Raw genomic sequence first — 140,886 nt, 5'->3', positions numbered from 1 at the left:
GTTAAATCTCATCAGAGTCCTTCTCACATCTGCTGCTGTTACAGAGAGTGGGTGCTCACCTTAGAGAGGGGTAGCTTTTGTGCTCAGCGTTGTGTTGCATACCTCCAAGCGTGCAACAGTTGATCAGAGGGAGGCGTCACTGCTACAGCCAATACTAGTTTTCATTGCGTAGTCAGTAATGCCCCTGATGTCCAGCCACGTAGCAGGGGATCATTATCAGACAGGTTTTCCTGAATTTTTTTTGAGTGAAGTTGGTCTTAGCCCTCGTGATGCCTAAGTTGAGCTTTCTCCTGGCTGCTCTGAGAGCTTCTGGCTGGGGTGTAAAATGACTGTTCTTCAGGTACCAAACTTGTCCACACACTTACTGATGTAGCCAATGACAGATGTGGCTTACTCTGACTGCTCATCTTTTTTCTCCAGTCCTGATGAAGGGTCTTGGCCCGGAACATCGACTGTACTCTTTTCCATAGGTGCTGCCTGGCCTGCTGAGTTCCTCCAGCTTTTTGTGTGTGTTGCATGGTTTTCCAGCGTCTGCAGATTTTCACTTGCTTGTGAGGCATGTTCTTCAAGGCATATGCCTTCTCCATCTAGGAAATCCTCCTTGAAAATCATTAGAGATAATCCCCTTGACTGGTTTCTCCATCTTCAGCAGCAATTGGTATACTGAGATTAACATTATGGAGATGCGGTTAGAGAGGCCAAGATGAGGGTTTGTGATGCTACTGTAAGTAATGTGTCCGCTTGTATAAATATGGTCGACTCTGTTTGTTCTCCTTGTGGCCGTGGTGACGTGTTGGTGAAACTTGGGTAAAATGTCCTGCAAGTTAACATGATTAAAGTCTCCTTTCTACGCAGATATTTTCCCCTACTGTGATAGGTGTACTAATGGAGTGGCCACACTAATTCATATGTTTTGGACATGTCCAAGCCTTGAAAAATTTTGGAAAGATGCATTTCAAACTTTTTCTGTACTCTTCAATGTTAGTTTTAAGCCTAATCCCTTGTTGAGGATAGTATTACAAACCTGAAGCCATCTAGTTTGCGGGTTTTGGCCTTTATGTCTCTTATGGCCAGGAGGGTGACCTTGCTCAAGTGGAAGGAGGCTGCCCCGCCCACTCATGTTCAACAGCAATCTGAAGTTATGTTGTGATTTGATCTAGAGAAGATTCGTTGTTCGATTTCCGATTCTAAACATGATTTTCTAATGTAATGGGGACCCCTTCTGAGTTATTTTCATAATCTTTAAACTGTTATTAAAGTATGGTTCTGAGAGATTATTATTATAATATTATATGGGAAAGTATATATTTTTTCTCTTTTCTTTTTCACCAGCCAGCTCATTTTGGTAGTGCGGGTAGATATTTTAATAAAATACAATCATTTTACTTCATTTCATTTCATAATTTAATCTGTTTTTCTACATGATTGATTTTGAATATGGGATACTGTGATCATATTACTGTGATTTAAATGTAATGTAATTCATATTACTTGTATCCTTATGAATTTTGTATTTCTATCCATGCAACTTATATAATGTTAATAAAAATTTGAAAGAGAAAGTCTCCTGAAATTATGAAGAGGCCACCTGGATGCTTGCTTTGAAGAGAGCTGACGGTATTGTAAAGCTCTCCCAGTGCATTCTTTGTATTCATGCCCGGGGGACATACAGTGTTGATGAACACTGGAGTAAACTCCCTGAGTAGGTAATGTGGCTGGCATTTAATTGTAAGAACTTTAATTGCCCCAGAACAGAGACTGCTGACTACAGGTGTGTTTGAATTAAAACTCCTGAATTAAAGCTTACTCAGTTCTCAGTGCTGAACAGCAGACTGATTTATCAATCAGTGATGTTGCAGTGTCAGACCTTATTGGTCACTCTCAGCTATGTAGCTGGCTGTAGTAGTATCAGAATGGTGTGTGAAAAGTTGCATTTGGACAATTTTCCATTTTAGTTGATAAATGACAAGTAACATTTAAACAATACAAGTCTCAGGCAATGATATCACCAGAAATGGAGTCTAACAGATTACCTGCATTGCTTCCCCTCCCCAACCCCCAGCAACGTTCTTAGGTTATCACGGAGCGTAAACTTGAATGGGCCAACCATGTAAAAACTGTGACTCTGAGGGTTGGTCACATTCTGTCAGCAAGTAACAGATCTCTAATCTTCCAAAGCCTTTTTAACATCTAAAAGGCAAAGCCAAGCCTGCAAAACATCATTCCCTATTTAAAGATAAAGATCTATCTTTACTATAGAATAGCTTTATTTGTGACATGTACATGGAAACATGTAGTGAAATGCATCATTTGCATCAAATCAGGTCAGCAAGGATTGTGCTGGTGGGGGGGGGGGTGTGGGGGGTGGTGGGGTTAAACCACAAGTGTTGTCATGATACCAGCACCAACATATCATGCCCATAACTTACTCACCCTAATCCATAGGAATTTGGAATGTAGGAGTAAGTCGGAGCATCGGGAGGAAACTCGTGCTGTCACAGGGAAAATGTACAAACTCAGCGGTGCCAATCGGAACCGGACTGGTGAACGGTGGCGCTGTAAAGTGATTGTGCCATCCAGCATGCAGCTCCAATTACATTTAATGTGCTTGGGATCGACCTGTTCACCGTATGCCTAAAGATGAGTACCCCATCTATAAGTTTCAAAAAATACTGATATCTCATTGAGCTAAGAAAGTTAGCTGTGCTTGACCTTTTTTTAAATATAGGATATACTTTGCACCCATGTGCTTAAAAGCCTCAATCTAGTGGCAGGAAACTAGTAAAGCAGGCTGTGCTGTGTGACATTAACACAAACACACATCATACACACACACACATAAGTGAGTGCATACACATGTGCATGTATACATGGGGTGGGTTCAGATGCTGTTACCCATTTCCTCCGCCTTTCTTAAGACAGTCCTTCCTTCCCCTTTCCCTTGATGCTTCTCAGTCCTGATTATCTTCTTATCTTTCAGTGTTCAAAGTAAATTTATTATCAAAGTGCATATGTGTCACATACACTACCTTCAGTTTCATTTTCTTGCTGGCATTTATCAGAAAAATAAAAGAAATACAATAGATTTCATGAAAACAATCCATATGTAAACAAAGATTGACAAGTAACCAATGTGCCAAAGAACACAAATTGTGCAAATAAAAAAACAAGTAATTTTCAGAACACTAGTTGTAGAGTCCTTGATACTCTATGGGTTGTGGAATCAATTCAGAGTCTATAATTAGCAGAATCAGTTCAGGGTTGAGACGAATGAAGCTATTCACACCAGTTCAGTTGCCTGATGGTTGTACGGTAATAATTGTTCCTGAACATGGTGGTGTGGGACCTCCCCTGACAGGCAGCAGATCCTCCCTAAGCCTTCTCATGTCTTGCAGTCTGAAGAACTAGCCCCAAACCTGTGCATCCTCACTGAGTGGCATTTCCACAGCAACCAACTGGAGTGGTGTGTTGGCTCGTCAATGACTGACAAGTCCAATTGCCATAGCAACAGTTAAGTCAACTCTGTCTGCCACAGAGAAAGTTATCAGCAGTAGTCATGGACTAGTGGCTGCAGAGCGGATCCTCAAATCACAAATTGGATTTCATCCATACACTGAAGGAATAGACATAACCTCTGCCACAGTCAAGAGAAATGCAGGAAGCATGATCAACTACTATATGCAGTCTATTGAACTCACAAAAGCCTTAAAATCTGTCAACTCAAAGGAATAGCAGATAATCCTTCTCAAATTTGGTAGCCTGCAAAAATCCACCTCCACTTTATGTCGGCTACATGCACTCTTAACTAGCAAGTTCTTAACAGAGTTAATCTCAGTGCAGTACTTCCCAATCTTTTCTTGTTTCAACTGTACACCTCACCTTCAATAATTGTAGCACTGAAAGTATACTAATCGGCAGTACAAATTGCAAAATTATTAATATATATTAGCAGCACTACAAAACTAAGGTCAACCCAACTATAGTCATTGAACTCATGGGAAAAGCACTTGTTTAACTCAGTACATTGCTGTATCCCATGGCCCTTGCTCACAGTATTTCTATAGTTTATGAAAAGGGAAAGATCAGAGATTCCTCCAAGTGGGTGTATGGGCCATCACAGGTGAAGAAGAGGCACAGAGTTATGGATGGGTTGTTTGCCAATCTAGGACTGCCAAGGTTCCATTTGATGATGAGTACTTCAGAGGGAATGACATTTCTTCCAGTTAATCTAAAGAAGATAGATAATCAAAAACTAAGTTCCCAAGTCATCACTAACGTATTCACTTGAACATGCAAGAAAATGGGCCTTATAATTAACGTCTGCAAAGCATACATCCTCTGTTAACCTAACCCTGCTGCACGACATCACTGTTCGACAACAAATGTCCACAGTGAAACACTGGAAGGTGAGAAGATCTTCCCATATCTCAGCTGGCTCAAAGGGCCGAATGGCCTGCTCCTGCACCTATTGTCTATTGCCACCTTACAACACAACAGGCCTTGATAATGATGAAGAAGCAAGAGACTGCAGATGTTGAAATGTGCAGCAACGAACTATTCTGCTGCAGGATTTTTTTTTGGGTCGAGCAGCATCTGTGGGGGTGGGGTGTGGATGGAACTGATGTATTGAACCTGTGAGTGTTACTTTAAGAGCACCTAAGTGAGATGGGACTATGGCGTCAGTCACAGGCTATAGGAGATTGCGAGAGAGAGAGATATTACTCTCGCAATCTTCGCAAGACTTGGAACTACAAATTGCTGGGGCAGGTTTGCTCCAGAATGGGTGAAGTCTAAGGTTTTCCCATCACCCAAAAGGTTGGGTTAATCGACGTCACTGGGTACAACGAACGTGTGACTGTCACTTGGTATAATCCATTGGAGTGGATTTTGGAATATCCTGTGAGACCACTTGTGTAGCCCTTGCCTGGGTATGTAGTGTGGTAACCACTTGAAGATTATATTCCTGCGACTGTCACCTGGCGTAACACTGTTAGCTTCTGCTTATTTTGTTTAAGTTATTATATTATAAGAAGATACTAATAAAGATCATGGTTTTAACATTAAGACCTGACTCAGTGTGAAATCCCTTGCTGCTGGCTCATTTCTAAAATGTTGCATTTCGTAACACTGATGACATTTTGGGTTGACAATCTGCACCCAGTGCAGCTTGAAAATCCAGTTCTTAAATTCAGGACAAAGCTTGCAATCCACCAGGTAGCAGTGACTTATGCCCAAATGTATTCTTCAGAATCATGGAATACCTCAAAAAGGCACCTCAGCACACCAGAGTACCAGCAATGTCTTCACAAAAATCTTTCACTGGTAAGATGAGTAAACTGTCTTATGGGCCAGTATCACCAGCCAGTATACCTTAATTGAACCAGGGTTCACTAGGTCGACCTCATTACTCACAAACCTAGCATTAGCTTCCCAAAGCAGCCACTCTATACCAAACTCTATCATGACAAGAGTTTACTGAATGGGCAGTAGAAATGATTTAAATGTATTGTCAAAGTCTATTTGGAAAGGTATAACATCTCTATTGTCACCTCAGAATTGCTTAAATTGGAGAAGGAACATTTGGATGGTGTTGTGTACCTAGAATCCATTCACCAGGATGACAAAGAACCCCAGTATAAATGGTGGAAGGAGCCCACCACTTCTCACGTTACCAGTCAGCCCCACCAGGCACGTTCTGCCTACCTTTATCAGAGACTACAAACCCTGTAATTGTCTCATCAATCATCACAGAACCTATTGCACCAGGCAGGAAGCATGGCATCCACTATGCCACGGGATTGCCAAAGACTCCTTCTCTGAATGGCACGTTCTGCCTGAAGTGTACACCATCTACAAGATGCATGCAGCTGTTTGACATGTCTTTTTCACGTTCATTGGCTGCACATTCCACTTCAACTGCGACAACAGCCAAACCTGAAAACAGAAGAGTATGTTTTTTTTTGCCGCATCGAAACAATGGAGCTCCCTAACTTTTATCAGAATCCTCTTGAAAATGGAGACAACAAGAATAACTAGGGACAGGCATTAAGCGTAAAGCTTCTCAGAAACATTACTATCGCAAACATAAAAATGCATGGTCTTACTTTCTGACTACAATGAAATAATCTTGGTGGATATTAGGTATCTATTATTAATACTGGTTTACAATGATAATGAACTGTACTGTTCTTTCCATAGACACGTTCAAGATTGAAGATTGAGGATTCAATATTCAAGATTCAAGATTATTTAACGTCAATTCCAATACACAAGTGCAAAGGGAAATAAACTGATTCTCGGGCTTCGATGCAGCACAAAAAAAAGCAATAAGGTAAAGAGCACAATACTTTAAGAAAACAGAATAAATATAAATACCCAAGATAGCTTATATATCAATATTATGAGACCATAAGACATGGGAGCAGAATTAGGCTTTTCAGCCCATCGAGACTGCTCTGCCATTCCATCATGGCTGATCCCACTCAACCCATACACCTGTCTTCCCGCCATATCTTTTGATGCCCTGACCAATCAGGAAACTATCAACTTCCTCCTTAATATATCCAATACTTTAAATATTGAAGTAAAGCTTTGTAAAACTGGTTGCAATGCCACACTATATTTAATCAAGGTATATGAGTACTCAAGGTTAGGTAATGTATTTGCACATATCATATCTTGGTAACAATACCACTATCCTCCAGTACTGCTTAATTCTCCATTTCCCAGTCACTCACTTGTTACCACTATCATCAAAATGCACAGTAAACATTCATAGCAACACACACAAAACGCTGGAGGAACTCAGCAGGCCAGGCAGCATCTGTGCAAAGGCATACATTTGACATTTATACTTCAGGACACCCTCACATGCTGAGCACTTCGTATCTGAAATTCCAAAATGCAAAAACCTCTGAAACCTGTTTTTTCTCAAGTTGTGACGTGATGTCACAAATGGAAAATTCCACAAAGCACAGGGAAGGTTCCCAAGCAATGCACAGGACTCCGCTCATCACAGACAGTTCTGTGAAGTGACCTCACATAAATATGTAATGAACAGAAGTTTAAGAAAATTTGAACAATGAAGATCTTGATCGTGTATTGAAAGAGTGTATTTGTCAGCATGGTGTTAACGGCATGTCAATCATGAAACAAGCAAAGATTTATCACAACAAATTGCAAATTGAAGGTAATTGTGAATATTCAGCATGCTGGCTGCAGAAATTTAAGAAAAGGCATGGCATTAAATTCTGAAAGATTTAAAACGTTTTAAAGATAAAGCATCTGTTGATCATGAAGCATTGATAAGTTTGCTGAAAATCTAAGACCAGAACAAGCTTACAAAGCTGATAGTTTTAATACCTTACATAGAACCTCTAAAAAGATAAAATACAAACTCAGGTACTTCAACTTTTTAATCAAAACAGAATCGTTGGAGGGGACTGAAAGCCCGATGTTGTTTGATGTTGTTCAACAACTGATTCAGGTATTCTGCCAAAGCTGTGTATGGTATCTAATATTTTTTTTCTGTAAAGTACATAAGTGTGATGAACAAGTGTAAGATAAAAAACCACTTACTCTCTGTCAAACAGAAAGGCCTAGACAAGAGTAGACGTGAAGAGGACATTTCCTATGGTAGGGCAGTTTTGGAGTCAGAATCAGCTTTAATATCACTTTAATAACATATATCCTGAAATTTGTTGTTTACCAGTTGACTGTGGTCCTGTTGAAAGTGAGTCTGGAAAATGTGGCAAACAAGGAGATGGCAAATTAATTATTTTGGATCAGTCTTCACCATAGAGAATACAAGTAACATTCCATAAATAGTTGTAAATCACAAATTGGAAGGAAGGGAGGAACTCAGGAAAAGTACAATCACTAGAAAAGTGGAACTAAGTAAATAGTTGGAGCTGTGGATTGACAAGTCTTTGGGTCTTGAACAATTCAATTCTATGACCTTAAAAGTCACTAAAGTGTATTGGTTTGTATTTACTGATTTAATTCTGTGTTTGCTGTATTTTACCATAAAGTTAATTCCAACAAACACAGTTAAATAGGGAATTCCAGAGGTCCCTTTGACATAGGTGAAAAATGAACACTGCTTCTTATCCCACAGAAACTGACTAACATGCTAAGAGCATGTTTTTTCTGTTTCTTTTGTTTCAGATGCTGGGAAATCTTTAATTTTATGAATGAGATCTTGTTTTACACGGAATAAAAGCTCTCAGTTTAATATCTGAATCCTGCTGTATGTTGAGAACTTTATTGTACAAAACATTCCTTCTGAAAATAAAAATTCATGATCCTAAAGAACTAAATTAGTATGTGTGAATTTCAATGTCCACAGAAAATTATTGCAAAAAATATTGATTCAAAAATTATATTCCTTTATTTTGAACTGATGTTAATCAAAATAATTTCAAATGCTGGAAATCTGAAATAAAAACAGAAAATGCTAGAAAAACTCTCAAGTCAAGTTGGAACTGTGGAAAGAGAAAGAGTCAACATTTCTGGTCCACCACCTTGATCAGAATGTTCCACAGATGCTACCTGGCCACTGAATTTTCCCAGAATTTTCTGTTCTTACATGATTTTTGACTGTCTTATGGAATTTCATCCTCCACTTTACCTCATGTCTTCATTTAAACTGTTATTTTGCAGTCAAAGAATGACAAACAAAATATCAGTTCAAACTTATTCTTTTACATCCTTGCTTGCTATCCATTAGAATTCTTCGATGTGATTTAGTTGGTTAAAAAGGTTTAAAGTTCAAAGTAAATTTATTATCAAAGTACATATATGTCACTGTATACAATACTAAGATTGGTTTCCTTGTGGGCATACACAGAAAATTGAAAAAAAGTAATAGAATCAATGAAAGGCCACACCACAGGATGGACAAACAACCAATGTGCAAAAAGACAACAAACTGTGCAAAGGCAAGAAAGGAAAATAAAAGAAACAATAAAAATAAATAATTATGGAAAAATGCCAGATTGAATTTAATACAGACAAGTGTGAGATGTTGCACTTTGGTTGAATCAACCAGGGTAGGCCTGACACAGTGAATGGTAGGGCACTGAGGAATGTAATAGAACAAAGGGACTTGGGAATACAGGTCCATAATTTGTTGAAAATGGCATCATAGGTAGATAGGGTCATAAATAAACCTTTTGGCACATTGACCTTTATAAATCAAAGTACTGTACTGAGAGCAGGAGATGTGATGTTGAAGCTGTATGAGATGTTGGTGAGGACTAATTTGGAGTATTGTGTACAGTTTTGGCCACATACCTTCAGGAAAGATGTAAACAAGGTTGAAAAAAACACTGGGAAAATTTACAGGATGTTGCTGGGACTCGAGGACTTAAGTTATAAGAAAAGGTTGAATAGGTTAAGACTTTATGTCCTAGATTGTAGAAGATTGAGGGGAGATTTCATAGTGTTATACAAAACTAAAAGGGGTATAGATAGGCTAAATGCAAGCAGGCTTTTTCCACCTGTGGTTGGATGGGACTACAACTAGAAGTCATGGGTTAAGGGTGCAAGGTGAAAAGTTTAAGGGGAACACGAGGGGGAACTTCTTTGCTCAAAGGGTGGTGAGAGTGTGGAACAAGCTGCCAGCGCAAGTGGTGCATGCGGGTTTGATTTCAATATTTAAGAGAAATTTGGATAGGTGCATGGATGGGAGTGGCATGGATGGCTAAGGTCCGGGGGCATATTGATGGGATTGGGCAGATTAATGGTTCGGTATGGATTAGATGGGCCAAAGAGCCTGTTTCAGTGCTGTAGTGTTCAATGACTCAGAACAGGGAAGATCTTGTTACTAAAATAGCTACATCACTGTGGAATGTTTTCTTGCAATTCATTTGCAAATGACGTAGCTTCACAACTGAATTACAAAATGTAAACCAATAATATGTCTGAAATTAAATTTGAGATATGCAACCTAATTTGTTCTACTTTACATTAAATCAAAGTAGAATTAAACAAAAGATTCATGACCCATTTCTAATATTGATTTATGCTAATTAACATTTGAAGTCCTCAAAACATTATGTTCCCAAAAGTGATGACTGGCATCATAACTGATGGTTTCATCCTATCCATTGTACTGCACAGTCTATTTCAGATATAATGAGTTTGATCTGGGAATTTCGCAACACATTAGTATGAACAATTTACTTTTGACTTGTAGGCAAAAATTTTAAAAACATGATGTTGTGTGATCTGAATGAGATGTACTGTGCATAGGTGTTTAATTGTATATCAACATTTAATAATAAATGCAAAATTATTTCTAAGCAACAATTGACTTCTTAACACTTCTGCACCTCAACTTCTTTAGAAGTATGGGAAGATTTGGCATGTCATCTAAAATTCTGAAGAATGTCTATAGATGTGTGGTAGATACTCACAGCCTGGTATGGAAACACAAACGCCCTTGAATGAAAAAGCCTACAAAGAGTAGTAGATACAGCTCAGAACATCATGGGTAAAGCTCTTCCCACCATTGAGCACAGTCACACTAAGCTTTGTCACAGGAAAGCAGCATCTGTTATCAGGGATCTCCACCACCCAGGTCATGCTCTCCTCTAACTACTGCCATCAGGGCAAAGGTACAGGAGCCTCAAGGCTCACACCATCAGGGTCAGGAACAGTTATTATCCCTCAACCATCATGCTCTTGATCCAGAAATTGTAGGTTCATAACTTCACTTGCCCATCTGTAAAATGTTCCACATTTCGCAGACTCTTCAACTTATGCTCTTGATATTTAGTGCTTATTTATTATTATTATTATTATTATTATTATTATTATTATTATTATTATTATTATTATTATTATTATTATTCCTTTCTTTCTTTTTTGCATTTACACAGTTTGCTTTCCTTTGCACATTGACTATCTGCCCTGTTGGTGTGGTCCTGCTTGATTCTGTTTTTTACTAGCTTTATTGAGTATGCCCACAAGAAATTGAATTTCAGGTCTGTATATGGCATATACAATATTACATGCCATTTTTATATGCAAAAGATCAAAGGTAACTGCAAGACAATTCTATAGTTCAAAGTATCCACAATGCCTCCTTTAAATTACATAAGATTTTCAAACATTTAGAACTACACACCAATAAGCCAGAGACCCAAAATGAATATTAATCACCTCTGTCTCTGAGCTGCATTCATGCATCTGCAGACATACTGGGGTGCTTTTTGGTTTGCAATCAGCCCCATTATGCAGCTCCAAGTACACCATTGTTTGAGCTGCATTTTAAACTCAATCGACAATCCATATTTGGATCTGAAGACTGGTTGCTATTGAAACTAATATTTGCTATATTCCATAACTCCAGAATATGCCCTAACATGTACTTTAGTAATAAGTTTACTTTGAACAAAAACCTTTTCTGATTGCAGAATGCTTTAGGTTTTATAAGCTGGATCAAAAGGCAAGGGAGCCCATTTCTGCATACATGGCTGAATTGAAGAAACAGTTTAAGCATTGTCAGTTCAGCCATGCACTGAACTAATGCACTGAGAGATTGCTTAGCTTGTGACATCTTAGAAGAAAGCATTCAAGAACTGCTCCTGATTGAAACACAACTCACATTTTAAAGAGCAGTTGAAATCACTATATCAATGGAAACAGCAGGCAGAGATGGAATTGAATTGTGTTCAAGAATGAAAGTGAGTGTGAACAAAATTGCAATATCTAAACAGAAACCTGACTCGCTGAACAAATTGTGGTACTATTGTGGCAGGGGCTCACCAGACCAAAGCAAGTTTAAAGGCAAAACTTGCAGAAAGTACAACAAAGTAGGGCACATACAAAGAGCATGTTGGGCAGACAAAAATAAATGGACTGCACAGGGAAGAGAAAACGATAAAAAGTTAAGTTGCAGTTTCAAAAGGAGCACTAATATGTATGCTGTTGATGAAAAATCTGATAATGATGAGAGTGACTCAGGACTGAGTAGTGTTGAGATTTACAATGTGAAAATTTGCATAGACAAGCAACATGGCTTACACCAGAAGTGAACAGCAAATTGATTAGAATGGAATTGGACATTGTCTCAGCTAATTCTGTCATTCCACAAAATGAGTTTAAATAGCATTTCAAAGATACTGAACTGAAGTCTGCAGATATTCAACTAGGAATTTATACTGGAGAAAAGATAACTCCTGTGGGGACGACATTCTTATGAGTAAAATGCAACAATCAACAACCAACATTGAGCTTGCGTGTGATAAAAACAGGAAGGCCAGCATTGCGGGGTCATGATCGGCAGAGACAACTACAACTTGATGGAAGATCCATCCACCATTTGTTTGTCAGATCTCCTGCAACAGAGTCAACTGAAAGCAAGTTAAGAAAGGTACTGGATGATGCCACAGCAGTGTTCAAGGATGGTGTTGGAAATCTCAAACACATTAAGGGTAAAATAATGTTAACAAAAGCTGTTCAGCTCCTTATACTATCCATGATAAAGTAGCCATAGAGCTAGGTCACATGGGGCTGAAGGACTTTTTTCCAAGGTTGAGTGGAATCCGTGGGTAATGAGAGGGGTCCCAGAAGCCAAGTAGAATGGGTCTGTCAGGATCTGTGATCATCTTAAGGTCACCATCAATCCAGCATTGAAAGCAGATCAGTAACCTCTGACTAGAATAGAGGATATCTTTGAAAACCTTTCTGAGGGACACACTTTAGCAAAGTGGACTTAGCTGAAGCCCTCCTATCCATGAAGATGGAAAAAGATTTTGAAGTATTTCTCATCATGAACACTCACAAACGGCTTTAGTACTACAATAGGCTTATTTTAGAGTAGCATCTGCACCTGCTCTCTGGCAGAAAGCTATGAACCAGGTGCTGTAAAGCTGCTCAGGCACCTAATGTTACCTGAATGACTTCATTGTTACCAGTGAGGATGACAAGGAACATCTCCAGAATTTCAAAACAGTGTTAAAAAGATCAGTAGATTATGGGCTCAGAGCATGAAGCAACACATGTGAATTCTTTAAACCAAGCATCACTTACTTTGGTTACACCATTGACGTACAAGTTTTAACAAGTGTGCTGAGAAAACTCAAGCAGTGGTGAATCTCCCAAGGCCACAGAATGTGTCACAGTTAGGTCCTATTCAGAATTTATCAATTACTATACCAGGTTCTTGCCTAACCTGGCCACTATGTTCCACCCTTTGTTCTCATTACAACAAATTGGGAAGAAGTGGCAATGGACAAAAGAGTGTGAAATGGCTTTCTGAAAGACAAAGGAAATGGTGATGTCAGATATGGTATTTACACATTATGATCCATTCTACTTATGGTATAAGTGCAGTCATGTCACATGTTATGAGTGATGGAAATGAACACACCATGGCCTTTGCATTATGTTCCCTTATTACCACTGCAGAGATAGATTATCCACTGATTGAGAGAGAGGCCTGGAGTCTGGTTTGGGGTGTAAAACATTTCACCCAGTACTTGTATGGGAGAGAGTTTATCTCATTACTGATCGTCAACCACCAGTGTCAATTTTCAATCCACGGAAGGATGTTCCACTAACAGCAGCAGCAATGCAGAGACGGGTTCTGTTTCTTGGAGGATGCATTTACAAAGGTGAAGTCAAAAGGACAGCTAATCATGTAAATGCTGATAGATTGTCTCATTCATCCTTGGAAAAGGAAATGCCTGAAACATTTACAAAAGAGGACACCCCCTTTGACATTTTCTCCCTACTGCAAATCAAAAGTCTCTCTGTTAAGGCAGAGATGATCCAAAGGGCAACTAGAAAATACCCCACGCTGTCTCAGGTCTACATAGCCAGCCAAAATGGCTGGAATGGGCAGCAGAAATTCTAGTTCTCTTACTTTTTCTAGCACCATAATGAACTTGTCTTTGAAAGAGGTTGCCTTATGTGGGGATTGAGCGTTATTGTATCACCCAAGCTCAGAGCTAAATGTTGGAAGAGCTACATGTCATCCATCTAGACATGGTCAAGATGAAAGAATTGGCACAAAGCTTTGTCTGGTGGTCTGGGATAGATCAGCAGATTGAGCAGCTTGCTATGTACTCTTTGGGATGCCAACATGTCCAGAAGATGCCAAGAGCAGCACCTCTCCATTCCTGGGAATGGCCTGCATTGCCCTTGCAGAGGATTCATGTAGATTTTGTCAGACCATTCATCAGCACATATTTCTTGGTAGTAGTGGATGCAGCTACAAAGTGGCCAGAAGTGTTCCCAATAGCCTCCACTACAGCCTGGCACACTGTTGATGTGTTGAGAGGGTTCTTCTTAAGCACTGAGTCCAAGAACACATAGTCAGTGACAATGGACCACAGTTTGTTTTGGAACTGTTTAAGCCGTTCCTGAAAATGAATGGAATAAAACAAATTACATCTGCACTGGACAACCCAGCTACAAGTGGTTTGACAGAAAGGTTTGTCCAGAGTCTAAAGAATGCACAATGAGCAATGTCAGCACACTGCACTAACGCTGAACAGAAGTCCATCAATTTCCTCCTTGCGTTTCGCTATGCGGCACACTCCACAACCAACAGCTCAGCACCTATGCAAGTTGCTGGGTCATTCCTTGTGCTGTTATGCCTACAGCCCCCTCCTTTGTGAGAATCACAAGATCACTATTGATTTGGGTCAGGAGACCCAGGAAATGAGAGAGAGAGACGTGCGGAATGTCGCGTTCCCCGGCGATATAAAGCTACGGGACACGGCCATTATCTCTTGAAGCCGAACTTGTGTATTGCCATACTGTGCTACGTGGAAGCCCTCAGGCAAAGTGGGCTGGTTGAGGGAGGGATTGCATCACCCCCAACCTGATTGACATCTGAGATCCTGTGAGTCAGGATAAAAGAGGGTCTGTGGAAACAGCCCCTCAGATGCACCAGAAGAAACGCTAGCGATCCCGTAATAGCAGAAGCCATTGGGAGGAGGTCACGTGCGTTCGGTTCCATTTGCCCCGGAACCAGTGGCTTTTACCACGGAAAAACAGCTTTTAGCTAACAACAGGGAAACCAACTCCCCACGACTCGAAGGATTGGCATCATAAAAGAACTGGGCAAGTTTAACCTGTCTCTCTCTCAAACCCAAAATGCTGCAGCTTAAACGAACTAACAGTGACTTTTATATTTCCATCGGACAATACATTATCCCCTAGACAACGATAGAGCTATTTCTTATTGATTATTATTATACCTGCACTTTTAGATTTAATATTGATGACGTATATTATCTGTATGTTTGCATTGTTCTTATTTTGTGCCCCTTTATCAATAAATACTGTTAAAAATAGTACCATCAGACTTCAAAGGACCTCTCTATCTTTGCAGGTAAGTGATCCAGTTATGGGGTACGTAACAGTGCTCACACTTGGATCTGCTCAAATCAATTCTCTGAAGGAACACGCAGGAAAAACAGATGAGGCAAACTGAGGACTCATCAAACATGGAGGTTTGATGTCTCACTCCTGGACAAGCAGACCTGGAGAGAAGTTATGGAGCTGATCAAATATGGATACTTGGAAAGATTAAGCAGATGAATGGATCACTCTCCTACGCTCCCCTACCAGATTGCGTCTGATATCATCTGCAGATGACACATTAATCAGTCGAAGAGAGAAGAGTCAATTGTTAGAGAAGAAAGATGTCCCAAGCTGGCAGAAGTACTTCCTGCAGTCCCAGATCCAACTCCTACAACCACCACGGATGAGGCCCCAGAACCTGAGATCGTTTCATAGCCACCAGTCTCTCCTGCCTAACAGAATGACCCTACTTGCCAACAAAGAGGTTTTGCACAAGAGTAAGAAATCCTCCACAGAGATTAAATCTTTAGGCCTGAATGGGAGAATTTAAAATTTACTCTGCCATGGATGTCTATATAGTAGTTGTTTTATATTGTGTACTACATATGTGTATATAAGTTGAGATGCATTCTATATTGAGTTGGAGTTTAGAGCTAAGTAGGGAGGAGTGTTGTGTATTTAATATTTCAGTGATATTTGAGTAATATTGTAATTAATATATTGTTTGATTAAACATTCTTTGTTGTTTACTCCATTCATTCCAGGTTATATGTAAAAGTACGTGAATGGCATATGTCATTACATCATCATGTCATACGTTGCCACCTCACTAAAGTAAAGAACAAAGCGAACACATTCTGTAAGGTTCTCTTGTTTTTTCGTAATGATTAGTTTTGGAGTCACAAAACATAACAGATTTCCAATTTGCTTTTGGATTTTTGGATTTTTCATTCATTTCTCTCTTAGATCAAGGAGCATAGGTATGACAATGATTTATTTTGCTAGAAATTCCTTTTATCTTGAGGGGATGGCCATAATAAACAGATAAGAAGAAAAAAGTGAGGCAAAGTTGTTAGCTCCTCAGCCAAGAAAAATTCTTTGTCGAAATCTAACATGTTACATCATCGTAAACAATGGAAAACCTTAAAATCTGCTTCAACAAATACCATCAGGGTAATTTGCTGAAAAACTACCAATGCTCAAGAAGAACATGGCGAACTGCATCAATGACTATCGTCCAGCAGCACATACATTCAGTGGCCAATTTATTAGGAACAATAAATATACCTAATAAATAATATTACTTTATGCTTCTGGTCTTCTGTTGTTGTAGCCACTTCACTTACCATTTTCTGTAAATTCTAGGTACTATTCTGCATGAAAATCCCAGGAGTTCAGCAGTTTCTGAGATACTCAAACCACCTAGTCTGCCACCAACAAAAATGTCACAGCCGAAGTCACTCGCATCATATTTTTCCGCATTCCGATGTTTGATCTGAACAATTACAGAACTTTTTGACCATGCCTGATTGCTTCTGTGCATTGAGGTGCTGCTACATGACTGGTTAATTAGATACTTGCATTACTGAGCAGGTGTAAAGATGTACCTAATATAGCGGTTGCTGAGTCTATGTCCACTGTGATGAAGTGCTTCCAGAGGTTCGTTATTAGGTTCCTGCCTGAGGAGGGACCTGGATCTGCTCCAATTTGCCAACCGTCACAACAGGTCAACAGCAGCTGCCATTTCGTTGCCCCATCACTCAGTGGTGGAACACCTGGACAATGAAGATGCATACATCAGGATGCTCTTTATTGACTTGCATTGAAACTATCATCCCATCAAGATTCATCACTAAGCTACAAGACCTGTGACTCAATTCCTCCTTGTGCAACTGGATCCTCAATTACCTCACACGCAGACCATAGTAAGAACAGATTGACAATATCTCCTTCCCAATCACCATCAGCAAAGGTGCTCCACAAGGCTCTGTGCTTAGCCACCTGTTTTATTTGCTTTAGACCTATGATTGTATGGCTAAGTACAATGGCTAATTAGGCCAAAGCCTAATTTAAGTTTGCTGATGGCACCACTATTGTTGGCCAAATCAAAGGTAGTGATGAATTGGTATATAGGACAGTGATTGAAAAACTGGTTGAATGGTGTCACCACAACAACCCCTCAAAACCAGCAAAACCAAAGAGCAAACACAAGGAAATCTGCAGATGCTGGAAATTCAAACAACACACATAAAATGCTGGTGGAACACAGCAGGCCAGGCAGCATCTGTAGGGAGAAGCACTGTCGACGTTTTGGGGCAAGACCCTTCGTTAGGACTCAAAGAGCTGGTTATCTTCTATAGGAGGAAGAAGTTGAGCCAATCCTCATTAGGAGATCAGAGCTGGAGGGGGCCAGTAACTTTAAATTCCTTGGTGTTAGCGTATCAGAGGATCTATCCTCGAACCAGCAGGTAAGTGCCATCACAAGAAGGCACATCAGCATCTCTGCTTTCCCAGAAGTTGCAGAGTTTTGATATGTCACTGAAGACTGACAAGCTTCTATAAATGCACAGTGGAGAGTATCCTAACTGGTGGCATAGGATTGGAAAGGTCTACAAAAAATGGTGAATACACTAGTCCATCGCAACCTAATGCCCTCCTTGATATGGAAGTGCTGACAGATGACTCACTTTCAAGTATTCTACAATATTATTATTTTTTTTATTTTCATAATTTGTCTTCTTTTATGCTGTTTGTTTGTTAGTCTTTATTTATGGACAGTTTTTCATAAATTCTATTGATTGCTTTATTTTTCTGTAAATGCCTGCAAGAAATTGAATCTCAAGGTAGTATATGGTAACATATACATACTTTGTTAATAAATTCACTTTGATTTTGAAGATACTGATATCCCAATGAATGCTCAGTTGCTTCAGCATGCTTATTTGATTTGGTGCAGGAGGCACAGTAACCTCCATCTCGTTGCTTCATTGCTGAGCCAGCATTGAGCACAAAGGTTTTAGCTCCAGTTGAGACCTTCCTAAAAGCGGTGCCAATGAATTTCCATCCACATGCTGAGCTGCTCAATTACACCATTCAGGCTTAGTTAATGGAGAGTAGCATTTCCCATACATCATATTATGATCACCTGCCTAGGGGAGAAATCTATTGGTTTTGTATGAGATTGCAATTGTCACCTAGCCTACTATTGCAGCGAATGGGCTGTGGACAGGTACTGCTATCTTGGCAGTATTGTCATGAGCTACTCATATTGAAAATGACATAAACATAGAGCTACCAAAGCAAATTCTGATTAGTTGCAAATGTTCAGGATTACAAAAGTATCAATCACCAAATAAAATTGAAATCCTGTTCTCCACAACAGCATATACACTCAGTGGGCACTTTACTACGCATAGTAGATACCTAATAAAGAGGCCACTGCATGTATTTCCGTATGTTCGTGATCTTCTGCTGCTGTAGCCCTTCCACTTCAAGATTCAACATTTTGTACGTTTGGAGATGCCCTTCTGCACACCACTGCTGTAATACGTGGTTATCTGTTACCTTCCTGTCAGCTTGAACCAGTCTGGCCATTATCCTCCGACCTCTCTGACTGACAAGACATTTTTGCCTGAAAACTGACATGCATTTAATGTCTTCTTTTGTTTTTCACACCATTCTCTGTAAACTTTGGAGTCTGTTCTGCATGAAAATTCCAAGAGGTTAGCAGTTTCTGAAATTTTCAAGCCCCCCCCCCCCCCCCCCCCATCTATACCAACAATTATTCTGCAAAGTCACGTAGATCATATTTTACCCCATTCTGATGTTTGGTCTGAACAACAACTGAATCTCTTGACCATGTTTCTGTGGATTGACTTACTGCCACGTGCTTGGCTAATTAGATATTTGCATTACTGGGCAAGTGTAAAGGTGTACCTAATAAAGCGGCCACTGAGCGTACATGCAGAATCTGGCCAGTGTACCAACGTCATGCCTCAAAGCTTAAAATTAGGGAATCTGATTGGAGAGAAGAGTGGACCATGGGAGAAAGAGGAGGAGGAGATGCACCAGAGGTAAGAGGGAAACCAGAATAGGGAATAGAAAGGAAGAGAAAAAAACCTGTGCTCATTTCTGAAGAAGAGCAGAACTGTTATACTTCATTCAAAACAGCCAACACCATCAGAGCTGGTCTGTGATCACTACTTTGACCTTTCCAAGATATTGTTATGCAAAAATTGGATGATACGTTTTCTTGTATTTTGCTCTCAGTGTGAATGTAAGTTATTTCATTAAAGATCTTTTGAATGAAAATAAAGTAACCAATTTTCTTAATAAATGCATCAATTATTATAATTCATGTGGAAAGTGGAAGATACAAAAATAGTAAGAAAATGCTCAGAAACTAGGATTATTCAGGGATTCAGATGCTGATTATTTGGAAAGTCTGTGAAAAGTTCCTTTGATGATAATATGCTTGTCCTCGATGATGATATTTCCTACAAAATATATAAACCTGGCTCTTGCATCAATACTTCCTCTTGACAAAGATGCTACTAGGCTTTCAACACCTGTAGTAACTTACTATGACACTTAATACTGATGGAGGGAAACAGATGAGATAAAATGAAATAAAAGATAAATGACAGCCTCAGGTTCTTAAACCACAGGTCATAGATCTGCATAATTACTATGATAGAGTAAAATAAATAATCATCTAAAACTCCCTGAATATCCTTCCAATTTGGTCGCAGTCTTTTCCTGACATACTAATGAAGGAAGTGTCAAATGAGGATACATTACATGTCTAGGGAAATAATGATAGCATAAATTGGCAGAACCATCAACGTTTAAATTTGATCCTCAAATCATCAGAGCTCATTTATAATATATTAGAACATATATCACAGTAACCTGAGCACTTTTTATTTATTCTCCTTATGTAAACCGTCGATAAAGTCAATCTCTGTGGGCATATAACACTTGGATTATTTCCAGACTTCTCGTCAGAGTCAGTTTTAGCACAACGCATGCAGGACTTTGTTCGTGGTAAGGACAGGTAGGACATGAAGATGAGAGGTAAGTTCTTGCAAGCCATTTCTCTGCTTGTGGGTGAGAGCTGGAGGTGGAATCTCTTTCTTTGTGCAGTCCATCAATCTGGTCACGAGCAACATTTCACTATGGGGAAGAGCTTGCTGCTTATTTGTAGCATTCTGCTACCCCTATAAAAGTGCATGCTGCTCATGAGGCAGGCCTCACAGCTTGCTAACCATCTGCCAGTACATTTGCAGTAGCATCATCATGAACACATCATAATGCAGTCCTTTGGGACAATGAGTTGTGCAGATCCACCCTGCAATGAGATACACATCAAATTCCCTGTGATGCATGCTGGACTGCAGACCAGAGACGCTAGTCCCTCTAACGTAAACAATTCTCCCCTTACAATATCAGTAGTTTATATGGTGCTAGAGTAGTGTTGAGTGTGGCAATATACTGTGCTCATCACCTTCATCGTCATTATCATCACCCCTCCTCCTCTCATTCACTCATGGTCTCCTCACTCTGGACCAGGCACTGCACTGTAGCTGGTGACTTCCCTTCTGTTCCTCATGCTGCTTGAAAAAGTGGAGGAGGTAAAGAACATTATGTCAAATTTTCATAATGTTACATTTAAATGCAGGACAATGTTGGAATGGCACATGGTGCAATAGAGAATGGTGTGTGTGTGTGTGTGTGTTTAAGAAAGAGAGGAAACAGTGTTATGATAAAATACTTTATCTAGATATATATCAATAACTAAGAATCTTGAAATTAACTCAAATAAATCAAAAGGTTTAACTTACCTGAAACTTCATTATTTTTCACAATCAGGACTAAATTATCCAGCAAACTGTAAAGAATATGCAGGAAATTAACACTCTGCTTCTGGGATCCAGCAATGGTCAGAAGGACAACAGTGTGAACGTCTCCAGAAGTCTGGACTTCCACGTTTGCTTCAATGGCCTACCACCGTGATTGTCAGTCTAACTCTCCCCACACCATTGCTTTTGAGAAAATACAATAAGTGCAATTATTTTTATTATGATCGCTACATCTTTGAAATACTGTTAGATTGAATTTTATTCTCTCTGAGATCTATTGAAAAACAAATACTTCAGATCAAATAATAAGGAGGTCAATCAGCATACAAATATGATTTTTAAGTGGTGACATCATGTGGCACACATCAGTAACGACTTCCGACTATGCAGCCTGGCAGCAGCCTTTCCTGTTATGGCAGTCCTGTAAAGTCAAGCGAAAAGCTTATATAAATGTCCCAACAAACATAGGAAATTAAATAGAAGCTGTTGCAGCTGATAATTTCCAATGTATAAACATTGCATAGACTCTTGAAATCCCAAAAGGAAAAAATCTATTGCAAGCAGAATTTCTAAATTGAGAAACAGACAAGTCTGTACAGCTGAAAATTTTAAAAATCTATAACATGCCTTAGAACCTAGCAATTATTCATAATATGTTGAGTGTTCATTACACATTTTTGCTTATATTTCTAATTATATGTTTAACCATTATCTTTCTAATCTTGGTTATCACTTGCTTTGACAATGGCAAGGCTAACATCAGCTTGTTTCAGTAGGGTTAGTTATGACCCTGTATTTATTCAAGATTGTAATCTAAACTGGCATTTTGGTGCATTTTTGGAGGTACTGTCTTTTGGATAAAGGCCAGAATGCCTTTCCATGTTAAAGGTTCCATTATACCATTCAATAAATAAGATTCTAATGTGTTCTGGCCAACACCATCAAAGCCACTTAACTGGTCATTTATGAATTTTGTTTTTTGTGGATCTTGCTGTGGCCCAGCCACAACACCAGCCAGTATGCATTACAAAGACAATTGCTAAGCCTAATCATGTAACTAAAGAGAGAGGACAAAGGACTGGATTAAGAAGGGAAAACTGGCCAGAAATGAAATAGATTTTTGAAGATTTTGAAAGCTGTGTGGAACAGTGGTACAGCTTGTGGATCCACTGCCACACAGTGTCAGGAACATGGTTCAATTCTGACATCGAATGTTGCCTGTGTAGCGTTTGCACATTCTTGCCGGGCTGACAAAAAATAGATAAAAATATAAGATTATTAAAGTTAAGGGAGAATTTTTTAAAAAGGCTCTGTGCTGCTCCGAACAAAGTGAGACTTGAAATGAGTGAAACGGCAGAGAGGTTATAAATAAAGTTTCAGGTATGCCTGATAATTATTATTTTTGTACATAATGTCAATGTTAACAGATCTGAAAGTGAAGAAACAGAAGGGGCACCACTAATGTGGGAGACAGGAAGGGAAGATGTGTTATCAGGAGCTTGGGGTATTAGGGATTAAAAGCATGAAATAGGACTGTCTACTGGACATGTAGAGAGATGGATACATTCAAAAATGATGATGTTCCATTGATCACAGTGTACGACTCAAAGAGCAGCATGGAGGACAGAGTTTTTGATTGACAGCAATAGCAGTAGTGCAGGAAAAAGAGGAGGCTGTTCTATTGGGACAAGCTCCACTTAAACCCGATTGGAATAACTGTCTTGAGAATTAAATACCTCGAGAAGCAAATATGCCTTCATACTGATAAAGGAAGGAAGAGTGTTCAAGTAGGTAAGCATTTACAAATTTAAAAATAACAAGTTAAGGATAGCAATGTTCATAATAAAAGACACCAAATGTGATTAGAAGGACTAGTTTAAAGCCAAAACTATAACAATAGTGATTAGACGATGGTTAAGCTAGTTATTGACTATAAAATGACTAGTAATCCAAAATCCTTAATTAAATCCAGAGAGTGGAATTCAAATTGCATCATGGCCATTTGGAAATTAAAAAATTCAATTAACAATCTGATTTTAAAAAAATATAAATGTAATGATTTCTACAAGACCACCAAATAATGGTTAAAAAAGAACTTTTGATTGACTAATGTCCTGTAGGGGAAGAAAGTCTGTCATCTTTATCCAGCCTGGCATATGCACGAAGACAAAATACCAATGAAATTAACTCTAAAATGACCTAGAAAGCAAAGCAGCTCAAAGCACTTAAAAATAGACAATAATGTCTGGATACGGAAAAAAATATAACAACTTTTAAAACATGAATGAGATCAGGTTAGATGAAAATGGTTGAAATGTAGTTTTTCTCTAAATACACAAACAACATTCATGACAAGTTGAATAATTTAATGTCATGAAAGGATGGGCATGATCTTATAACCATCAGACAGATAGGATCAAGGTTTGTAACCAAATATTATATTTGAGATTTTGAAAAACAGACAGAAATTAATAAAGAATTACATAATCCTGATATTAAATCATAAGGGTAGTAATGAGGAATGAGCTTGGAGTGATGAAGTGAAAGGGACTGCCGCGATGTGAGAGAGGCCTAGATTGTCCTTGTGGTAAAAGCAATTGGATGATACATGACAAAATGAAATAATGCTGAAGGAACTTCTGAGATGTGTGAGAAATTATAGTCTATAAGCCACTTCCCATTGTTCCTAATAATTTTAATGAGAGCTTTTTAAAGTATTAGACCATTATTATTAAAGTTGCCCTCATCCAGGCAAGAAATAATAATAATAATAATAATAATAAAACAGAGGCAATAAACACATATATTTATATTAACATATTCTCTTGGCATAATATCTTGGTCCAAAACTAATCAGGAAATTTTAAAAGAAAAATAAGAACTGAAATGTCAAATTTCAGAAAACATATGTACACTTGAATGCGCTTAGATAACTCTACTAAAGACAGAAAGGGGAAGGGGAATAACAGACATTAAAAATTTACACAACAGTCAGATAAAATTTCTCAGAATATATTTTCATCGATGAAAACAAGATTCAGCATTCTATGCGAGCATATACAATTCTGATAAGAAGTATACACCGCTAAACTGAAATGAGAGCATAACCCAGAAAGATGAAGACATTATCACAATTGAAGAAAAACTTAATCAATGGAAGAGTATTACCCTTCATGGAATACATCTCCGTGATCTGAGCAGACTAGATGTCAACAAGGAAGCGTCGAACGCCTGGCTCAGGTTTGGAGACCTCTTCCCAGAAACAGAAGGGTACCTTGTGTCATTACAGGACCAGGTGGTTAAGATAAAAAAAATCAAAAATACACACTAAAAGGCCAACAAATTCAAGATGATAAATGTAGAAAATGCTGAGAAAAACCAGAAGCAATCCAACACATTGCAGGATTCTGTAGCAGGTTAACACAACCACAGGCACAATTACCACTTACCAGGCACAATCAAGTGGCAAACGTCGTTCACCAAAAAAGAAATCATACCTTACTATAAATACAAGCCTGATTTAGTTTTAGAGTCAGATTATCACTAATTATATTATGATTGATCCATTATTACAGATAGGACAACCCAGAACAATCATCCAGATATAATACAGGATAGACAAGCAAGAACAATTTACTTAATGGATATAGTCATTCCAAACACACATAACTTACAGTTAATTAGTGAAAAACACCAGAAATGCACTGAATTAAAAGAGGAAATTGAAAGACTTTGGAACATGAACAGGGTATACATTATCCTGATAGCAATATCTACAACTGGTATCATCCCAAAGGCAGTACACAATAGCATTAAACAATTGGAGCTACACAACATTATCTATGCAAATCTTCAAAAAGCCACAATTCTAAATACCACTAGAATAGTATGAAAGTTCCTAGCAATTGAGAAATGAACGTGCTTGGCTTTGCCAGCATCTCAGGTTTTACCAACTCAAGCTGAGAAAAAAATTATTTTTATCATAATAATAATAATAATAGTAATAACATATTGGTGGAGCACTTTTCATCCAGCTAATGTATTTCAAAGTGCTTTACAATGGGACAAAGTGCAAACATGAAAATAAAAGACAAAAAGATATTGGTTAGAAGCAGAGTTAAATAAATAGGTTTTAGAGTTGGTGTTTAAAAGTGCCAACAGAGTCAGCATCCATTATATATTTAGGTATTGAACTTCACAGTTTAGAAGATAATTCCTGCCAATTATGTTTTGAGAGAGATGGTTTAAATTTAAGAGACCAGCAGAAGAAGACCTGAGAGTTCAAGTAGGTTTATAAAACAAAAGTGACTCTGTGATGTACTCTGGTTCCCAGGCCCCAGTCCATTGAGAGCTTTAAAAACAAGTAAGGGAACTTTAAAATCATTTCTAGAAGATACAGGAAGCCAAGGCAGAGTAGCTAGGACAGGAGTAATATGCTCTCTCATGAGGTTTTAGTTAAAAGTTTAGCAGTCTCTTTTTTTCTGTACCTTAATCCCTTACTTTCAGCTTTTTTTCTGTAAGCTTTATGGGTTTTTTTGATGGGAATTACATTATAGTTTTGGCAGTAGGCATTATATTTTTAATAAATATTTACAGCTCTGTGGGGTCGAATGCTCCGATTAATTTTTCTTTTACATGTTGTAATGGTTGGTCTGGAGTTTTGTAGTGGGAGGACGGGGAGGATACTAACTTTATATGATTTTATTTTGTGTGCTTTTTCCTTATTGTTATGAATTATATTTAGACCCATTTGTTTTGAACTGTATTAATCTCCATTTTGTTGATGGTTTTTTTTTGTAGTTTAGAAACTCATTTAAAAAAATAAATAAATAAAGTCTAGCAGTGATGTCTGAATGAGGCAAAGTATGTTAATAGGTGGCCTGTCTCTCTTTCTCTTCACCATCTACACCTCGGACATCAGCTACAACACAGAGTCTTGCCATCTTCAGAAGTTTTCTGATGACTCTGCCATTGTTGTATGCATCAGCAAGGGAGATGAGGCTGAGTACAGGGCTATGGTGGGAAACTTTGTCACATGGTGTGAGCAGAATCATCTGCAGCTTAATGTGAAAAAGACTAAGGAGCTGGTGGTGGACCTGAGGAGGGCTAAGGCACCGGTGACCCCTGTTTCCATCCAAGGGGTCAATGTGAACATGGTGGAGGATTACAAATACCTGGGGATATGAATGGACAATAAACTGGACTGGTCAAAGAACACTGAGGCTGTCTACAAGAAGGATCAGAGCCATCTCTATTTCCTGAGGAGACTGAGGTCCTTTAACATCTGTTGGACAATGCTGAGGATGTTCTACGAGGCTGTGGTGGCCTGTGCTATCATGTTTGCTGTTGTGTGCTGGGGCAGCAGGCTGAGGATAGCAGACACCAACAGAATCAACAAACTTATTCGTAAGGCCAGTGATGTTGTGGGGGTGGAACTGGACTCTCTGACGGTGGTGTCTGAAAAGAGGATGCTGTCCAAGTTGCATGCCTTCTTGGACAATGACTCCCATCCACTCCATAATGTACTGGTTAGACAAAGGGGTACATTCAGCCAGAGACTCATTCCACCAAGATATAACACTGAGCGTCATAGGAAGTCATTCCTACCTGTGGCCATCAAACTTTACAACTCCTCCCTTGGAGTGTCAGACACCCTGTGCCAATAGGCTTATTTCCACTTGGCATGATTAACTTATTATTTAATTATTTATGGTTTTGTATTGCTATATTTCTTCACTATTCTTGGTTGGTGCGGCTATAACGAAACCCAATTTCCCTTGGGATCAATAAAGTATGCCTGTCTGTCTGTCTGTCTGTCTTTGGAAGGCTAGTAAAAAGTGCATTGAAGTAACCTAGCCCTTTTGATATAAAGCAATAAGTTAGTTTTTCAGCACCACTATGTGATGAAATGGATGTACCTTTGCAATGCTTCGTAAGTGTACAAATGCTGCTCTGGTTACTTTCTTTATATGCAATTTAAAATTCAATTCTGAATCCAGGTTTGCTACTTCTGATTTTACAAGGGGAACAAAGTTCCCAAATTTATATAGAAGTTTACCTCTTTTGGCTTTGGGACCAAATAAAAGTATTTCAGTTTTATCTTAATTTAGTTTTAGAAACTTATTCTCATCTATTTGTTTATTGCAGCCATACCAGAAGTTAGAGAAAATAGGGTGTTATCATCAGCAAGCTCGACACCAAAGTGTGTCATCTGCATAATTGTGGAAATCAAGTTTATACCATTTAATGATGTCGCCTAAGGGGAGCATGTATAAAGAGAGGAGTAGGGGACCAAGACAGCTTTCCTAAGCAACACCAAAAGGTATATCATATCTCTTAGAAAAATTATCTCCAAGACAGCCAAAGTATTTTCTCTCTAAGATATTTGTATGAAACCAATTAAGGACAGTATAACTAGGTCTCCAAGCAATCTAAGAGAATATTGCATAGTCAATTGTGTCAAAAGGAACTCTGAGATTTGGGGAATTAGAGCTGAGACGCTGAAGGCAATTGTGCTGAGCATGAAATCACTGACAATTTTAGTAAGGGCTCTCTCTATACTGTGATTTACTCTAAAAACTGACAGAAACTGTTCCAGAATATTGTAGTACTGTATAATAGTATTATATAGTATAGTATTCTAATATATATTGTAGTATCATATAGTATTCAAAACATAGGAACATAGAAAACTTACAGCACAATACAAGCCCTTTGACCAACAATGCTGTACCAAACATGTACTTACTTTAGAAATTAACTTGGGTTTACCCATAACCCTCCATTTTTCTAAGTTCCAAGTACCTCTCCAGGAGTCTCTTAAAAGACCCTATTGTATCTGCCTCCACCACTGTTGCCAGCAGAACATTCCATGCACTCACCATTCTCTGCATAAAAACTTACCCCTGAAGTCTCCTCTGTTTGTACTTCCAAGCACCTTGAAACTGTGCCCTCCCGTGTTAGCCATTTCAACTCTGGGAAAAAGCCCCTGACTATCCACACAATCAATCTCTCTCATCATCTTATACACCTCTATTGGGTCACCTCTCATCTTCTGTCACTCCAAGGAGAAAAGGCCAAGTTCACTCAACCTATTCTCATAAGGCATGCTCCCCAATCCAGCAACATCTTTGTAAATCTTCTCTGCACCCTTTCTATGGTTTCCACATCCTTCCTGTAGTGAGGGGTCTGATGTAGCAGTAACATTACCTCTTGGTTCTTGAACTCAGTCCCACAGTTGATGAAGGCCAATGCACCATATGCCATCTTAACAACACAGTCAACCTGTGCAGCAGCTTTGAGTGTCCTATGAACTCGGATCCAAGATCACTCTGATCCTCCACACTGCTAAGAGTCTTATCATTAGTACCATATTCTGCCATCACATTTGACCTACCAAAATGAACCACTTCACACTTAACTGGGTACAATGCCATCCACCACTTCTCAACCCAGTTTTGCATCCTATTAATGTCCTGCTGTAACCTCTGACAGCCCTCCACACTATCCACAGCACCCCCAACCTTTGTGTCATCAGCAAATTTACTAAACCATCCCTCAACTTCCTCATCCACGTCATTTATAAAAATCACAAAGAGAAGGGGTCCCAGAACAGATCCCTGAGGCACACCACTGGTCAAAAGCCTCCATGCAGAATATTACCCATCTACAAGCAGGCTTTGCCTTCTGTTGGCAAGCCAGTTCTGGATCCATAAGGCAAGGTCCCCTTGGATCCCATGCCTCCTTACTTTCTCAATAAGCCTTGCATGGGGTACCTTGTCAAATGCCTTGCTGAAATCCATATACACTACATCTACTGCTCTACTTTCATCAATGTGTTTAGTCATATCCTCAAAAATTTCAATCAGACTTGTAAGGCATGACCTGCCTTTGACAAAGCCATACTGACTATTCCTAATCATATTATGCCTCTCCAAATTCTGCGTCTCAGGATCTTCTCCATCAACTTACCAACCACTGAGGTAAGACTCACTGGTCTATAATTTCCTGGGCTATCTCTACTCCCTTTCTTGAATAAGGGAACAACATCCACAACCCTCTAATCCTATGAAACCTCTCCCATCCCCATTGATGATGCAAAGATAATTTCCAGAGGCTCATTAAACTCCTCCCTTGCCTCCGACAGTAGCCTGGGGTACATCTCGTCTGGTCCAGGTGACTTATTCAATTTGATGCTTTCCAAAATCTCCAGAACATCCTCTTTCTTAATGTCCATATGCTCAAACTTTTCAGTCTGCTGTAAGTCATCCCTACAATCACCAAGATCTTTTTCCGTAGTGAATATTTAAGCTAAGTATTCATTAAGTACATCTGTTATCTCTTTTGGTTCCATATACTCCTTTCCACTGTCACACTTGATTGGTTCTATTCTCTCACGTCTTATTCTCTTGCTCTTCACATACTTGTAGAATGGGGTTTTCCATTATCCTGCTTGACAAGGCCTTCTCATGGCTTCCTCTGGCTCTCTTAATTTCATTCTTAAGCTCCTTCCTGCTAGCCTTATAATCTTCCAGATCTCTATCATTACCTAGTGTTTTGAACCTTTCGTAAGCTTTTCTTTTCTTCTTGATGACAGAACACCTGTTTCCAGTTTATGCTTCCAAGTAGCTTAATATTTCCCCCTACCCCAATGAAACACTTTCCTAACATGTCTGTTCCTATCCCTCTCCAATGCTATGGTAAAGGAGATAGAATTATGATCACTGTCTCCAAAACGCTCTCCCACTGAGAGATCTGACACCTGACCAGGTTCATTTCCCAATACCAAATCATGTACAGCCTCTCCTCTTGTAGGCTTATCTACATATTGTGTCAAGAAACCTTCTTGAACACACCAAACAAACTCCAACACATCTAAACCCCTTGCTCTAGGTACTTGCCAATCAATATTTGGGAAATAATAATCTCTCACCACAACAACCTATTATTATTATACCTTTCCAGAATCTGTCTCCCTATCTGCTCCTTGACGTTCCTGTTACTATTGGGTGGTCTATAAAGAACACACAGTGGGGTTATTGACCCTTTCCTGTTTCTAACTTCCACCCACAGAGAGTCAGTAGACAATCCTTCCATGACTTCCTCCTTTTCTGCAGCCATGACACTATCTCCAATCAGCAATGCCATGACCCCACCTCTTTTGCCTCCCTCCCTGTCCTTTCTCAAACACCTAAAGCCTGGCACCCCAAGTAACCATTCCTGCCCCTGAGCAAGTCTCTGTAATGGCCACAACATCATAGCTCCAAGTACTGATCCATGCTTTAAGCTCATCTCTTTGTTCATGATACTCCTTGCAATAAAATAGACACATTTCAAACCATCAGTCTGAGCACATCCCTTCTCTATCACCTACCTATCTTCCCTCTCACACTGTCTACAAGATTTCTCTATTTGTGAGCCAACCACCTTTTCCTCCGTCTCTTCAGTTTGGTTCCCACCCCCAGCAATTCTAGTTTAAACTCCCCCCAATAGCCTTGGCAAACCTCCCTGCCTGGATATTGGTCCCTGGGATTCAAGTGCAACCCGTCGTTTTTGTACAGGTCACGCCTGCTCAAAAGAGGTCCTAATGATCCAGAAGTTTGAATCCCTGCCTGTTGCTGCAATCCTTCAGACATGCATTTATCCTCCACCTCACTCTATTTTTATCCTCTATTATAGTGTATGTAAGTATGAAATCGCACTCCTGACGTGCCTTGTAGATAATGGAAAGGCTCTGGGGTGTTAGAATATCGATGTCGTCAGGTTGAGGGGGAGGCGCGTGGAGGGAAGATCTTGGCAATGGCAATGTCAAAAATAAATGGCTCAACTCTCTTTCATAGGAAATAGCTATTGTCTGACACATCTGTGCAACTGATCAGCCCATGCCTGAATGCTCTGCACCAGTAACACTGCAGACATAACAAGGGATTACAAAGTGAGCATCTAAACTGACCTATTACTTCTTTGGAAAATATTTCAATGTAAAATGTTTCTGTACCACATACAGAAAAATGACTTCCTATTTCCATTCTACCAGCCTGTAATAGAATGCACTTATGTTAAATTTCAATATTCATGCAATGGGATTCTACTGCATGATAAAGTTACATGGTACAGATTTTGAACAGAGGGGTTTTCTCTAAAAAAAAGTTCAAGCATTCATTCAAATCATTCAATTAAACACCTTACACACCCATTCTTCTCATGTTGAAAATCTTAATTAGAATCAATAATAAATATAATCCAAATGATAGCATAAAGCATCATTGTTTATACATGAGAAAATAAGGTAAATCATGTTTCAAATTATTTCCTATTGCCTAAACTGAGATTGAATGAAGGAAATGAAGCTAGTGGTAGTGTTTATCAGAGTTTCTCAACAAGCCAAAACTGTAGATAAAGTAACTAATGTATGTTGCTCTTTTTTAAAAAAAAACTTCATTGTAAATTCTTAAGACTCATGATTTTACATTGATAAAAGATAGTTCAGTTTAGGGTTAGAAAATCTGTGTTCCTGGCCAAGCACTAAAGACCTGTGTTGATCAACTGACTGAAGCATTCACTGAGATCTTTAACCTCTCACTTTGGCAATCTGATGTACCCACCTGCTTTAAGCATGTTCCACTGGTGCCAAAGAAGAACATGGTAACCTGCCTCAATGACTATCATCCAGTAACACTTATATCCACAATGACAAGGTGTTTTGAGAGGTTGGTGATGAAACTTATCGACTCCTGGCTGAGAAGCTACTTAGATCCATTCCAATTTGTTGAGTATTCCTTACTATCATCCCCCCAAATCTAATTAATAAGCTTCAAGACCTAGGCCTCAATACCTCCTTGTTTAATTAGATCCACAATTTCCTCATTTGCAGACCCTATTCAGTTCAGATTGGTAGCAATACCTCCTCCACGATCCCCAGCACCAGAGGAGCACCAAGGGGGCTGTGTACTTAGCCTCCTGCTCTACTTATGACTGAAAGTCAAGCACAGCTCCAATGCCATGTTCAACTTTACTGATAACACTACAGTTGTAGACCAGATCAAAGGTGCTAATGAATCAGCTTATGGGAGAGAGATTGAGTAAGAGATGGTGCCACAACAGCAACCTCTTACTCAATGTCAGCAAACTGATTATTGACTTCAAGAGGAGGAAATCAAAAGTCCAGGAGCCAGTCATCATTGGAGGATCAGAGGTGGAGAGGGTCAGCAACTTTAAGTTCTTCAGTGTTGTCATTTCAAAGCCTGGCTGCACCTCTTCTTCCTTAAGAATTTGCGAAGATTCAGCACATCAACACGGAGCATTGTCGCAGGAAAGCAGTGTCCATCATCAGGAACCCCACCTCCCACATCATGCTGTCTTTTGCTGCCTCCATCAAAAAGAAGGTACAGGAGCCTCAGGAGTCTCAGCATCAGGTTCAGCAACAGTTAATACCCCTCAGCCAATGGGTTCGTGAACTAAAGGGCATGACTTCACTCAACTTCACTTGGCCCATCTCTGAAATGTGCCCACAAACTATGGACTCATCTTGAAGAATTCTTCATCTCATGTTCATGTTGCTTACATATTGACTATTACTTCTTTCTTTTTGCATTTGCACAGTTTCTTGTCTCTTGCTCATTGGTTGAAGACTCAGTTGGTGGGGTCTTCCACTGATTTTATTGTGACTGTTATTCTATGGTGGGTTTATTGAGCATACACACTAGAAAATGAACCTCAGGGTTGTGAATGGTGATGTATATATATTTTTGATAATAAATTTATTTTAAACTTTGAACTTTGTACATCTAGTACATTTCAAATATAAATAAAACACAATAAGAATAATTTAATCTTGAATTTGTGAAACACATTCCAATAGGCCTTGTATTTACTAAACACTGGGCATTATACTGCATTTTTAAAAATAGTTATTTTGGCAATAGAAACTTTGTGCTGATTTACAGCTTCATGCCTAGTTAATGTTCGAATTTAACAAAAAATAAGCAGGTTGGTCTGATTCCGATGCAGTTTGTAAGAGTGCAGAAGCAGACAACATTGTAGCCAGGATGCAGCTGCTCCCTGTCTAACATCATGTCCATTCAATGAGTGCAGTCCTATCACCTCCTGTAAGCAAGCATCTGTTTCCTGTTTTCATTTACACAATTAACTATTTTTCCTCCTCACTTCCATGTCACCTGCAGTAGCATTTGAAAATCAGCGAAAAGTGAAAATTTATTTATTGTATACATTACACAAAATATAATCTCCATGGTACATCATGGTACAGAAAAAAATCAGCCAGTGCATTAACATGAGCAACCTCAAAAGCTTTATCTTTTCCTCTTAAACATTTCACTTTCCAACACGGCATAAATAATGGTCAATACCTTGGACTCAATATGGTCCAGATGCCAGATTGTATACATCATGAATTCTGTCACTTCAACCTATGAATTCGACATATGCATAAGTATTATAACCACTGATGCCTCCATTTTAAGAAATTTCTTTCTTTTTGGAAAGATGTTAAGGTAAACAATTCCATAGCATCATCCAAAGAATAGTAAACCAAAATATAAATTGCCATTTATGAACCATTGTAATGTTGAATTTCTTGCCTATCTATACTTCAAAACTAATAGATAGCATAAACTATCTACTCTATAAAATCTCCCATTTCACTATTATTTTTTCAATGACCTTTGATTGATTGCCAATTATCCCACCAAAAAACTTTTTTTTGCTACTAGAATATTTTCGTTCACATATATTAAACCTCTACCTGACATTCCTATATGAATTGAATTGACTTTATTTCTTGCATCCTTCACATACATGAGGAGTAAAAATCTTTACATTACATCTCTGTCTAAATGTGCAATGTGCAATCATAGTAATTTTTATTGTGTCGTCTGTCGATTGTTTGCGTCAGTAGACAAATTGTAGGGGGTCCAGTGTGGGTGGGAGCATGCTGCAGATGTAGTCCTTGACCAGACTCTCAAAGCATTTGCTTATTATTGAGGTGAGTGCAACAGGACACCAGTCGTTCAGGCATGTTACCTTGGTCCTTTTAGGTACAGGGACAATGATGGATAATTTGAAGCAGGAGGGCACTCTACACTGGGAGAGGGAGAGATTAAAAATGTCAGTAAACACACCTGCCAGTTGTGCTGTACACGTCCTGAGTACTCTCCCTGGGATGCCATCTAGTCCTGCAGCCTTGCGACTGTCCACTCGTTGGAAACATCTGCATACCTCAGCCTCAGAGATGATCAGGTTGCAGCATAAAAGCGATTGAGCTCATCTGGGAGAGAGGCCATGATGTTGGTGGCATCACTACGTTTGGCTGTGAAGTCTGTGATGGAATACAACCCTTGCCACAAGTCACGTGTGTTATTCTTTGCTTACTGCATTTTCAAACCCAGCTTCTCTGCTTAAATGAAGCCTCTTATCCCCTGCTAGCATTCTAATAATTCTAATGTATTTCCTCTGCACACTCTTTAGGTTCTAAATGCAATGCCAGGATTTAGACACAAATTCGTATACATTCATGTATTGGGAATTAGGATGATATGATTTAAGGTGAAAAATAATTTTAAAACAAAATAAAGATTCCTTTATACCAAAAGATTATAATAAAATCATATGACCGTAAGATACAAGGGTGATATCAGGCCATTCGACTCATTTAGTCTACTTTGCTATTCCATCACAGCTGATGTATTATCCCTCTCAGTCCTATTCTCCTGCCTTCTCCTGTAACCATTGACCACTCTTACTAATCAAGAACCTCTCAGCCTCCATCTTAAATACAACCAATGAATTGGCCTCCACAGCCATCTGTGGCAATGAATTCCACAGATTCACCACCTCCTAGCTTAAAGAATCCTCCTCTTCTCTGTTCTAAATAGACAGGCGTCTCTTCTGAGGCTGTGTACCCTCTGGTCCTGCATCCACTTCACAAGTATTCTAACTGAGCCTTTCAATATTCGATAGGTTTCAATGAGATTCCCCTCATTCTTCTAAACTCCAATGAGTAAAGGCCCAGAGCAATTAAGCACTGCTCACACATGAACCCTTTCACTCTAGTATCATTTTCGCGAATCTCCTCTGAACTCTTTCCAATGAAAGCACATCTTTTCTTAGATAAGGGGCTCAAAACTGCTCACAATACTGTAAGTGCAATCTAATCAATGTCTTATGCATGGGAGTGGGAGTTGGTGGGGGGGCTTTGTGGTTCTAATGTTTAACTGTCATTCATTCTTTGGGGCAATCCTCTGTTTTCGTGGATGTTTGCGAAGAAAAAGAATTCCGGGATGTATTCCAGGATGTATTAAATGCACCTATTGAAACCTAATGATTAGGTAGAGTCACTTTGAGGCTGAAATAATTACTAAGAGTAGACTTTAAATAACTAAGGCCAAAGTTCCGATGGTTATGACTTAGGTCCACAAGGGAACAACTTCATCTGGTCAGGCCAAAGATCTTGGTGGTGTTACATTCTTAGCATTTTGTTGGATGTGTATTATGGGATTCAGTTGGGCCATAAGCAAGTGCTTGGATTTACAATTAGATTCACACTTCTCTCTCCTACTTTCTCAAAATTCACATTGATCTCCTCACTAATGATCAATACTGGCGCACCTCAGGGATGTGTGTTTAGCCCACTGCTCTACTCTCTGTACACTCATGACTGTGTGGTAAGGCATCTATAAATATGCTGATGATACAACCATTGTTGGCAGAATCTCAGATGAAGACGAGAGGATGAATAGGAGTGAGATATCCGGGCTATTGGAGTGATGTCGCAGCAACAACATTGCACTCAATGTCAGTAAGGCCAAATAACTGACTGTGAACTGCAGAAAGGATAGGGAATCCTCACAGAGGGATCAGAAGTGGAGAGAGTGAGCAATTTCAAGTTCATGGGTGTCAAGATCTCTGAGGATCTAACCTGGTCCCAATATATCGAGGCAGCTATAAAGAAGGCAAGACAGTGGCTGTATTTCATAAAGAAGCTACAGAAAGTATTAAAATTAGTCACCTACATCTTGGGTACTTTCCTCCATAGTCTCCAAGACATCTTCAAAGAGCAATGCCTCAGAAAGGTGGCACCTATTACCCAGAATATGCCCTCTTCTCATTGTTACCATCAGGATAGAGGTACAGAAGCCTGAAGACACATGTTCAGCGATTCAGGAACAGCCTCTTCCCCTCTGTCATCTGATTCCTAAATGAACATTGAACCCATGAATACTACCTCATTTTTATTATTTCTGTTTTTGCACTATTGTTAATTTAACAATTTAATATACATATATATACTTACTTGATTTATTTCTGCTTTTCTCAGTATTACATTGTACAGCTGTCGCTAAGTTAACAAATTTCATAACATTTGCCGGTGATATAAAACCTGTTTCTGATTTTGATATTAAAAATTAAATAATTGTTCAACATTCCTAGCCCAGCATTCTTCTTTGTCCCATTGTTACAGGGATGGAGTTCTAGAAATTCCTGACTGGTCATGTGAGCTAGGAGAGTATGAGTATAGATATGAGACAGCAGACGCTGGAAAATGGAGCAACAGATCATATTCAGGAGGAACTCAGTGGAGTGCACAGCCTCTGTGGAAGAAAGGAGTTGTCTATGTTTCAAACTGAAACGCTGCATGAAGACTGAGAGTGGAGAGAGCAGTTAGCCAGTACAAGGAGTGGGACAGTGTGAGACAGGAGTCTGAAGACATTGGACTGAGGAGGGGTGAAGCATTTTAGGCAAGTTGAGACAAGTAGGGGAGGGGGACAGGTGGATGAGGGAAGCAGAAGAAAAAGGGAGGACAAGGTGAGGGGGGAGAGGGGAAGAGGGAGGAGGATGGGAAGGGGAGGGGGAGAGGGAGATAGGGAGGGGGAGGGTGGAAGAAAGTGCCTGCAAAATGCTCACCTAGTTGGCACTTTGTCATAAGAGAAACACCAAATACAGTAGATGAGATTGGAGGAGGTGCATGTCAACTTTTGGCTCAAAAAGAGGGTCCTTGAATTAACATGGTATTCCTAAACCACACCCGAGTAGGGTAACAATATTGGGAGATTTTGTTAGGATTGAACCTAATAGCTAATATTTTCAAAAGTGCTGCTTCCGTTGAATTTTTTTGTTTATGATAGACCACTTGAAGTTGTACACAAATATCATTTCAGACTACTGGTATCACGTAACTTTTATTGAATTGCATGTAAGTACTGGCACTTCGCAATTGTTCAACTAAACTAAAAATGTTATGTTGATGATTTTCACTTGTACTCAGTGTCCGAGGTTTCTTCCTTAACAATCATCTGCCAGCACTGATCAATTTCAGTTGCCCTGATACTATTTCTCCATGACCAGAATGTCCTGGTGAAACCTTTCACCATGCTTGTCATTGACAACGCCAAGATTTGCAGGGAAGAAGTCTAAATGGGAATGCAGAAAATTAATCTTTAGTGACAAATCGTACTACATGGTTTTGTTTACTTGAAGCACGTTGTCAATCAGCTGCACGTAGTTTGGTGCTCTGTAGTTGCCAAAAAAATTTTCATCAACATCCTTGAATGCCTTCCATGTGGTTTTCTCTGGTCCCACTAAGAGTTCTTTGAATTGCCTGTCAGTAGTGACCTGTTTGACTTGTGGACCAACAAAATGCCTTCCTTAATCTTGGCATCAGTAATTCTGACTTGAATTATGAATTAAAATAACAAATATAGGCCGCCAACCTGATAGCATGAACCTAGATTTCTCCAACTTCAGGTAATTGCCCCCCACCTCCTTCACTATTTCCATTCCCGTTTCACTCTCTCACCTTATCTTCTTACCTGCCCATCTCCTCCCCTTTCTCTTTCTTCTATCATCTCCTATCAGATTCCCCTTTCTCCAGCCCTTTATCTCTTTCACCTATTGCCACAGACAGCTATGGAGGCCAAGTCTTTATATATATATCTAAGGCAGATATTGATAGGTTCGTGTTTGGTCAGGGCTTGAAGGGATACCAGGAGAAGGCAGAATTTTGGGGCTGAGAGGAAAATTGGATCAGCCATGATGAAATGGTCGAGCAGACTCATAGAAATACAGAAAACCAACAGCACAATACAAGCCCTTCAGCCACAGTGCCGTGTCGAACATGTCCTTACAGTATTTTAGAAATTACCTTGTGTTACTCATAGCCCTCTATCTTTCTAATACTTGATAAGCCAAAAAGCCTAATTCTGCTCCTATATTTTATGGTCCTATGGCCTTAATGAACAAAATAAACACAGAAACCTAATGCAGACAATGGGCAGCCTTCATGCAATGCTATCGATGAATGTGCTTTGCAAATCTTCATTCTCATTGTAATATTCATGATGCCTGCCAATGCCTTCAAATTCTCTGTACTTTCTGACATGTCAAAATAGTAAAATAGTTGCATTTCCACTATTGACCATTTCTGGCATCTCCAAACCTGAATGCTTGAAAGAACAGTGAGCAAAACCTTTTGAACACAAACACACATAATTGACGCTATTTAAAAATGTTCACTTGAAGCATGGTGTAGAGTCTAATGGTCGCACAAGTGCAGCAACTGGCAACAGTGCCATGCCCCAATTAAGAGACACAGTTGCCCAAATAAACAAAGGGAATCCTGGCTATTTTCTCAATTAGGTTTTGTTCTTTAAACAAGCAGCCGATCGGATTAATTGATGGTCCAATTAACTGGAATCCAGTTCATATAAAAAATTAAATTAAATAAGTAGTACAAAAAAAAACATGAGTTAGTTTACATGGGTTCATTGTTCATTCAGATTTCTCATGGCGAAATGGCAGAAGCTGTTCCTAAAAAGTGGAGTGTCTTTTCTGTGGCACTTGTACCTCCTCGATGGTCATAATGAAAATAGGGCGTATCCTCGGTGACGGGAGTTCTAAATAATGGATGCCACTTTTTGAATGATATCCTCAGTGCTGGGGAGGCTAGTGCCCATGATGAAACTGGCTGAGTTCTGCAGCTTTTTTCTGATCCTGTGCAGTGCTTCCTTCATACCAGACGATGGTGCAGCCAGTTAGAATGCTCCCCATAGTACATCCGTAAAAATTTGTTAGGTTTTGACGACGTACCAAATCACCTCAAACTCTTAATGAAATTTAGCCATCGCCATGCCTTACTTATAAGTGCATGAATATGTTGGCCCAGGATACATTTTGAGAAAATTTGACAACCAGGAACTTGAATCTGCTCACCGTTTCCACTGCTGATTTCTTGATGAGTATTGTTGTGTGTTCACTCAGCTTCCCCTTTCTGAAGTCCACAATCAGTTTCTTCATCTTACTGATATTGAGTGCAGAGTTCTTGTTGAAACACCACTCAACCAGCCTATCTACCTCACACCTATATGGCTCCTCATCACCATCTGAAATTCTGCCAACAACAGTTGTGTCATTGGCAAATTTATAGGTGCTGTTTGAGTTGTGCCTAGCCACACTGTTGTGGGTGTAGAGTAGAGCAGTGGGCTAAGCACGCATCCTTGAGGTGTGCTGGTGTTGATAGTTAGCGAGGAGGAGATGTTATTTCTGATCCGCACTGACTTCGGTCTCCCGATGAGGAAGGCAAGGAGCTTGTTGATCAGTATTGAGGGTATGATGGTGTTGAATTCTGGGCTGTAATCAACAAACAGCAGTCTGACATAGGTAATTTACTCCCCCGCTCTTTACTTCATTCCTCCCTCTTTAGGTTTCACCTATCACCTTGTGATTCTTGCCCCCCCCCCCCCCACCCTTTAAACCTATTCCTCAGCTTTTTTTCTCCGGTCTTGCCGCAGGGTGTTGGCCCAAAACTGTACTCTTTTCCTAGATGCTGACTGACCTGCTGAGTTCCTCCAGCATTTTGTGTGTGTTGCTCAGATTTCCAGCATCTGCAGATTTTCTCATTTGTAAACACACGTAGGTATTGCATTCCCTAGTTGGTCCAAGGCCAAGTGCAGAGCCAGAGAGGTCACATTCACCTATAGTGCCAATATGCATATTGGAGCTGGTCCAGGTCCTTGACTTGGCAGAAGCTGATTCTGGCTAAGACCAACCTCACAAAACACTTCAGTACACTAGATGTGAGTTCAATTGGGCAATAATTGTTGACACAGCCCACCCTATTCTACTTGGACACTGTTACGATGTTACCCTTTTAAGACCATAAGACAATCAGATATAGGAGCAGAATTAGGTGATTTGGCCCATCAAGTCATTTGGTGCCATTTCATCATGGCTGATCCATTTTCCCTCTCAGCCCCAATCTTCTGCTTTTTCCCCATATCCCTCCATCCCATGACTAATCAAGAATCTATCAAATGCTATTTTGAAGCAGGTGGGAACCTCTGACTGCAGCAATGAGAGATTCAAGATTTCCTTAACACTCCTGCTAGGAGGTTGGCACAGGTATTCTAGCAGTGTACCTATCAGGTACACCAGTGGGGTCTGTCGCCTTACAAGGGTTCATCCTGTTGGAAGATGTTCTGACATTGGCCTCAGGCAGACGTCACAGTGTCACCCAATGCTGCAGGGATTTTATTCCATTTATTAATTTAATTAGAGATACAGCACAGACTAGGTCCTTCTGGCCCTTCGAGCCACACCACTCTGCAACCCCCAGCAACCCAAATTTAACCCTAACTGAACCACAGGAAAATTTACAATGACCAGTTAAGCTACCCAGTGCATCTTTGGACTGTGGGAGGAAATCAGAGGACCCAGTGAAACCCCAAGCATTTTACAAGGATGTACAGAGATTCCTTACAGAGGACGCCGGGGTTGAACTCTGAATTCCGGCACTCCAAGCTGTAATAATGTCACACTAACTGCTAAGCTATAGTGGCACACAGGTGTAGTTTTATTTTCCTTTCAAAGTGTGCATAAAAGGCATTGAGCTCACCTGGAAGTGAAACAGCAGAGCCATTCATGATGTTAGGCTTCACTTTGTAGGAAGTGATGGTCTGCAAACCCTGCCAGAGCTGACATGCATCTGATTTTGTTTCTAACATCAATTAGAATTGTTTTTTCACCCTTAAAATAGCCTTCCTTAAGTTTTACCTGGACTTCTTGTATAGTTCTGGATCACTGGTCTTGAATGGCACAGGGCTAACCCTCAGCGGACTGCAAATCTGCCGGTTCATCCACAGCTTCTTGTTTGGGTATGACTGGTGTGTTTTCAAAGGCATACAATCATACACACAGGTCTTGATGAGGTCAGTAACAACTGTGGCATGTACGTTCTGTAACGAATGTGCCACAACTCTGAGGGGCCGAAGGGTACAAAGTAGCCCCCTCCTTTTTGAGAATCGCAAGATCGCTATTAATTCGGGTCTGGGACCCAGGAAGTGAGAGAGAATCCACAAGGTTTGGAATGTGTCCTGGCCTCAGCGAAACAAAAACCCCTGATAACAGCTATTGTCTCTTGCAGACAGAATTGTGTATTGAGTACTGTACTATTCATTATTGTAAGCCCTTAGGGGACAACCAGAGTGGGCTGGTTGAGGGATTGCACCATCCCAACCTGATTGACATCTGAGACCCCGTGAGTAAGGATAAAAGAGGGTCTGGGGAACAACCCCTTTAGACGCACCAGGAGAAATGCTAGAAATCCTGTGACAGCGTTTAATAGTGACAGCCGGTGGGGGGCTGGTGTGCGTCCTTCCCTTGCCTGGGATTGGCGGCCTCCCCATGGAAGAACAGCTTTCGCTAAAGGAGAGGCCACAAGTGAACGGCCACACCAATGGGAGTCCCGACGGATCGAAATCATAAAAGGAAAAGCCGGCAAGTTTTTCTCCCAAAAATCTCTCTCTCCAACCATTGCCACACAGTGGTCCCCAAAAGGCTGCAGCCTGCATGAACTGAGTGACTTTCATATTGCCATCGGACAATACATTATCCCCTAGACAACGATAGAGTATTTCTTATTGATTGTTATTATACCCGCACTTTTAGATTTAGTATTGACGACATATATTATCTGTATATTTGCATTGATATTGTTTTTGTGTATTTTTACCAATAAATACTATTAAAAATAGTATCATCAGACTTCAGCGGACCTCTCTATCTTTGCTGGTAAGTGATCCAGTTACGGGGTTCGTAACAGTTCAGATTCAAAGATAAGTGAATGAACATTATCCAGTCCACCGACTCAAAGCAGTCTTGTAAGTGCTCTTTCAACTTCCTTGACCATACCTTCAGGTCTTCACCACTGATGCTGTGATCCTCAGTCTCTGCTTGTACACTGGAAGAAGTACACCCAGGTGATTGGACTTTCCAAAATGCAGCTGAGGGATGATATGGTAAGCGTATCTGATGGTGGTGTAAGAGGAGTCACGTGTGTTGACTCCTCTGGTTCCACAGGTGGTACGTTGGTGGCAATTGGTCGGAGACTTCTTCAAGCTGGTCTGGTTGAAATCCCCCACAATGATGTGGTTGCATGGTTTCACGACTGCTGATCATGAAGCTCAGCTCCTTCAGTACTCGCCTGACATTGGCCGGGGTGGAATGTATACTGCTGCCAAGCTGATGAAATGGATGACGCTTGACTGCTATATGTTAAGACAATATGACTTTGGAGCAGGATAAGGCCATTCTGCCCATTGAGTCTCCTCTCCCATTCTACCATAGCTGATTTATTATCATGTGATTTATCAAGAAATTAGCAATCTCTGCCTTAAATATACAGTGATTTGGCCTGCACAGCTGTCTGTGGCAAGGAATTCCACAGATTCAAAGTTAAAAGTTCAAGGTAAATTTTATTCTCAAAGTCATATTTGTCACCTTATACAACCCCAAGATTCATTTTCTTGTTGACATACAGCAAACTTATAGAATAGTAACTGGATTAATGAACGATTAACTTGAGTGCAGAAGACAACAAACTGTGCAAATGCAAATATAAATAAATAGCAATAAATAATAGAGCTTGAAATAACAAGATTAAGGGTCCTTAAAGTGAGATAATTGGGAGCATCTCAATTGATGGGCAAATAAGTATAGTTATCCCTATTGTTCAAGAACCTGATGGTTGAGGGGTAGTAACTGTTCTTGAACCTGGTAGTACAAGTCCTGTAGCTCTTGTATATTCTAGCTGATGGCAGTAGCAAGAAAAAAGCGTGGGCTGGGTGGTGGAAATTTGATGGTTGTTGCTTTCCTACAACATGGTTTCATGTAAATGTGCTCAATGGTTGAGAGGGTTTTACCCATGATGTACTGGGCTGAATCCACTACCTTTTGTGGGATTTTCCGTTCAAAGTATTGGTGTTTCCATACCAGGCCATGATGCAGCCAGTCAATTCACTGCCCTCTGATTAAAGAAATGTTTCTCATTTGTGATCTAAATGGATGTCCCTCTATTCTGAAGCTGTGCTTTCTGGTCCTAGACTTCCCCACTACAGGAAACATCCTCCACACATCCATTCTATCTAGGGCTTTCAGTGTTCAATAATGATCAATGAGATCCCCCCCCTCCCCATTCTTCTTAACTCCAGTGATTATAGGCCTAGAGCTGTCAAATGCTCCTCATATGTTAGCCCTTTCATTCCTAAGATCATTCTCGTGAACCTCCTCTGGACCCTCTCCAATGCCAGCACATCTTTTCCGAGATAACAGACTAAAACTGATTATAATACTTGAAGAGCGGTCTGATCTATGCCTTATAACACTTCAGCATTACATCCTTGCTGCTGTATTCTAGTCCTCTTGAAATGAATGCTAACATTTGCAATTGCCTTCCTTACCACTGACACAGCCTACAAGTTAACCTTTAGGTGCCCTTTGCACCTCTGAATTTTCTCCCCATTTAGAAAGTAGTCATTGCCTTTATTCCTTGTACCAAAGTGCATGAACATACACTTTCCTACACTATGTTCCATTGGCCACTTCTTTGCCCATGTCTCAGTCTTTCTGCAGACACCCTGCTTCCTCAACACTACTTGCCCCTCTTCCTATCTTTGTATAATCTGCAAACTTGGCCACAAAGCCATCAAAATTATTGACATATAAAGTGAAAAAAGCAGAGTCAAAACTGACCCCTGCAGCTCACTAGTCTCCATCAGTTAACCTGAACAAGCCCCCTTTAGTCCCACTCTTTGCCTCTTGCCAGTCAGTCAACCTTCTATCCATGCTAGTATTTTCCCTGTAATCCCATGAGCTCTTAGCTTGTTAAATAGCCTCATTTCCAGTACTTTGTCAGAGGCCTTCTGAAAATTCAAGTTAACAACATCCACTGACTCTGCTTTGTTTATCATGCCTATTATTTCTTCAAAGAATTCCAAGAGATTCCCCCTTAAGAAACCATGCTGACTTCGGCCTATTTTGTCATGTGACTCCAAATACCCTAAAACCTTATCCTAATGACAGACTCCAACATCTTTCCAACCACTTAAGTCAGACCAACTGGCCTGTAATTTCCTTTCTTCTGCCTCCCTCCCTTCATAAAGAATGGGGTGACATTTGCAATTTAATTCCCAAAGTTGGGTGCACAGGACTAAGACAGAACCACATTTATGCACCATGATGAGTAAATCATAAAGCACACTCTGCCTTCTCTATCTTAAGAGACTCTGCTTTCCTGTCCACGAAATGCATCCAAAATGGTGGGGGTGAACCGTGTTTCTATAAAGCAAAGTACATGGCAGTCCCTAATATCCATCTGGCACTGCAATCTTGCTGAGATCTTTAACTTTATTTTCTAGAAACTGTACAATCACCAGTAGGGATCTAAGGATATAAAATCCTACAACATTACATGAAAGATACTGGGAAGGATAGCTGACAGGCAGGAGGCAGCGTTTGGGAATAAAATGAGCCTTTTCTGTTTGGCTGCCAGAGACTAGTGGTATTCTTCAGGGTTCAGTATTGGGACTGTTGCTTTTCGTTGTTTGTCAATTACATAAAACAATGGAATCAATAGCTTTGTGGCAAAAGTTGATGATATAAAGATATGAAGATAGGTGGAGGGGTATCTAGTGCTGCTGAAGCAATAGCAGGAATTAGATAAATTGAAAGATGGGCAAAAAGGTGGCAGAATGAATACAGTGTTGGGAAATGATAATGCATTTTGGTAAAAGGAACAATAGTGGACTATTAACTAAATGGGAGAAGGTTCAAACATCAGAGGTGCAGAGTCCTCGTGCACGACTCCCAGGTTAATTTACAGCTTGAGTCAATGGTAAAGAAAGCAAAAGCAATGATGGCATTTATTTCAAGGAGAATAGAATATAAAACACAAGGAGATAATGCTGAGCCTTTATAAGACAATAGACAGGCTGCACAAAGTATCGTCAACAGTTCAGGGTCCCATATCTCAGAAAGGATGTGTTGTCATTGGACATTGGAGGTTGAGGATGATTCCTGAAATGAAGGGGTTAACATATGAGGAGCATTTGGTAGCCAGTACTCACTGGAATTAAAAAGAACATGGGGGAAATCTCTTCAAAACCTGCTGGATGTTGAAAGAATGTAGGGTGGATGTGGAGAGGATGTTTTCTTCGGTGGCAGTATCCAGAACTAGAAGGCACAGCCTCACAATTGAGGGGAACCCCTTTATAACAGAGGCAAGGATTTTTTTTGCCAGAGTAGTAAATCATTGGAATGCTCTGCATCAAACTGCAGTGGAAGCCATGAGTGGGTATATTTAAGGCAGAAGTTTACCGTTTCCTGATTGGTCAGGGCATCAAAGGATATGGCGAGAAGACAGGTATGTGGGTTGAGTGGGATCCGGCTTCAGCCATGATGAAATGGCATATCAGCCTTGATGGGCTGAATGGCCTAATTCTGCTTGTGTCTTATGGACTATGCATTTTAATCTTACTAGCAGCCTGTCACACTTTCTGAGTTTCCTTTTTCTTAAAGGGAAACCACACTCACAATCTGAGTGTGCACTCTGGGGTCCACCTACTTTTGAGAATTTCTTGAACATCTTGAAACAATGTTGCCCTTGGCTGTTATGGTAAGTTTCAGTTGTATTAGTACTAAACCGGAATATCTGACATTTCCCTTTGGAGCTGCTGGCAAAGAGTCACCACTTTCTGGTGCCATCTTTGAAGAGAGAACTAGACACCATTATAAAGTAAAAAAATCAATCAAGAAGAATTTCAAGATGAACCAAATGCAAATTTACAACAAAGAATAGAATGAATGAGATAAGAGGGAGAGAAATTGGCAAGTACTAAAGTCAAATGAGTTTTTTTTTATCCCCAGGATCCATATCCATAAACTGTTTAATAAGTGCACAATCAGAAATGAAGCGACCAAATATAAAACAAATTCTTTTAATACATTATTTGGTTTACACAGATGAGACATCAGCAATGATATTTCTAGTTACAATGACATCAATACTCACAGTTCAGATCGATAGTAACGACATAACTCTTCATCAGTTGGTTTTAAAATTTTCTTATCAGGTAGGTTAACCACCCAGCCAGGAGCAAGACCAAAAAAAATTTGCAAGGGATCCTTGCGCATTGTTAACATGCTATACATCACATCTTTACTTATATCTGGTAAAATGTACCCATATTTCTTGGCAAGTGCCATCCGTTCCTTTTGAACTTCTGCTGGATCTGCTAAATAACCACGATTTCGGGCATCTGAATAGTAAGGAACCAGCGTTTCTGGTGGAAGCATACGTTTTGGAATGGGTTGTCCTCTCAGAAAAAAAGGCACCGGCTTGCATAAAACATCTGTTTGAAAGCAGAAAAAATAATGAATGCTGATATATGTAATTTGATTTATTCAAAATGTAAATTCATACATACCAGTTTAAATACTTAAATTGTAACTTAAGCCTAATATAACCAGGACATTTTAACTGAGGTGTCACATTATATATTAGACCTAACCACTATATACCATTTTACAGGGTTAACTCAGTTTATGCTAATGAAGCTGAAATTTAACTCTACTAAATTGGCTTCAGGGAAGTTGGGTTTGGTGCTTCAAATGGAAGAGAAGTTGATCAGGGAGGAAATTGATTAGCAAGGCAATCTCAAGGAGGATGGTAGCAGACAGGAGGCCATTCTTTAAGGACTGTTGGTTAGGCAATAGAAATATTTATTTTTCTTCTGCTTTACCTGCACTTTGCCATCCGGATAACTTAATTTTGCATAGACAATCAACCATTGATTACACATGTAATGACCCCAGTATCTTCGGCATGTGCCTCTTATAACAGTGGCACACTTTTATGTTGTAATGAGTACAGGCAGTTCCTGGGTTACGAACGAGTTCCGTACCTGAGTCCGTCTTTATGTCGGATTTGTACGCCAGTCGGAACAAGCACATCCGGCATTATTTAGCGTCAGTTAGTCAAACATCTGTCTTAGTGTATAGTATATATTTTACCTTTCTATGCATATGCACTTCTATGCACTTAAGAAACGTATGTATTCCAATAATTAAACCATTGCGTTGCTTAGTAATAATTGCAGCTTTCATCGGGGCAGGGCCTTTCACATGATCCATTATTCTCACTTTATCCTTCAAAATTGTTCTAATCGTTGACCGACTGTAGCCTAACACTTTTCCAATGACCGATGTCATTTCACCTCTTTCCAAACACTTTATTATTTCCACTTTATTTTCAATCGCTTCCCGTCAAAGGAACAGGAACACTGCAGGCGGCTGGTCCCGAGCTGTGCCAGCTCCCGAGGTCCGCTGGGTCCTAAGGACCACCGCACTGAATTCCTCGGGTCCTAAACTCTACCACACTGAGACAGGTTAAATGGGACAAGTGGGGGCTGTGCTGGGTTTGGGTGTTTGATCCTCCACAATATTCTGCGTGGAAATTTAAACTGGAGGTGGCAAGCGTTTTTTTTTAACGAGGTCGAGTTGCGAGCTCAACATCAACCTGGCACGGATGGTACAGGAGTCACTGGATCGATATTAACCTGGCACGGGAGCAGTCTGTCACTGGATTGAACTCGGGAATCTCCGTTCTCCAGCCTGGCGCTGATCTCACTGTGCCACCAGCCAAACGAAATGCAGGGACGGGGTCAGGGTGAATCTTGCTAAGGAAAATTTAAGCCAAATACAAAGTTACACACTCAACACAGTGTCAACAGCAACGACTTAAAATGGCGGACAGTGTTCTCCTTCCTCGGTTCGTAAGTACGAGTTGTCCGTAAGTCAGACGTTCGTAACTCGGGGACTACCTGTACATGCTTCTATGCTACAGTAATTCACAATTAACAGTCTGTTTAACACCTGAAAATTAGGTACAGTGAAATCTGCCACTATTATTCTAGATTCTGGTGCCCCACCACAGGTTGTGTCCTTGGCCCAATTCTCTTTTCCTTGTATACTCTACATGACCAGATTCTGCTCTAGCTCCATCAAAGTTTGCAGATGACACCACCATGGTGGCTCATATCTCAAATAACCATGAATCAAAGTACAGGAAAAAGATAGGGAGCGTAGTGACATGATGTCATGACAGCAACCTTTCCCTTAATGTTGTTAAAATAAAAGAGCTTGTCATTGACTTCAGAACGGTGATGAGGATGAGCGGGTTGAGAGCTTTAAGTTCCAAGGACAGAACATTACCAATTGTCTGTCCTGGACTAAGCAGATAAAACTGCAGCCAAGAAAGCTCACTTATGCCTCAACTTCCTCAGGAGGCTTCAGAAATTTGACACATCCCATCAACCCTTATCGATTGTTATTGATGCACACTGAAAGCCCTGCTGGATCCAACTGTTTAGTTCTTAGATTAGACTGACAGTTATTTTCTTTGCTGTTTAACAAATAATTATCTACTTGTATTTTACATAATTACAGTATACAGGTAAAGGCTTACTATGGTTCCTAGTGGCTATAGTAAGCACATAGCAGTTTAATATGTCTCCAGAGGTTATAGAAAATATAATTCTGGAAAGCTCTGGAAGCTTCTTTGTTCTGCATTAAATGAGTTAAGTGTTTTCTCATTGATTAACTTGGTACCACAGTTTTGAATAAGTTTTCCAACTGGTTAGTTTTTATCTATAGATTAGAATAGATACTTTCCTTATTTCTAAGTATAAAACAGCTAAACATAAAGCAGCACCATCTTTAATCTTAGTTTTCCCTGTCAATGTCTGTTCAGCTTTTTTCTATTCTATCAACTCTTAATAAAAATGACCATGAAGGAACCATGCACTCTTTCTTGACTTCTAGTAGAGCCTTGGATTAAAACACCAGAATTGATCAGCAGCTTATCTGGATGCATAACGGCTAGGTATGGCAAATGGTTGCAAAAAAAACCCACAGAGCTGTGGGACAGTTCAGCACATGACAAAAAACAGCCACACCTTATGGTGTTACGAACCCCGTAACTGGGTCACTTACCAGCAAAGATAGAGAGGTCTGATAGTACTATTTTTAACAGTATTTATTGATAAAGATACACAAAAATAATATCAATGCAAACATACAGATAATATACGTCATCAATACTAAATCTAAAAGCGCTGGTATAATAATAATCAATAAGAAATAGCTCTATTGTTGTCTAGGGGATAATGTATTGTCCGATGGAAATATAAAGGTCACCGTTAGCTCGTTCAAGCTGCAGCGTTTTGGTTTGAGAGAAAGACGGGTTAAACTTGCCCAGTCCTTTTATGATGCCAATCCTTCGAGAGTCCTTGGGAGTTGGTTTCCCCGTTGTTAGCTAAAAGCCGTTTTTCCGTGGTAAAGGGCACCGGTTCCGGGGCAAATGGAACCGAACGCACATAGCCTCCCCACCAGCTTCCGCTATTACGGGATCGCTAGTGTTTCTTCTGGTGCGTCTGAAGGGGCTGTTGCCACAGACCCTCTTTTATCCTGACTCACAGGGTCTCAGATGTCAATCAGGTTGGGGTGAGGCAATCTCTCCCTCAACCAGCCCACTTTGCTTGAGGGCTTCCACGTAGCACAGTATTGTAATACACAAGTCCGTCTCCAAGAGACAATGGCCGTTTCCCATAGCTTCATATCGCCGGGGGGGGGGGGAGGGGGGAGACATTCCGCACGTCTCTCTCTCATTTCCTGGGTCTCCTGACCTAAATCAATAGTGATCTTGCGATTCTCACAAAAGAGGGGGCTACCCCGCACCATTCAGCCCCTCAGAGCTGTGGTACATTCATAACAATGGACTCTGTACTTATTGCTGCCTCATTAAAAGAGTTGGCATAATCAAAGAGACACCCAATCCACCCTGGACATTCTCTATTCCAACCCCCACACCCCCCCCACCACCTCCATTGGGCAGAAATTTCCAAAGCCTGTAAACATGTACAACTAGGCTCAAGGACAGCTTCTAGCCCACTAATTTAAGATTCATGGTTTCCTAATATGATAAGACGGACTCTTGACCTCACGGGCTACCTCATTATACTTTTGCACTTGCTCTGTAGCTGTTAGTTTATTCCGCATTATTTTTTTCTTTATACTGTTCTACTTGAATACACTGTGCAATGATTTGATTTGTATGAACAGCATGTAGAGCTAGCTTTTCTCTGTATATCGGTACATGGCAATAATAAACCACTATCAATACCGATCTCTAGGTCAAAGCACCAGCAACATAAAAAATGCAAAATAAGAAATTGATTTTAAACCACTCTAAAGATATGCAAGAGATTCTGGTTGATTTTTAACAATCCATCAAAACAGTGCTTACCTAAACTTCGTGGATCATAGAATCCAGTAGTTATAACTCCACCATTCTTTTCAACGGCAGCTATAGCAAGTTCTGATGCCCACTGGACTTCAATGTTTACTTTTGCTGCAAAGTTGTCAGCACCCTAGAATTAAAAAAAATACAGCTGATTACTCCTGTCATATTACATTCACAAAAGCAATTAATTATTGAATCTGGGTTTTATTTTATAGTAGTTTTTACAAAGACCACCCATCTGAATGAACAAAGATTTCCTCAACTATACCTACATTGTTTTCTTCTGGAAGATTTGCTTTACTAGCTCATAAATTGTATGCTTTTGCTTCCATCTAATGGCAGTCAGAAAAATAACTATTCAAATGAACTGCAGCTATCTTTTCTCCTTTACTATAGCCTTTACCTGGGTTAAGTAGGACAAAAGAAAAATAAAGCCACTGATATGGAAAAAGTACTGCAAGGCCTACTGCTGAATTGTAATGCTTAGTTTCAGAATTCAGCCAGCCTCAAGTGCTTTGCACTAAATCTATTGTTGATATTCTCAGCTAAGGATTTGCCACCTCAAAAACACTATTCCAACTTTCACCTGACCAGCCTCTGCTCTTTCTGTAAGTTGGACTTCTGCTCATCAAAAATTTTACTTTCCATTTCTAACCCAAATATTTCATTCATTAATGCCATGCCTACATTTTAAAAGTTAAAAGTCAAATAATTCTAAACTTTCTGGATTCACAAACCTGAATGTTCTCCTAGCTCTAGATGGCAGTGAGATGAGTGGGTTTCAGGGGTTGTAGAGCTAGGAGAATATTTGGATTTGTGAAGCTAGAAGGACATTTTAAAATTGTTTGACTTTTAATTTTTAAAGAGTTTTTATATATATTATTTTATTTATGGCTTAAGTAGTTCATCTAACATTCAGTTAAAATTACTACAAAATTGAAAGGGGAAAGGAGAAGGGTAATGGGAGAGGGGTACTAGAGATCGAAGAGTTGGGAACGGAGAAAAAAATGATGCATGGAAAAATGAAAGGCGGCTTCAGAAATGGGAGAGAGGGCAGTAGGATAAAACAGCTAGTCTGGAGATTGCTTAGAAACAACTAAGGAAAAGTGGGGGCAGATGTAAGTGGAAAACTGCAGCTCTATCCATTCTTTTCTGCTTATGTTTCAGATTTTAAGCAGTTGTATTCCTTCTAGATTAAAGCCTTGCTGCTAATGAGTAAGTAACTTGTCTATGAGATACATCAACCGAATTGCAGTCATTTGCAATTAAGAAAAGATTTGAAGAATTCCTAATACAAACATCACTTAATGAAATTAAGGATCAATGTGGCAGATTTCTCTCCTACTACTGAGATGATTGTTAGAACAAAAGGAACTGGGAATATGATCCATAATTCAAGTTCAAGTTCAATTCTCTTTCAACTATACACAAAAACCCATGAATATAGCCAAACGAAACAGCATTCCTCTGGGGCCAAGGTGAAAAACACTCATACACAGCACAAGGGACTTACAGCACACTTAAGTAAAGATAGTCACTCAAAAAACAAATAGCCAAAGATCCTGAGTGATATGTCCTATAAATTCACAGTGGATGGGTGTTATTGACAAGAACAAACAGCAGTACGCACACAGATGCATACACGCATGCACACAATCCAGCTTGTCATTCTACTGATCGAACACTGGAGGGCAGCATCGACAGAAGGGGCCAGTCCCCTAACTCAGCGTGGATGCTGCATTACACCGCAACTGGCATCTCCTCTCCTGAACAGTTGCAACAGGCAAGCCCATGGCTTGAGGCCTAGTCCTCGCTGCAACTGAGACCATGTAGCTCCACTGCTGCTTACCTCGCCAATAAACAAGGGAAGTACACTTGCCAATGTCCAACAGGGTCATGCGATCGCAAGAGAAACACCTAAGACAATCACTTGCTGTTAGACCTCCTTTCCCACTGACTCTGATTTCCTCCTGTAACAGGTAGTAACACAGCCCACACTAAGACCAGCTTCTCCAGCAATAAGAAGCTTGCTGATGGGGAAGACCTGCAGTACTCTAAAGAATACTGAGCACCATACTTACAAGAAATATATCAATAAGAGTGCAGAGAAAACTTACAAGGATGTTGCTGGGGCTTAAGGACCTGGACTACAGGGATAGATTAATTCAGTTAGGACTTTGCTCCCTAGAGTGCAGGCGAATGTGGGGAGATCTTTTAGAGGTACACAATATTATCAGGGATATAAATAGGATTTTTTTGCCTCAGGCTGTCTGAGACTAAAACTAGAGGTCATAGGTTTATAGTGAAAGGTGGAATATTTAAGGGGTATCTGAGGGGGATGTTCTTAACTCAGAGAGGGGTACAAATATGCAGTGAGCTGTCTGTGGAAAAGGTACATGCAGGTTCAATGGTATCATTTAAGAGACGTTTGGATTGATACAGTGGCATGCAAAAGTTTGGGCACCCCTGGTCAAAATTTCTGTTACTGTGAATAGCTGTGAGTAAAAGATGACCTGATTTCCAAAAGGCATAAAGTTAAAGATGACAGATTTCTTTAATATTTTAAACAAGATTACTTTTTTATTTCCATCTTTTACTGTTTCAAAATAACAAAAAAGGAAAAGGGCCCGAAGCAAAAGTTGGGAACCCTGCATGGTCAGTGCTTAGTAACACCCCTTTTGGCAAGTATCACAGCTTGTAAACACTTTCTGTAGCCAGCTAAGAGTTTTTCAATTCTTGTTTAGGGGATTTTCGCCCATTCTTCCTTGCAAAAGGCTTCTAGTTCTGTGAGATTCTTGGGCCGTCCTGTATGCACTGCTCTTTTAAGGTCTATCCAGATTTTCGATGATGTTTAGGTCAGGGGACTGTAAGGGCCATGGCAAAACCTTCAGCTTGCACCTCTTGAGGTAGTCCATTGTGGATTTTGAGGTGTGTTTAGGATCATTATCCTGTTGTAGAAGCCATTCTCTTTTCATCTTCAGCTTTTTTACAGATGGTATGATGTTTGCTTCCAGAATTTGCTGGTATTTAATTGAATTCATTCTTCCTTCTACCAGTGAAATGTTCCCAGTGCCAGCGGCTGTACCACAAGCCCAAAGCATGATTGATCCACCAACGTGCTTAACAGTTGGAGAGGTGTTCTTTTCATGAAATTCTGCACCACTTTTTCTCCAAACATACCTTTGCTCATTGCGGCCAAAACGTTCTATTTTAACTTCATCAGTCCACAGGACTTGTTTTAAAATTCATCAGGCTTGTTTAGATGTTCCTTTGCAAATGTCTGACGCTGAATTTTGCGGTGAGGATGCAGGAAAGGTTTTCTTCTGATGACTCTTCCGCGAAGGTCATATTTGTGCAGGAGTTGCTGCACAGTAGAACAGTGCACCACCACTCCAGAGTCTGCTAAATCTTCCTGAAGGTCTTTTGCAGCCCAGCGGGGGTTTCGATTTCTAGCAATCCTACGAGCAGTTCTCTCGGAAAGTTTTCTTGGTCTTCCAGACCTCAGCTTGACCTCCACCATTCCTGTTAACTGTCATTTTTTAATAACATTACGAACTAAGGAAACGGCTACCTGAAAATGCTTTGCTATCTTCTTAGAGCTTTCTCCTCCTTTGTGGGCATCATTTATTTTAATTTTCAAAGTGTTAGGCAGCTGCTTAGAGGAGCCCATGGCTGTTGATTGTTGGGGCTAGGTTTGAGGAGACAGGGTATTTATAAAGCTCTGAAATTTGCATCACCTTGCTTTTCCTGATGATGACTGTGAACAAGCCATAGCCATAACAAGGTAATAAATGTCTGAAACCTTGGTGAAAGTTATCTGAGAGCTCCAATCTCCTGGGGAACCCAAACTTTTGCACATTGCTCCTTTCCTTTTTTCCAGTCTAAAACTGTACAGAACAAAAGTAATACACTAATCTTTCTTAAAATTTTGAAAAGAATGTTTCATCTTTAACTTTATGACTTTTGGAGATCAGTTCATCTTCTACTCACTTAACTATTCACAGTAAAAGAAATTTTGCCCAAACTTTTGCATGCCACTATATATGGAGAGGAGGGGAGGGATATGAGCTGGGTGCAATTAACTGGGACTAGGCAGAAGATCTGGTCGACATGGACTAGATGGGCCAAAGGGCCTGTTTCTGTGTTGTAGTACTCTATGATTCTACTTGCACGTAAATATAATATTCTGGGGCAGAATAAAGGATTGAAATCAGCAGAGCCTACCTTCAAAACAAAACTGTTACCCTACATGGTTAACAAGGAACACTGTTTGGCTTCAATTACCTCCTCTACTAACTGGATTCCATAGTCTCGTTTCAGTGGCTGCACTGTAACTCCTCTTGCATTTACCAATTGGGTCAGATCAATAGGTTGACATGGATCCACTCTACCGAGATCTATCAAATATTGGAGTCGAATCAAACTTAGTGGCTGGTATTGCCGCCGATTACTGAGAAAAGAAATCAGAAAAAAAAATTTCCTTTAGTGCAAATATTATAAATTAACAGAATTCTGCATGATGCTTCCCCATGGGAATAAAATCTTGTCTTTCAGTGTCATGTGTATTATATATACATACCTGATTAGAAAGAATTAGATATTCATGAACACAGAGATGTACACGTATAGAAAACTTGCATCTATAGCAAGTCCCATAAGGTCACAATACCCAGTAATTATTTACAGCTCTTTAATGACTGAAAGAAAAGTAGCAGCAGACAAAACAATAAGAAAATAAATAGAATGAAGTGACGACTACTTGCGTGTGTTTAAATTCCTAAAGACTCAAATGGCAGAACTGTGCCATAACTGACACCATTTTGCACCCGCAGTCAGGCGTAGTCTAGTTCTAAACATATACATAGTTAAATCTATACCTAATTCCTACACAAATGCACATATACAAATATTCTCAATAACCTGTACACACGTTGCAAACACCAAAGCCATGTGCCTACCTGCATGTATATAAACATGCACAGTATTTTGGTTTGTTTTCCAGATATATTTATACTTTAAGAAGTTCATGCAATTTTTTACATGTGGATAAAGATCTTATATGTATGGAAATGTGTGCCTCTCCACACATATGAACCTACATGCATGCCCGCACAGACAGCACATATATCCAGACTTCCATATATTAGCTGAGAACAGAGTTGGTAGCACTCTCACCTCTAATTCAGAAGGATCCAGGTTCAAATACCCAATCTGTGATGTCACAATAGAAATCTAGTCTAAGATCCATTCTACTCTTCCATATGGATAGCGAACATCCATTAATCAAATATCTACTATCTACTAATATCTGCATGCAAACATATGTATTTTCGGTAATAGGGCATTCTGATGAAGACTTAAAATTTGGGAAAAAACAACCTTAACACATAGATGTATTTATTCACCAACCTGTGCCCTTTATTGTATCCATATTTTGGAATAACAATATAAAATGGAGTCTGACCACCTTCAAATCCTAATCGTGGACGGTTTCCACGTTGTGTTTGGCCTTTGTGACCTCTACCACTTTTTTTCCCTCCATGGATGCCCCTGCCACGTCTTTTTTCCTGGAAAATAAGCATCATTCATCAGTAGTTATTCATGTCAGAACATGCTCCTTTGTTCCATGTAAATACAAAATAAAATGGCTCTTTCTCATGACCACAGTAAGTTCCTTTGCCCTTGCTAATGAAATTTTACTAGTAGTAATCCTAATTTGGTCAAAAAAAAGCTTAGAAACTTGTAGAAACACCTTGACTACCATTTTTGATGCTTTTTCCAGAATCACTGAGTAGGACTCAGTTTAAATTCAGATTGTACCAAGGTAAAATTGTCTCAAAGTACTTTATGGGAATATTGGTGTCAGTGTTTATATACATACTAATGGCAGGCAGTTTTACCAGGCTACCATGTCTTCAAAGGTTCATTTATTATCAAAGCATGTGTCCATATACAACTTATTTGCCTTTGATGCTCCATTTAAATTGTTCCACATCAAATGGACGAGCAGAAATTTTCTAAATCGAAATATTAGCAAAACCAAGACTGTTGTGTTTAGTTCCATGAAAAAAGACATAATTCCCAGGCCAACAACACTAACTTTCCCAATGCTAAGTGTGGGAAACACAACTAAACTGTTTTCAACTTCAGTGTCATACTTAACCCAGAGTTAGAATTTACAGCATAGGAGCGCACACAGCTGAAGACAGCCAAACATGGAACTATTTAGGTTACTGCCACATATAAACTGTTAACCAGTTTTTAAGGTAATTGTTCTGGTGTTTAACCCGATAATCACAATATTGCTAACAGTACTGGGATGTTACAATGCTCTTAGTCCTCCTCTCTGAACAAGGTGCACAGTGATCTCCATCCTTTAAGTTTCTGCAAAATCCCCACTCAGTAATTTCTACCTACGGCTCTGTGAGAGCTGGTGGTGGTACAGCAAACACAATTGGAGCAGCAGTGCTGAGATACAGAGCTCAGGGCTGCCCCCATGTTGATAAACTGCCCAGGTCCTATGGTTCTCTTCCCCCCCCCCCCCCAATCACCACCTACTGAAGATCGAAGCAGCCGTCCTTCTGTCTTGGGCATTACAGTACTCCAAACCCATTAACACCTCAAGGGTAACTTAAATTTGAACTTATATCACAGAGAAATCACTGGGCTGAAGAGAGCTGTGCAGATAAACAAGGAACAAGGGAAACAGCGACATCCATCACAGGTAATGAGGGAGATCAAATGATCCAGGCAGTTTGTCATTACAGAACAACCACTACTAGTCCTCAGCAACGGTGAACACTCATCACGTCAGCCAGTTTGCAACACTGACACCCACATCAGAGTGCTGAGCAGTCACTTACCCCAACACACCGCCACACTAAACTGTGAGTAATGCAAGAGCACCAGCCGAGTACATGGGTTCACTTTATGTTCCCAACAGCCAGGCTCATTGCAAGGCAAGCAAGACTTTACATCTCTTCCTGTCTCCCTGACTCCTGCAATAAGCAGCGGAAGTCTGTATTAGCGCACTGCTGTCAACAATGCAACTTTATAGGTATAATGTTAGAAAGACTCTTTTAATTACTGATTCCATTAAAGCTCATCCAGAACACACCCTGACCATGTATTCTACTCGTGAAAAACGTCCTGTTTTCTACTAATCCCTCTACGTTCTGACTTAAAAACAAATTCCTCTAGTTAAGAACTCGTCAAGGGAATTAGACCCTTCCCATTACTGTCCAGATTACTCTTAATTTTTAATACCTTAATTAGTTTTCCTTCTGTCTCTTTTTCTTCCAAGAAAATAATCCAACCTGCTCAGTTGATAAATTTCCCTCCTGGCAACATTCTTCTTAGTATTTCCTACAGTCCCTCTGGTATAGTTGCACTCTTCTTGTAGATGGTGAGCGGAACTGTACATTGTACTCTGTGGCTTAACTGTTTGAGGTTGAATTCCTTGCTTTTATATTTTATGACCTCACTGATAAAAGGCAAGTGTTATACATATCTTAGTTCTCTAGATCAATAACTTTAAGCATCTGAGACATGCACTTCACAAATTTTACCTCAACGTTCCTGTGCCCTACTGTGCAGTGCAAGCTTTTGTCTTGCTTTCGGTTAATTAGCTAGATGAAACTGCTCGTCACTTTCATGCCAATCTCTACCTTCGTTCCTTACAATCAGTTACACAACTAGCGTTGGTATCATTAACACTTGGCGATGATAGTCTCTACATCTAAGTAAAGACTATTAACATATAGATTGAAAGGCAGTGACTTATAATTGAAACCTGCATAACATTACTATTTTAAGGCAGTATCACAGGGTTGAATATACTTCCGTTCTGAACTGTCAAATGAGAAGTGTCCCCTTGGTGTCAGGCTTGTTGGTAATCTGGCCTGTCATCAGGGATGACAGAGTACTATTTAAGCTTCAACTATTAAGATATGAACCTGGAAAAGGATGCTGATATTGGTTTACTTATTCTGCTTCTTGATTTGGAGGGTTTTGAAGAAAGAGAGGTGGTGCTATTCCTCAGAACTTTGCGAAAGCAGCTAAAAAATTCCACAACTCAGGAAAGCAGGTGTCACTGCTGCCTACATTACCAGCCAGGTTGAGTTCCTCCTCAAAAATCTTTGTCATGGGTAATCAACAACTATGTTGGCATCATCACTGTCTTCATTAACAGGCAGTTCCTAGAAGTGGCTTACATTTTCTATGAAATGAAGAATTTTTATTGCCTGAAAACACCTTGTTAAAGGACTTCCATTGTGTATTTAAGTATAAAGCCCATTCCCTCATATACTTCAGTGACTGAATGAATGATAACTTGATTCATAAAGGTCATAAATTGGTCAGGTACTTCAGGTGGGGAGGCTGTGGCAAGTGGAATGCCATAGGAATTAGGGCTGGGCAACCATAGTCATCATCTGTAACAGTGATTTGGGTGAGGCATCATGTACAAAATAAGCTAGCTTGCTATCATACAAAGTTAACAAGTAGTGTGGGCTTAGAGGATGCAGATAAGTTTCGGGCATATACTGGTATGTGTCGCTTAACGTTCACAATACGTTCTGTGAGATCGGATGTTATGCAAACACCATATTATATACTTAACAAATTCTCCATAGCCGATATAGGTCCCTCTCACATTTTCCTCAGCCTTGTAGTTTTCAGTGAAGCAGATCCTTTACCAGCTTCGAGAATTTTTTCTTTGTTTTCAGGATCGTCGTGATTGTCGAGTGCGACCTGCCTAAATCCTAACCAATAGCATTCACATGCTTTCCACCTTCATATTGTTTAATAACCTTTTGTTTCACTTCCAAATGAATACTTTTCATTTGCCTCTTGCTGCTGCAATTACTAGGAGTGACTTTGTTGCATTTGGAAGCCATGATGCACTTTACGGTAATATTTTCAAAAGATAATTAAACCCAGAGATAACACTACTACATTCAAGAGATTGGTTACGTCCGCTACGTCACGTTCTCCAATCAGGACAATGGACGTATATGCAATCGGACGTTATCTGAATGAAGATTAAGCAGCGCACACCTGCGTAGAGAATGCGCCTGAAGGAATATAATATGGAAAATGTAGAATAGTTGACCTTGATAGAAAAACTTTTGGTATCAATGAGTTTCATTGTTTACTCCCAAGCTGTCTGCTGAATCCAGCTTCTCATTAACAAAACCTAAAATTTCAATTAACTCTTGTTTTTAATGCCTTTCACGCTCATCTGCATCTCAGAGATCATCTACAATCCTCTAACCGTTTTGAGATTCCTACATTTCCCTAATCCTAACCCTAGCATCTCCATGATTGATAACAAGACCGTGTTTGTTTCAACTTGATGAGAAGCTCACAAGCACTTTACATCGTGCTATATTTGCCAGTATTTTGTCAGGTGGCTTGGTATTAAATACCGAGTTGATAACACTACTGCGAAACTCCCGCTATAAATTTAAACTGCTATTGCACTGGCGAGAGTAAAGGATTCAAGAGCTTCCTGCCTGGGATTTATTTATAAACCACAGGCTGAACTCACAGTGCAACATTGTAACAGGGATCAAACTGTGGGGCCGGCTGGGTTTTAGTTCATCAGAACTCAGCAGAAGCCCACAAATTCCGTGGCACAGAACAGTAGATTCGGATCAATGGGGGGGGGGGGGGGGTGTAGACTGACTATTTCCTTGGTTACACCATGCCCGTGACGGGACCGGCTATTCCAGCGCGGACGCTCCGGTGATCCCTTCCCCGAGGACAGTTAGAGGACGCCGAGGAGTAGGTATGTCCCCGGAGCCTCTTGTCCACCTCCCTGAATGCACCGCTACCTCACCCTTTTCTTGGCTCCAGGGTTGGGCCTGAGATTGGCAAGAGAAACGCGGGGCAGTCGGCGCACCAACTCCAGGCCTGTCCGGACGCCACTCCACGACATCCTCAATAGGAGAACCACACACTTTACGTTGCTGCAAACACCGCTCGCGCGACCGTGCTTTACGGCAGGAGCCGGGCTAGGCGCGAGCGATCCCAGATTGACCCATTTGTCCTTTAATTCACAGACAATGGATTTATTGTTTTTCCCCTGAGCCTTTCCAACCGAACATGCGCACAGAAATTGAAATAAATTATATCATTAGACATATTGCTTATAAACCGTTTCGGAAAGACATTTACTGAAAATCATCCCCGACAGGTCGAGTCGGACAACCGCAGCAAAAACGAGAGGACGCAAAGACCGACTGCGCATGTCCCGGCGGGGGGGGGGGGTGTTAGTGTTCTGCGTTTGCTCAGTGAGCCTGGGATTTTTTTTCCCCTCTTTGTGATTGACATCGTTGGAAGCCAATCACCGTGTGAGGTCGAGGGGCAGCTGGCCAAGACAACAAATCGACGAGAGGGGGAGGAAAACTTCCGCCGGGAGTTGCAGGGTGGTGGTGCTGCTGCTGCTGCGGGTGGGACTGTCGCTTTAACGGTCCACGAGCAGGGCTTTGCGGCGGTATTGGTGACGAGCCGAAGTCTACCGTGGTATTGGGCTGGTGGTTAACTGGACGATTGTTATTTTTGTTGTGTATGTGCGGTAACAATATGTCATCGCCGATCATCGTTCCCGCCGTAAAGAAAGCAACAGCTGCGGTGAGTCTCACCTGGACGGCGATGGACAAAGGGCGGGCGCCGTTTCATTGATTAATGTTGCCCTGATTCCCTTTCATTCCCGTAATGGAGAAATGTTTTGCATAAAATTGCAGGGCAGTAGGATATTTGCTATCTAACGAAAACAACTTGTATTTATGTAATGTCCTGTAGGCGACCCATTGTGATAGTTGATTAAAGTGTCGTTAATGTTGGAATCTGGGAAATACGATAGCAAGGTGCACATAGCTTTGTAATTCATTTCCTCTGAGTTGTAAAAATTGTACACAATTTTCGTGTTGCAAGTCAACACTTACTTTATTTTCATTCAGTACCAGGAGTCCACAATCATCTCTTAATACGTTTTTTTAGATTTGTAAAGTTTTGGAGTTCTTTAAAATTTTCTTTGTAATTCCTTACATACACTTCAAAGCGCAAACACGAGGAATTCTGCAGATGCTGGAAATTTAAGCAACACACACAAAATGCTGGTGGAACACAGCAGGCCAGGCAGCATCTATAGGAAGAAGCGCTGTCGACGTTTTGGGCGTCTCGGCCCGAAACGTCAACTGTGCTTCCTATAAATGCTGCCTGGCCTGCTGCGTTCCACCAGCATTTTGTGTGTGTTACATGCACTTCAAAGGATTGCTTACATTCTGGTTAATGTTTTGCACATCCTCAGTCTCAATTTCAGGTTTTTCTTGTTTTCATATTCCAAATACTTTGCCTTGATGCTTTAGTGTAAATCCTTGGTACTTTACCTTGATATTTCAGTTTGAAATTGACTGTCGTGCTCAGTCTAATTTATTTAGATCAGAGCTGTCTAACTGGGTTTTTCAAATGCAGGAGTTTCTCAGGTTACTCAAAGAATTGGTGAGAAGTTGCTACAATATGTAAAGAGCTGTCTGCAAGCCCATTGATAATATTTTTAACGATATGTCTTGATTGTCTGCAAAACGAGTTACCAACAGTGTCAAGTGTAGATTTTGTTTAATGTTGTCATATTAGGAAGAAGAATAGAATTGTGCTGAATTTAGGTTGATGAAAACCTGAAGGAAGGCACTGTGCAAATATTGAAGTGTTGGAGCTGGCCTATTTTTGACAAAGCGTATTTCATTTTGATTACTTGTATTAATGTAACAGGCAAGATCACCACAAATATCTTATAATTTATAAAGATTAGAGCTGAAGGCTTGTTTAGAGGAGGGAGGATAGTTCATAAATCAATGAAGGTTTATGTGTACTGCTGTGACACCTCAGAATAAAAGGTTTGCTTGACTGCTTGCTTTCAATGGTCTGTCCACTTAAATAAGGAGCATGATATTTATCACAGTATTTGGTTTTTGAGAATACCATGTCCATTTCTGCTCTTCATTACTTGGTAGATGAAACTGACACTTTGAAAGAAGTTTCAAAGCTTAGAATCACCGGTCTATGTAGTGATATTTGTTATCTTTGCACAGCACTAGCGTGCCATGCACAATAGAAAAAAATTGTGAATTACTGTAAGTCTGTGTGGGTGTGTATGTTTAATAGCTAAATTAAATGAATACAAAAATAGAAACAAAAAAAATAGTTCATGGGTTTAATGTCCATTCAGAAATCAGATGGCAGAGGGGAGTAAGTTTTTTCCTGAATCATTGACTGTGCCTCCAGGCTCCTGTGCCTCCTTCCTGATGGCAGCAGTGAGTACAAGGCATGACCTTAGTGATGGGGATCCTTAATGATCTTAATGATGGACGGGGGCTTTTTGAGGCATCACTTCTTGAAAATGTCCTAGATACTTCAGAGGCTAGTGCCCATGATGGAGCTGACTAAGTTTACAACTCTGTACAGCTTATTTCAATCCTGTGTAGTAGCTCCCACCCCCAAACCAGCCAATGATACCTCCAGTTAGAATGCTCTCCATCTATGAAAAATTGGTAGTGTTTTTAGTGACAAACCAAATCTCCTCAAACCCCTGATGAAATATAGCTGCTGTGTTTCCTTCTTTATAGTTACATCGATATGTTGGGTCCCAGATAGATCCTCATGGGTGTTGACACCCAGGAACTTGAACTTGCTCACTCTTTCCACTTCTGATCCTTCTGAGGACTGATGTGGGTTGTATTATTTTACCCTTTCTGAAGTCCACAATCAGTTCAGACCTTACAGACACTGAGTGCAAGGTTGTTGCTGGGACACACTCAACTAGTTGATATATCTCTGTCCTGTGCGCCCTCTCATCACCATCTGAAATTCTGCCAACAGTAGTTGTGTATCGTCAACAAATTTATAGATGGCATTTGAGCTGTACTTAGCTGCACAGTCATGGGTGTAGAGAAATGTTATTTCCAATCCGCACAGATTGTGGTCTTCTGGTTAGGAAATTAAGGATCCAGAGGGAGATACAGAGAACCAGATTTTGGAGCTTTTCGACCAGAACTGTAGAAATGATTGTGTTATACGCTGAATCAATAAACAACATTGAGGTTCGATGTACTTTGAGTCAAGGTGCTTTTATTATCAAAGTATGTATGCAGTATGCAACCCTGAGATTCAACTTCCCACAGGCAGCCCCAAAACAAAGAAACATCAAACATCCAATGCGCAAAAAAGAACAAATTGTTCAAACAGCAAAAAACGAGCAAACAATACCCACCGTATTAAACATCAAACCATTGAGTCCTTGAAACAGTCTAGGAATTTTCAGTGTAGTTAAGTTCAGTTTGGCTCTGTGTCATTTGTCGACCGCAGAGCCGGTCCACATCGAAGTTCCAATCAAAGTAACAAATAAGAAAAGTGTAACCAGAAACACATATAATGTGAACTGCAGAGTCCTCTAATGAGTCTGATCCACAAACTGCACCAATCAAACCTTGACGAAAATCGAAGAGCTCCTGCAGAGCTCCTACTTGCCTTCTGTTCTTCCCCTCGTTGAGCTGATCCTGGGTTCCCGTGCCACCGTTAGGCCACATACTCTGTTCTCAACCATGCCGAATACCCTCACAGACAGCAAAAGCAGCAGGTCACTCAGTTGGCCCAAAAACACGTTATCAAAGTGTAAGTTATGTGTTTCAATTGCAAGCACATTAGTAATAGAAGTATATTTAAAAGAAAACGCAGTTTCATGAACTATCTGCAGGACATTGCCGTTAGTTGTTTTGGTCGCTGGCACCTTCTTGTACCAAAGGTCACAATTATTCATGATTTACTTTGAGGGCTACTGTTCAGTATGATGGCAGCTCATCAGAACCCTTCGCTATTCGTAGTGGAGTTAAACAAGGATGCGTTTTGGCCCCAACATTATTTGGCATCTTCTTCTCTATGCTACTGAAGCACGCGTTTGGGACATTGACAGAAGGCCTCTACATGCACACCAGGTCTGATGGGCAGCTGTTCAACCCTGCGCACCTGAGAGCAAAAACAAAGGTGCAAAAGATAGTACGTGATCTTAGTTCTCTTTGCCGATGATGCTGCTATAACCTTGCACGCCAAACAGTAACTACAAACTCTCATGGACTGCTTCTCTAAGGCATGCAAGGACTTCAGGCTTACCATCAACCTAAAGAAACCAAATGTCCTTGTCCAGAACGTAGTGGAGATACCAGCCATTACCATTGACAATTACGATCTAGAAATGGTCCATGAGTTCACATACTTGAGGTCAACCATTAGTGACACTTTCTCCCTCGATGCTGAAATCAATAGACGTATCGGCAAAGCAACATCGATCCTTGCTCGACTCTCCTTGCAGGTCTGGGAGAATCCAAAACTCACTACAAAGACCAAGACTGCTATGTACAATGTATGCATTATCAGCACCCTGCTGTATGATAGCAAGACTTAGACCATCTACTCCAAACTGGAGAGGCAACTCAATAGTTTTCACCTGCGCAGCCTTCGCCACATCCTCAGCGTCACCTGGAGAGACAAAGTCCCAAACTCCTGTAGAAGGTCCTCTCCTGTGCTGGACTTCCTACAATGCTCATGCTTTTAAGACGAGGCAGACTGTGCTGGCTGGGCCATGCCTGTCGGATGAAGGATGGTAGACTGCCAAAGGACATCCTCTATGGAGAACTAGCAGCAGACAAGAGGAACACCCCAGCTTCGCTTCAAGGAACTCTGCAAGCATGACATGAAATTCTTAAAAATCAACACAGAGTGCTGGGAGGATACAGCAGATGACCGCAACAAATGGCAAGGTACTCTTCAGCAACACAGAGAAGTCAGAGTGGTAGCGGAGGATTGCTTCTCTGAGTGGAGGCCTGTGACTAGTGGTGTGCCACAGGGATTTGTGCTGGGTCCATTGTTAGTTGTCACCTATATCAATGACATGGTCATCTATATCTATATCAATGATGTGGTAAATTGGATCAGCAAATTTGCTAATGATACAAAGATTGGAGGTGTAGTGGATAGTGAGGAAGGTTTTCAAAGCTTGCAGAGGGATTTGGACCAGCTGGAAAAATAGGCTGAAGAATAGCAGATGGAGTTTAATACAGACAAGTGTGAGGTATTGTACTTCAGAAGGTCAAACCAAGGTAGACCATACAAGGTAAATGGTAGGGCACTGAGGAGTGCAGTAGAACAGAGGGATCTGGGAATACAGATACATAATTCCCTAAAAGTTGTGTCACAGGTAGATAGGGTAGTAAAGAGAGCTTTTGGTACATTGGCCTTTATAAATCAAAGTATTGAGTGTAAGAGTTGGACTGTTATGGTGAGGTTGTATAAGGCATTGGTGAGGGCGAATTTGGAGTATTGTGTGCAGTTTTGGTCACCGAATTACAGGAAGAATATTAATAAGGTTGAAAGAGTGCAGAGAAGGTTTACAAGGATGTTGCTGGGACTTGAAAAACTGAGTTACAGAGAAAGGTTGAATAGATTAGGACTTTATTCCCTGGAGCGTAGGAGAATGAGGGGAGATTTGATAGAGGTATATGAAATTATGATGGGTATAGATAGAGAGAATGCTAGCAGGCTTTTTCCACGGAGGCTAGGGGAGAAAAAAACCAGAGGACATGGGTTAAGGGTGAAGGGTGAAAAGTTTAAAGGGAACATTGGGGGGGGGCTTCTTCACACAGAGAGTGGTGGGAGTGTGGAATGAGCTGCCAGATGCAGACTCACTTTTAACATTTAAGAAAATCTTGGATAAGTACATGGATGAGAAGGGTATGGAGGGATATAGTCCAGGTACAGGTCAGTGGGACTAAGCAGAAAAATGGTTCGGCACAGCCAAGAAGGGCTAAAAGGCCTGTTTCTGTGCTGTAATGTTCTATGGTTTTAACACCCAGAGCAAGGCGAAAGAGTGATCCTAAGTCAATTTGAGGAGCGGAGAGCTAACCGGAGAACACAGTGGACAAAAATTCCTCGACGCCCTACACACGCAGCAACTGTGGCAGAGCCTGCTGTTCCAGGATCGGTCTCAATAGCCACAGTCAACGCTGCTCGACAAACCAGTGACTACCAGAGGTACAGCACCCATGGTCGACCACGACCGATGGAGGCCCCACACACACACACACACACACACACACACACACACACACACACACTTTGGGTGTCGACTTATGTGATTTAATTAATATTCTTTGAACTAGATGCTTTGAACACTGACAAAGCATTTCAACTTGTTGGGTGTAGGTATTAACGGATAAGCTATCTCCCATTAATTTATTTTATGGTTCCAAATACTGATTTCTTCAAAGAATTAGGCCTCAGAGAGAATGTTATAGAAGAATCTTGAACTGCTTATTTCAAGCATTTTCTATTTTTATTACAATTCCTAATTTAGCAGGATTAGTCAGGCATAACCTACCCATTAAAATTCAGCACTGATTCTGATCAGCTTATACTTACTCCGGCCTTAATGACAGCTTTCAGCAATTTCTCTGTAACTAACTAGTCCAACAGATTTTCTGTCCCTTAAATAGCATTTGCTATTCTCCAATCCAGTGGAACATTTCCCAAACCAGAAATGATAAAGGTTTGCAAACTTTACACATTGACTGTTTCTCTTTCACAGATGGTGCCTGGCCAGCTGAATTTTTTTTTTTGCTTCTGATATGTCAACTTGTAAAAGCTTTAGACTGACTACTTCCTCACTGAATTAATTTATTTTCTTATTTTAACTGGCATGAAATATTGCCACAGATAACATGCCTCATATTAATTCCGCATTCATTGACACTATTGCAAACTGCTCAATTGAGTAGAGGGATTATTGTTGAACATTTGTTTGAGTTTTCACTCTGGCTATAGTAAGGTCTTAAAACCTGGAAACATGATACGAACTGAGATCACAGAGATGGATTTAGAGCCACTTACCTCTTTTGGAGTAACCTTTTCTAATCCCAAGGGTCAAAGGTCTAACATACCAGTTTTTTTAAAGAAATTATCTAAAAAGATGACACTGGGTTAACTTGATGCCATCAGCCAAACATAGTCCTTTTTGAAGAGAAAATGGTTATAAAGTGAATGCAAAAAGTATTTAATTCAAAATAGCTCAGGGCCTTTTGGAACTTTTTGGCAGGCTGCAATCATAACAATCTCTTTGGAACATGGCAGGAGCAAATGAAAAGAAGCAAGCTGTTAGCGGTGTGGTTGTTGTGGGGCATGGGCCAGGATTAGAGTGGTCAGACCGTGGCACAACAGGTGCAGGCTAGAACTTGAAAAATTAGAGGTATAACAAGTGTAGACAGGATGATAGTTCAGACAGTGGAATATCCCTCCTGTGAGTTTTATGTATTAAGATACAGGAAGGAATAAGTTCATCTGCACTTCAATGTGGGATTTATGGCACCTGATAGTCTGTTGACTACATCTACAAGTATAGTATTATGCAAAGGTCTTGGGTGTATGTAAAAATATTGTGTAAAGTGATGATGCTTTCAAAGATAATGAAATGAAAAAAATTGCTATAAAGAGCAGTAAATAGTAAAAAAAAATCTAAATCAAATCAATACTTGTGACCACCTTTTGCCTTTAAAACTGCATCCGTTTTATAAGAAAATCAGCTGGTGAAGTTGTTCCAAGCATCTTGGAGAATTTGCCAGTTTTCTCAACAGATTTTGTCTGTCTTGCTTGCTTCTGTCTCTCCAGATAATCCCAGACAGCCTCAGTGATGTTGAGATCAGGGCTCTGTGGAGGCCATACCATCTATTATAGAATCCTTGTTCTTCTTTTCACTTAAGGTAGTTCTGTATGCCCTTGGGAATGTTTTCGGGGTCATTGTCCTGCTGCAGAATGAACTTGGGACCAATCAGAGACTTCCCTGAAGTATTGCATGATAGATGAGAATCTGCTTGTACTTCTCAGCATCGAACATTTCATTAATCCTGGCCAGATCACCAACTCCATTTGCAGAATTAAGTCCTAGCCTGTAGGGAACCTGTACCATGCTTCACTGTTCACTCATCCATATAGCGTTCTATTTCTACAGACAAAGACCAAGGTAACGTCTCTGATTGACTCACGTCCTGCTGCATTCACCTCTATAATAAGCAGATGCTTTGAGAGACTGGGCAAGGACTACATCTGTAGCATACTATCTCCCACATTGGACCCCCTACAATTCGCCTACCAACACAACCGATCGACAGATGATGCAATGGCCACTGCTCTACACACCGTCCTTACACATCTGGAGAAGAGGGATGCTTATGTGAGAATGCTGTTCTTGGACTACAGTTCAGCATTCAACACCATAATTCCATCCAGGCTCGATAAGAAGCTCAGAGACCTCAACCTTCACCCTGCCTTGTGTATCTGGATCCTGGACTTCCTGTCAGATCGCTGGCAGGTGGTAAGAGTGGGCTCCCTCACCTTTGACCCTCAACACAGGTGCCTGTTAGGACTGTGTACTAAGCCCCCTCCTGTACTCTCTGTATACCCATGACTATGTCGCCATCCACAGCTCCAATCTGCTAATTAAATTTGCTGACGACACTACATGGATTTGCCTAATCTTATAATGGGGCGGCCTACAGAGAAGAAGTCATCACCCTGACACTGGTGTCAACAAAACAATCTCTCCCTCACTGTTGCAAAAACAAAGGAGCTGGTTGTGGACTACAGGAGGAATGGAGACAGGCTAAGCCCTATCAATATCATTGGATCTGGGGTTGAGAGGGGGAACAGCTTTAATTCCTCGGCATAAACATCACCAAGGATCTCACGTGGTCTGTATACACCAACTGTGTGTGGTGAAAAGGGGTGCCTCTTTCACCTCAGGTGGTTGAAGAAGTTTGGTATGGGCCCCCAAATCCTAAGAACTTTCTATAGGGGCTCAATTGAGAGCATCCTGACTGGCTGTAATACTACCTGGTATGGGAACTGTACTTCCCTCAATCGCAGGACTCTGCAGAGAGTGGTGCGGATAGCCCAGCACATCTGTAGATGTGAACTTCCCACTATTTAGGACATTTACAAAGACAGGTGTGTAAAAAGGGCCCAAAGGATCATTGGCGATCCAAGTTGCCCCCAAGCAGAAACTGTTCTAGCTGCTACCATCTGGGAAACAGTACTGCAGCATAAAAGACAGGACCAACAGGCTCCGGGACTGATTCTTCCACCAGCTCATCAGACTGATTAATTAATGCTGACACAACTGTATTTCTATGTTATATTGGCTGCCCTGTTGTACATACTATTTATTATAATTACAGTAAGTTGCACGTTGCACATTTAGACGGAGATGTGCCGTAAAGATTTTTGCTTCTCGTGTATATGAAGGATGTAAGTAATAAAGTTAATTCAATTCAAACTGCCTCCTGTTCTGAAAGGTAGCTGAAGGGATTGTATTAGTATAGAGTGGTTCAGACGGACTGGAAAATTGTATATGTCACTCCACTCTTTAAGATGGGAGGGAGGAGGAAGAAAGGAAATTATAGGACAATTAGCCTGACTTCAGTGGTTGGATTGATTGTGGGTTCCATATGAAGGATAATGTTTTGGGGTACTTGGGGGCACCTGATAAAGTAAGCTAAAGTCAGTGTGGTCTCCTTAAGGGGAAATCTTGCCTGATAAATTGGTTGGAATTCTTTGAGGAAACAGGCAGGATGGACAGTGAGTGTATGTAGTTTACTTGCACTTTCAGAAAGCCTTTGACAAGGTACAAAGACAAGGCTGCTTAATAAGATAAGAGTCCATGGTATTACAGGAAAGAAATTAATATGTATAGAAGATTGGCTGACTGGCAGGAGGCAAAGAGTGGGAATAAAGGAGGTCTATTCTGGTTGGTGCCCATGACTAGCAGTACTCTGCAAGGGTTGGAACTGCTTCTTTTCACAGTATATGTCATCGATTTGGATGATGGGATTGATGGATTTATGGTCATGTTTGCAGACGATACTAAGATAGGTGGAGGGGCAGGTAGTGTGCAAGCAGAGAGTCCGGAGAAGGGCTTAGACAGATCGGAAGAACGGGCAAAGAAGTGGCAGATGGAACATAGTGTACCTAACTGTATGACCATGCTCTTTGGTAGAAGGAGTAAAGGCACAGACTATTTTCTAAATGGGGAGAAAATTCACAAATTGATGGTGTAAAGTGTGTCCTTGTGCAGGATTCTCTAAAGGTTAACTTGCAGGTTGCATTGGTGGTAAGGAAGGCAAATGTATTGTTAGCATTCTTTTCAAGAGGACTAGAGTATAAGAGCAAAGATGTAATGTTGAGGCTTTCTAAGGCATTGGTCAGTCTGCACTTGGAGTACTGTGAGCAGTTTTGGGCCCTTATCTAAGAAAAGATGTGCTGGCATTCGAAAGGGTCCAGAAGATAGCAATGTTCTGTGTGCTTCTTGTCCTCTGTAGTAGAGCTTCATGTTTCCCTCTTTCTAAGTTTGCTTTACTGTTTGCATGACTGTTAGTTACACCCTGTTGGTAAACTTCTAATGTGACCACAGCTCAGGATCAGCTTTCATATTAGAATGATCTTACTGGCAAAAGTTTTGTTACCATAATTTTAATCAAGTTTTCATCTGAATATACAAAATTGCAATTGTCTACGTAAATATTTGATGGGCAGTACAAAGTACAAATATAATACTTTTCTGAGATATTTGAGGTTCTTTTGTGCTATATATGGAAGTGGTCTATATTCTGTTAGAACAAAATATCCATTTTAGTTTAATTTTAGTCTAGTGGGCTAGTCTGCGTACAAATCCTAATCTTGTTTCATTTTGGTTTGGTAAATGCAACTGTCAATTATGCTACCATGTAACAAAAAGAAATGCCCTCCTAATTTTTTTCAACATTTGGAGAAGGTTTGTTTCAATTTTCACTTAAAGAGAATTTGAGCAAATTTTTATTTGGGATGTAACTAGAGATTCAAATTGTGTGTTTAACTAGGTGAGATCACTTTAGAGAAAATTTTTACAGAGTGTTCTTTTATCTGCAGGTTATCTTCCTACATGGATTAGGAGACAATGGGTAAGAGATTTCAAAAGAAGTTCTACACTAGAGGGATATTGCTATGTTTTAGTCAGATGTGTTAAGATTGTCATTTGGTCAGAACAACAGGCAAATGTTTAATTTAGTTCGCTTTGTTTTCTTCAGTTAAAAGTAACTATTCCTGTACAATTTTCGTTGCCCACATTTTCAGTGGATGAGCTCTCCATTATGTCCCCTCTGAGTGCAGCGTGATATTGTCCCCAATTACTAGTGCCACTCCCCCACCTCTTTTACCTCCCTCTCTATCTTTTCTAAAACATTGAAATCCTGGGGCATTAAGCACCCATCCCTGCCTCTCTCTAAACCAAGTCTCTCTAATGGCCACAACATCATTGTTACATATCCTGATCGTTGCTCTAAATTCAGCACCTTTATCCATTTTAAACCATCCATCCCATCGTACCTATTACATTGCTCTTGTCTGTTTATATTGGTCCTGACAAGTACCTTCCTCTCCATCCCTTCACCTTCTGACCTGGTGCTTTGGTTCCAATCCCCTGCCAAACTAGTTTAAACCTTCCTGAGTAGCACTAGCCAATCTCCCAGCCAGGAATATTGGTTCCCTTGGAACTGATATTTTTGGGATATTGATTTGTGTGTGTTAATGGATTCTCAGCTGTAATCCAAATAATATTTGAATTCTTTCTTCATATGCCCAATGCTGCATGCAGTATGTAAATATATAGTATAAACATGTCTTATTAAAATGTAAATGTTAGAAATCTGAGATCAAAGCTGAACGTGTTAGGAGTACTCAGCAGGTCAGGCAGTATATTTGGAACTTCTTTCTAATTAAGGTCAACAGTCTGAAATGATAATTGTTTCCCTTCATGTTTCTAATCTGTTTACTATTTCCTGCATTGGTCTGTTCTCATTAAAAATAAATTATAGTCCTCTTTCTTGCTGCACATGCTTCCTGGAGGCATAACTTTCTTTCAAATATGAGTGGGAAGAAAATAAAATGTTTTTACAAGCTCTGCAAGTTTAGTTCGGTTCCTGCTCCCATGCTCAGTAGGCTTCAGGATTTTGTTGCTAGTCTGCAGCCTAAGAAGTTGGCATAGTATGCATCCACATGGGACAAAAGTGGTACTGTGGATATGGTGAATGTGGTATGGACAAACCATCATGTGAACTATACACCATGATACACTTCTCATGTTGTGAAACTATGGTAATAATGTAATATATATTGTGATTATTGTCCTTGAGAAGTTAGACACAGTTTAATTATTCAGTCTTCAGATGAGAATAGATGGAACTTCAGATTCAGAAGGCATTACATGTTCTCCATTTTCTTGGTCCATATATACCTTCCTGGGGCAGCAGTATGTGTCAAGATCACGTTTAATGAGACTTTTTTATGGCACTATTTTCTGTTACATATTTGCATTTTACAGATATGGTTGGGCCGAAGGATTATCAAACATTAAGATGCCACACATCAAGTACATTTGCCCAAATGCGTAAGTACTTGAATGGAAAATTTAATATGGACCAATTTTACTAATTTAAATATTGACAGAAAAATAGAATAAAGCTTTTATTCTATATAATTCTATGACATTATGAGATATATTTTCAATGACATGTGCTTCCTGAGCAAATTAATTTGGCTTCCTACTAATTGAAAAAACATGCAGTTTAACTAAATTTTGAATGAAAATTGGAAAAAAAACTGCAACGATTTATGTAGAGAAAATAGAAGCATTCTGATAACATACAGATAGGCATGTTTACATATGTTTATTAATGAAGATGATCAGAGAGACGCACATGAGATGTACAGGGATCATTGCAAAGATGGAATTTAATGTTAATATAAATTCCTGGGAAGTTGCAAGAGTTTCATACCCATTGAGTTGTCATCCAGTGCAGTCAAATCAATATCTATCACTGCTAATTGAAATCTACTTTGGAGCCAAACAATCTTCAGCTTAGTTTTCCCAAGAGGAGGTGACTAGGAATGAAAACTCCTTTGGGATTCTGGGGGTAGGGTGGGATGATGTTTTGTTTCTTTTGGTAGTTTGTTTATTGTAAGTGGCAAAGCAATTATTGCTGGTGCCTCAGTATTCTAAAAATACATATTGAAACTGACAACATAGATTTAATAAAAACAGTGGAGGTCTTGAAGAGAGAAAATAGGGAGTTGGGTAGGAAGCTGAAAAACAAGACCTCCAGGTCAAAAAGCTAAAAATCATTAGTGATGTAGGTGGGAACATAGTTATGATTTGGTTTCTTGATTGGTAGGTTTAATATAATCCTTGATTTGTTTTGTGTTTGCTCCAATTTTGCCTTATAGTAACTAGCAATCACTCAAGCCTTGATCCCAATGCCAAGTTTATTAACTTGCTCATCAGCAACACCAAGTACCACCTGCTTTTACTTTCGGCTTGGGAACCTATGTCCTAGAGTCTCTTTATCAGCCTTCCATTTCCAAACCTGCCAGAAGCAGATTTAAGCCATTTAGGGTTGGGGTTCTTAGCAGTTCATTACTGTATATTACGAGATACATACAGTAGACTAATTATCTAGAACATAGGTGTCAAACTCAAGGCCCGCGGGCCATATCCGGCCCGGCGTACAATTATAACCGGCCCGCGAGATCATTTTAGATAGATCTATTATTTTAATTATTAATGGCCCGGCGATATGAAGCCTATGATTGTAAGTTAATACCAATCATAAAAATAATGCTTGCTCAGCAGTCTTCTTCATAAGAAACGGAATTTCTGAAGTGAAACACTTTGTAGTTATAGCAGAGACTGAGACACATGAGAACAGGCTGAAAAAATGGAGGCAATGAAAGCTGTGTTCGCACGCGCCCGACTGATCCGGCCCACATGAAGCTGCATTTTGCCCAATCCGGCCCGTGACCTAAAATGAGTTTAACACCCCTGATCTAGAACTATACTTTTAAACCCCGCTACTACGATTTTAAACTGTTGTTATGTATTCAGGCAACAATAAATATATGAGTTCGGCAAGGGTTTCTTATAACAAACAACACGTTTATTAAACACAGAAAACAAACCCCCAAAAAGTAAACAAATATTAACGCAACCGGAAACAGCTGCGGTGTGGCAGCCCAAACAGTTCTTAAAGCGATATTGCAAAAACAGTTCTTAAAATGATATTGCAAAAACAGTTCTTTAAAGTGATATTGCAAAAACAGTTCTTAAAAGTGGTATTGCCAAAAGCAGTTCTTTAAAGTTCGATATGCTCACAGTCCATTTAAAAGGAGAGACTTTATAAGACGATTCAAATTCTCTTTCACGTCACTTGCTTCGATCCCCGACGTCGAACTTCCCACGAAGAATTTACGAAACGAAACGGCTTAAAGGCACTGACCTTTCCTTCTCCACTACCTTCAATCCTTTCTGGTTAAACCCAGGGATTAACATGAAGATAGTCAACGAAATCCTTCCAAATAAGGATCAAACAAAGGTCGAAACCCGTTTCACCGTAGAAAGCAATTCTCCTCAATCTTTAACTTCCAAACTTCCGATCTTCACTCTCCACTGTCTCGAACTAGCAGAATCATAAAGAACCTGCTGGCAATGACCTCTTAAACTTTAGGCATTAAATAAAAACTTTATCCTTCAATTAAACTGTGTCATCACTTAAAACACGCAGTGGCATGAAGTCAACTTGGCAAATCCAGCCACGAACTGCCCCTCCTCACAGGGTGGGGTCTACCTTTTATAACCTGTTTAAAAAAAACCTGTCACATGATCTCTACTGGCGGGAAAATGACATCATTCCACCATCACAAGACCATTATCTCAAGTCCAGTATAGCTTCAACCCCAGTCACGTGACAAGGGCACCACCGTCATGTGTCACGAGTCCGTAACACCTCCCTCCAAAAAAACATTTTTGGTCTGACAAGAACAAAAATTTTTTAACAATTGCTTACAAGAAAAACAAAGGTATAAATTTTATAACATACACAATATACAATACCATCATATAACAACTTTAACTCACAATACAGTAGGAGTGTTACAATTGGGGAAAAAAACCACTCCGTAAAAAAAAATTACAGTGTACATTCAGCATCGAGATAGACAATCAGCAACCACATTATCTTTACCCTTAATATGAGTTATCACAATATTGTACTCTTGTAACATCAAACTCCAATTTAATAATCTTCTGTTTTTGTTTTTCATCTTACTCAGAAAAACTAACGGATTATGATCAGTGTAAGCAATAAGTGGTTTTTGAGTTGTACCAACATATACCTCAAAATATTCCAACGCTAAAACAAGAGATAACAATTCTTTCTCTATTGTCGAATAGTTTCTTTGATGCTTATTAAATTTCTTAGAAAAGTAAGTTACTGGATGATCAACCTCATCACCCTCATTCCTTTGCATTAATACTGCTCCTGCAGCCTCATCACTAGCATCCACAGCCAATGAAAAAGGTTTTCCAAAGTCAGGTGCCTTAAACACAAATTGTTGACATATCATTGTTTTCAATTTTTCAAATGCTTCTTGACAAGGCACCGTCCATACAAACTTCTCATTCTTCTGCAGAAGGTTAGTTAATGGAAGGGCAACATTAGCAAAATTTTTACAAGATTTCCGATAATATCCTACCATTCCCAAAAACCTTCTGAGAGTCTTTTTCCCCATTGGAGTGGGAATCTCTAAAATTGCCTGAACTTTTGCCTGAACAGGAGCTACCTTACCTTGACCCACAACATAACCAAGGTAAGTCACAGTGGCATGTCCAAATTCACTCTTAGCTAAATTAATAGTTAAGTTAGCTTTTGAAAGCCTTTCAAACAATTTCTCCATCGCAATAATGTGTGCTTCCCAAGTATCATTTCCTGTCACTAAATCATCAATATAAGCATCAGTATCTTTCAATCCCTGAATCACAAAGTTAATCATCCTCTGGAAAGTACCTGGGGCATTCTTCATCCCAAATGGAAGAACATTATAATCATGTAACCCAGATGGAGTTACAAATGCAGAAATCTCTCTACCTCTGTCCGTTAATGAAACACACCAATACCCTTTCAATAAATCAATCTTTGTAAGGAACTTTGCTTTTCCAACTTTATCTACACAATCATCTACTTCAGGCATTGGATATGCATCTGTTTTCGTTACAGCATTCACCTTCCTATAATCCGTACAAAACCTAATACTACCATCTGGTTTTGGCACCATAACACACGGCGAACTCCAATTCGAGTTAGAATGTCTAATGATATTATTCTCTAACATATATTCAATTTCTTTCTCAGCAAGTTCACATTTTTCCATGTTCATCCTATATGGATGTTGTTTAATAGGTTTGGCATCTCCAACATCTACATCATGTGAAGTTATAGTAGTCCTTCTCGGAACATCTGGAAACAACTCCTTATATTTAAAAATCAACTCATTCATCTGTTGTCTCTGCTCTAACTGTAAATGTGCTAATTTTTCATCAATATTTTCCAGAATGGTTGAATTTGGTAACCTAACAGAAACAATGTTGGATTTAGAATGAAAGTCAGATGAATCATCTACCATGTTCCTAGTTAAATCAAACTCACTCTCACTAACCACAACAGTCACAGTATCAGATTGTTTCTCAAAATATGGTTTCAACATATTTATATGGCAAAGTTGTGTTGACCTTCTACGATCTGGAGTTTTTATCACGTAATCCACATCATTGATTTTAGACACAATTTCATAAGGACCATGAAATCTAGCTTGTAAAGGATTTGTCTGCACTGGGAAAAGAACCAACACCTTATCTCCAGGCTTAAACATCTTCATCCTAGCCTCTTTATCATACCAAGACTTCATTTTCTCTTGAGCCAACTTTAAATTTTCCTTAGCTAAGCTACAAGCTTTATGTAACCTGTCCTTAAATTTCAAAACATAGTCCAACAAATTAGTGTGTACTTCCTTACTAATCCACTGTTCTTTCAATAAAGCTAAAGGTCCTCTAACTCTATGCCCAAACACAAGTTCAAATGGACTAAAACCTAAAGATTTCTGTACCGATTCCCTTACTGCAAATAAAAGTAAGTTTATACCCTCATTCCAGTCACTTTCATTTTCCACACAAAATGTCCTAATCATATTCTTGAGGGTAGAATGAAACCTCTCCAAGGCACCCTGCGATTCTGGATGGTATGCAGACGAAGTGATTTGCTTAGCACCCGATTTATAAACTATCTGTTGAAACAATCCAGACATAAGATTACTGCCTTGATCAATTTGTATCTCCTTAGGTAATCCAAAATAAGTAAAAAAATTTGTAAGGGCCTTTTGTCACAGTCTTAGCTTTTATATTTCTAGGCCTCTAGAAACCTAGACGAAGTACACATGATAGTCAACAAATACTGTAACCAGTTTTTGTCTTTGGTAATGGGCCAACACAATCTACAATAACTTTAGAAAATGGTTCACCAAATGCTGGGATAGGTTGTAATGGCGCTACTGGTGTAACCTGATTTGGTTTACCCACAATTTGACAAGTATGGCACGTTTTACAAAACATTGCCACATCTTTTCTTAGACCAGGCCAGTAAAAATGTTTTAAAATCTTGTTCACAGTTTTCCTTACCCCTTGATGTCCACCTAAAGGCACACTATGAGCTAAAGTCAAAATCTCATTTCGATAAACTTTCGGAAAAACTACCTGGTAAACAACATTCCAATCCTCACTTGCAGGAATTGTAGGCTATCTCCGCTTCCTCATCAACACTCCTTTTTCCAAGTAATATCCTACTGGCACCTTATCAATTTCACTATCTAGTAAAACCTGCTCTCTTAATTTTATAATCTCAGAGTCTCTATTCTGCTCTGCTATCATCTCCTTCCGAGACAAAGATAAATCTTTATAGTCAGACTTACTCCAAGAATCTTGTTCAGACAACGAAGATAAGAAAGTCTCTGACACATCCTCAAAACTCGAATCCTGAGTTGAACAGTCCTGAGTAACAACCTCATTCCGCGCATCAATCTTTTTAGCCATAGCTCTAGACACAACACAGGAAGAATCTGTGTTAGAATTCAACTCTGGTTCCTCTGACTCTATTGTCAAATGCACTTCAGGAAAAACTTGTCCACCTGCCAAGTCATTACCTAACAGTAAAGAAATACCCTTCACAGGTAAGCTATGCTGTAATCCTACTTTAACAAATCCTGTAACTAACCCTGACTTTAAATTTACTTTATGTAAATGTACAGGCATAAAATCACTTCCAACACCTCTTATGTAATTTACCTCACCAGTATCAGACTCTTCATTAAACTTCAACACACTGTCTAACATCAGTGATTGAGAAGCACCAGTATCCCTAAGGATTTTTATTGGCACCAGAGTAGATCCTTCCTTCAAGGATACAAACCCTTCAGTTATAAAATGATCATATCCCTTTTTAACTTGGTCAGACTCTAACAAAGCCTCATTTATGTTTATCAAACCCTGTAACTTTACAGGTGCTTCAGTATGTTGCACACAAGCATCTGGAACTGCTTCCTTCTCTTTCTTTTTCAAATTGAAACAGTTAGCTATTACATGGCCAGGCTTCTTACAATAGTTACAAATAAGACCAAACTGTCTTTCCTTCACAGGCTTTCCTTTCTCATTAACTTTCTCATTAACCTCTGATTTAATTTCAGATTTACCTGGAGTCTCCATGTTATTTTTCCTCTTAAAAATTCTGCCCTGAGGAAATTTATTCTTATGGATTAAAACATACTCATCAGCTAATCTAGCACAGTCCTGCAATTTATCAGTATCCTTCTCATTTAAGTAGGTCCTTACTTCAACAGGAATGCTTCTTTTAAATTCCTCCATTAAAATCAGCTCTCTCAATGTATCATAGTCCCCATTTACATTTTTAGAAGAAACCCATCTCTTAAAACACATAGCTTTATCATAGGCAAATTCCACATAAGTTTTTTCCACAGTCTTTTTCAAACTTCTGAATCTTTCCCTATATGCTTCTGGGACTAACTCATATGCATTTAAGATATGCCTCTTTACAATATCTTAATCAAGTGCTTGCGCAGCTGTTAAGGCTGTGTAAACTTGTTGTGCTTTGCCTTTAATTACACTCTGTAACAACACTGACCATTTATCTTTCGGCCACTCTGACATCCGAGCAATAGTTTCAAAATGTTGAAAATACCTTTCCACTTCAGTTTCACTAAATGGAGGGACCAATTTAATTTCTTGACTAGCAACAAACGTTTTTTTAGAACCAGAAGACTGATTCCCAGACTTTAATTCCTCCATTGCTTATGCAAATTCTCTCTTTTTCTGATCCATCTCCAATTTACACCTCTCCAAATCAGCTTTACTTTGTTCCAATCTCATTTGTTCGATTTGCAACTGCATCTCCAGATTACTTATTGGAAACGACTCTAAAATCGATTCATCAAAAACACCCGAAACCACATAGTGTGATGCGATTTTTCTCTGTATCACAGCCTTAGATGTAGTCTGCAAAATACCCTTAAGTTGCAATCTACTAGCTATCTCAAACACCGCAGTTTTTTTCGCCTTCGCCAACACCTCCACAGCTAGCGAAGCCAGAAACTCATCAATATTCATTGCTGCCGAATACCACAAGTCAAACAAAAGAACCGAGTAATCCCCGTTTCCAAAACACCGATTTAAAAGTTAGCAAGCATTTAAACTCGATTCGATCCCGGACGAGCCCCCATATTTAATGTTACGTATTCAGGCAACAAATATATGAGTTCGGCAAGGGTTTCTTATAACAAACAACACGTTTATTAAACACAGAAAACAAATCCCCAAAAAGTAAACAAATACTAACGCAACCGGAAACATCTGCGGTGCGGCAGCCCAAACAGTTCTTAAAGCGATATTGCAAAAACTGTTCTTAAAATGATATTGCAAAAACAGTTCTTAAAAGTGGTATTGCCAAAAGTTCGATATGCTCACAGTCCATTTAAAAGGAGAGACTTTATAAGACGATTCAAATTCTCTTTCACGTCGCTTGCTTCGATTCCCGATGTCGAACTTCCCACGAAGAATTTACGAAACGAAACGGCTTAAAGGCACTGACCTTTCCTTCTCCACTACCTTCAATCCTTTCTGGTTAAACCCAGGGATTAACACGAAGATAGTCAACGAAATCCTTCCAAATAAGGATCAAACAAAGGTCAAAACCCGTTTCACCGTAGAAAGCGATTCTCCTCGATCTTTAACTTCCGAACTTCCGATCTTCACTCTCCACTGTCTCGAACTAGCAGAATCATAAAGAACCTGCTGGCAATGACCTTTTAAACTTTAGACATTAAATAAAAACTTCATCCTTCAACTAAACTGCGTCATCACTTAAAACACGCAGTGGCATGAAGTCAACTTGGCAAATGCAGCCACGAACTGCCCCTCCTCACAGGGTGGGGTCTACCTTTTATAACCTGTAAAAAAAAACCTGTCACCTGATCTCTACTGGCGGGAAAATGACGTCATTCCACCATCACAAGACCATTACCTCAAGTCCAGTATAGCTTCAACCCCAGTAACGTGACAAGGGCACCACCGTCATGTGTCATGAGTCTGTAACACTGTTGATTAATTAAGTTCTAAAATTGAAATAATAGTTAATCTATGAATCTATTCTGTGTATTGCTGGTTAAAAAAGAACAGTTGATTCAATGAGAAGGAAATATGCTGTTCTTAGCCTGTATGTGACTCCAATCACATACCAATGTAGTTGACTGTTACCTTCTCTTGCTCATCTGCTGTCATGCATTTCAGTAGCCTGTCACACCATTCCTTTGAAATCCAAGTCCTCAGTGTCTCGAAGGGCTAAGATCAACAAGTGCATGGGAATACTTGCATCAGCATACTCCCCTCATTGCTCACAATTCTGAGTGGGAACTTTAAATGTTAGAATGCATTGATAGAACATAGCAGTTAACAATGACCCTCATCGTTATTTTCCTGAGCAGTTATTGATGTGCCAGTCCATGTTCTATAACAGGAAATTTCCTTAAACAGGAATTTGTTTTTCTTCATAACAATCTCAGGTTCTATTCAAATGTATAATGTATAAGTTTTATAATTCACCATTATACCATGCATTTATGGATTTGAGCAAACTTGTTGCAGGTGTTTTATATGTATATTGTAAGTTCTCTCTGGGATTCACCCTTTTTACAACCATAATCAAATCAAATTAAGTTTAGTTACCATTCAAACCATACATCGGATACAGTCGAAGGAGACAACGTTTCCTATAATAAAAGCAGAAGTGATAATTTTGAATTTGTTTTACCGGTTGAAAACTGGAAGTTGTTGTGCATTTTGAACTGCTTCAAATGTACTATGGAACTTTAGTATTATCGTTTACAGTACAAATCGATGCAGAGAAGTTTTAACATTTCTCATTTGTTTTAATGGAGAAACTATGTTGTAATTTTTTTTGGTATTTAACATGTGATTTATGTATTTTTTTTGTAGGCCAAAGGCTCCTGTCACAATGAACTTCCATATGCAGATGCCATCCTGGTAAGTGTTTGTAATGAACATTACTCAAGCCAGTATGGTGATGCATAACATCGGGAAGCATAGAGGACTATGAACAAAATTTTTGGCATTCATAATGCTGAACAAACAATTATAGAAATGTCCAACAAGAAATGGGCCTACAACAATCTATCCTGACCATGGCTGCCATGATGCTAATTTCACTTGCCTGCATTTAGGCCTCTATTCCCATGCTCATTTCCTATCCAAATACCTATCCAAACATCTTTTAAACATTGTAATGGTATATGCCTGAGCATAAAAGTAGGATTACATGGCAGATGAATGTATGGTTGAGGAATTGGTGCAGGGGGCAGGGTTTCAGATTTCTGGATCATTGGGATCTCTTCTGGAGAAGGTATGACCTGTACAAGAAGGACGGGTTACACCTGAACCCAAAGGGGAGCACTATGCTCGTGGACAGTTTACTAGAGCTTTTGGGGAGGGTATGAACTAATTTGGCAGGAAGATGCAAAACAGAATGATAGGCTGAGGGTGGGGCAGTTGGTATATAAGTAAATGCAGTGTGTAGTGAAACTGAAGAAGGACAAACAGGTGAAAGAAAATTGCAGTCAGTAGGATGGGTTGCAGTGTAACATCGGAGAAAAATCGAAAAGGGTGTTGAATACAGGACTGAAAGTGTTATTTAGGGCAGCACAGTAGCATAGTGGTTAGCACAAATCTTTCTTTCTAAGTCTTTTTATTAATATTAGTAATATGGACAGAATACAGATGATATATTGATAAAGAAATTACCAACATACACATTCCATTACATATGAAAAAAAAACATACATAATAGTTACAATATAAATGAGTTTACCAAGACATAAGCCATAAGATATATGTATGGACATAATAAATCTAAATATTTCATAATGTATAATATAAAAAAAACAGAAAAAAGAAAGAAAAAAAACAAAAAAAAATTTATATAATGCAGAACTAGCTAATCTAACCTAATAACTATAACTAATAAGTAATATAAAAGAAAAAAAAACAAAAGAGAAGGAAAAAAAAAGCGGGCTGTTTATAATATCTCACAAAAATAAGTATTCATCAATGCCGTCACTTCCGGTCCTCTCAAAATACATAAGCTGAAAGCTGGGAAATCAAATGAACTTGGCACAGGGTCATATTACATCATATGAAAATGTTGAATAAATGGTCTCCATAACTTTTCAAATTTAATAGAAGTCTCAAAAGTACCACTTCTAATTTTTTCTAAATTTAAACATAACATAGTTTGAGAGAACCAATTAAATACAGTGGGAGGATCAATTTCTTTCCAATTCAACAATATAGATCTTCTAGCCATCAGAGTTAGAAATGCAATCATTTGACGGGCTGAAGAAGATAAATGCAGTGAATCTAACATTGGTAAACCAAAAATTGCGGTAATAGGATGAGGTTGTAAATCGATATTCAAAACCGCAGAAATAATATCAAAAATATCTTTCCAATATTTCTCCAAAAATGAACACGACCAAAACATGTGAGTTAAAGACGCAATTTCAGAATGACATCTATCACAAATAGGACTTGTATGAGAGTAAAAATGAGCTAATTTATCCTTGGACAAATGGGCCCTATGTACGACCTTAAATTGTATTAGTGAATGTTTGGCACATAACGATGATGTATTAACTAATTGAAGAATTCTATCCCAATTCTCACTAGAAATACTAAAACTAAGCTCTCTTTCCCAATCCTGTTTAGTCTTATAAAGAGGCTCTGAACGTATCTTCATAATTATATTATAAAGTTTTGAAATAAGCCCTTTTTGAAAAGGGTCTAATTCAAATAAACTCTCCAAAGTATCTGAAGGCACAAAATTTGGAAACGTAGAGAGTACAGAACTTAAAAAATGTCTAATCTGTAAATATCTAAAAAAATGAAATCTCGGCAAGTTATATTTGTTGGATAATTGTTCAAAAGACATGAAACAATTATCTAAAAATAAATCAGAAAATCTTAGTAATCCCTTAGTTTTCCAAGCTGAATAAGCTTGATCTATAATGGAAGGGTGAAAAAAACAATTAGATACAATAGGACTATTTAAAACGAATTGAGTCAACCCAAAAAATCTCCGAAATTGAAACCATATACGCAATGTATGTTTAACTATTGGGTTGTCAATTCGTTTCGGCAATTTAGAAAGAGCAAAAGGGAGAGAAGTCCCTAAAATAGAACCCAAAGCATAAGCTGATACCGATTTAGTTTCTAAACTCACCCAACAAGGGCCAAAAGATCCACCCCCATCTTTCAACCAACATAACAAATATCTAATATTAACTGCCCAGTAGTAAAATCTGAAATTAGGTAATGCTAACCCGCCTTCCTTTTTTGTCTTCTGTAAATAGGTTTTACCTAACCTGGGATTTTTATACTGCCATATATATGAAGAAATTTTAGAGTCAACATTAGTAAAAAAAAGATTTCGGGATAAAAATTGGTATCGCTTGAAAAATATATAAAAACTTAGGTAAAATAACCATCTTAATAGCATTAATCCTACCTATTAGGGATAGAGACAAAGGTGACCACTTAGTAAACAAACCTTTAATCTGATCAATTAAGGGTAAAAAATTAAATGTAAATAAATCTTTATGGTTTTTTGTGATTTTGATCCCTAAATAAGTAAAAGAGTCATTAACTAATTTAAAGGGTAAATTTCCATAAATTGGGACCCGTTTATTTAATGGAAACAATTCACTTTTATTAAGATTTAACTTATACCCAGAAAACTCACTAAATTGAGCCAATAATGATAAAACTGCTGGAATGGATTTCTCTGGGTTAGAAATGAATAGTAATAAATCATCTGCATACAAAGATAACCATCTGTCCCACGATTAATACCCAAAATATCCTGTGATTGTCTGATGGCAATTGCCAAAGGTTCTAAGGCAATGTTAAATAGTAATGGACTAAGAGGACATCCCTGTCTAGTGCCCCGAAATAGGCGAAAAAAGGGAGATCTTTGATTATTGGTAACCACTGAGGCTACTGGAGTATGATAAATCAATTTAATCCATGATATAAATATCAGACTAAAATTAAACTTCTCCAACACATTAAATAAGTAAGGCCATTCAACTCTGTCAAATGCTTTCTCCGCATCTAATGAAATCACGCATTCTGAAGTATCATGTGAGGGAGTATAAAGAATATTCAACAATCTCCTAATGTTAAAAAAAAATAACGATTTTTAATAAAGCCAGTTTGATCATCTGAAATAATTTTGGGTAATACCTTCTCCAATCTAGATGCCAGTAACTTAGAAAAAATCTTGGAGTCTACATTCAATAAAGATATAGGTCTATAAGAAGCACAATTAGTAGGGTCTTTATCTTTCTTCAATATTAGAGAAATGGAAGCTCTATAAAAATATTGTGGCAAATTCCCTAATCTAATGGCCTCCTCAAAAACCTTACCTAACCAAGGGGAAAGAGTAGCGGAAAAAAATTTTAAAAATTCAACTGTATAACCATCTGGACCCGGTGCTTTCCCAGAATTCATTGAGGAAATAGCCCCCTTAATTTCTACATCCATAATAGGAGTATCCAATATCAAAAGATCATCAGATGATAACCTTGGAAAATTTAATTTTCCAAGAAAATCAGACATGGTATTATAATCTTGAGGAAATTCAGATTGATACAGGGAGGTATAGAAATCTTGAAATGCCTTATTTATCTCATCATGATTAACTGTCAGATTCCCATTCTGCTGACCAATCTTAGTGATTTGACGTTTAACCAGAGCATTCTTCAATTGACTAGCTAACAGTTTACCAGATTTATCACTATGTATATAAAAATCAGATTTAGTTTTCATTAATTGATTTTCAATCGAGGATGTAAGTAATAAACTATGTTCCATTTGAAGTTCAACCCTTTGTTTGTAAAGCTCCTTACTAGGAGCAATCGAATATTTCTTATCAATCTCTTTAATTTTATCAACCAATAAAAGAGTTTCCATCTTGATATGTTTCCTCAAACCAACAGAATAAGAAATAATCTGTCCACGTATATAAGCTTTAAAAGTGTCCCAAAGTGTTCCGCAGGAAATATCATCTGTAGAATTAATTGAGAAGAAGAAGTCGATCTGCTCCTCCATAAATTTTATAAAGTCAGAGTCTTGCAACAAGGTAGAGTCAAATCGCCATTGTCTAGCATTAGAAGCTGTATCCGTAAATTTAATAGAAAGTAATAACGGAGCATGATCAGAGATAGCTATAATATCATAGTTACAACCGATTACCAATGGAATAAAACAAGAGTCTACAAAAAAATAATCAATTCTTGAATAAGAGTGATAAACATGTGAGAAAAAAGAAAACTCTTTGTCATTAGGATACCGGAATCTCCAAATATCAAAAACTCCATTGTCAGTCAAAAAAGAGTTAATACAAGTGGCCGACTTATTAGGTAAAGTCTGAATAGATAAAGATTTATCCATCAGAGGATTTAAACAACAATTAAAGTCACCACCCATTATTAACTTATATTCGTTTAGATTGGGTAAAGAAGTAAATAAAGACTTAAAAAAGTCAGGACAATCCACATTTGGAGCATAAACATTAACCAAAGCAACCTTTTTATTACAAAGTAAACCCGTAATTAACAAAAATCTGCCATTCGGATCCGAAAAAATATCATGTTGAACAAATGAAATAGAGGAGTCAATAAAAATTGAAACTCCTTTTACTTTAGCATTCGAATTTGCGTGATACTGTTGACCCCGCCAAAATCTAAAAAAACGAAATTTGTCCTCCCTCCTCACATGAGTTTCTTGTACAAAAATGATATGAGCATTAAGTCTTTGAAATACTTTGAAAATCTTCTTTCGTTTAATTGGATGATTTAAACCATTAGTATTCCAAGACTCAAAATTAATGGTCTGAGCCATAATTCTATAATCAACCCTTTGGTATAGAAAGGGTTAACCAACTTATAAACTCATGCACCCGGAAGAGGAACAAAAGTTGTGAGAAGACCCGGAAGTGACGACAACACAGACATATTTGAAGTTCAAAAACAGCCCGAATAAAAAAACTAACACAAACTGGTACAAAAAAAAATAGAATTAGAAAACAGACCATCCCCCCCACCCCCCGAGAAAAAGAGAAAAAGCCAAAATATGACTTAAAAAGAGAAAAAGTAAGACTAATCCTACCCCCATGTCAGCTGAAGAACACTCCATATAAAAAGGATATATATAAAAGAATCACCCCAACTTTAAAAATAAAATCGCTATAATAAAAACCATATTTCTAAGTATAGTTAGTTGTAAAAAGAATAAAAATATAATCACTAAAAAACAATTATAACTCGGGCTCTGGCCCAGACAAAACAAAAAATATTTAAGCTAAGATAAGCGATGCATTGTACGGAAGAAACGCGAAAAATATAAACATAATGCCATCTTAAGCAAAACCAAAAATCTTTTCCAAAAAACCACCATCTTAATCAAGGAAAAATTTACCTTCAAAGAATTAAAAATATACCTTCGAAGGAACAAAGTTAATAGACAAGTATGTAGTTAAATGATTAAAGTGTATAAGGCTAAACAATTAACATGACGCAAACACACTTTAACTTGAGTATAAAGTGTAGGATGAACCTACACCAATAACCAGATTATAATTCTGGTTTAAGAGATCGAGAACCATCTTACACGATCAGAATCATTCATTTATTAAAGACTGGTGTCTGTAGCAGTAGGGAAGTTCTCCTCCAGATATTTTCTCGCTTCTGAAGTTGAAATGAAAACCTGGCGTGGAGCATTCGACGGAGAAATTCGAAGCTTCGCAGGGTATAGAAGCGCAGGTTTCAGATTTTTCTCATAACATTCAGCCATCAACGGTTTAAAAAGAAGCCTTCTTTTTAAAAGATCTGAACTAAAATCTTCGATCAGGCAGAAGCAAAAATCTTTGATTTTAATCATTCCTACCCGACGAGCTGCTCTTATAACTTGTTCTTTGTCATGTACATAATGGAACCGGACAATTACCACCGAAGGTTTGTCTGTAGCACTCGGTGATCGACGCCGAATTCTATGTGCCCGATCCAATAAAGGGGGGTTATTCGGGAAAATTGTCGGAAACGCTTCTTTTAAAAGTTGAGCAAAATATTTCGAAGGGTCATCTTTTTCTATGCCGTCTGGAAGACCAAGTATACGTAAGTTCTGTCTTCTGGACCAATTCTCAAAATCGTCACTCTTGGCTTTAAGGGCTTCCATCAGCTTAATGGTCGAAATTAAATCCTGTTGCAGTTTTCCAATAGTCAAATCTCGCTTCCGAGCTTCTTCTTGCAGAGACGCAATAAGAGCTTGTTGCTGTTTAATTACTAAATCCGTCTTAACCATGTACTCTTGAAAAGCCTTTATATCTTCTTTAAAAAATTGTTGTAGTTCAGCAAATTTTCTATCCAAAACCTCCATAAACAATTCAAAAGTTAATTGTGTTTGTTGTGTCGGAGCCTGCTTTTTTCCGTTACTGTTCGGATTACGTCCGGGATCCCGTCCCTTAGACCTGAGAGACATTTCTGTTTGCATATCTTCAAAAGTTCACAACAAACTCTTGGCAGTAAATCCAAAAAAAAAGAATAAAGAAACTTTCGGTATAGGTAAAAATAAGCTGAATAAGGGTGATCAAAGGTTAAAAAAAGTAAAGGTTATGGAGCGAATCCAAAACGGTACTCACTCCATGAGCGTCTCCAGCTGACCAGCCAGCACAAATCTTTACAGTACCAGTGACCCTGGTTCAATTCCCACAGCTGCCTGTAAGGAGTTTGTGCATTCTCCCCGTGACACCGTGGGTTTCCTCCAAGAGATCCTGTTTCCTCCCACAGTCCAAAGGTGTGCCAATTGATAGGTTAATTGGTCATTGTAAATTGTCCTGATATTAGGCTGGGATTAAATTGGGGGATTGCTGGGCAGCATGATTTGAAGTTTGGAATAGGCCCTTCTGGCCCTATCCCAATAAATAAATAAATAAGTGCACGCAATATATGGAATAAGGAAGATGATCTTGAAGATTGGCAGGTGCAATGTTGTGGACGTCCCTGGGTCGTGGCTGAAACATCCTTCTTGGGAGCTTAACATCCAAGGATACACATTCAATTGAAAGGACAAGCAGGTAGGCAAAGGGAGTGTAGTGGCTCTGTTCTTTTTTAGAAAAGAGAAGTCAAATCCTTAGAAAGAGGTGACGTAAGATCAGAAGATGGAGAATTCTTGTGGGTAGGGTTAAGAAATTGCAACGGTAAAAAGACCCTGATTGGACTTGTATATAGGCCTCTGAACAGTAGACAGAATGTGGGAAAATAATTACAATGGGAGATAGAAAAGGTACGTATAAAGTCCAATGTTATGGGGGATTTCAGTATGCAGGTAGGTTGGGGAAATCAGGTTGTTGCTGACACCAAGAGAGTCGGCAAAAGAGTTTGTGGTACGCCTCTGAGATGGCTTTTTAGAGCAGCTTGTGGTTGAGTTCACTTGGGGAAAGATAATTCTGGATTGGGTGTTGTGTAATCAATTTGATTAGGGAGCTTAAGGTAAAGGAATCCTTGGGAGACAGTGATCATAATATGATAGAATTCACCCTGCAGTTTGAAAGAGAGAAGATACAGAAATGGTGGAATAATGGGACTTACAGAGGCATGAGAGAGCTGCTGGCTGAAGTTGATTGGAAGGGAACACTAGCAAGGATGATGACAGAACAGCAGTGCTGTTTCTGGAGAAAGTTCAGAAGGTGCAGTATATGTGCAATGCCTTACAAAGGGAGGATGTCTGACAAGGGAAGTCAAAGACAGCATTAAAGGAAAGGAGAGGGCATATAATATAGAAAAAAATAGTGGGAAGTTTTTAAAAACCAACGAAAGGCAACTAAAAAAGCCAATAACAAACTAAAGAAAATCTGCAAGTGCTGAAAATCCGAGCAACACTCACAAAATGTTGGAGGAACACAGCAGGCCAGTCAGCATTTAGGAAAAGAGTACAGTCAATGTTTTGAGCCAAAACCCTTTGGCAGAACTGGAGAAAAAAAGCTGAGGAATAGGTTTAAAAGGTGGGGGGAGGAGAAAGAGAAACATAAGGTGATAGGTGAAATCTGGAGGGGGAAGGATGAAGTAAAGAGAGTCGCGGGTCTGGATAAGCACACGGTCAAAGAGTTGAAGAGCAGCAGGGATCACAGCAGGTGAGCGGTGAGAGAGGGTTTCTCAGATAGGTGGAAGAGGGACCCTGATGATCTTCTTAGCCGTCCTCATAATCCATTGTTGGGTCTTGCAGTATCCTTGCATTCGGATACCAGATATGATGCAACTGGTCATAATGGTGTTCCTGTAAAAATTAGTTAGAATGAGGGTAGGTGAGCCTCGCTCGCATCAATCTCCCCAAGAAATGGAGACTGCATATAAATGTCTCCTCCATGGAGAAAGTTATGAGCACCAAGTTTCTGGGAGTGCACATAATGGACAATCTCACCTGGTTCCTCAATACCCACTCTTTTAGCAAGAAAACACAACAGTGATGCGTGGTCAGCCAACCCCTTCCTAAAGTCCACAATATTCTCTTTAGTCTTCTCCACATTGAGACTCAAGTTGTACTTGTACCTGCACCATTCTATCAACCACTCTATCTCCTCTCTGTACACTCTCGCCATTGTTGTTTATGCAGCCAACCACTGCTGTGTCATCAGGGAACTTGATGATTTGGTTTGAACTGGATCTAGCAGTATAGTCTTGCACCAGCAGCGTGATGGAGCTAGAGACGTTGCTGTCAACACAGACTGACTGTGGTGTTTCTGTCAAGAAGTCCAAGATCCACTTACAGAGAGAGGTGTTGAGACACAATGAGGACAGTTTATCCCACCACCTTCTAAGGGATGATCATATTAAACGTTGAGCTGAAGTCAATAAATAGCACCCTGACGTATGAGGCACCATTTTCCAGATGGGACAGGACGAAGTGGAATGCAGAGGTAATATAGCATCATCAATGGACTAATTTGAGCAATAAGAGTTGTAATTTATAGTATATTTTATTCATTGCACTTAACTGCTCGTGGTGATTCTCGTGTTGGTTTGATTTTCCAAAATGCATCGCCTTAGTGTTGCTCTGGAAATACTTACCATTTAAGCTTAAAATTACCACAGTGAAAATTGTTAATGTAGATAACGCAGCTATTCATTAAACACCTGTTTGCAATTAAGCTAATAAACAAGATTTATCCTTCACCTAACATTTGTTGGCACTTCAAAGCTAAAGGGCATTGACACCTTGGGTACAGAAGTGCATTAATCATTATATTCATTTTGAAGAATAAGTCTTTAGAATAGCACATTCAATATGCTTTAGGAATCAATATTACTTAATGTTAGGAATCAAATAGTAAGGTAAAGTTTAATAAATATGGTTTAGTACAATGCCATGTAGCACTAAATTTGAATATTTTAAAGAATAAGGTTAGTCAAACAAAATCTAAAGAAAAGGCAAACCCCACAAGCCTTGTGAGGAGAAAGTATTCATGGAGATACCATGTGGAAATATAGAAACATTTGAAAATAAATATCATGATAAAAGTATACAAGAATAAAGTCTTAACACGAGTGATAAAGCAACTGCATTACAACATAATAAGGCCTTCAGAGAAGACATAAAAAGGCAGTAAATGGCTTCAAGCTGTGATCACCATGAACACTATAGGAAATATAAGCTTTCGTGAGATATAGGAGCAAAAGTAGGCCATTTGGCCCATTGGATCTGCTCCACCATTCACATATGGGCTGATCCAATTCTTCCAGTCATCCCCATACCCTTTTTGCTCTGGCTAATCAAGATCCTATCTATCTCTGCCTTAAATACACCCAATAACTTGGCCTCCATAGCAGTTCGTGACAGCAAATTCCACCAATTTACCACCCTCTGACTAAAGTAATTTCTCTGCATTTCTGTTTTAAATGGACGTCCATCAATCCTGAAATAGTGCCCTCTTGTCCTAGACTCCCCTACCATGGGAAATAACTTTTCCATATCTAATCTGTTCAGGCCTTTTAACATTTGGAATGTTTCTATGAGATCATCCCTCATTCTCCTGAACTCCAGGGAATACAGCCCAAGAGCTGCCAGACATTCCTCATACTGTAACCCTTTCACTTATGGAATCATTCTCATGAATCTTCTCTGAACCCTCTCCAATATCAGTATATCCTTTCTAAAATAAGGAACCCAAAACTGCACACAATACTTTTAAGTGTGGTCTCACGAGTGCCTTATAGAGTCTCAACATCACATCGCTGCTCTTATATTCTATACCTCTAGAAATGAATGCCAACATTTTATATGCCTTCTTCACCACCGACTCAACCTGGAGGTTAACCTTTAGGGTATCATGCACAGTGACTCCCAAGTCCCTTTACATCTCTGCATTTTGAATTCTCTCCCCATCTAGTGGTCTGCCCATTTATTTCTTCCACCAAAGTGCATGAACATACATTTTCCAACTTTGTGTTTCATTTGCCACTTCTTTGCCCATTCTCCTGAACTATTTAAGTCTCTCTGCAGTCTCTCTGTTTCCTCAACACTACCCGCTCCTTCATCTACCTTTGTATCATTGGCAAATTTAGCTATAAATCAATTAATCCCATAGTCCAAATCATTGACATTTATCGTCAAAAGCAGTGGTCCCAACACTGACCCCTGTGGAACTCCACTGGTAACCAGCAGCCAGCCAGAATAGGATCCCTTTATTCCCACTCTCTTTTCTGCCGATCAGCCAATACTCCACCCATGCTAGTAACTTCTCTGTAATTCCAGGGGCTCTTATCTTGCTAAGCAACCTCATGTGCGGCACCTTGTCAAAGACCTTCTGAAAATCCAAGTACATCACATTTACTGCTTCTCCTTTGTTTACCCTGCTTGTAATTTCCTCAAAAAGTTGCAGTAGGTTAGTCAGACAGGATTTTCCTTTCAGGAAACTATGCTGGCTTTGGCCTATCTTGTCATGTGCCTCCAGGTACTCCATAATTTCAGTCATAACAATCGATTCCAACAACTTCCCAGGGAGCAAACCAAAATAAAGTGAATCCTTTAAATTCTGAGCGGCATGTCTAAATCAAACTGAATACTTAATAAAACTCAAGAAGTGTATGTAATTTGTTTAAAACTGTTTTCTTCCTTAGGTTTGATATCTTTGGACTTACTGTGGATTCCCTTGAAGATGAGGGGGGCATCAAGAATGCCGCAGAAAGTGGTGAGATAAGAAAACCTAATTAACTTGGGCTATAACTCTTGCCTTAATTAGGCAGCTTTTGTTTAGAATAGTGTTGCTTTGAAAGTTTTGTGTCATCTATTCTGTTTGCTGCAGCTCCCGAGGAAATACTGGATTGCGCAGCAGGGGAGGCAGTTTAAAAGAAGCCAGCAGGGGCATTTGGGTCATTCTGTGCACCACAGTTCCCAAGAATAGTGCATAATTAGGTAGTTGGCAAGGCCCATTAAAAAGAAGTTAAGGGGAGCAGGCTATTGCTAGAGTGTGGAGTTCAGGCCTTGGCTCATAGACGCTTAGGAGAAGAGAGACATTCTCTTTCCTTCCTTCCTTCCTTCCTTTCTCCCTCCCACCCTCCCTCCCTCCTCTTGTGGGATGTGGAAAGACAGAGCTCTCTTTGTCCCTGGTGACTACACATGCATCCAGCTGCAGCTTCTTTCAGACTGTGTTGAGGAATTGAAGCTAGAACTTGATGAACTCCAGATCATTCGAGAGGCTGACAGGTTGATCGACAGGACATTCAGGGAAGTAGTTAAATCCAAGGTGCAGGACACAGGTAACTGTCTGACTACTGGAGCGGAAGAGGGGATAGACAGCCAGTGCAGACTATCTCTGTGGCCATTTCCCTCGACAACAGACATACTGCTTTGGATGCTGTTAGGTGGGGATGAGGAAAGACACAGTGGTCATGTCTCTGACTGAGTCTGGCTTTGTGGCTCATCAGAGAACGATGGAGAAGAGGTGACCTGGAGTGATAGGGGATTTATTGGTTTGGGAGCAGATAGGAGGTTCTGTGAACGAGAACGAGATACCCGTATCGTATGTTGCCTCCATGGTGCCAGGGTCAGGAACTTCTCAGAATCAAGTTCACAGCATTTTTAAGTGGGAGGATGAACAGCCAGCGGTCATGGACCATGTCCTACGGTGAGTTTCAGGAGTTAGGTGCTAAGTTAAAGGTCGGGACCTTCAGTGTTGTGATCACAGGATTGCTATCTGTGCCACATGCTAATGAGGCCAAAAATAAGATCATAGAGTTTAACATGTGGCTAAGGAGATGGTATGGGAGAGAGGGTTTCAGATTTTTGGATAATGGACTTTATTCTAGGGAAGGTGAGACCCTTACAGAAAGGATGGTTTGCATCTGAACTGGAGGAGTACTAATAACTTACCAGAAAGGTGTGCTGCACAGAGGGGGTTTAAACTAGAGCTGTAAATGAATGGAAGTTAGAGCACCAGAAAAGATAGTGGGACGGTTGTGGAGAAGAATATTGTTCAGCCCACACGCTAAGTCAGGAATCAAAAGCTTGAGCGTAGTGAAACTAGTGTTCTGAGCTGCGTATATTTCAATGCAAGTAATATTATAGTAAAGACAGGTGAGTTTAGGGCGTCAACCAGCAAGTAGAACTACAACATTGTAGCCATTAGTGAGATTTGTCGCAGGAGGGTTTGGAGTGGCAGCTCAATATTGGTTCCAGGGTTCCATTGTTTTAGACATGATAGAGCAGGAGGGATTAAGGGGGTAGGTGTGGCATTACTAGTCAGGGAAAATATCACAGACATGCTCAGACAGAACTGACTGGAGAGCTTGTCTACTGAGGCTATATGGGTGGAGCTGAGGAATAAGAAAGGGATGGCCACGCTAATAGGATTATATTATAGACCATCCAACATTTCACGGTATTTAAAGGAGCAAGTTTGTGGAGAGATCACAGACTTTTGCAAGAAACAGTGGCACGGTAGCATTGTGATGAGCACATTGCTTTACAGTATAGCACCCTGGGTTCAATTACCGCTGCTGTAAAAGGGTTGAATGGGCTAGTGTTTGTCAAATGTGTTTAGGAAAGTTTCCTAAATCCATAGAGGTCCCAACTAGGGAGAGTGTGATACAAGATCTCCTATTACGGAATGGATCTGGGCAGGTGGCACTAGTTTCTGTAGGGGAATACTTTGTATCTAGTGATAATAATTTCATTAGTTTCACGATAATTATGTCTGGTCCTTGGCTTAAGATTCTAAGTTGGAGAAAGGCAAATTTTGATGGTATCAGACAGGATCTGCGTAGTGTGGATTGGGACAGGTTGTCTTCTGGCAAAAGTGTACTTGGAGGCTTCAAAAGTCAAATTTCGAGAGTGCAAAGTTAGTATATTCCTGTCAGAATAAAAGGCGAGGATAACAAGAACGTTTGATAGCTCTGGATCTGTACTTGCTGAAACATAGAATGATGAGGGGAGATTTCATTGAAACCTTTCGAATGTTGAAAGGCCTGGGCGGAGTAGATATGCAAAGGATGGTTCCTGTGGTGGTGGAGTCTAGGACAGGAGGGCACAGCCTCAAGATAGAAGGGTATTCATTTAAAACAGAGATGCAGGGAAATTTCTTAGCTAGAGGTTAGTGAATTTGTGGAATTGTTACAATAGGCAGCTGTGCTGGCCAGGTCATTGGGTATATTTAAGGCAGAGCTCGATAGATTCTTGATTGGATGCAGCATCAAAGATTACGGGGAGTGGGGCTGTGGGGGGAGGAGGGAAGGATCAGCCATGATTGAATGGTGGAGCAGACTTGATGTGTCAAAAGGCCTAATTCTGCTCCTATGTCTTGTGATCAATCCAAACTGGTGTCTGCAAGTGAAGACATTGAGGATGCAATTGCATATGGAGGTATTGAGGCCAAGGTCTTAAAAATTATTGATTAGTTTTGAGGGATGTTGATCTTAAAGCTTATTGATTAGTTTTGATAATGGTATTAAATGCTGAGCATAACGAGTATCTCAATACATGCATCTTTGCTGTCCAGATGTTCCAGAGTTGAGTGAAGAGCCAATGAAATGGCATCTACTTTGGACTTATTGTGCCAGTAGGCAAACAGGAGCGAATCCAAGTCACTTCTTAGGCAGGAGTTGATATGTTTCATCACCAACCTCTCAAAGCACTTCATCACTGTGGATGTAAGTGCTAATGGATGATAGTCATTGAAGCAGGTTACCATGTTTTTCTTAGGCACTGGTATAATTGAAGCCTGATTAAAATAGGTGGATACCTCAGACTGCCAAAGCAACAGGTTAAAGATATTGTTGAATATTCCAGTTACTTGATCAACACAGGTCTTTAGTAGAATCACAAACACAAGAAAATCTGCAGATGCTGGAATCCAAAGCAAGATGCACAAAATGCTGGAGCAGGCCAGGCAGCATCTATGGAAAAGAGTAAACAGTCAATGTTTTGGGCTCTTCCATAGATGCTGCCTGGCCTGCTAAGTTCCTTCAGCATTTTGTGTGTGTTGCCCAGGTCTTTGGTGCTCTGCGAGGTAACCCATCTGGGCTAGATGTTCACCCTCCAGCAGAATGCTCTCGTGTCCGGCTGAAGATGATGAAATTACAAGGTCATCGGGGTCTGTGGAAGTTTATGAATGTTCCTCTAAGCTTTGACAGCCAAAGCAAGCATAGAATACATTGAGCTCATCTGAGAGCAAAGCACTTTTATCACTTATGTCGCTTGATTTCAGTTTGCAGGAGGTAATAGCATTCAAGCTATCGAGCATCCTTCATTGATTCCAGTTTAGTCCAGAATGGCCACTTCATCCGTGACACAGCTTTCTTGACAACTGCCGTGGTTGCTGAACCTAAATGCCTCTGATGTGGGCTTCAGTAGATTGCGGATTTATGGTTAATCCAGGACTTCTGATTGGGGAAGACTGAATGTTTTTCTGATAACACACTCGTCTATGGCTGCTTTTTGTAATGTCTGTGAGAACCATGTTTTATCCATTCAGTTCCATTGATAAGTCTTTGAACACGCCCTAGTCCACCAATTCAAAGCAATTCTGTAGCCTCTCCTCCACCTCCCTAGACCACCTCTTTGTTGTCCTTATCTCTGGACCCTTGCTACCTCTGTATGCAGGTAGCAGAAGATAGCCAAGTGATCACATTTTCTCGAAATGTGGTCTTGGCTTGGTACGGTAAGCATTCTTTATCATAGTATACAGTGGTCTTGTGTGCAGAGATTTCTTAAAACAAGCCTGATTGAAGTCCCTGACGATGCATTGGGGTGGACTGTTTCTTGTTTGGTACCGGCACCACTCAGTATCTCAAGTGCCTGATTACAGTCAGCCGATAGTGTTATGCAAACTGCAGTCAGGATTACAGAGTAGAAATCTCCTGGTAAATAGTGAAGTTGGCACTTGACCGTTAGGTGTTCCAGGTTGGGGAAACACGAGTACAACAAAGCCACCTCATTGGAGCACTACAGAGTTTACCATGAAACACACACCCCTGTGGTTTGCCTTTTCAAAATCAGCAGTAAGCTCACTCTTTTCAAAGTTTTTCTTGCTTTACAATTTCAAGTAATGAAATCAAGTGAAAGAGGAACCGGGCAGTAGGGAAATGGCATTGGCACAGGAGTGAAGCAATGGGCATCATCAGTAGATAAAGGCAGACTGAGAAGAGATAAAACAACGTGGTCAGAATAATGGAAATTTCATTTGTGACTTAAATCTTTATACTTTTGGGATCAGAAACTGGTAGGAAATGCAGAAAGGGGTGTGGTAGGAATGATGACCTTGTATTTATTGTGGAGTGGGACTTTGGAATTGATGGAGAAAAGAATGTTTACACAATCTGAAGATTTCACATGGATGTTGAAAGACGAGGGTTTTCTTAGATAACCTGTTGATATAAATTTGGAAGTCAGTTTCAACTGCAACTAAGCAAATTCCATATTTTTGATACATTACATGAAATTGTGCAACATCTGTTTATTTTTATCACCTTTTTTCCAGTTAAAGCAATGATAGATCTTGAAGTTAAGAATGGAATACCATCTCATCGAATTATTTTGGGAGGATTTTCTCAGGTAAAATATGTTCATCGGACATTGTGTTTGTTTTCATTTGGTCTTTTCAAAGGTGTCCTGTAATTTCAAAGAAAGTAACTTCAATAATTTCTTTATGCATTGATCAGTATCCCCTTCCAGTCAATTTTTAAGACATGGCCTGATGTGACACAAAAAAAAGTTTGTCTTGGAACCCAGCTGTTACTGACACATTTATTTAATTTGTGTTTTTTTTTGCAGTTTTTCCATTTTTCTGAATTATATGTATTAGAAATAATATAATCAGCATATTAAATATTTTTAAAGCTAACAATGTAGAATTAGAAAACAAATGTAAGCTGATTTTTCTGAACTTTCTAATGGAGCATCATTAGATTGCTTTTCATTCTAAGATGGGGCATATATGTTCTAACTATGATTGAGTTATTCATTATAGAATTCATTACTGGATTAAATTTCTAATGAAAGTTAGAATTATTTCCTATTTTACAATAATGAATATATTTTTAAAAGTTATTTCATAAAATCTGAAATAAAACAGAAAATGCTGGGAACAACATGTCACCAGCATCAATGGAAAGTGAAAAAGTTAACGCTTCATGTTCAAGACCTTTTCTCAGAACTAGGGTAGAGTTAATTCTCAGTAACAAGTTTGGGAAGAGCTGCATAGACTAAATGGGCTAATATGGCAGTTAAAATGCATGATGCTTTGTGGTATTAGCTGAAGTGTAGGACAAGCCAAATAGGTTAGGCTATGCAAATGGAGAGAAAAACTGAACCACTATAATGAATGGCCAGTTTTGATACGGATCAAAAAAGCTTTCTGTATGTGTTCGCTTGAACTAATGTAATGAGACCCAAGACAGCTTGAGGAATGTTCCTCATCTTCCATCTGGGCAAATTATAGCCTTCTGAAATTGTTTTCAAATTCTTCAACTCCTCCATTCTTTGCTGAGTGTTTTCAGCATATTCTGTTCTTATCCTTATTTGATGACTTATTGCAGATGGATCGACAAATATCAGCCAGAGCACTTTTTAATAAAAAAAAGTTAAGCTTCAGTTAGAGCATCAGCATTAAAATGTTAGCAATGATAAGTCTATTTAATGCATTTAATGATTATTAAGCCTCATTGTTTAATTTATTCTATAGGGAGGTGCTCTGTCATTGTACACAGCGTTGACAACACATCAGAAGCTTGGAGGTGTGATTGCCCTTAGCTGTTGGCTTCCACTTCGGAATGCTTTTCCAGAGGTACTAATTAAATAACCATATCTTCATTTGGGTCATTATTAAAGATCTGTGACACTCTCTACTCTGCAAGATAAGAGGGAGAAACTTTGAAGATTAAACTTGAGTGATATTGTATATTTTAAGAAAAAATGATTCCACTGAAAGCAGAGAAAACCTTTTTTTGAAGAAGTAGTAAAACTGTATATAAAAGGTTGTTTTAGTTTGGCAACTATAATTTCCATATCTAGTTTTGGTCATATGTGGAAATCTTGTATTATCACAAATATGGTAATATTACTGATCCATTAGTGAAGTCAGTCATGGAATCCTTAAATCCATACTTCGAACAGTCACATTATTTAAGGAAAATGTAGTGCAATTTTATGACTGTTGTAAAGATAGTAAACAACTAACTTCAACTATTAAACTAGATTTATTGTAATGGAGATTCCTATCCTTTGAATTCTTAGGCATTTAAAATGGCCTAAAAATTCTTTCTGTACATGTTGCCATGTTTATGTGTGCTAGATTATCAATTTTCAATTAGAAAAGGCTTTTTCTTCAATATCTGAGACATCCTTTGGATTTTTAAAGTCCATTAAGAAACTTATAAATTTGTCATGTATCTGATGTATGAGACTGTTATCTGCAAAGTTGACCAGCATGCAAGACATATTTAAATGATAATTGTAGATGCTGAAAATCTGAAATAAAATTAGTAAATGCTGGAAATATTCAATGGGTCAGACAGCATCTATGGAACGATGAGCTGTGATCTGCAGCCATCTGGCTCCTGGACCAAGTTCTCCCTCAAAGGCTAAACTGGCTCTGCAGCTGTGGCCTGCAGCCGTCAGGCTCCTAGACTGCTTCACTCACCTCAGTCCCGAACTGGCTCCGTGGCTGTGAACTCACTTTCAGGCACTGCAGTTTATATTGCAGTGTATTTGTTTACTTTTTTTAAATTGTTTACAGGATTTGTTTTTATTTTTTGCATATTGGATGTTTGTCAGTCTTGGCTGTGTGCTGTTTTTGTGGATTCTATTGTTTCTTTGTTTTGTGGCTGCGCAAGAAGATGAATCTCAAGGTTGTATATGATATACATATTTTGATAATCAATTTACTTAGAAACTTTGAAAATTAAAACTTTCAGGTTGAAGATCATTAGTCAGATTGTTTAACTTGAAATGACCTGGATGCTTTGAGCATTTTCTGAAATGCAACTTTCACCTGCAGAAGGAACAGGTCACAAACAGAATCTGGACTTAATAAGATCTATTTTGTCAAAAGTTAAAAGAAATTAGACAAACCAGGATCTATCCTGTAGAGGCTTGCCACTGGAAACTGGCACCATCCTCAGTTAGGACTATTTAACTTACAAACACAGGATGTCATTTCCTCAGAGACTCATGTCCCAGCTTTCTGCTACAACGCTATTCCCAGCAACTGATCTTTTTCTGAAAATGCATCAGTTGAAATTATTTAACACACTTAAGGGGTGGGATAGTCTGAGTGGAATAACAACTTTTTGAATTTTCATTCTAATTCCAAGTGGGAAATGCCCTTATCAATCATCCATGCACCCTTTTTCACTGAACTTCACACTGACAATTATGTTATTATGACAATAATATTAGTGATGTCCAAGTAACATATTTATATCTCTTGGAGAAATTTATTTCAAAGTTCAAAGTAAATTTATTATCAAAGTACATTATGTCAACATACCCTGAGATTCATTTTCTTGCAGGCAATCACAGTATTTACAAAGAAACAATAGAATCAATAATACACAGTAAGATGGATTAACATCCAATGTGCATAAGAAGACAAACTGTGCAATTACAAAAATATATATATAATATTGGGAACATTAGCTTTTAGAGTCTTTGAAAGTGTATCCATTGGTTGTGGAATAGTTCAGTGTGGAGCTGAGTGAAGTTATCCAAGCTGAATCTAAATCCTGATGGTTGAAGGTTAATAATTGTTCTTGATTCTGGTGGAGGTTCTTGACAATGGATGTTGCTTTCTTGTGTCAGCGCTCCCTGAAGATGTGCAAAATGGTGGGAGGGCTTTTCCTGTGTTGGACTGGGCTGTATCCATAAAGGTTTTTCCATTCATGGGCATTGATGTTTCCATACGGGCCACAATGCAACCAGTCAGGATAATCTTCACTGTGCATCTATAGAAATTTGTCAAAGTTTTAGATGACATGCTGAATTTGTGCAAACTTATAAGAAAATAGAGATGCTGCTGTGCCTTCTTTATGATGGTATATGCATGTTGAACCCAGGACAGATCCTCAAAAATGAAAAAGCCAATGAATTTAAAGATACTACTCTACCTCTGATCATTTGGTGAGAACCGGCTCATGAACATCTCGTTTCCTCCTTCTGTGGTCAGTTGTTAGGTGTTTGGTTTTGTCGACATTGAGTGAGGTTGTAGTATCGTTCAGCCAGATTTTTAATCTCCTTCCTCTATGCCGATTCATCTCCATCTTTGATTTGGCCAACAGCAGTTATGTTGTCAAAAACTTGAATATGGCATTGGAGCTGTGCTTGCACTCACAGTCATAGGTATTAAGCAAGTATAGTGGGGACTAAGTACACAGCCCTGTGGTGTACCTGTGCTGATAGTGATTGTGGAGGAGATGCTGTCAATCCAAACTGACTGGTTTCTGATAGTGAAGAAAGTGAGGATCCAGTTACACAAGCAAGTATGGAGGCCTAGGTCTTGGAGATTATTAACTTGTTTTGAAAAGATGATAATGATGAATACAGAGCAAAATATTGTTAATTTGGACCAGGATATCAGGGATAACTGCCCCTGAAAGAGTGGAATTTGATCTTTTATCATCACGCAAGAGTTAATAAAGTCTCAGTTTAATGTGCCATATACAATATGACACATCGAACAATGCGGTCATTCTTAGTGCTGTATTGGAGTGTTAACTTTGTACTTGATTCTCTGAAGAAGTATTTGAACTCTTAACTACCAGAGAAGAGAATGCTACCAACTAAATCACAGCTATTGGTCATTTTGGCTTTCAGTTTCACTCTAATATGGGGGTTTTCAATCTAGAGTTCTCTGACCCCACAATTAATAGTGGGGGTCTGTGGGATAAAAACATTTGGAACCCCTTCTCTAGTGTATTATGATAAACCAGTGGGTTTAATCATAATGCAACTTTGAATTTAATGAAGAATATGGGATAATATTCTATATGCATCTGAACTACAGCTTTGTGGATTCCCGCAACACCCGGTGAACCTGTAATCTCTGTCATCAGGCTGTCTTTTAAGAGGGTGAACCTTCACAAGGTGACAGGACCCAATGGAGTACCTGATAGGGCTCTGAAAACCTGAGCTAACCAACTGGCAGAGATGTTCAAAGCCATTTTCAATATCTCATTGCTGAAGTTTCCACCTACCAATTATACCAGTGCCCAAGAAGAGCATAGTGAGATGCCTTAATGACTATCATCCAGTAGCACTCACATCTATGGTGATAAAGTGCTTTCAGAGGTTGGTTATGGCCAGAATGAATTCCTGTCTCGTCTAGTACCTGGACCCACTGCAATTTACCTATTGCCGCAAATGGTCTGTGGTGGATGCAATCGCTTTGGCTCTTCACAGGGCTTTGGATTTTCGGGACTGTACAAGTACCTATGTCAGAATGCTGCTTATTGACTACAGTTCCTATAGTTCTGACCAAAAAGCCCCAAAGCCTGGATCTTTGTATCTTCCTTTCCATTATTAAGGACCCCCCATCACCCATGTCATGCCTTGTTCTAATTGCTACCATCAGGAAGGAGGTCCAGAAGCCTGAAGACACACACTCAATGATTCAGGAACAACTTCTTGCTCCCTGCCATTCGATTTCTGAATAGACATTGAACCCACGAGAACTATTTCAACTCTATTTCTGTTCTTGCACTAATTAGTTAATGTAATCTTTATTTTTTACACACACACACACACTACCCCCTCTCCCCCCCCTCTCCCCCCCTCTCTCCCCCTCTCCCCCCCTCCTCTCTCCCCCCCCCCCCACCTTCCCTCCTTATCCACAAGGGATTGATTCCAGGACCCCTTGCAGATACCAAAAAACGAGGATGCTCGAGTCCCTTATTTAACCTGTCTCAGTGTGGTGGTCTTTAGGACCCAGCGGAACTCTGAATTCACACTGTTTCTGTTCACAAAAATAATCATGATCGCGACTGAAAATGAAGTGGAAATAATAAAGCAATTGGAAAGAAGTGAAACGCCATCAGTCATTGGAAAAGCGTTAGGCAACAGTCGGTCAACGATCGGAACAATTTTAATTGATAAAGTGAGAAAGGCCCTACCCCGATGAAAGCTACAATTATTACTGAGCAATGCAGTGGTTTAGTTGTTGAAATACATATGTTTCTTAAGTGTTTCATATGCATAGAAAGATAAAATATATACTATGTACAAACGTTTGACTAACTGACACTAAATAATACCGGATGTACCTGTTTAAGAGAAGTTACGGGTTGTTTTTTGATCCCGATCCACGATAACCTATGCACATCCTCCAGTATACTTTAAATCATCTCTAGATTACTTATAATACCTAATATAATGTAAATGCTATGTAAATAGTTGTTACACTGTGTTGTTTAGGGAATAATGACAAGAAAAAAAAGTCTATACAACCTCAAGCAACAAGTGCTAGAAGAGCACTTCTGGGTTTTCTCAAATCTCCTCTGTACCCTTTCTATGGTTTCCACATCCTTCCTATAGTGAGATGACCAGAACTGAGCACCGTACTCCAAGTGGAGTAATACTTTAATTCATTTTTTCTATTCTTATGTATTGTAATGACATAGGGAAAAGGGAAGATGTCCTGAAAACAGACTACAGGGAGTTAGGAAGGAAGTTGAGAAGTAGGACCGCCAAGGTAATAATCTCAGGATTACTGCCTGTGCCACGTGACAGTGAGTATAGGAATAGAATGAGGTGGAGGATAAATGCATGGCTGAGGAATTGGAGCAGGGGGCAGGGATTCGGATTCCTGGATCATCGGGACCTCTTTTGGGGCAGGTGTGACCTGTACAAAAAGATCAGGTTGCACTTGAATCCCAGGGAGACCAATATCCTGGTGGGGAGGTTTGCTAAGGCTACTGGGGAGAGATTACTTGAGCATGTAGATATTAAGAAAGAGGATATTTGGAAAGCATCAAGTTGGATAAGACACCGGGATCAGATGAGATGTACCCCAGGCTACTGTGGGAGGCGAGAGAGGAGATTGCTGAGCCTCTGGCGATGATCTTTGCATCATCAATGGGGATGGGAGAGCTTCCTGAGGATTTGGAGGGTTGTGTATATTGTTCCCTTATTCAAGAAAGGGAGTCGAGATAGCCCAGGAAATTATAGACCAGTGACTCTTATTTCAGTGGTTGGTAAATTGACAGAGAAGATCCTGAGAGGCAGGATTTATGAACATTTGGAGAGAGATAATATGATTAGGAATAGCCAACATGGCTTTGTCAAGGGCAAATCGTGCCTTCCAAGCCTGATTGAATTTTTTTGAGGATGTGACTGAACACATTGATAAAGGAAGAGCAGTAGATGTTGTGTATATAGATTTTAGCAAGGCATTTGATAAGGTACCCCATGCAAGGCTTATTGAGAAAGTAAGGAGGCATGGGGTCCAAGGGGACATTGCTTTGTGGAAGAAGAACTGGCTTGCCCACGGAAGGCAAAGTGCGGTTGTAGATGGGTCATATTCTGCATGGAGGTCGGTGACCAGTGGTGTGCCTCAGGGATCTGTTCTGGGACCCTGACTCTTAGTAATTTTTATAAATGACCTAGATGAGGAAGTGGAGGGATGGGTTAGTAAGTTTGCTGATGACACAAAGGTTGGGGGTGTTGTAGGTAGTGTGGAGGGCTGTCAAAGGTTACAGTGGGACATTGATAACTGGGCTGAGAAGTGGCAGATGGAATTCAACCCAGATAAGTGTGAAATGGTTCATTTTGGTAGGTCAAATATGATGGCAGAATATAGTATTAATGGTAAGACTCTTGGCAGTGTGGAGGGTCAGAGGGACCTTGGGGTCCGACTCCATAGGATGCTCAAAGCAGCTGTGCAGGTTGACTCTGTATATGGTGTATATGATCAATCGTGAAATTGAATTTAGGAGCTGAGAGGTAATGTTGCAGCTATATAGGACCCTGGTCAGACATCACTTGGAGTACTGTGCTCATTTCTGGTCACCTCACCATAGGAAGGATGTGGAAACCAATGAAATGGTGCAGAGGAGATTTACAAGGATGTTGCCTGGATTGGGGAACATGCCTTATGAGAATAGGTCGAGTGAACTCGGCCTTTTCTCCTTGGAGCGAAGGAGGATGAGAGGTGACCTGATAGAGGTGTATAAGATGATGGGAGGCATTGATCGTGTGGATAGTCAGAGGCTTTTTCCCAGGGCTAAATGGTTGCCACAAGAGGACACAGGTTTAAGGTGCTGGGGAGTAGGTACAGAGGAGATGTCAGGGGTAAGTTTTTTACTCGAGTGGTGAGTGTGTGGAATGGGCTGCTGGCAATGGTAGTGGAGACGGATACAATAGGGTCTTTTAAGAGACTTTTGGATAGGTACATGGAGCTTAAAAAAATAGAGGGCTATGGGTAAGCCTAGTAATTTCTAAGGTAGGGACATGTTTGGCACAACTTTGTGGGCTGAAGGGCCTGTATTGTGCTGTAGGTTTTCTGTGTTTCTATTATGTATTGCATTGTACTGCTGCCGCAAAGTTAATAAATTTCACAACATATGCTGGTGATATCAAACTTGATCCTGTTCTTGATTCCTTTGCAACGAAGTGCAAGTTTTAAAATCTTTTTTACCTATTTCTTGTATTAAGTAAAACAATTTATTCTAACTGTAACAGTTCCTTCTCTATTCAATTATACATTACACTATCAGAAGGTTAGTTTACATGATTCATTAAGTATTGTAGTGGTTATTGGAAGACAAACCAATACCGCTGAGAGACGAGACCAGAGTAATTGACACTGTATGATGTGCTTCCATATAATGAATTTCCAAATCGAAAAGGGTACATTTGATCCTTTAATAAGAAACCAGCAAAGATAAATGATCTTGTATCGATTTTTTTTTAACTAACAAAACTAAATTCAAATCAACATAACTAAACAATATAATTTGTCAAACTAAGTATACATTAGCATTCCAATTGCAAAACATATTTAAGCAGTCAACAAAAAATATCATTGACCGTGGCTCACTCTCTCTGGCTAACAAATAGCTAACACAAAATGTAAATATGTTCATTTGCTTCTACCACGCCCCAAGCCACTTGACAGTACCATAGTAAACATCCCACCAAGTTAAATAGACTAAAATTATATACATGGCTCCAATGGACAGAAAATAGACACATGGATCCTGCAATTATCAATTCGGTACCCATTCCTAATTATATTGTGAATATGTTTAAGGCTGAAAAGTGTGTTCCTTTGCTGTTTCAACTACGAACTTGCAATATATGTTTTCAGTTATAATGCATTCTTCTGTCTTACTATATATTGCTTAATAGCAAAAGCTTAGGAAGGAATTTTTATTAAACGAGATTTATTGCCAGCAGTTCTCTGTCCAAACCCAGTTATTTGACTAAAATTCTGCCATGATTTATCTAGCCATGATTATCTCAGTAATATAGTGAGATTTATGCAGTTAAATTGTGGGCATCGATAACTTGCACAGTGACAAAATTTGTAATGCATTTGAAGAAAAATACTGTTATTAATGGATTATTTTGATTATACATTTGCAAGTGTTATATATCAAAGTGTTTTTGAGTTATGTTTGCCACATGTAATGGAAAGGTTAAATAGTAATCATTTCAGTTTATATCTGCTGAAAATTGACTACTTGACTAAGCATGTACAAATTTAAATGGAAACATGACCTTAGCATATTTATTTTTTAGGATTTTCATTTATGTGTTTTTTTAAGAATATACCTTAGGATGCTCTGAACGTATCATCAATGATATAACTTGGGGTCATCAGGTGTTTTGAGAGTTTCACACACAACTTTTATTCCTACTTATTTTTATTAATCAGTGAATCTCTATGTCCTACTAGTTATTATTGTTTTGTTCCCCAGGCAGCTGCTAATAGTCCGAACAAGGATATGCATATTCTTCAATGTCATGGAGAGGCAGACCAGCTTGTGCCTCTAGCATTTGGTAATCTTACTTCTAGTAAATTAAAAACTATCATCAATCCAGAAAATGTCATTTTCAAGTCCTACCCGAACGTGATGCATTGTTCTTGTTCTAAGGTAAGCATTTAAAAATCTTAAGTTGAAGTTGAATATATTCAAAAAAAATTGTCAAATATTATGGTTGTATTGAATGAATGACAAAATAGCCACTTTATCTAAATGTTTTAATGTAAGACTAAAATAAATCAAATATTACCTTATAACCCTTTTAAAATAGCAGAATTGTTCTTTTCAAAATAAAACTAAAGACCTTTTAATAATTTTGTGATGTTTATGATTATTCTGTGTTCCCCCTTGTCCCCATTTTCACCTGAGTGTTCCTACCCCATTGGCTCAGTGATTAAATAATTATTTTATATCATGCAGATTTATAGACCAAAACATTTTTATTGGATTCTGTGTTTTGGGGTAACTATTCTAAGTCAGGCTGATGAAGGAAGTACAGGTGGCCCCCGTTTTTCGAACATTCCCTTTACGACAGCTCACTGTTACGAAAGACCTACATTAGTTATCTGTTTTAGCTAGCTGAAAATTGTTTTCACTTTTACGAAAATAAAAATGCACACCCCGAGCAGCTCCTCCCCCGGAACTGCATTCTAGCCACCATAGCTTAAACACGTGCTTGTGAGCAACTGTGCTTTATCTCGATTTATTTTGAGCATCTGTTAGCAAGATGAGTTCTAAGTTATTGGAAAAGCCTAAAAGAGCTTGTAAGGGTGTTACACTTAGCATAAAACTAGATATAATTAAGCGTTTCGATCGTGGTGAACTAAGTAAAGACATTGTCCTCATGCTGAACTTGCCTCTGTCCACCATTTGCACTATTTACAGGCAGAGAGAAAGATCTTGAAAGCTGCCGATGTTACTATTGGTTCTGCTCATAGCAAAGTGGTCTCTTTTAGTCGGCATCCAATAATGGATAAAATGGAAAGTCTATTGCTTGAGTGGATTGATGGGTGTACAAAGTGTGGTGTTTCGTTAAGTTATCTTATACTTAAGGAGTCAGTCTTTTTAATAAGCTGAAACAAAAAGCATTGGACGATGGTAACGAAAGTGTTGCGGAAGTGGAATTTAAAGGTAGTCATGGGTGATTTGATCGATTTCTGAGGCAAGGGCAGCTTCGTAGTTTAACGTTTACTGGAAAGAGTGCTTCGGCTGATACTGAAGCTGCCAAAAAGTTCCTAGCAGAACTGAAGAAAGTAATTACAGAAGGAGGTTATTCGTATAAGCAAGTGTTTATCTGTGACATAACTGCAATTTATTGGAAAAAAAATTGCCGAGCAATACACCATCATCAGTGTGCTCGCTGTCTTTCCAATTCCAGAAAATAAAACTACACCTTACATACATTATTTCTACTTTATGTAGGCCGTGTATTTTTATGTGTTATTTGGTATGATTTGACAGCTTCATAGGTTAAAGGTTACCAGAGAGAGTGCTTCTGCCGAGAGCGCTTGCATGAAATTTTCGCTACACTAGACAGTGCTGCAATGATTGCAGAAAAGTATTTCTACTTTATCTAGTCTGTGTATTTATCCTGTCATTCCTGCTTTTACTATATGTTACTGTTATTTTAGGTTTTATGTTACTTGGCATAATTTTGTAGGCTATTGTTTGAGTCTGGGAATGCTCACAAATTTTTCCCATATAAATAAATGGTAATTGCTTTACGACATTCCAGCTTACGAACCGTTTAATAGGAATGGTCTACCTTCGGATAACGGGGGAAACCTGTACCAAATAATCCTACATGCCTGAATTTTAAAATCAAAACCCCACTTTATTTTGTGGGCTGCATTAGAAAATACATGCATCCAAATATCCCTTGATCATGATTGTCGTTTGTCTTATACCAGTATACCCTATCAAACTATTCTTCCCACAATGGACTCTAGTGAAATAAGAACCTAATCATTTACAAAATGCAGTGCACAAGCTGTTTGACTCGTTCTCTGCTACTAAAATCACAAGGATATGGTCTAGAAGTTGGTTAACTGCCAGGTAAGGCAGTAAACTTGTAAATGCAATGACTTAGGAAAAGATCGGAGAAGAAAATATAACTTTTAGAGGTGGCATATATTTTTTGATACTCATGTACCATTAATAAGTAGTTGGAAAGTTCCATGATCAATCTTCATGGCAATAGGGATTTCAAGAAAGCATTTACATTTTGTAGTTGTGAAATAAGCGATGTGATGAAGCATACAAGCATTTATTTGTTTCTTATATATTATTTGGAATTAAAAGGTGTAAGAGGAATATACTTTTTAAATTAGATTAGAATGAGAAATGACAAAGGTCAGGAAGCCAACTCAGGCATGAGATATGTTAGTTTCAGAGTGGAGTACAAAGATCTTTGGGCTTAAAATGGTGCATTGGAGCACAGTATTTGGTGATTATAATTGGAGTTGGGGTCCTCGTGGTTAATAAGTAGCTTTTTTATACCAGGGACTGGACTCTATTTGATATAATCCCTTGAACTGCATTCTATTTAGTGTTATTCACGGTCCCGTGGAGGACGGGTGTTGATATTCTAATAGTCACATTATATTAGAGCCAGTTTTTGGCTGTTTCATTAAAATAATTCTAACAGTTTTTTTTTGTTTTAAAATTAGGAAATGTTGGATATCAAAGAGTTCATTGAAAAGCAGCTACCTCCAATCAACGAATAAGACATCAGAAGCATTTTTTAAAGAAGCTGCACCAGCATCTGATTATGATTGACCCTAATCCTTTCTTTTACTTGCCTCCATAAAACGCCAATCATCCATCATTTTAACATTTGCATTTTACTGAATTTGTATTCTGTAATCTTCACAAAGAAACTTTGCATTACTTGAGACTGTGCTGCCTACTAGTTTATAAATAATGAGTGTTGCAGTAGCCGCAGACAGCATTTCAGATGTTCATCTATGCTCATGCTCAGATGCTCCTCTAAAATGTGAGCATTACTTCTTGCTTTGTTCAGACTGAGATTCATTCTCTGTTGACTTAGTGTGGTATTGGTGAGTGTATGACCATATTGGGGCGGGGGGAGGAGAGTTACAAATTTCTATAATCTCCCACTTGCCATTTTAATGCAGTAAATCTTGTCATAAATAAAGGCCATATTTGATATCCAATGGTTCTTGTTTCATATAAGTGTACTATTATGAGTAGTTTTAAAGTGCATTTCTTCTCTTCAAAAAACATTTTGACATCACATAGCACAGTATAAAAACAATACAAAGAAGTGTTCTAATGGAACAACTGTTTCCAGGTTAATGTGTAGTCAAAACTGTATGAAGCCAAGAGCAACGTAACAATTGTTACTGGCTCATTTGAATAAATGCAGCTTGTTTAGGCAATATTAATTATGTAATCTGCTATACCAATATAAGAAACGGTTCTAAATTGAGAAATTATTAGTTCTATTGTAGTTTTATTCTATATACAGTTCCAAGTTCTAAACTGTGCAGGGATATCTTTATATGATTTGTATATTACAGTTAGATTTGTGCAAAGTTGTAATGATGGATTTGGCTTGTGTACTTTACTTTTTGTATAATGTGGAATTTACCTACATTTTTAAACATGAGAATATGGATACATCTCGGTCTAATACTGTATATGGCTTGTGTAATACACAATTCTAAAATGCAAACAGGTTTCAGTGACAAGCATGTTTCATAATTCTCAGAGTAGCATGGTGGAATTTAACAGAAGCATCTAACTATCAATGTTTAATTTATTTCTGAAATCTTTTGCTTTTGTACAGGAATTGTTTTCTTAAAATGTTAGTTCCCAAAGAAACAAGTTGAAATTCCTCTTCAACCAGATACAAATTTACCATCGAGTTTAAAATATATTTCCAGAAATATATTGTTCCAATTGAATGAACATGCAAATTTAAAATAATGCTTAATTGGATCTAGTAGCAAAAAAAAATTGTGGCAGATAGGAATATTTTGGGAATATGTTCACAAAAAATGTACCTGACTTCATTGGGTAAAAAGTGTGAAGATTTTTGTTAATTGAATTCACTGCCGTGAAATAAAGACCTGCAGTTTCTGTACAACATGTAAATGTGAAGAAATGCTGCTAACAGCTGATTCACAAATACCTGCCAAGTTTAAAATAAATGTCCTATTTTAGTGCATAAAGTAATTTCAGAAAATGAACTAAAAATATGCCTTTAAAATACACCACCAATTGATACTGGACCATTATGACTCTCTTGGGCTATGTATTTTTAGTTATTCTCTATGTAATTGTTTTTTTTCCTTAGGTTAAAATTGTTTAAAATATTTTCAAACCAAAATCTTATATGGATAAGATACATATGACTCAAATGTCCAGCCTATGACAAATAGACTTCTAACTGTTCTACTTGTACTGATTTGCTGGTTTGTTCTGTTGAACTTCTGTGGGCTGGGAACTTTACAAAGGATTGTCCCTAATGCTGTTGTCTGAAGTGGTAAATAAAACCAAAATTAGAAAAGAAACATTTCTTTGCATCAATAATTTGCCATGTTAGAAAGTACCAAATTAACAAATTGAAGATGGCACTGAAAGTTTGCAATATAATATAAAGAGTTTAAAAATAATGTTGCATAACACCATATAGGTTTTGGATTAAGTAATATGATGGGTGGTACTGTAGTTATCAAGCTGGACATCAGGATTACAATCCAGAGATGCAATGTAAAAATCCCACCATATAGCTGTGGTATTTAACTTCAGTTAATTTTGAAAAATGCTCCCTAGTTCTGCTAATCACAAAATAATTTACTGAATTATGTTGAAAAATCCATCATGTTCTTCAAAGAGGAAATCTGTCAACTTTCTAGGGGTTCCCCATCTCTCGTCCAATGACCCCTTGATTAATGGCAGAGGTCTACAGCATAAAAAAAAGCTTGGGAATCCCTGGTCTAGCCTATATTTGACCCCATGTATATCAATCGTTGAATCTTAAATACCCTCTGAAATGGGCCAGTAGGTCTTCCATGGATGGACAAAAAAAAATTAAGAGTCATAGGGTAAAAGTTCATTAACATCGTAAGATTCAAACAAAAGGAAAAGGTTAATAAGGAATACAAGCATAATTAGAATGATTTTACTGCATCACTACTTGGGTTCTAGGATGATGGGACTCCATCATCAAAAGTTCAACACCTTTTGGTGACTTCATCATTTTTACTAGATACCAGTGCCATTAAGGACTGGAAGGAGAAATTTCTTCACTCAATATTTGTGAAGTTAACAAACGATCTCCATCAAAGTACTATGGAAACTCAGTCCTTGAATATATTTAAGACTAATATTGATAGATTTTTAGGTGTAAAAAGAATCCAGGTAACATGGATAGGGTAATAAACCTGGCAATGGATATTATTATGTCATTGAATAACAATCCTGATTGTGATGGGAAAGTAGTATTAACAGAGATTCAGCCATAATTTCACAGGGTAATAAATCAGACTCAACGGGATAGACATATTTGACATGGTTACTGGAAAAAAAATGCAGGTGCTGGTAATCTGAAATGACGAATAGTTTTCAATTTGAAAAGTTAGTTTTGTTTTTTTTTTCAGATGCCACTGTGTTTTTCTAGCATTCTGGATTTTTTTAATCTTACACTATTGTTTAATGTAATACAAGTCTTACCCTTTCAAATGAGTTTATTTGAGCTGGTTTCAAAGGGTAAAAATAGTTACAGCAATCTAGAGGTGTTGAATTTTTGATGATGGGGTCACATCATCTTAGAACCCTAACAATGAAGCCCTAATATCATTCTAATTATGCTTGTATTCCTTAATAACTTTTGCCTTTTCTTTGAATTTTATGTTATTTTTGGCACTAATATCTCATTGACAGATGGCTCAGATCAGATCAATGTTTGATAGTATCAGCGACCTCAGATTTGCAATTTAATGTGGGCATCATCAATTTAAATAATACAAACCATTTCTTAATAGTATGCAGTAGAGCAACTCATAAAATAAGCTTGAATAGTCATACTGCAATCATATATATTACCAAAGATAATATATGCTGCAGTCTATTCCTGTTTTAATAGAGTCAAAGAAAGCAATTAAACACCTAATATGAATTGTCATACACTGACAACTGAGTAATCAGACGTGGAAAATAACAAAGACAGAAAATATGGAAGCAGTCAGGAGGTCAGGCAGCAGTCCATGGTTTGATGGTCGACATAATTTGATGTTGACTCTTAAGTATTCTGTCCTAGGTTCATGTTTTCTTTAAATACTAAAGCTATAAGTTGAATAGAATGCACAGCACAGGAAAAGGATGATCTATACTGACATTTATACTCTCTACAAGTTTCCTTTCATTCTATCTCCCTCCTTCTCGGATCTTTAACCCTACCCATGTTACCTGGATTCTTTTTACACCTAGAAGTATATCAATATTAGTCTTATTCAAGGACTGAGTTTCCATAGTGCTTTGATAGAGGAAATACTTTAGCTTCACAAATCTTGAATGAAGACATTTTTCCTTCCAGTCCTTAATGGCACTAGTATCTAGTAAAAGTTGTTGCAGTAATGTAGGGGTGTTGAAATTTCGATGATGGGGTCACACCTGGAACTCAAGTGATGAAAGCACTAAAATCATTATAATTAATGCTTGCAATACAGGACAGGAGAGAGGAAACCCCTTCTCTTCCCCTTCACCCATCACCCATACCTTACAACTTTCGGCTCCCACCTCCTTCCTTTTATTCTGTGGTTGCCTGACCACTCCTTTCAGATTATATCTTCATCCTTTTGCCTCTTCCACCTATCATCTCCCAGCTTCTCATGTCATTCTGATCCTCCCTCCTTCCTCCCCCTCCCTTTTATTCTGGCTTATGCCCCCTTTCTTTACAGTCTTGGCCCAAAACATTTTCTGCTCATTTCTTCCATAGATGCTGCCTGACCAGCACTTTGTGTGTTTAGGCAAATAATCTTTGCATAAGGAGACCACATATATACAATACACTAAATGTATCCCATTGGAGCCTTCCATGCAGTGCCCTGCAGAAGTATTCAACCCCAACACATAAATGAGTATTACAAACAGGGATTTTGAATAATTTAACTGAGACTTTTTATTTGTGACTCTCATGCTCATCTTTTTTCCACATTAGAGCCCAAAAAAACAAAATTGTAAAGCGTAAGAAACTAAAAATTCAAAAACTGAAATGTCAGCAGTTCAAAAGTATTCTTCTCTCCACCCCCCCCCCCCCCCCCTTTGCTCAATACTCTTGTACCATTTGTAGCTATTACAGCCAGTAGTCTTTTTGGACAAGTCTCTATTAGCTTTGCACATGATGAAGCAAGATTTGCCATTCCTCCTTGCAAAATTACTCAAATTACCAGGTTATTTGGAGATCAGTGGTGGACAGAATTCTTGAGGTCTTGCCAGAGATGTTTGATTGGGTTAAGGTCAGGCTCTAACTGTGCCATCAATTTTCTTCATTTTTCTTATATCAATTATCAAATAGGAATTTTCTTCATTTGAAGCCACTCCATAGCTGCTCTGGCAGTGTGCTTTGGGTTGATATACTGCTGAAAGAGAATTTCCTCCCCAGTTTAAACTTTCCAGGACAGGCTAGCAAGATCTCTCTGTATTTTGCAGCATTCATCCCCTTCCATGAACCCCTTCTGTACCGTATGCAGCAATTCAGATCGACTGTATACCGTCGGGAAAGATGTATAGAGTCTCTCAAAAGCAGAGGTGGAGGTGTGTGCCTTATAGAACATAGAATGTACAGCACATTACAGGCCCTTCGGCCCACAATGTTGTGCCGACCCTCAAACCCTGCCTCCCTTATAACCCCCCACCTTAAATTCCTCCATGTCTAGTAGTCTCTTAAACTTCACTAGTGTATCTGCCTCCACCACTGACTCAGGCAGTGCATTCCACGCACCAACTACTCTCTGAGTGAAAAACCTTCCTCTAATATCCCCCTTGAACTTCCCTCCCTTAACCTAAAGCCATGTCCTCTTGTACTAGGCAGTGGTGCCCTGGGGGAGAGGCACTGGCATTTCACTCTGTCTATTCCTCTTAATATCTTGTACACCGCTATCATGCCTCCTCTCATCCTCCTTCTCTCCAAAGAGTAAAGCCCTAGCTCTCTTAATCTCTGATCATAATCCATACTCTCTAAACCAGGCAGCATCCTGGTAAATCTCCTCTGTACCCTTTCCAATGCTTCCACATCCTTCCTATAGTGAGGCAACCAGAACTGGACACAGTACTCTAAATGTGGTCTAACTAGAGTTTTATAGAGCTGCATCATGACATCGCGACTCTTAAACTCTATCCCTCGACTTATGAAAACTAACACCCCATAAGCTTTCTTAACTACCCTATCTACCTGTGAGGCAACTTTCAGGGATCTGTGGACATGTACCCCCAGATCCCTCTGCTCCTCCACACTACCAAGTATCCTGCCATTTACTGTGTACTCTGCCATGGAGTTTGTCCTTCCAAAGTGTACCACCTCACACTTCTCTGGGTTGAACTCCATCTGCCACTACTCAGCCCACTTCTGCATCCTATCAATGTCTCTCTGCAATCTTCGACAATCCTCTACACTATCTACACCACCACCAACCTTTGTGTCGTCTGCAAACTTGCCAACCCACCCTTCTACCCCCCCCATTCAGGTCGTTAATAAAAATCACTAAAAGTAGAGGTCCCAGAACAGATCCTTGTGGGACACCACTAGTCACAACCCTCCAATCTGAATGTACTCCCTCCATCATGACCCTCTGCCTTCTGCAGGCAAGCCAATTCTGAATCCACCTGGCCAAACTTCCCTGGATCCCATGCCTTCTGACTTTCTGAACAAGCCTACCACATGGAACCTTATCAAATGCCTTACTAAAATCCATGTAAATCACATGCCTGGTCACCTCCTCAAAGAACTCTATCAGGCTTATTAGGCATGAACTGCCCTTCACAAAGCCATGCTGACTGCCCCTGATCAGACCATGATTCTCTAAATGCCCATAGATCCTATCTCTATGAATCTTTTCCAACAGCTTTCCCACCACAGACTTAAGGCTCACTGGTCTATAATTACCTGGACTAACCCTACTAACTTTTTTGAACAAGGGGACAACATTTGCCTCCCTTTAATCCTCCAGTACCATTCCCGTGGACTACAAGGGCATAAAGATCCTAGCCAGAGGTTCAGCAATCTCTTCCCTTGCCTCATGGAGCAGCCTGGGGAATATTCCGTCGGGCCCCGGGGACTTATCCGTCCTAATGTATTTTAACAACTCCAACACCTCCTCTCCCTCATGATCAACTCTTCTTGGTGCTCAAATGTATCAGTGCTGTCCCAGTTCTGCTCACCAGACCTGGAATATCTAGCAGTAAAATGCTGTCCTTTTTATCTACTGTGTGAGTTCACCGGGGTCATTTTGGTAGCACCTCAGGCCAATGTCAATCAGGCTTTAGATGATCTGAGCAATGGGATCAACATGCATGAAACAGCACACCCTAATGCCTTCACCATCGTTTTGGGAGATTTTAACCAGGCCAGTCTTGAAAAAAATCATGAAGCAACTACCATCAACAGATCACTTGCAATACCAGAGGAAGCAACACACTGGACCATTGCTACACAACCATGGTAGGCAAGAATGCCTACCATGCTATTCCACGCCCTCACTTTGGGAAGTCTGATCACCTGGCTGTACTTCTACTCCCTGAGTATAGGCAGAAACTGAAGACTGCAGCACCAGTAGCGAGGACCAAGAAGGTATGGACGAGGGAAGCACAGGAGTGCCGACAGGACTGCTTTGAATCGGTGGACTGAACTGTATTCAGGGATTCATCTTCGAACCTGGATAAGTATGCTGCAGTTGTTACCAACTTCATTAAAACCTGTGCAGATGAGTGTGTGCCCACAAAGACCTACTGAACATTCCCAAACTAAAAACCGTGGATGATCCAGGAGGTACGTTGTCTACTGAAGGCTAGATCTGTGGCATTCAAGACTAGTGACCCAGACCTGTATTAGAAAATCAGACATGATTTGTGGAGGGCTATTTCAAGAGTGAAGAGACAATTTAGAATGAGATTGGAGGCGACATTGGGTGCACGGCAACTCTGGCAGGGTCTGTAAGACATTACTTCCTACAAAGCAAAACCCAATAGCATGAATGGCAGTGATGCTTCACTACCAGATGCATGCTTTGAAAGGGAGAACACAACTACAGCTGTGAAGATCCTTGCTACACCTGATGACCCTGTGATCTCCATCTCAGAGGCCGATATTAGGCTGTCTTTAAAGACAGTGAACCCTCGCAAGTTGGAAAGTCCTGATGGAGTGCCTGGTAAGGCTCGGAAAACCTGTGCCATCCAACTCAAGGGCATTTTCAACCTCTCACTGCTATGGGTGGAAGTTCTGACTTGCTTCAAAAAGGCACCAATTATACCAGTGCCTAAGAATAGTGTGGGCTGCCTTAATGACTATCGCCCAGTAGCACTCACATCTACAGTGATGAGATGCTTTGAGAGGTTGGTCATGACTAGACTGAACTCCTGCCTCAGTAAGGACCTGGAACCTTTGCCATTTGCCTATCACCACAATAGGTCAATGGCAGATGCAATCTCAACGGCTTTAGACCACCTGAACAATACAAACACCAACGTCTGGATGCTGTTTCTCAACTATACCTCAGCATTTAATACCATCATTCCCACAATCCTGTGCAGTAGCCCCTCCATACCAGACAGTGATGCAGTCTGTCAGAATGCTTTTCACAGTCCAACTATAGAAGTCTTTGAGTGTATTTGTTGACATGCCAAATAACTCCTAATGAAGTACAGCTGCTGTCTTGCCCTCTTTATGACTACATCAGTGGTTTGGGACCAGGTTAGATCCTCAGATATCTTGACACCCAGGAACTTGAAGTTGCTCACTCTCTCCACTTCTGATCCCCATATGAGGATTGGTATGTTTTCCTTCGTCTTACACTTCCTGAAGTCCACAATCAGCTCTTTTGTCTTACTGACGTTGAGTGTCAGGTTTTTGCTGCGGCACCATTCCACTATTTGGCATATCTCACTCCTGTACACCCTCTCGTCATCACCTGAGATTCTACCAACAAAGGTTGTATTGTCAGTAAATTTATAAATTTATATTTGAGCTATGCCTAGTGTAAATAGAGAGTAGAGCAGTGGGCTAAGCACACACGCCTGAGGTGCACCAGTGTCGATCGTCAATGAGGAGAATATGTTATCACCAATCCGCACAGATTGTGGCCTGCTGGTTAGGAAGTCAAGGATCCAGTTGCAGAGAGAGGTTCAGAGGTCCAGGTTCTGCAACTTCTCAATCAGGGTTGCAGTAAATATGTATGTGTCTGTGTGTATGTATGTATGTATGTATGTGTATATAAAATAGTTAAACTAAATAAGTAGTACAGAAATAGAAATAAAAAAGTGTTCGTGGGATCAATGTCCATTCAGAAAAAAGCTGTTCCTGAATCATTGAGTGTGTGCCTTCACACTTCCGTACCTCCTTCCTGTTGGCAGCAATGAGAACAAAGAACCTGGATAATGGTGTCCTTAATAATGGACACCGGCTTTTTGAGGCATCGCTCATTGAAGATGTCCTGGATACTATGGATGCTAGTTCTCATGATGGAGCTGACTAACTTTACAATTCTCTGCAGCTTACTTCAATCCTGTGCAGTAGCCCCCCAGCCCCCCACCCCACCCTGTACCAGATGGTGATGCAGCCAGTTAGAACGCTCTCCATGATGCATCTGTTTTGGGAGACATACCAAATCTTCTCAGACTTCTAATGGAATATAGCCGCCATTGTGCCTTCTTTGTAGCTGCTTCAATATATTGAGTTCAGGTTAGCTCAGGAATTTTAAATTTCTCACCCTTTCCAGTTATGATCCCTCTATGAGGACTGGTGTGTGTTCCCTGTTCTTACTATTTCTGAAGTTCACAATCAGTTCTTTGGTCTTACTGATCTTCAGTGCAAGGTTGTTGCTACAACACCATTCGACTAGCTGATATATCTCACTCCTGTATGCCCTCTCATCACCATTTGAAATTCTGCCAACAATGGTTGTATCATCAGCAAATTTACACGTGGTATTTGAGATGTGCCCAACCACACAGTCATGGGTGTAAGAGAGTGGAGCAGTGAGCTAAGCACACATGCCTGAGGTGCACCAGTATTGGTCGTCAGCGATCCATACAGATAGTGGTCGACTGGTTAGGAAGTCCAAGGATCCAGTTGCAGAAGGAAGTACAGAGGCCCAGGTTCTGGAAGTTTTCAATCAGGACTGATGGTGTTAAACACTGAGCTAGAGTCAATAAACAGCATCCTGACAGAGGTGTTTGTATTGTCCTGATAATCCAAGGCTGCATGGAGAGACAATGAGATTGTGTCCACCATAGACCTACTGTGGTGATTGGCAGATTTTAGTAGGTCCAAGTCCTTCCTGAGACAGGAGTTAATTCTAGCCACAACCAACCTCTCAAAGAACTTTATCACCATGGATGTGAGTGCGACTAGTCGATAGTCATTAAGGCAGCTCACCATGCTCTTCTTGGGTACTAGTATAATTGTTGCCCTTTTGTAGCATGGAAAGATTAAAAATGTCTTTGAACACTGGTTGGCACTGCTTTTCAGAGCCCTACCAGGTACTCCATTGGGGCCTATTGGAAGACAGCCTGACATCGGCCTCTGAAACAGAGATCACACTGTCACCAGGCGCTGCCGGGATCCGCATTGTTGCAATTTTATTCTCCTGTTCAAAGCAAGCACAAAAATTGTTGAACTCGTCTGGGAGTGAAGCATCACTACCATTTATGGTGTTAGTTTTTGCTTTGTAGGAAGTAATGGCCTGCAAATCCTGCCAGGGTTGACATGCACCCGATTTTGTCTGAAACCTCATTTGAAATTGTTCCTTAGCTCTTGAAATAGCCTTCCAAAAGCCGTACAGGGTTTTTCTCGTACTGACCTGAGTCACCATACTTGAATGCCACAGATCTAGCCCTCAGCAGACTATGAACCCCCTGGTTCATCTACAGTTTTGATTTGGGTATGTACAGTATTTTCTCATAGGCATACTCTCATCCACACAACTTTTAATGAAGTTAGTGACAGCTGTGGCATAATCATTCAGACTCCATGATGAATCCTTGAACACAGTCCAGTTCACCAATCCAAAACGGTCCTATAAGTGCTCCTGGGCCTCTCTTGGTTCTCACTACTAATGCTACGGTCTTCAGTCTCTGCCTGTTCTCAAGGAGTAGAAGTACAGCCAGATGATCAGACTTTCAAAGTATGAGCGTGGGATAGTATGGTAAATGCTCTTGATAGTGGTGTAATAGTGGTCCAGTGCGTTGTTTCCTCTGGTGCTATAAGTTGGTAATAATTATTTAGATATTTTCAAGCCGGCCTGGTTAAAATCCCCCAAAATGACAGGGAAGGCATCAGGGTGTGCTGTTTCATGCCTGTTAATTACATTGCTCAGTTTGTCAACAGCTTGTTTTACATTGGCCTGATTGTGAGATGTATACCACAACCAAAATGATGGCTGAAATCTTCTGCAACAGATAAAATGTTCAGCACTTGATCACGAGGTGTTCCAGGTCGGGTGAATAGGAGGGGACAGAACCGGCATGTGTGTACACCACAAGGAGTTGATCATGAAGCATACTCCACCTCCTCTGCCCTTGAAAGACTCAGCAGCCCTATTTTGGTGATGTATTGTGAGCCCATCAGTCTGTATCACTGAGTCCAGAACAGAAGGGGTTAACCAAGATTCTCTGAAACAAAAAAAAACACAACTTGTCCTAATGTCCTTCTGGTACAGCACTCTTGCTCTGAGATTTTCAGTTTTATTTACCAGAGACTGTATGTTTGCCAGCAAGATGGTCAGTATTGGAAGTCAAAATCCGCGCTTTCTTAGATGAACTTTAAGCCAGCTTGCATCACCATCTGAAAGGGGAATCGCCACATCCAGAGTCCATTCGGATTCCTTCAATTTTAATTTGTGATAGATCTTTTAAAATCACATTAAAAAGGTGTTACTAACTGTTCAGACGTCAGATGTTGTGGTTCTCAGCTGTAGCTGACTGAAACAGGAGTATTTGATGGTTTCCACCAGAGCTGCTTGCATGAGTTGCCTTGTTTATGGTGCCCCCATTAGTATACAATCCAGCTGCCATCAACAAACATTAGACTTTAACAAACCTACAGTGTTTACCTTGTACAGACATTCTACATACTGCAAGCTCACAAAGTTAAATTGTCATTTTGAGCTGTTCAGGCATTCATTCAATGTTTTACAAAATTTAATGTAACACAGCCATGTACAGGAAAATAAAGAAATACATACAATAGAACTTATGAAAAAGTGTACATAAACAAACAATGTGCAAAACAAGACAAATTGTGTAAATAAAAAAAAAACTGAGAACTGTAGAGTCCTTGAAAGTGAGTATGTGGGGTGTGGATTCAGTTTAGTGATCAGGTGAGTGAAGTTATCCATGCCAAATCAGGAGTCTGATAGTTCTCAGGTGATTACTGCTCCTGAAACTGGTGGTGTAGAACTTAAGGCTCTTGTACCTCCTGCCTAATAATAGTAGCACCTCCTGGGTGGTGAGGGTCCTGATGATGGATGCTGCTTTCTTGTGGAGTGCTCCTCGTAAACGCGCTCAATGGTGGGAGGGGCTTCTCCTGTGGTGGACTAGATTGTACTCACCTTTTTATGTAGATTCTTCCATTTGTGGACATGGTGCAACTGTTTAGGATACTTTCCATTGTGCACCTATAGAAGTTTATCAAAATTTTAGATTGTATGCCAAATCTATTCCAACTTCTAAGAAAGCAAAGACACTGCTGTGCCTTCTCTATGATAGCCCGTAAGTGTTGATCCCAATGCAGATCCTCTGAAATGATAACGCCAAGGTATTTAATGTTTTTGACCCTCTCCATCTCCAATTCCCTAATGAGAACATAAGAACATAAGAAATAGGAGCAGGAGTAGGCCATCTGGCCCATCGAGCCTGCCCCTCCATTTAATAAGATCATAGCTGATCTGTCCGTAAACTCAGCTCCATCTACCTGCCTTTTCCCCATAACCCTTAGTTCCCTTACTATGTAAAAACCTATCTAACTGTTTCTTAAATATATTTAGTGAGGAAGCCTCAACTGCTTCCCTGGGCAGAGAATTCTACAGATTCACCACTCTCTGGGAAAAACAGTTTTTCCTCTTCTCCATCCTAAATGTTCTCCTCTAAATCTTGAGGCAATGTCCCCTAGTTCTAGTCTCACCTACCAATGGAAACAACTTTCCTACTTCTATCTTATCTATCCCTTTCAAAATTTTGTATTTCTCTATAAGATCCCCTCTCATTCTTCTGAACTCCAGAGAGTATGGCTCGTGGACCTCCATCTTCTTCCTCCTGTAGTTGATCAGCTCTTTGGTTTTGCAAACACTGAGGGAGAGTCTGCTGTTGAGGCACTATTCAACTAGATTTCCAATCTCCCTTCTAAATGCCGAGTCATCACCACCTTTGATTTTGCCAACAACAGTGGTGTCATCAGCAAACTTAAATATGTCATGGGAGCTGTGCTTAGTTTCTAGTTACTTAAATTTATAACAAACTCATTCATTTTTAATTATGCATTACATATGCCCTTTCGTCTTGCACTTTATGTAAAAGGAGGTTTGTTGTGTTGGGCATTACAGGAACCACCCCCTGCAAGTTCAATGTTTAAATAGCATCCTGCTTAAGTGCATCCCCTAGCTCATATCCCTGGACTTAGCAGTGTGGTAGTATAACAGTTCTTGGATGAAAAATATAGCTGTATTACCTTCCATCAGCACTCAAAGGCTCTTTTATAATGTGTTTCAGACAAAAGACCAAAGTGAAGCATCATGTGTCAAGGGAGCCATGGGGCAAAGAGCAGTGCACCTCTCCACACCTTCCATTCAAAAGTTAATTGCAAGAAGAGATGGATGAAACCTGCCACAGTGTCAGGGGCAGCATCAGCTAGGATTCCCAAGGGTGTAACAAAGACCACACAGCAAAGGTCTTCTGGGCTACAATCCTGTTATTAGGAAATGTAATGTCAATCAATGAAAAGTATATCACATTATTTGAAGTTTATTGCAATACCAGGAAGATGTGGATAAAGGAAAGCCTACAGATATTGTTCATTTGTATTTCCAAAAGGCATTTGATACAGTATCACAAGAAGGGTTATTTATGAGGTAAGGGCCCATATAATTGTCTGTAATATATTATGTGAATGGAGGTTTTTTTTTAAGAAATCAAAGTGGATACCTTTACATTTGCTCTCAACCTCAATCCAGCAAATGTCACCATATATTTGTTCTCTTGACTAATCTACTTGTCTTTGTACCTACCCAACACACACATTTGTGAACTCATTCAACTGCATTTAATCTTTGCAAGTAAATGTTATTAGAGTGCTCAAATTATAGACAGTACTAATTAATGATTAATGATTGTAATTATAAATTATTGAGGCACTCTAAAATGAACTATTTATCCCCACTGTTGAACAATTCTCCATTCATGATATATTATGCCCTACTTACCTTGTGTGATAAGCTTCTGTGGCACAGTGGTACAGCTGCCTCATATTGCTGGCAAGCCAGCTTCAGTCCTAACCTCTACTTCTGCGTGGAATTTGCACATTCTTACTGTGGCTACCTGGATTTCCTTCCATATCACAAAAGCATGTTGGTTGGTGAGTTAATTGCCCTTTACAAATAGCTCCTGATGACGGAAATGTGGGAAGAATAAAATTGGTTATGGTAGAAGTAATGTAAAAACAGGTGTAGGGTGTTCAGTGTGGTACTGATGGGCTGATGGGCCTCTTTTCAAGCTGCATCTCTCTCTCTCTCTCTCACTATATTAAATATTTGTTCAGATGCATTACACTTACAGGCACTATTTCATTCATTTGACAGTTACACCCTTAAAGAAATCCAATCTATCGAAGAGATTTTCTTTTCATAAATCCACATTGCCTCTGCCTAATTATGTTATGTCTAAGTGCCCTATTAGCACTTACAGCATTTTTCTAACAACTGATGATATAATAAGTGAACTGCAGTTACCATTACTTTTTCTTTAAGGATAAGTAACCTTTGGTACATTTGATTACAAAAAGGCAAGACCTGGAAGGTCACAATAAGATAGGTACAGTACCTACCCAGCATACACATTTGTGAACTCATCCAACTCCATTTAATCTTTGCAGCAAATCTGAAATTGTTTAATGATAGCATACAACATGCTATTAAAACTGAAACAGAATGTTATCTTGCACTTTTTTTATATATTTACTGTGTATAATGATAAAAGTTGCCATTTAACAATTATGTGCACTTAGGTGACATATTAATTTTACACAATGCCCAGTCTGTTTATACCAAATTATCTGAATTCACCCTAAATGTTGCCTCTTTTCCTGTAAGCTGGTGCATAGCAGAATGAACATCACTATTTGCATATTTATTTTAAATAGGAGGTCTATTTTTTCTTAATGAAATACTCCCATGTGAAATGTAGCCCATGATTAATATTAATAGTAAGACTCTTGGCAGTGTGGAGGATCTGAGATATCTTAGGGTCCGCGTCCATAGGACAATCAAAGCTGCTGCGCAGGTTGACAGTGTTGTTAAGAAGGCATATTGTGTGTTGGCATTCATCAACCGTGGGATTGAGTTCAAGAGCCATGAGATAATGTTATAGCCATATACAGTAAGACCTTGGTCAGACCCCACTTGGAATACTGTGTTCAGTTCTGGTCACCTCATTACAGGAAGGATGTGAATACAATATAAAGAGTGCAGTTGAGACTTACAAGGATGTTGCCTTGATTGGAGGGTGTACCTTATGAGAATAGGTTGACTGAACTTGGCCTTTTCTCCTTGGAGCAGTGAAGGGTGAGAAATGACCTAATAGAAGTGTATAAGACGATGAGGGGCATTGATCATGTTGATAGCCAGAGGCTTTTTTCCAGGGCTGAAATGGCTAACACAAGGGGGCATAGTTTTAAACTGCTTGGAAATAGATACTGAGGGGATGTCAGGGGTAAGTTTTTCCACACAGAGAGTGGTGGATGCATGGAACGCACTGCCAGCAGCAGTGGTGGAAGCGGATACAACGGGGTCTTTTAAGAGCCTCTTGGATAGGTACATGGTACTTAGAAAAACAGAGGGCTATGTGCTAAGGAAATTCTAGGCAGTTTCAAGAGTAGGTTACATGGTCAGCACAACATTGTGGGCTGAAGGGCCAGAAATGTGCTGTAGATTCCTATGTTCTATGATGAGATTGGGATGGATATTCACTTCTTGGCCAATAAGCTTCCTTCCCTTTCTTGGTTGTTTGCAAGTAAACTTCCAATTAACAGCTGGAAGTTATTTGACTTTTGGTAGTAAAGGAAAGTCAGTCTTCAGTTCTTGAAATATAAATGGAAGGCACTAATCAACTTGAGGTTAAAAGAATAATTGCCTAAAGACCCACTTTGCAAACAAGCTTTGTAGCTAGTAGGCATTCTGTCTGGGAGAGGCAAGGTTTAGCTCACTTCACCTGCTTTATTTCTGGTCAAGATGCAGTATAAGAATTGTTTATTTCACATTGTTTCAAACAAATGACAATGGGTTGTTTAATTGATATTGTTTCAAACAGACAAGCTGACTCTTAAGTTGCTTGGTTCAAGGAAGCTTCCAGAACTGATAGATAATATTATTTGGCATACTAATAACAATGATGAGCTTACAGTTGAAAGGTTTTATGTGCTCAAGGAAGTTAGCTTTACAGCTTCACAGCATTAGTGATAGGTAACTGAAGAACTGTCTCCAAAATGTTTTCAGACCATTTGTGGTGATTGCCAGAAAAAAACTACAGTCTACAAGTCAGTGAATTAGAGTGAAACAAGGACAGACCAGTTGTTTTTGTTCTTGCTTGGGAATGAAGGCTGCCATTTTGTGGAACTGTTTTACATCCTCCATTTTGTGAGATCAAGTTGCTTAGCTTGATCAGTGTTTTAAAGTAGACACAATGATGCTCCAGGTAATCTGCTGGACTAGGGATCATTTCCAAATAAGAGTGTTATTTGTGAGGTGTGCTTTAATATAATATAACCTGCAGGTTTATGACAGTTAGGCTCTGTGCCTACTCTGAGAGATTCAAGCTGGTGACTGAAGAGAACAAAGAGCCACAATTACCAATTGTCACTTGCTGGAAGGAGAGCAATAAATGGATGCTGGCATGGAGCAGAACCAATAAAAAGATGTTAAAGATTAATCTGGTGACCTATAGCCAATGACACTGGAACGTAACATTAGAATCAATAAGGAATGAGTATAAAAGCAGAGGTTTTCACATACAAGACAGTGATGACACTACAGGAGATTCAGCATCGTGGATGTGAGGTGTCCCATGGATGTGGAGATTCGAAACGGGACTATGAAGAACACATGGCCAGGAGCAGAAACTCCATTATAACTGGCATTATCTTTTCCAAGAGCAGTCAAAGAATAGGTCAGGGAAGCTTAATAGGTGTGCACACCGGTATTCGATTGTGTAAGTTCTTGTGTTCACCTGTTGAGATACAAAGGTTCTTGTCAGTTATTGTAGATTCTCTCTGTGCCTCCATGATCAGTATTACTAAGGGGAAGATCCTTGTAACAGTGTTGAAAGGAAATCTAAGGAAATATCATATGCTTGTGAAGTCATCCAACTGGTAGAAAAAGGGTATAAATGTAGAGGCAGTTCAGGCTTATTATGAGTGATTGAAGAACATCAAGAAGAATAATGGGACAATGGGGTGAATAGAATCCATTCCTCTAGCTTCAGTTTCTGTGACAGACGAGTTGCTCATCTGCATCATGATATGTCTTTTTAATTGATAGGAATTGTACCTATGTTTTGGAAATTGAGTTTAAGAAATGTTTTGTGTTTTAGAAATGGTTTTTAATAAATGTCTTCAGATAGAAATTCTCTGTGAGTTTTAAAGGTGTTTTAAGAATGTGTGAATTCAAATATGTATCACTGTAAATAAATGAACTGTATTTTAAACTACTTTGTTAGCTGGAAGGATCTTCTCCTTGGAATGGAGGAGGCACCCAATTGTGGGTTTTGGCAGCTAAAACTCACCGTGGAAAATAAAGAAGGAAGTAAACTAGTCTTTGAAGACTGGGCAGTTACAGTATTATCTCCCTTTGGAAAGAGTATCTGAGGCCACTTATATCCGATAGAGCTTAAGGTCTTTGTTTGAGATTAGAACCTTCATGGTTAGTAAACCCAATACCATAACAGTTGGTGGCCAACATGGTCATATTATAACAAAGGTATTATTTTAGAAAAACATTATTTAGAAGTAGTCCATGCTCGACAAGTGCTACAGCATCTCACCTAATACTATAAAATAGCTGTCATCTTGCTTGTACACTCCCAAACCAAAAGCTGTGGATGAACCAGGAGGTATGTCATCTGCTGAAGACTAGATCTGTGGCATTCAAGGCAGGCCAGAACACTAGTTATCACTTGCAAAAGGCTATTTCAAGGGCAAAGAGACAATTACGATAAAGGTTGGAGGCGACATCAGATGCACAACTCTGGCAGGGTTTGCAAGATATTACTTCCTACAAAGCAAAACCCCAATAACATGAATGATAGCAATGCTTTGCTACTAGATGAACTCAATGCCTTCTATGCCTGCTTGGAAAGGGAGAATGTAGCGACAGCTGCAAAGATCCTTGCTGCACCCAGTGACACTGTGATCTCTGTCTCGGAGGCATTATTAGGCTGTCCTTAAAGAGGGTGCACCCTCGCAAGGCGGAAGGCGCCGACGGAGTACCTGGTAAAGCTCGGAAAACTTGTGCCAACCAACTGGCAGGAGTATTCAAGGAAATTTTCAACCTCTCACTGCTATGTGCGGGAGTTCCCACTTGTTTCAAAAAGGCAACAATTATACCAATACCTAAGACGAATAACATGAGCTGCATTAATGACCAGTACCATTCACATCTACAGTGATGAAATGCTTTGAGAGGTTGGTCATGATTAGACTGAACTACTGTCTCAGCAAGGACCTGGACCTACTGCAACTTGCCTATCGCCACAATAGTTCCTGGCGGTGACAATCTCAAAGGCTCTTCACATGGCCTTAGACCACCTGAACAACACAAACACCTATGTCAGAAAACCGTTCATCAACTATAGCTCAGCATTTAACACCATTATTCCCACAATCCTGATTAAGAAGTTACAGAACTTGGGTCTTTGTACCTCCCTCAGTTATTGGATCCTAGATTTCCCAACTGGAAGACTGCACTCTGTTGGTAGAATCTCAGATGGAGCTCATAAAGTGTACAGGAGTGAGATATATCAACTGGTGGAGTGATGTTGCAGCCATAACCTTGCAATTAATGTCAGAAAGATGAAAGGAAGGGTAAGATGAAGGAACACATACCAATCCTCATACAGGGATCAGAAGTGGAGAGAGTGAGCAGTTTCAAGTTCCTGGATGACAAGATCTCTGAGGACCTAACCTGGTCCCAACATATTGATGCAGCTATAAAGAAGTCAAGACAGTGACTATACTTCATTATGAGTTTGAAGAGATTTAGTATGTGAACAAAAATACTGAAAACTTTCTATCGATGTACCGTGGAGAGTATTCTGACAGGCTGCATCACTGTCTGGTATGGAAAGGCTACTGCACAGGTGTGAAAGAAGCTGCAGAGGGTCAAAAATTTAGTCGGCTCCGTCTTGAGTACTAGCCTACAAAGTACCCAGGACATCTTCGAGGAGCAGTGTCTCAGAAAGGCAGCACCCATTATTAAGGAACCCCAGCACCCAGGGCATGCCCTTTTCTCACTGTTACCATCAGGTAGGAGATACAGAAGCCTGAAGGCACACACTCAACAATTCAGGAACATCTTCTTCCTCTCTGTCATCCGGTTTCTAAATGAACATTGAACCCTTGGCCACTACCTCAATTTTTTTTAAAAAATGTATATTATTTCAGTTTTTGCACAATTTTTAATCTAGTCAATATACATATACTCTAATTGATTTACTTATTTATTAATTTTTTCTATATTATGTATAGCATTGAATGGCTGCTGCTAAGTTAATAAATGTCATGACATACACCGGTGATAATGTATCTGATTCTGATTCTGTTCTGGTAGTTGCAAAGGCAAATCCTGGTCAATATTATGAATGTGTTAATAATACTTCCCCACTTCATATATATAATATATACCCCACTTCAAGTTGAACAGGATGAATATCTTATTCTTCAAGTTAGAGACTGGAATGATGAAGGGATAAAACACAAAATAGGATGCAGACTATGGAGATCAAACCTCACTATATAACCTGTTGGTCTCAAACCATCACAATTTGTACCTGTGGTGAACTACATATACCTGTCTGGACACGCCCCCTGCTGACTGCTCCTGTGGCTCCTCCCACAGACCCCGGTATAAAGGCAATTGAGGTCTGAGCCCGGCCTCTCTGTCTCCAGGATGTAGTATGGTGGTCACTCACTGCTTGTTCCTTCTTCCAGTCAATAAAAGCCAATATCTCACCTTTACATCTCAGAGAGAGTTATTGATGGTGCATCAGTACCAGACCCTAACAGTGTAGCAATAATTTGTCCCATGAGACAACGTTCACCTCTTATTAGATGGAAACCATGCTTACATGATAGAACCCAGCAACCCATATCTTAACCCCTATGCATGAAGATATTGCGTACTCCTTCCTTCTAGGTACAGATGAGGTAGCACCGACACCATTAAGTCCTAGAGCAGATGGTTGGGAACATACATTAGAATTAACCAAAAGATTGACAAATACCAGGAACTGTTCCTATAAAGGGAATTTCTGCAGCTCCCCAGTACAAACTTCCCAGCAAGTTTTTGGACCTCTAACTATTCAGAGTTTGCAGACTGAATGTGTCATGCCTTCAGCTGATGTCAAAAAAATCTGAAGTGACTACTGCAGAATGCCCAGAGGCCACAGTTCAGCAATTCTTATTAATGTTATTTCCTATAACCTTGGAACCACCTCAACTTGAGTGTGCAAATCCATAGTACATATATATGTGGATTTATAAACAAATAAATGGGGGAGATGTACACAGAGGATTTAGTACTGTATTGAGTAAATTAGTAAAAAGCCAGGGCTTTTAAGCTCGGACAGCAAATGGGAAGAGCAGACTGAGACCTAGTAATTCTATAAAGTTACCACTTTATCCTAGTGAAAACCTCTGCACCATGTGTGGAATAGCTCTTAATAAACAACCAGTTCTTGAATGATTTCAGGTTGCTGAACAGATCCTGTGCACCCACATGGCGGTAGCATGACGACTGACTATTCCTATACAAGGGCAACGAGGTACCGCACAGGGTCCTCCCCTTTTCCCTTGAAAGGGAATGTAGGGTCAGTAACAAAGTCACACAATCAATCTCATTCCTTGGGTCGGTCGCATTCATAGCATTCTCCTACAACAGCCACTCAGAAGGGAAGATGTAATCAGCAGACCAAACAAGTTCCCTGGAGGCCACCAGGCTTAAGACGAGATATTCACCCACAGTCTGGATGGCTCGACAGCAGATATAGGCCATGACCTTTAGCTTCATCCCCTTTCTTTGCGGAAGGAAGTACGATACTTCATCCAGGACAATCAGAACATTCAGAGGCCCCACTGATATTATAAATGGCATTACACTGAGAACATGCCACAAGGCCCGCTTCAACATTCACCCTCTAAATATACAAAAGAACAGGGCCCATTCCAAACATCCACTCCCTCCCCTGTAGCTTAGGCTAAACAAAATGTAAAGAAAGGGAGCCCAATGTTAATGTAGTAGAAATTACACAGAACTCCAGCAACACTTCTAGGTAATTGAAATGCTCCATCTGACAAAGAGGATATAGGCATACCCAGTCTCACATCTGCATATGCTGAAGCTCTTATTTTTAAGGAACGTTCAATCCTGCTGATTTGATACGAGTGCTGACTAATACTAAATTCTGATATTATTCAAGGTGATAAACTAGGGCAGCCAACACAGAAAACTAAAATTGTAGGCATATATAGAAACGAGCTAGGGTGCCCGACTTATAAAGTTCCTGTACACATATACAGGATTTAACAAACAATAGAAGTAGCTGTAAGGTTTTTGCACACCAGTTTGCCCCAGATTGTAGTAAAAGAACACTTCTAACTCAGGTGTTTCCTGTTGGATTCTTACTACAATTAAATCAAGAGCTGAGGCAAGTGCATTGGATGAACGAGACACACGTGCTTAGAAGCAGCTCAACAAAACAATTCGACTGAAATTGAAACAAATTTTGTGCAAGGTTTATTACCACCAATACCACCCAAACCACTGTAGTATGGTTGATATTGAACCAGCCAAATTAGGATGCCATCCTTTCCCACTCCAGAAACTGTGGCATATTCCCAACCATAGAGGAAAGTAATCGCAACAGGAAATCATAGAATCCTTCTATAACCAAGGTGCTTTGATAAAATAAAAGTCTCGATTTAACTCTTCCATGTCCAGCGTAGCAATGCTTGATGGACAATGGTGACTGGTCATTAACTACATCTTCCTAAATGAAAACTCAGTCCAGTAATAGTCCTTACAACTAATGCTGCAAGGATTGGCTCATAAAAATTTTATATCTTGCATAGATCAGGTTAATGACTCCCAATTCTTGAAAGTGATAAACATTACAAACCCTTTACAGAACCAGAATGCACTATCACAATATCACTGGACCAGACTCCCACAAGGTATAGTCCACAGATATTTTCTGGAGGAATCATTCAGTCTCGACAAAGAATACTAAACACTTGTATGTACAGTTGTGATGCAGATTGCACAGCTGATACCTTGGACAAAAATTTAACACAGATTGAGACTATCATTAAGAGGTTGACGGACAGAAGCTATGCAATTAACACTAAAAAATCTAAATTCTGTCGTACAGAAGTAAATTTCCTACGCATAACAATTACCAATCAGGAACATGGTTTAACCCCTGAATTTACACAGGAAGTTGCTTGCATAGCATATCCGAAGACACTGAAAGCCTTACAATCTTCCAGAGACCTGTTAAATTATGCTCAATTGTCAAAACCATTATACGACTGGTGTACATTGAAAAGTGCAAAGTTTTTTGTTTTTACCCCAGAAGATTAAGAGGCACTAGAGAAATTAATGAATACAGTTCAGCAAGTGATAGACCTCCAGAGAAGAGACCTAACATAATCCCTTGTTCTGCAAATACACATTTCTCCAAAAACTGCTGAGCCGTATTCTGTAATGGGGAGAAGAAGCACAAGCCCCATACACTAGGCCTCATAATTTTGCCCCAACAGAACTGAAATTTACTGCCTCGAACAACGTCTTACTATGGTATTCCATACATTTACTCCAGAAAGACCAGTGCATGGGGACAAACCAATTATTATTGAGTTTGGGGCTTTGAAAAATGACAGCAAATTACCAACGGAGAGCTACCAGAACTAGTTATGGAAATTGCAAGTACTTTTACAAGATGACACGTTAAAGTGGAAATATATTCCTGAGAGCTATGACCTACAATCCTTATCTTTCAAGAAAGATGCAGAACCATCTTCTCCACAACCTAATGTAGTACGACATCCTTGAGAGCACTACTGTATTCATAAACACGATACTTTGATGGACCGACAATGAAAATCCAGAAAGATGGATCTGCTCAATTATAATTCCTGCTCCTGATTATAAAGGATTTTTTTTCCTCGAAAATTAATTTGAATCACATGAATTGCAAGTGCACCCTCTAGAGAATCGTACAGCTTAACTAGCAGAGGCTAAAGCCCTAGAATCATCTCTAAAATAAGTAAATAAAATGGAACCAGTCCTGATATGCACTGACTCTAGTTATGTTAGAAACGTGGTAGAAAGGGATCTTCTCATATGGTCAACTATCAGATGAAGAACTGTTTCCATGTTTGTCTTGGTGAAAAAATATTTATAAGTTATTATTGACTTGACCATAAGTATAGGCGTTACACATCCTGGGACATACTGCAGGCCTCTGACACAGCGATGACAATAGATTAGCTGATGACCAAGCAAAACAAACTGTCAGGATGGACGTTATTAAAGTAAGGGAGGCCAAGGTTTTGGTAACTGAGCAACAAATAGAAAATCACCAAGATGATATTTTAAGAATTCTCCAAGATACTAAAGAACCCAATACTAAAGAATTTCCACCATGGTACAAATATGGTGAAGGTAAGATTTGGGTGTGTCATCCTAAGAAAGATAAGGAGCAAATATCTCCTGCCCACAAGTGGGAAACATTGATTCAAAAATCCCAACAAGGATTCGGAAACAATCATTGTGGTGGACGAGCCACTCAAGCTAAGTTAGCCATGTATACACATGACCTTACATATTGAATGACTGTAAGCAAATTGTAAAGAATGTCTGGCCTATAATAAAGGAACGGTCACAAAACCACATCTTATAAGACAAACAAAGTCAACTGCACCAATGCAGGTGTAGCAAGTTAATTATATAGGCCTATTTCTGGCATCCCAATGCAACCCATTTTATCAGAAACCTATATTCTTGTGATAGTTGATCTTTGTGCAGGAGATATGTGATTAGTCCACAACTTCTTGTAATGAGACTGCAATCATCATAGCGTTCCAAAATTCCACATTTCCACATGCTATACCGTGTATAAAGTTATACCAACATGTCTCCTGCTCCACTAAAGGCCCGAATATACTTGACCACTGTTACACAGTAGTCAAAGATGCCTACCGTTCTGTCCCATGACCTCACTTTGGAAAATCAGACCATCAGGCCGTACTCCTCCTCCCGGCTTACAAACAGAAACTGAAGCGGGAGGTCACGGTGTCAAAAGTGGTGTTGCGTTGGACAGAGGAAACGGATGAGGTCCTCCATGACTGCTTTGAATCGGTGGGCTGGTCAGTATTCAAGGACTCAGCAGCTAACCTCCATGAGTATACCTCAGCTGTCGCGGACTTTATCTGGAAATGCACAGAGGACTGTGTGTCTCACAAGATGATCTGGGTATTCCCTAACTGGAAACCTTGGATGAATTATGAGGTCCAGTCCCTTTTGAAGACTAGAGCTGTGGCTTTTAGATCCGGGAATACCAGTCGCTACACGGAATCTGGGTGTAAACGCCAGAAAACCATTAAGGGCACCAAGAGGCAATATCGAGCCAAGTTGGAAGCCCAGGCTAACCAGAGGGATGCCAGTAGACTATGGCAGGGTCTAAATGAGATCACTGGGTGCAAAAAAAAGGCTGGGAATATCAATAACTGTAGCGCTTCTCTTCCTGACAAGCTTAACGTATTCTACGCAAGATTCGAACAGAAGAGGAGCATCCCACCCCCTCTGGATGAACCGGACCTGGTGGCATCGAGATTCATCGTCACCGAGGAGGACGTCAGAAAGGCCTTCCTGAAGATAAATCCAAGGAAGGCAACGGGCCCAGATGGCATCCTGGGACGGGTTCTCCGGGCCTATGCAAACGAGCTAGCTGGAGTGTTTGCTGACATCTTCAACTGGTCCCTGCTTCAGTCTAAAATCCCCTTGTGTTTTAAGAAGGCAACGATAATCCCAGTGCTGAAGAAAAGCAAGGTGGCATGCCTGAATGACTATCGACCTGTGGCTCTGACATCAATTGCTATGAAGTGCTTCGAGTGATTGGTTATGCCACACATCAACCATAGCCTACCGGTCAACCTCGACGCTTTGCAATTCGCCTACCGGAGCAACAGGTCAACATCAGATTCCATTTCTCTGGCACCACATTCCTCCTTAGAACACCTGGAGAATAAAGACGCATATGTAAGGCTCCTTTCAATGACTACAGCTCTGCCTTTAATACCATCATTCCAAATAAACTGATTCCTAAGCTCCAGAACCTGGGTCTTAGCACTCAGATCTGTAGCTGGATCTTCAACTTCCTCACAGACAGGACCCAAGCTTTAAAGATAGGGGACGAGCTCTCCTCTACAATCACTCTGAGCACCGGTGCCCCACAAGGCTGTGTACTCAGCCTCCTGCTGTACTCACTGTACATCCATGATTGTGTAGCCAAGTTTCCATCGAACTCAATATATAAGTTTGTTGATGACACCGCAATTGTAGGCCACATCTTGGGTAATGATGAGTCTGAGTACAGAGAGGAAATTAAGAACCTGGTGGCATGGTGCGAAGACATTAACCTATCCCTCAACGTCAGCCAGATGAAGGAATTAGTTGTTGATTTCAGGAGTAGCGGACTGCACGACCCCATCGGTGGTGTGCAGGTGGAACAGGTCAAAAGCTTTAAGTTCCTCGGGGTCAATATCACAAATGATTTGACTTGGCCTAACGAAGCAGAGTCCACTGCCTAGAAGGCCCACCAGTGCCTTTACTTCCTGAGAAAGCTGAAGAAATTTTGCCAGTCCCCTAAAACCCTCACTAGTTTTTGTAGATGCACCGTAGAAAGCGTTCTTCTAGGGTGCATCACAACCTGGTATGGAAGTTGTCCTGTCCAAGACCAGAAGAAGCAGCAGAAGCCCAGCACATCACACAAACCAATCTTCCGTCCTTGGACTCACACTGTCGGAGCAATGCTGCCAGGATAATCAAGGACATGACCCACCCAGCCAACACACTTTTTGTCCCTCTTCCCTCCAGGAGAAGGTTCAGGAGCATGAAGACTCGTATGGCCAGATTTGGGAACAGCTTCTTTCCAATTGTGATAGACTGCTGAATGGATCCTGACCTGGATCTGGGCCGTACCTTCCAAATATCCAGACCTGTCTCTCGTTTTTTTTTGCACTACCTTACTGTTCCTTTTCTATTTTCTATTTATGATTTATAATTTTTTTTTAATATTTACTATCGATTTGTATTCCAGGGAGTGCGAAGCGCAGAATCAAATATCACTGTGATGATTGTATGCTCTAATATCAATTGTTTGGCGACAATAAAGCAATAAAGCTAGTACCCTTACCATCAAGAGTGCCTGAGCTAGATCTGTGACATTTAAGTCTAGTGATCCAGAACTGTACAAAAAGGCCTGGTATGACTAATGGAGGGCTATTCTCAAGAGCAAAAGAACAATTCTGAACGAGGTTAAAAACAGAATTGGAAGCACATCAACACTGGCAGCATTTGCAGGCCATTAGCACCTGGTGACCCTGTGACATCTGTCTCAGGGGCCAACATCAGGCTGGCTTTCCAGAGGGTGAACCCTCACATACCAACTGGATGGAGTGTTCAAAGACACTTTTAATCTTTCATTGCTACAGTCAGAAATTCCCACTTGCTTCAAAAGGGCAACAATCATACCAGTGCCCAAGAAGTTCAGGGTGTGAGCTGCCTTAACAACCATCATCCAGTAGAATTCACATCTACGGTGATGAAGTGCTTCGAGTTGTTGGTTATGGCTATAATCTACTCCTGTCTCAGCATGTACCAGGACCCACTGCAATTTGCCAATTTCCACAATAGGTCTACAGCAGATGTGATCTCATTGGCTCTTCAGGCAGCCTTGGATCACCTGGACAATACTAATACAGTACTTATGTCAGGCTGCTGTTTATTGAATACAACACAGCATTTAACACAATCATTCCTACTGGTCTGATCAAAAAGCTCCAGAATCTGGGCCTCTGTACCTGGATCCTCGACTTCCACACAGGAAGCCACAGTCTGCGCAGATCAGAAATCAAATCTGCCTCTCTGACAATCAACACTGGCATACCTCAAGGATGTCTGCTTAGGCCACTGCTCTACTCTCTCTACACCCACGACTGTGTGGGTAGGCAGAGCTCAAATGCCATCTATGAATTTGCTGATGACACAACTATTGATGGCAGGATTTTAGAAGGCATACAGGAGCAAGATATATCAGCTAATTGAGTGATCTCGCAGGAACAACCTCAATGTCACTGAGACCAAAGAATTGATTGCGAACTCTAGACAGGGCAAGATGAGGGAATACACACCAGTCCTCAGAGGGATCAGAAGTGGAAAGTGAGCAATTTCAAGTCCTGGGCATCAACATCTGAGGACCTATCCTGCACCCCAAATATCAATACATTGCAAAGAAAATATGACAGTGGCTATATTTTATTAAGAGTACAGAGATTTGCCATGCCACCAAAGACACTTGCAATTTTTTACAGATGCATCGTGGAGAGTATTCTGACCATCATCACTGTCTTGTATGGGGGGGGGGGGGGGTTCACTGCACAGGACTGAAATGAGTTGCAGAAAGTTGTAAATTCAGTCAGCTCCATCATGGCTACTACCCTCCCCAGCATCTAGGAGCAAACACCCCAAAAAGGCAGCATCATTAAGAACCTCCATCACCCAGCACATGCCCTCTTCTCATTGCTACCATCAGGAGGAGATACTGGAGCCTGAAGGCATACACTTAATGACTCAGGAACTGCTTCTTTATCTCTGCTATCATTTTTCTGAATGGACATTAAACCCGTGAATACTACCTCACAATGGTTTTTTTACACCACTTATTTAAACTTAAATATACATACACACATATATTAGTGTAATTCACTGTTTTTATTATTACATATTGCAATATACTGCTGCCACAAAACAACAAATTCCACAACATCTGCCGATGAGTTTAAACAGGACACCTGCCCACCGGCATTCTTCCTTTATTGGTAAAGACTTGCAGGCCATGTATGAACAAACAGGCATACAAGTGGAGAACAGAACTCCATTCCACCAACAATCAAGTGCACAGTGGAGAGAAGGAATCTGGAAATTAAGCGCAGATAGGCAAAACTGGTCTACTCTAGATGCTAAAGTGGGCTGCGTTTGTCCCTGGCGTGCATCTGTCCATAAACAATATGCCGATAGGAGTACTGAAGAATGCTACACCTTATATATTAATGTATAATGTTCACCTAAATACACTCCTCATTGCTAAACCAGGCCAACCATCACCTACACCTGATACAACTCTCCTCAAGGAATTGAGAGAGTTTATGGGAATTCAAGAGAAAGCAAAGGAACCTGACAAGACAGCTTGGATGCTACAAAGAGGCGACTGGGTCCAAGTAAAGAAATTCCATAAAAATAATTCCAACCCCAGTTTCTATCCTAAGTGGAAACTGCCTTGTCTCCTTACCCAGGTTATCAATGATAGAACTGTGGTAATCAAGACTGGGTGGGGAAACAAGGCTGTAAGTAAAATTGTCTCTACAGACAGCAGCAAACTTGCACCAACAGGATTTAACTCCCCAGGATGAGTGAAACCTTTATATTAGACCAGTACAGGGGTCCTTCATGGAACCTCTACATCCTGATGGGAAGGGGGTGGGGAGGGTGAGATATACTAAAAAAATGAAACTCACGTTAAGATCTAAAAAGAGACATTAAAAATCTTGCACGAGGAAATCTGCAGATGCTGGGAATTCAAGCAACACACACAAAATGCTGGTATAACACAGCAGGCCAGGCAGCATCTATAGGGAGAAGCACTGTTGACGTTTCGGGCCGAGACCCTTCATCAGAAAATTTTGCTTACTTTAGCAAGACTTCATAGATACATTGCCTGGGGATAATACACTCAAAATGTGTTATTGTTTTTAGAGTAAGACAGACTCAACTTGCAGAAAGAAACGCTGCTTTTGCCGTATTTTACAGCAATATGTCTTACAGTAATATGTCTTTATAATAATACTGTTTAGTGCTGCCTTAAATACCATTTGTTTTTTCACAGACGCTGTTGCTTTATCTGTGGAAATTGTCTCATCTGGCTCGGATATCTCTAAAACAATGACTCAGTGAATATTGGATTAAGTGGATCTGCGAGCAATGATGATTCTAATTTAAATATCACTAAATGACTCTTGCCTCTTGGTCATACATGAACTAATATAATTGAACTCATAATCCTTGTCTCTGGAAAGTGATCGATTACATCCACTTGAACATTCATTCTGAACGAATTGCAGACGAAATGAACAAAAATACATGGAAAGGCAAAGAATCACTTGCAGGATTGATTAACAACACCCTAATAAAACTGAAAGATTCCAACCCAGATATTGAAGGTAAACTGATCGAGGAATTCCTTGACATGGATCCCCCTACATTTGAAGAAAAGTACAGACACTGTTGTGTCATTGAATGATCCCACTCATAGGAACATGAATTGAAACTGTTAGACAAGAATATTGTGGAAAACACTATTTTTTTAATGAAGACTTCTACATTAGACAGATATTTTATTTCACTTTCCCTTTATGGCCAAAAACTATATGAACACACATGCTACGAAGATTTTAGATGTTTCCATGTTTTCATTTATAGCCACTATTCCCCTCCATTGCCACATGTCAAGGTAGCAGGGCAATTTTCTGCATTTCTGGGTTATGTTCTAAATGACTCAACAAAGCCTGTGATCAGGGTTTCTGCATGGGAATACACGATGGAAAGATGCATTGAAGCAGAATGTGAGATGAAACAAAAACGCTATCTTCCTTGTCAACTGAAATTGATTAAGTCCAATAAGCTCTTTAGAGATCTTCATCCCATAAACTATTGTATCTACCTAGATTTCCCATTTCCCATAATTAAACAGTCATGAATGGTTCGTGTCGTAGTGCAAATAATACCTTAAAATGAAAATAGTAATTTTTCAGAATCATTGCTATCCTTAAACATTAAATTATATTTCAGATAAACTTCAACAACAAATTGGAAAATGGAGACACAAGCATATGGCAAATTTTACTCTCAGAGACCAACTGATAATGCTAAATTTTTGGCT

General features: G+C 39.7%; 2 protein-coding genes across 2 annotated transcripts; one reads left to right on the top strand and one right to left on the bottom strand.

Annotated features, from left to right (window-relative positions):
- Nucleotides 1-46,449: 46,449 nt before the first annotated feature.
- On the bottom strand, nucleotides 46,450-60,917 carry mrpl15 (mitochondrial ribosomal protein L15). Its single transcript, XM_059981083.1, has 5 exons — nucleotides 60,671-60,917; nucleotides 56,239-56,396; nucleotides 55,114-55,279; nucleotides 50,833-50,956; nucleotides 46,450-46,879 (listed from the first exon to the last, which is right to left on the bottom strand). Exons 1-5 carry the CDS (start codon nucleotides 60,767-60,769, stop codon nucleotides 46,536-46,538), a joined length of 891 nt encoding a protein of 296 aa, XP_059837066.1. The 5' UTR covers nucleotides 60,770-60,917; the 3' UTR covers nucleotides 46,450-46,535.
- Nucleotides 60,918-61,239: 322 nt separating this feature from the next.
- LOC132400015 (acyl-protein thioesterase 1-like) lies at nucleotides 61,240-112,490 on the top strand. Its single transcript, XM_059981068.1, has 9 exons — nucleotides 61,240-61,464; nucleotides 71,836-71,867; nucleotides 73,286-73,351; nucleotides 82,349-82,396; nucleotides 93,598-93,668; nucleotides 98,454-98,527; nucleotides 99,657-99,758; nucleotides 107,887-108,063; nucleotides 110,622-112,490. The coding sequence occupies exons 1-9, from the start codon at nucleotides 61,402-61,404 to the stop codon at nucleotides 110,676-110,678; spliced, it is 690 nt and encodes a 229-aa protein (XP_059837051.1). The 5' UTR covers nucleotides 61,240-61,401; the 3' UTR covers nucleotides 110,679-112,490.
- Nucleotides 112,491-140,886: the final 28,396 nt, after the last annotated feature.

Source organism: Hypanus sabinus, chromosome 1 (genome assembly GCF_030144855.1).
Source record: "Hypanus sabinus isolate sHypSab1 chromosome 1, sHypSab1.hap1, whole genome shotgun sequence".
Classification (NCBI taxonomy): Eukaryota; Metazoa; Chordata; class Chondrichthyes; order Myliobatiformes; family Dasyatidae; genus Hypanus; species Hypanus sabinus.
Note: the sequence above shows the minus strand (reverse complement) of the source record. Positions and strands in the feature narration are given on the sequence as shown.

Bases quoted from the DNA above. Each gene is read 5' to 3' on its own strand.
- mrpl15 (XM_059981083.1), bottom strand. From the start codon at position 60,769: ATGTCGTGGAGTGGCGTCCGGACAGGCCTGGAGTTGGTGCGCCGACTG. The intron at 56,397-60,670 runs GTGAGGTAGCGG...CTTATTTTCCAG, and splicing joins ACCCTGGAGCCAAGAAAAGG to GAAAAAAGACGTGGCAGGGG. The intron at 55,280-56,238 runs GTTGGTGAATAA...TTCTTTTCTCAG, and splicing joins GGATACAATAAAGGGCACAG to TAATCGGCGGCAATACCAGC.
- LOC132400015 (XM_059981068.1), top strand. From the start codon at position 61,402: ATGTGCGGTAACAATATGTCATCGCCGATCATCGTTCCCGCCGTAAAG. The intron at 98,528-99,656 runs GTAAAATATGTT...TTTATTCTATAG, and splicing joins TTTTGGGAGGATTTTCTCAG to GGAGGTGCTCTGTCATTGTA. The intron at 108,064-110,621 runs GTAAGCATTTAA...TTTTAAAATTAG, and splicing joins TGCATTGTTCTTGTTCTAAG to GAAATGTTGGATATCAAAGA.